This window comes from Populus alba, chromosome 9 (assembly GCF_005239225.2).
Source record: "Populus alba chromosome 9, ASM523922v2, whole genome shotgun sequence".
Classification (NCBI taxonomy): domain Eukaryota; kingdom Viridiplantae; phylum Streptophyta; class Magnoliopsida; order Malpighiales; family Salicaceae; genus Populus; species Populus alba.
In genome coordinates, this window is record NC_133292.1 from 8,816,540 (window position 1) to 8,940,944 (window position 124,405).

The 124,405-nt window shown below is 34.8% G+C and overlaps 13 protein-coding genes, 1 long non-coding RNA gene, 2 other non-coding genes and 1 pseudogene across 22 annotated transcripts; 8 read left to right on the forward strand and 9 right to left on the reverse strand.

The window, feature by feature from the left end:
- The first annotated feature begins 2,220 nt into the window (after positions 1-2,220).
- On the forward strand, positions 2,221-16,685 carry LOC118059207 (probable receptor-like protein kinase At1g49730). Of its 3 annotated transcripts, none has more exons than XM_073411293.1 (9): positions 2,221-2,776; positions 3,302-3,853; positions 13,781-14,068; positions 14,192-14,355; positions 14,821-14,873; positions 15,157-15,241; positions 15,352-15,441; positions 15,693-15,777; positions 15,863-16,685. In XM_073411293.1, exons 1-9 carry the CDS (start codon positions 2,683-2,685, stop codon positions 16,405-16,407), a joined length of 1,956 nt encoding a protein of 651 aa, XP_073267394.1. In that variant the 5' UTR covers positions 2,221-2,682; the 3' UTR covers positions 16,408-16,685. The 3 variants fall into 3 exon arrangements, with proteins under 3 accessions (XP_073267394.1, XP_034927958.1, XP_034927959.1); XM_035072067.2 differs by having other exon boundaries at positions 2,223-2,776; positions 14,192-14,453; positions 15,177-15,241; XM_035072068.2 differs by having other exon boundaries at positions 2,224-2,761; positions 14,192-14,453; positions 15,177-15,241.
- A 1,032-nt stretch (positions 16,686-17,717) lies between these two features.
- LOC118059208 (subtilisin-like protease SBT3) lies at positions 17,718-20,581 on the forward strand (annotated as a pseudogene).
- Positions 20,582-20,730: 149 nt separating this feature from the next.
- LOC118059209 (uncharacterized) lies at positions 20,731-23,667 on the reverse strand. The gene is made up of 2 exons (XM_035072070.2): positions 23,186-23,667; positions 20,731-22,683 (listed from the first exon to the last, which is right to left on the reverse strand). The coding sequence occupies exon 2, from the start codon at positions 22,623-22,625 to the stop codon at positions 21,030-21,032; it is 1,596 nt and encodes a 531-aa protein (XP_034927961.1). The 5' UTR covers positions 22,626-22,683; positions 23,186-23,667; the 3' UTR covers positions 20,731-21,029.
- A 3,148-nt stretch (positions 23,668-26,815) lies between these two features.
- LOC118059210 (thioredoxin M3, chloroplastic) lies at positions 26,816-30,057 on the reverse strand. The gene is made up of 2 exons (XM_035072071.2): positions 29,581-30,057; positions 26,816-27,437 (listed from the first exon to the last, which is right to left on the reverse strand). Exons 1-2 carry the CDS (start codon positions 29,774-29,776, stop codon positions 27,118-27,120), a joined length of 516 nt encoding a protein of 171 aa, XP_034927962.1. The 5' UTR covers positions 29,777-30,057; the 3' UTR covers positions 26,816-27,117.
- A 3,521-nt stretch (positions 30,058-33,578) lies between these two features.
- On the reverse strand, positions 33,579-33,651 carry TRNAR-UCU (transfer RNA arginine (anticodon UCU)). Its single transcript has one exon. It is a non-coding gene; the product is annotated as a tRNA-Arg (tRNA).
- Positions 33,652-33,823: 172 nt separating this feature from the next.
- On the reverse strand, positions 33,824-37,400 carry LOC118059211 (methylcrotonoyl-CoA carboxylase beta chain, mitochondrial). Its single transcript, XM_035072072.2, has 10 exons — positions 36,980-37,400; positions 36,770-36,889; positions 36,038-36,472; positions 35,799-35,889; positions 35,285-35,526; positions 35,031-35,195; positions 34,859-34,933; positions 34,551-34,682; positions 34,210-34,266; positions 33,824-34,117 (listed from the first exon to the last, which is right to left on the reverse strand). Exons 1-10 carry the CDS (start codon positions 37,178-37,180, stop codon positions 33,914-33,916), a joined length of 1,722 nt encoding a protein of 573 aa, XP_034927963.1. The 5' UTR covers positions 37,181-37,400; the 3' UTR covers positions 33,824-33,913.
- A 2,253-nt stretch (positions 37,401-39,653) lies between these two features.
- On the forward strand, positions 39,654-45,416 carry LOC118059212 (protein DJ-1 homolog C). 2 transcript variants are annotated; one of them, XM_035072073.2, is made up of 8 exons: positions 39,654-39,985; positions 40,196-40,396; positions 40,835-40,984; positions 41,076-41,255; positions 42,201-42,278; positions 42,604-42,804; positions 43,285-43,422; positions 43,498-45,416. In XM_035072073.2, exons 1-8 carry the CDS (start codon positions 39,728-39,730, stop codon positions 43,705-43,707), a joined length of 1,416 nt encoding a protein of 471 aa, XP_034927964.1. In that variant the 5' UTR covers positions 39,654-39,727; the 3' UTR covers positions 43,708-45,416. The 2 variants fall into 2 exon arrangements, with proteins under 2 accessions (XP_034927964.1, XP_073267457.1); XM_073411356.1 differs by having other exon boundaries at positions 39,863-39,985; positions 40,212-40,396.
- Positions 45,417-50,755: 5,339 nt separating this feature from the next.
- On the reverse strand, positions 50,756-55,199 carry LOC118059213 (ABSCISIC ACID-INSENSITIVE 5-like protein 7). 2 transcript variants are annotated; one of them, XM_035072077.2, is made up of 5 exons: positions 55,090-55,199; positions 52,775-53,971; positions 51,787-51,858; positions 51,679-51,708; positions 50,756-51,045 (listed from the first exon to the last, which is right to left on the reverse strand). In XM_035072077.2, the coding sequence occupies exons 2-5, from the start codon at positions 53,867-53,869 to the stop codon at positions 50,971-50,973; spliced, it is 1,272 nt and encodes a 423-aa protein (XP_034927968.1). In that variant the 5' UTR covers positions 53,870-53,971; positions 55,090-55,199; the 3' UTR covers positions 50,756-50,970. The 2 variants fall into 2 exon arrangements, with proteins under 2 accessions (XP_034927968.1, XP_034927967.1); XM_035072076.2 differs by lacking the exon at positions 55,090-55,199 and having other exon boundaries at positions 52,775-54,972.
- A 1,347-nt stretch (positions 55,200-56,546) lies between these two features.
- LOC118059217 (uncharacterized) lies at positions 56,547-59,623 on the reverse strand. The gene is made up of 3 exons (XM_035072083.2): positions 59,150-59,623; positions 58,928-59,053; positions 56,547-57,318 (listed from the first exon to the last, which is right to left on the reverse strand). Exons 1-2 carry the CDS (start codon positions 59,493-59,495, stop codon positions 58,959-58,961), a joined length of 441 nt encoding a protein of 146 aa, XP_034927974.1. The 5' UTR covers positions 59,496-59,623; the 3' UTR covers positions 56,547-57,318; positions 58,928-58,958.
- Positions 59,624-64,657: 5,034 nt separating this feature from the next.
- LOC118059216 (cold-regulated protein 27) lies at positions 64,658-67,314 on the forward strand. 2 transcript variants are annotated; one of them, XM_035072081.2, is made up of 5 exons: positions 64,658-64,937; positions 65,314-65,466; positions 65,562-65,850; positions 66,530-66,639; positions 66,757-67,314. In XM_035072081.2, the coding sequence occupies exons 1-5, from the start codon at positions 64,818-64,820 to the stop codon at positions 66,910-66,912; spliced, it is 828 nt and encodes a 275-aa protein (XP_034927972.1). In that variant the 5' UTR covers positions 64,658-64,817; the 3' UTR covers positions 66,913-67,314. The 2 variants fall into 2 exon arrangements, with proteins under 2 accessions (XP_034927972.1, XP_034927973.1); XM_035072082.2 differs by having other exon boundaries at positions 64,659-64,937; positions 65,317-65,466.
- A 1,555-nt stretch (positions 67,315-68,869) lies between these two features.
- LOC118059215 (glycoprotein 3-alpha-L-fucosyltransferase A) lies at positions 68,870-73,704 on the forward strand. Of its 2 annotated transcripts, none has more exons than XM_035072078.2 (7): positions 68,870-69,670; positions 70,222-70,382; positions 71,157-71,398; positions 71,871-71,975; positions 72,131-72,287; positions 72,420-72,647; positions 73,025-73,704. In XM_035072078.2, the coding sequence occupies exons 1-7, from the start codon at positions 69,248-69,250 to the stop codon at positions 73,278-73,280; spliced, it is 1,572 nt and encodes a 523-aa protein (XP_034927969.1). In that variant the 5' UTR covers positions 68,870-69,247; the 3' UTR covers positions 73,281-73,704. The 2 variants fall into 2 exon arrangements, with proteins under 2 accessions (XP_034927969.1, XP_034927971.1); XM_035072080.2 differs by having other exon boundaries at positions 71,160-71,398.
- A 6,473-nt stretch (positions 73,705-80,177) lies between these two features.
- LOC140955913 (uncharacterized) lies at positions 80,178-81,186 on the reverse strand. Its single transcript, XR_012170665.1, has 2 exons — positions 80,552-81,186; positions 80,178-80,484 (listed from the first exon to the last, which is right to left on the reverse strand). It is a non-coding gene; the product is annotated as an uncharacterized lncRNA (long non-coding RNA).
- On the reverse strand, positions 81,078-81,196 carry LOC118059237 (U5 spliceosomal RNA). Its single transcript, XR_004689282.1, has one exon. It is a non-coding gene; the product is annotated as a U5 spliceosomal RNA (small nuclear RNA).
- Positions 81,197-96,826: 15,630 nt separating this feature from the next.
- On the forward strand, positions 96,827-100,210 carry LOC118059219 (abscisic acid 8'-hydroxylase 4). The gene is made up of 9 exons (XM_035072084.2): positions 96,827-97,299; positions 97,408-97,729; positions 98,093-98,242; positions 98,332-98,580; positions 98,683-98,772; positions 98,859-98,937; positions 99,029-99,135; positions 99,297-99,415; positions 99,500-100,210. Exons 1-9 carry the CDS (start codon positions 97,097-97,099, stop codon positions 99,603-99,605), a joined length of 1,425 nt encoding a protein of 474 aa, XP_034927975.1. The 5' UTR covers positions 96,827-97,096; the 3' UTR covers positions 99,606-100,210.
- A 2,375-nt stretch (positions 100,211-102,585) lies between these two features.
- On the forward strand, positions 102,586-106,261 carry LOC118059220 (ceramide synthase LOH2). Its single transcript, XM_035072085.2, has 6 exons — positions 102,586-102,935; positions 103,846-104,051; positions 104,281-104,436; positions 105,103-105,288; positions 105,369-105,547; positions 105,930-106,261. Exons 1-6 carry the CDS (start codon positions 102,819-102,821, stop codon positions 105,947-105,949), a joined length of 864 nt encoding a protein of 287 aa, XP_034927976.1. The 5' UTR covers positions 102,586-102,818; the 3' UTR covers positions 105,950-106,261.
- A 5,705-nt stretch (positions 106,262-111,966) lies between these two features.
- On the forward strand, positions 111,967-113,591 carry LOC118059221 (ethylene-responsive transcription factor ERF109). The gene has a single exon (XM_035072086.2). The coding sequence runs from the start codon at positions 112,062-112,064 to the stop codon at positions 112,857-112,859; it is 798 nt and encodes a 265-aa protein (XP_034927977.1). The 5' UTR covers positions 111,967-112,061; the 3' UTR covers positions 112,860-113,591.
- A 1,581-nt stretch (positions 113,592-115,172) lies between these two features.
- LOC118059222 (protein CYPRO4) lies at positions 115,173-118,536 on the reverse strand. The gene is made up of 2 exons (XM_035072088.2): positions 116,770-118,536; positions 115,173-115,673 (listed from the first exon to the last, which is right to left on the reverse strand). Exons 1-2 carry the CDS (start codon positions 118,375-118,377, stop codon positions 115,383-115,385), a joined length of 1,899 nt encoding a protein of 632 aa, XP_034927979.1. The 5' UTR covers positions 118,378-118,536; the 3' UTR covers positions 115,173-115,382.
- Positions 118,537-124,405: the final 5,869 nt, after the last annotated feature.

The following is a 124,405-nucleotide window of genomic DNA, read 5'->3' on the forward strand; positions in this document are numbered from 1 at the left end:
ACTTCTCAGTTACTGAAACACAAGATGACAAAGGCGTCTCTCAAGAAATTACAATCATTCTGAGAATAATGCTTGCTTTACAGAACACCATACAAATCCATAATAGATTTCTCAAATAATTGCATGTGAAAACAACAATCTGCTGTCTCTCTTTACACACTGCCAAAGAGTCCTTAACGTGCAGTCCACATCCGTATATGAACTCTACACATTGGTCTTTTTTAGCGCTTCTCGTGCTTATCCAATCCCTGTCACATGAGTTTTCTCTCTCTCTCTCTCTCTCAATTCCCCCTCTGTTTGGTGGTGATTGGGCTTCAGAGGAACAAAAGCTCAGCAAATTCTTAATGGTCCTCTGCTTTTGTATTGCACTAATGTCTCATCACCAGGCAGTTTTTAATGCACGAATTGGGCTTGCTCATGGGCTTGAAGCTTCGACATTGAACCAATCGCCTGAGAAACGAGGACTGTCCAGGAAAACAAGAGGATGGGCTAGACAGCTTTACCTATCTTGCCATTCTGGGCCCAGGTAGCATCCGAGGAAACAAATAGAAGCCCACCACGATATGAGGAGATACGAGGATAGAAGAAAACGAGCAAGCAAAAGCTTAGAGAAACTGAGGTACATAACTGCTTGTAGAATTAATTCCCTGCATAGCATGCGTAACCCTCAATAATCTAATTTCCAATTTTAGTTTGGAGAAATATTCATGATTCTTTTCTTTCTTTTTTTTGTTCGTTGGAGCTGGCTCAATCATTAGAAATTGGATTTGTATACCATGTGTAGAGCCCTCTGTCCTGCATATATATATATTTTTTTATTATAGTGTGAGCGAGACTTATTCAAGTCACAAATGGTTGATATAAAACAGTTTTATAAAATACAGGGACTAAATATAATTTTAACTAGCTTTTCATAAACGACGAGTGAAATGCTCCTGTTCATTTCTTTTCTGGAAATTATTTTACATGCATTTATTCATTACTAGTTCTTACTACTGATAGGGTATTTAAGAAAACAATAATTGAAGGTACGATGATGAATTTAATGCTGGGCTGGTGTGCGACGACAGTTGCATGGCAAAATTTGCAAAACCAAACCATTAATGAACCATGGGCCCATCTTCACGAGGTTAGCTAAGACATGACACTTATCCAAACGAGAGGAGGAGGAAGAACATCGAGACCTCCAGCACTGTGTCACTGTCGACTGATAAATAAATAAGAGAGAGAGAGAGAGAGAGAGAGAGAGACAGAGAGAGATTCAGGTCAATGCATTGAGAATGTTCGAGCACTTGTGCAAACACCGTTGTCCTCCGAATCAAATTACCCTTTCACTTCACGCAATTAGGTAGAGTGCAGAAACAATTATGCTCTAATCACCCGATTCAAAGGTGGAATGCACTAAGATTCTCGGCGTGGATTACAAGGGTTAAAAAGTAGAAAGAGCACTCACAAGTCACAACCCAAAAGCTTTCCTACCGGAACAAAAATGTCACTCCCTTTTATTCCACAAGCAAACAACGGTCCTAGCTTGTGGCGTCGTTATCAACAGATGCTTGCAATATCCATGTGGGCTTGCAATTTAGTAATGGCGATTTTCTTATTACTATTATTGCAGGAGAGATTAGCTGCCATTTTGTCCATATTGGAGATTCATATATATAATTCCAAAGAGACCAGTGCCCATTGCCCCATTACCGAAGAGGCAGACATGGCTTTGGGCTATTGCCCGTTGCTGCCTGCTCCTTCGTGCTCGTTCTTGTGAGAAGAAATTGTGGGTCCTTTTGAGCTTCCTAGTTTGACGAGTCTCCGTTTACATCATACTCCACGTGCTGCCAGGTCTATCTTAAGAGACAAGGGGATGATTTATTTTCCAAAATCTCCAAATCATTTCATATTATTCTATCATTTCATCTTTTACCACTTTTATGGTGGTAGTGTTTGTTTCGGTGGCTGGAATAGGATTTAATTTTTTTTATTGATTTGATATGTTGATTACAAATTATAAAAACTATTCCTTTAATATATTTCTTTAAAAATGTATATTAAAAAACAACACGATTCAAAACAAGTATCCAAAAGGACAAACAACCTATGGCCATGGGCTTGGGAGACCGGGTGTGAAAGGGGACATACCAAGAAAATGAGCTGCTACTATTGGCAAGGCTGCCGAGAGAAAAGACCAAGGAAAACAATATCTCCCTTCAATATCACTTTATACAAGTTCCAATTGAAGTATTGAACTACATTTCTTATGGTCCAAACGAACAATCACAGTGATGACAAAAACAATAAAAGCAGCTTAATTTATACCCAACATCCAATACCTGCCATTCCATCGCTTGCTCGCTGGTGACTGGACCCTGGTGAAACCACTAACCACTTCAGACCCAGAACCAGAAGTGAACAGTGTGACCATGGAGGCGTGGACCCACTTCTTGTTTATGTGCATTACATTTAGAAATTAGACTTTTCCATTGCCGATATGGTCAAAAGCCACAATTACTCCACTGTACGCACACACTAGTCCCTCTCTCAGACCTCACTCGGTCCTCTCTCCACCGTGAATGAACAGTTTAGTCCCTTAAAATGTACTCACATACCATACCCCGCTTCTGTATTTAACGCCCGCCTTCTATTTCTCTCTCTCTAGCCCCGAAGTTCCCTTCTTGGGTCTTGAACATGGTGGTGTATAGACATGCCTTGTTGGTGTTGGGTTTACTTGCATTTATTGCAAAGCAGCTGCCTTCAACGACGGCAGGCTATTACCTTTCAAGTAATATTTCTTTTCTGTTTTAGAAAGATGGAGGCTTTGATATGTATGTAAGAAAGGAAGTTACTTGCATTTTATTGACTGTGTTTTTTCTTTATGGTTTGGAATTGTTTTGTGAGAAAAGGGCGGATTCTTGGAAGAGAGTTTTGGTTTTTAGCTTGAATTCTTTGAGTTGTTATTGATTTTGTTAGGTTGTTATTGGTTTTGTTAGTTTGTTATTGCTTTGTTTTGGCATTAATGAGCATTTGCAATGTGTTTAATTCTTGGGACTTCTGGAATTTCATGACCAATTTTGTTTGTAACTGGGTTAGTACTATTTAGCATATTACAACTATAGTGTCACAATGCCATAAAATTTAGAGATTGTCTACTTTAATGTACCAAAAAGGAAATATATTGTCATGTTAGTATAGAAATTGGTGAAATTTGTAGCCTCCAAGTGAACAATCAAAAGTCTGTGTTTTTGGTGATGGATTTTTTGTGAAAAATGGTTTGTTTGATTGATAATAACACCTGTTACTTCTGCAGATTGCCCCTTGGATTTGAGTGGATCAAACTTTACCTTAGCAGCCGCTGTGTGCTCCAATAAAGATAAAAGAGGACAATGTTGCCGCTATATTAATGCGTTTCTAGCAATTTCAATTGCTCGCTATGCAAATACAACTAGCAACTTAGGGGTTGCCTCGAATGTATCTGATATATGTCTTCACTCCATTTCTCAAACCATGCAACTGTATGGAGTTCCAAGTAATGCAACGATTTTTTGTGGGCTTGGGACGAAAATTCCAGTGAATTATGAGTGTGGGGGTCGAACAACTATCACTCAGATGTTGGAGTCTCCAAAATTTGTGAGTGTCGCACAAAATTGCAGACTGCCACTTTCATTAAAAAGTGATTGCAAGAGGTGTTTAAATGCTGGCATTATATACCTTCATCATCTGGTGGGAACAGATAATAATGTGACATTGAGTACCTGCCGTGATGCAGCTTTCACTGCCCTTGCAAGCCAATTTGATGATGCTTCGGCTGTTGAAATTGCAAGCTGTTTCTTCGGAGTTCAAGGGCTCAACACCCCTTCAGGTATGAGTATTCTGTTTCTTGTATTTACTGATTTCTAGTTTGCGTTGAGTATGTGTGGTGCTAGTTGTATATTCTTGTGTTTATTTTACATTTTGAAATTTGAATCTATATTGCTTTTTATGAAATTAAGATAATGGCTTAAATAATTGAAGTAGAAGTTCAAATATTGACGGCAATTGGTGTTAGTTTGATAGTTTCAACAATTGGTTTGCTTTGGGAACAAACTTCCCATAAAAGGGTAAATGGACCGAGTTTAATGCATTTATTTTAAGAAGAGCTAGGATGCATAGAGATTAACCCTGGAAAAGGCTTAACTTTTTCCCAATATATTGTCTCAGTCAGACCCTTTCGTCCATTAATTGTCATGTTTATCACCTTCTAAACACAGGATATTATATGTTTACTATGATTTGACTGCAGTTTCTTGGCCAGAGTGCTTTTATCTGAATTGTCTCACATCATGGGAAGTCACTCCATTTGTAGTTGTTGTTCTATGTTGTCACGACCCGAATCCCGGATCCATGACCGGCACATAGGCAAGGTTCCCCTCCAAGGTTCCAAACCTATGCGAACCCAAACTTACATACAATCTTTTGAACAACTTAATCAAAGTTTAGCACAACATTAACAACAAATTAATTTCATAACATAATTCGATTGTCTTAATACAAGAGTTAATATAATTTCATAGTTTTGGAGCACTAACTTGACAGAAAAAGAAAGATACAAATTATAACCAAAAGCAGGTTCGGAAGGTTCAACAAAAGTAACCCGCTATCAAGCTATAAGCCTGAAAAGAATAAATAATGAGAGGGTGAGTTCAACAACTCAGTGAGTAGATAACGTTCAATATACACACACGAGGTAATATAGCAATGAGAAATATATATACAAGTATGGCTTTAGTTCTTATACGAAGTTTATCAAATAGGCCATAACAAGAATATCATATGGTAGAACTCGTCAGAAAATCAAAATGCAATGAGCATGAGGCTCCGTACTGTGGGATGATCAGTCCACACAGGTTGGTGTCTCCCCCGACCAACTAGGGTTCAGATACGATGTGCACAAAGACTAACACTACCCTGTTAGCATGGGTATTCTGACTGACATACCATAGGTTCATAATCATAATCAAACAAACATATTCATATCTCAAAGCTCAACTCATGACATCACTCAAATGAGGAGCATCAATTCAGAATTCACTTCAAAATACATACTGGTTCATATCAAGAATTCAGATTCAATAATTGATCATGCTTTATCATAACAAGGATAATAATCAATATATATTATCAAGAAGCATGATCCAATTCATATTAACAAATCAAATATTTATAGTATTTCTCATGCATATGGAAAATTATCCACTCACCTGACTCAAAGCAAACAGAAACCAAAAGCAGACACTGAAGAAAATCCTACTGACGTCCCGCCGGTAGAAATATCAGGATTATCTGAATACAAAGGAAATATTTTTCAAGAACGACTCGAAAGAACATTTAACCTATTTAATACACTTAACTAAGGGTGTATTCCATAGCCCTATATGTTTTTAAATTAATTAGTCACTTTTTCTCAAAAACCCAAAATCTAACGGTTTTTCCCAAAATCTAATCCATAATAAAAACAACTAATAAAATTGATAATAATTCACTAAGTAACCCTTAATTATTCATCAAACTAATCTGCAAAAGCTAATATTACAGTTAGGGACTAATCTGGAATTTTTCCATAGTTTAGGGCCAAATTGTAACTTTTATCAAATGGAGGACCAAACTGAAATTTGTCATAAATCCATGAATATACTGAAATTCTGATCTCAATTAATCCTCAATTCTGCCCAGGATGTATCATTATGCTTCAGGGATCATTTTGGAATTTTACTAAATTTTAGGGTCAAATTGTACTTTTTGTCAAATTGGAGGACTAAATTGAAAGTGTTAAATTATCTTATCTATACAGTAATTCTGTCCATAATTCATATGTTATTCTGTTCAGAATCTCGGAATATGCTCCAGGGACCAATTTGTAATTTTCCAAAGTTCGGGGACTAAACTGTAATTTTCGGAAATTGAGGGACCAAATTGAATTTTCGTCATCTTCAACCTCAAACCCAGAATTTCAACAGATCAACTACTGTTATCCCCTGATTTCTAACACAAATTTACAATTCAAACAAAACCATAACTCAAAATCATCACAATCCTCCATAATCAACTAAATCATCAATTAAACACAACAATCAACCCCTAACCTTCAATTTAATTCATCAATTAAACCCAAAACACAAATTCTCAAAACCCTAACATTCATCAAAACTGAAATTAAAGTTGAATTAACATATTATACATATTAAACAACCTAAATCTTACCTTTTTCACTTATTTCCTCCAAATCTCTTCCTTTTTCCCCTTATTTTCCCTTCTTTTCTCTTCTTCTTCTTTCTCCCTTCTCTCTCACGTTTCTGAATATTTCAGATCACACTTTCCCTTTTTTTTTTTTTTTTTTTTACTTCCTATTTATATTTATCAATTTTTGTTCAATTACCATAATACCCTTCAATCATTTATACCCTCTCTTTAAGCCTCCAAGGGCTTTGTTGTAATATCCTATCTTATAAATTTCAAAACATTACAATCTCCCCACCTTATAAAAGTTTCGTCCTCGAAACTTAATAGAAAAAAAAAATTGAATACTTACCGAGATTATCAAAAAGATGAGGATACTCCTCACGCATCTTATCCTCGAGCTCCCATGTCGCTTCCTCACGTGAATGGCCTTTCCATTTCACTTTCACTGAAGCTATGTCCTTTGACCTAAGCTTCCTCACTTGTCGGTCGACTATAGCTTCCGGTTGCACCTCATAAACCATATCATCCCTCAAGTCAATGGGATGAACCTCTAATACATGTGATGGATCTGACATATATTTCCTTAACATGGAAACATGAAATACCGGATGAATAGCAGACAAGTTTGGTGGTAATGCTAACCTATAAGCAACTACCCCAACTCTCTCCAGAATCTCATACGGTCCAATGAATCGAGGACTCAACTTGCCTTTCTTCCCAAACCTGAATACTCCTTTTGTAGGTGATACTTTTAAGAACACACAATCACCCACTGAAAACTCTAAGTCACGCCTTCTTCTATCCGCGTAACTTTTCTGTCTACTCTGAGCTGTTTGAAGCTTCTTTCTAATTACCTCAATCTTCTCTGAGGTAATCTGAATCAACTCCGGTCCCATTAGCTTCTTCTCACCAACCTCAAACCAACAAACCGGTGATCTACACTTTCGGCCATACAAAGCTTCATAAGGTGCCATCTCTATGCTAGCCTGATAACTGTTGTTGTAAGCAAATTCCACTAATGATAGGAACTTACTCCAACTAACTCCAAAATCCATAACACAAGCCCTTAACATATCCTCCAAGGTCTGAATAGTCCTCTCAGACTGACCATCTGTCTGAGGGTGGAAAGTTGTACTCAACTGCACTTTAGTACCCATAGCTTCTTGAAATTTCACCCAAAACCGCGATGTAAACTGTGGACCTCTATCAGACACTATCGAGATTGGCACTCCATGCAACCGTACAATCTCACTAATAAACAATTCCGCCAACTTTGCATATCCATAAGTAATCTTAACTGGCAGAAAATGGGCTGATTTTGTCAACCTGTCAACAATCACCCATATCGAATCATAACCCTCCTGACTCCTAGGCAATCCTGTCACAAAGTCCATTGTGATCCTCTCCCACTTCCATTCTGGAATCAACAATGGTTGCAACAATCCAGGAGGTTTCTGGTGTTCACCCTTTACCCTCTGACAGGTCAAACACCTAGAGACAAAATCTGCTACATCAGCCTTCATCCTATTCCACCAATAACACACCTTAAGATCTTTATACATCTTGGTGGAACCTGGATGCATTGTGTAAGCTGTCTGATGTGCCTCTATCATCAATTCTCTCCTCAGATCATCAACATCAGGTACACAAAGCCTATCCCTATATCTCAGCACATCATCATCACCAATCACAAAACCTACAGCTTTACCCTGCTCAACCTCATTTCTAATCCTGAGTAGGGAATCATCTTTCTTCTGAGCTGCTTTTATCTTATCAAACAAATCTGACTTAACCTGAAAATGAGCAATCATTGCTCCAGCTTCACTAAGATCAAATCTGACTCCTTCATCCACTAACTCATGCAGCTCCCTAATCAGAGGTCTTCGTACCTCTTGAATATGAGCTAAGCTCCCTGATGATTTTCTACTCAAAGCATCGGCAACTACATTTGCCCTACCCGGGTGGTACTGTATGGTACAATCATAATCTTTCAGTAATTCCATCCATCTTCTCTGCCTCAGGTTTAAATCTCTCTGCTGAAAGATGTATTTCAAGCTCTTGTGATCTGTAAAGATCTCACAAGTTTCACCATACAAGTAGTGCCTCCAAATCTTCAAAGCAAAAATTACAGCCGCCATCTCTAAATCATGTGTAGGATAGTTCTGTTCATGCTTCTTCAGCTGCCGTGAAGCATAGGCAATAACCTTGCCATGTTGCATTAGAACACATCCTAACCCCACTCTCGAAGCATCACAATACACTGTGTAACCACCAGAACCTGATGGTACTGCTAGAATAGGCGCTGTAGTCAATCTTTCTTTCAACTCTAAGAAACTTTTCTCACAAGCTTCAGACCACTGAAACTTAACATTTTTCTGCGTTAACTTAGTCAATGGTGCAGAAATTCGAGAAAAGTTCTCCACAAACCTCCGATAGTAGCCGGCCAAACCTAAGAAACTTCTAATCTCTGTCGCCGAAGTAGGCCTAAGCCACTGCTTAACTGCTTCAACCTTTTGAGGATCAACCTCAATCCCATTCCTTGACACTACATGCCCAAGAAATGCTACACTCTCCAACCAAAACTCACTCTTTGAGAACTTGCCATACAACTGATGATCTCGCAAAGTTTGAAGCACCATTCTCAAATGTTGCTCATGCTCCTCTCTAGACCTCGAATACACCAAAATATCATCAATAAAAACTATCACAAATCGATCAATAAATTGGCCAAACACTCTATTCATCAAGTCCATAAAAGCCGCTGGTGCATTCGTCAACCCAAAAGACATCACTAAGAACTCATAATGACCATACCGAGTTCTAAAAGCTGTCTTTGAAATGTCTGCCTCCCTAATCCTCAACTGATGATACCCAGATCGAAGATCGATCTTAGAAAAGAATTGAGCTCCCTGTAATTGATCAAACAAATCATCTATACGAGGGAGTGGGTATCTATTCCGAACTGTCACCCGATTCAATTGCCTATAATCTATACACAACCTCAATGACCCATCTTTCTTCTTCACAAACAACACCGGAGCTCCCCAAGGGGACACACTTGGTCGAATGAACTTTTTATCCAATAAATCCTGCAGCTGCTCCTTTAACTCCCTCAATTCTGCTGGAGCCATTCTATATGGTGCCATTGATATTGGTTCAGTGCCCGGAACCAAATCAATACAAAACTCAATCTCCCTATACGGAGGCAATCCAGGTAAGTCATCAGGAAAGACATCGATAAACTCTCTTACTATAGGGACTTCCTCTAACTGGGAAACTTCTTTCTCTACATCCACTATATATGCTAGGTAGCACTGTACCCCTTTTCGGGCCATTTTCCTCGAGATAGCCGACAACATAATTGATGGAGACTCAATCTTATCTCCTTGAAATACCAACCCAACTTCTTGATCTAGATCAAACATTATTTTCTTACCCCAACAATTTACCGAAGCCCTATGCTTAGCCAACCAATCCATTCCTAAAATCACATCAAAATCAACCATATCTAAGACATTTAAGTCTCCCATAAAGATCTTATCTCCAATCTCTATTTCACAATCCAGATACACATACTTTACTAATATTAACTCATCCAAGGGAGTGGAGACTGAAATGGGGGATTTTAACAAGGTTGGTTGTTTATCTAACCTCATGGCAAAATATGGGGACACAAACGAATGAGTTGCACCCGTATCAAACAAAACTTTTGCTTCAAAAGAGCAAACAGGAAGAATACCTGAAACAACTGTGTTGGATGTCTGAGCATCCTGCTGAGTCAAGGCAAAAACTCTAGCATGCCCCTGACCTTGCTGTATCTGACCTCTATCACCTGCACCCCGACCTCTTTGACCACGGCCACCGAAACCTCTACCCCCATGAGCCACAGACTGGCTCGTCGATGGTGCCTGAATAGGATGCTGGACTGAAGCAGATAACCCTGAAGTGGACAACTGTCTCCTCGGGCACTCTCTAATCTTATGACCTATCTGGCCACAACTAAAACAAGCCCCAGTTCTTCTGTAGCACTCTGCACTGTTATGACCTCCTCCACAGTGCTGACACGAAGAACTATCCCCGGGTGAAACAAATGAACTACGAGGTGCAGTCTGAACTAAACTCTGGGTAACACTACTGCCACTCTGACCGCTTGAGCCACTACCTGACGGTCTCTGTCTAAACCTCCTCTGAACCCATGAGCCTTGACGGCCACTTCGTCCCCTAAACGGACCTGCACTTACTCCCTGTTGCCTAAAAGACTGACCCTCATCTCTAGGCCTCTTAGACTGGCCAGCAGTCATGTCCTCTATTTCACGCGCCTCTAGCAACCTGGCGCTATCAACAGCTGAGGAGTAGGATGGAAACACTTGTGGCGCCAATACCATATACATAGAGGATTTGAGTCCTCTAATGAATCTCTTCACCCTCCACTCCTCAGTGGGTAGAAGATGTTCTGCATACCTAGACAGCTGAGTGAACTTCAGATCATACTCATCCACTGTCATGCTCCCCTGAGATAGCCTCTCAAACTCATAAAGTCGAGCATCCCTGATGCTCTGAGGGAGAAACCTATCTAAGAACATGGAGCTAAACTCCTTCCATGTCCACTGAGTCTCTACTGGTCTTGCTCTTTCCCTAGACTCAAACCAAGAGATTGCCACATCTCCTTCCAACCTGAACGATGCCAAACTCACAGCTCGGTGGTCTGTACATCCCAAAGCTTTACATCGTCGCCAAATGTCATCTAGGAACCTCTGAGGATCCTCTGAACTGTCTATCCCAGTAAAAATAGGAGGTGCCAACTTCATAAAGGCATCCAATGGCACATTAACTCCCTGAACAGTGTGGGATGTCGAGGGTACATCTCTATCCCTCATTCTGTCTCTCTCCATAGTAAACTCTATCCAAGTCTGCACAACCTGGCTAAGTTGTTGAACCTCTGTAACAGGCTCAGGGTCAGCTACCCCCACACCTGTTTCATCAACCATATCTTCCTCTTCTATTTCCTGAGGCTCTTCCTCCACTGGTGGAGGTACCTCATCAACATGTTGAGGCACGGGTGCACCACGCCTCCTTCTCTGCCTTGCAGTTATCAACTGCATAATAGGGACATCATCTTGATCATCATCTACCCTAACAGTTGTTCGTCTATTCCTCGACATTTCCTAAAATAAAAGTGAGAGCACTTAAGTCATGCTGGAACAATAGCATGATGATTATCACAGAATTATAGGAAAGCATATCTATCACAAGGAAGAAGACATACTTGATGAGAATTTAAAATTTCAAAAACAACAAACAAGACGATACGGATCCTGATGCTCCACTTATTATGAAATTAATTATATTATTGTTTCTTTAACCTAAAGCTCTGATACCAAGTTTGTCACGACCCGAATCCCGGATCCATGACCGGCACATAGGCAAGGTTCCCCTCCAAGGTTCCAAACCTATGCGAACCCAAACTTACATACAATCTTTTGAACAACTTAATCAAAGTTTAGCACAGCATTAACAACAAATTAATTTCATAACATAATTCGATTGTCTTAATACAAGAGTTAATATAATTTCATAGTTTTGGAGCACTAACTTGACAGAAAAAGAAAGATACAAATTATAACCAAAAGCAGGTTCGGAAGGTTCAACAAAAGTAACCCGCTATCAAGCTATAAGCCTGAAAAGAATAAATAATGAGAGGGTGAGTTCAACAACTCAGTGAGTAGATAACGTTCAATATACACACACGAGGTAATATAGCAATGAGAAATATATATACAAGTATGGCTTTAGTTCTTATACGAAGGTTTATCAAATAGGCCATAACAAGAATATCATATGGTAGAACTCGTCAGAAAATCAAAATGCAATGAGCATGAGGCTCCGTACTGTGGGATGATCAGTCCACACAGGTTGGTGTCTCCCCCGACCAACTAGGGTTCAGATACGATGTGCACAAAGACTAACACTACCCTGTTAGCATGGGTATTCTGACTGACATACCATAGGTTCATAATCATAATCAAACAAACATATTCATATCTCAAAGCTCAACTCATGACATCACTCAAATGAGGAGCATCAATTCAGAATTCACTTCAAAATACATACTGGTTCATATCAAGAATTCAGATTCAATAATTGATCATGCTTTATCATAACAAGGATAATAATCAATATATATTATCAAGAAGCATGATCCAATTCATATTAACAAATCAAATATTTATAGTATTTCTCATGCATATGGAAAATTATCCACTCACCTGACTCAAAAGCAAACAGAAACCAAAAGCAGACACTGAAGAAAATCCTACTGACGTCCCGCCGGTAGAATATCAGGATTATCTGAATACAAAGGAAATATTTTCAAGAACGACTCGAAAGAACATTTAACCTATTTAATACACTTAACTAAGGGTGTATTCCATAGCCCTATATGTTTTTAAATTAATTAGTCACTTTTCTCAAAAACCCAAAATCTAACGGTTTTTCCCAAAATCTAATCCATAATAAAAACAACTAATAAAATTGATAATAATTCACTAAGTAACCCTTAATTATTCATCAAACTAATCTGCAAAAGCTAATATTACAGTTAGGGACTAATCTGGAATTTTTCCATAGTTTAGGGCCAAATTGTAACTTTTATCAAATGGAGGACCAAACTGAAATTTGTCATAAATCCATGAATATACTGAAATTCTGATCTCAATTAATCCTCAATTCTGCCCAGGATGTATCATTATGCTTCAGGGATCATTTTGGAATTTTACTAAATTTTTAGGGTCAAATTGTACTTTTTGTCAAATTGGAGGACTAAATTGAAAGTGTTAAATTATCTTATCTATACAGTAATTCTGTCCATAATTCATATGTTATTCTGTTCAGAATCTCGGAATATGCTCCAGGGACCAATTTGTAATTTTCCAAAGTTCGGGGACTAAACTGTAATTTTCGGAAATTGAGGGACCAAATTGAATTTTCGTCATCTTCAACCTCAAACCCAGAATTTCAACAGATCAACTACTGTTATCCCCTGATTTCTAACACAAATTTACAATTCAAACAAAACCATAACTCAAAATCATCACAATCCTCCATAATCAACTAAATCATCAATTAAACACAACAATCAACCCCTAACCTTCAATTTAATTCATCAATTAAACCCAAAACACAAATTCTCAAAACCCTAACATTCATCAAAACTGAAATTAAAGTTGAATTAACATATTATACATATTAAACAACCTAAATCTTACCTTTTTCACTTATTTCCTCCAAATCTCTTCCTTTTTCCCCTTATTTTCCCTTCTTTTCTCTTCTTCTTCTTTCTCCCTTCTCTCTCACGTTTCTGAATATTTCAGATCACACTTTCCCTTTTTTTTTTTTTTTTTTTTTACTTCCTATTTATATTTATCAATTTTTGTTCAATTACCATAATACCCTTCAATCATTTATACCCTCTCTTTAAGCCTCCAAGGGCTTTGTTGTAATATCCTATCTTATAAATTTCAAAACATTACATATGTTCTGTTATCCACCTCACTTTTTATTTGTGTTTCAGAGCCACCTCCATCTTCAGTCACTCCTGAAGCCCCTCCAAGTCCATTGACAGCTGCTGGTCCCAGCCAAGTTATGTTGGGACTGCCCCTAAAATCAACTCACCACCCATACCATCTGACATTAGTTCCAATTGTTGGCATTGCAGTCACAACAGTTGCCTTTGTGATGCTGATAGTCTTGATAGTTCTTATTCGTAGGAAAAGCAGAGAACTAGAGGAATCTGAGAATATAGATAAGACCTTTCCAAGATCCATCCCTCCTCCTAGGCCTACACGGAAATTTCAAGAAGGTGTGGCTCTGGGTTTTCCTGGTTATGTGCTTTCTTCATGCTGGGCTTCATTAAAATTGCCTTTTTTTTATTTAGTAGTTCATAACTTCGGGTTGTTTGGGTGGGGCTGGTTATCATCTGCAGGGCCTGCGTCAATGTTACGAAAATTCAGCTATAAGGAGACAATGAAGGCAACGGATAACTTCAACACAATCGTTGGACAGGGAGGATTTGGAACTGTATACAAAGCTGAATTTAGTGATGGCTTAGTGGCAGCAGTGAAGCGGATGAACAAGGTTTCAGAGCAGGTAGAAGAGGAGTTCTGCAGAGAGATAGAACTACTTGCTAGGTTGCACCACCGCCATCTTGTTGCTCTAAGAGGCTTTTGCGTAAAAAAGAATGAGAGGTAGTTTAATTCTGCATGCATGTAATTATGATTGACCCCATCTTATCTTACAAATAAAACCAAGACTCGATGAGTGTTTCCCTTTTGCCTATTTAAATGTTTGTATGCTCTCTCTTAATGAAAGCGGCCTTGCAAAGTTTCTTGTTACTAAATGTTTTCTAACAATTAACGAGTAGATAATTGAGGTCATTTCAATGTGATGTGCTCAATGTGTGCCATGGGTACTTTTGCATGAGTTTAATATACTGAACATGAGGGTAAAATTTTTTGCAAGGTTCTGCCTAAATCTTTTTCTAATCATCTGGCTTTGTGGGGTTATTTCTACTGTAACAGCAAAATCAAATACTCTTTGTTTGTTTAATGGCAGGTTCCTCATGTACGAGTATATGGCAAATGGAAGCTTAAAGGATCATCTTCATTGTACGTTTCTTTATTTTCACCACCCTTTTTGCAAGGCTACTTGACATGGTGCATTACTCTTCGTTTTCATTTTATATTTCTTTGGAAAACAATTCTGTAGTGATGCACACAAGATAAATATCTCTCTTTGATGCGAATGTACACATGCAATTCATGCCTCTATTCAACAAAGATTTTTTTTTTCTCCGGCTGATTTATGGATTCAAATTCTGTTGGTTATACAAACAAGTGTTTTCTTATATTGGTGAGAATCTCTTATTTGATGGCCTTGTATTCTGAATAGATTTGACATCCTGTCTGCAGCCTCTGGAAGTCCTCTGAGTTGGCAGACCAGAATGCAGATTGCTATTGACGTGGCTAATGCTTTGGTAATGAACAGAAACAGCATCTTGCCTTAGGGACAGATTTGTTTTGTTTCAGCCTTTTGGCTCATTTACATGAATTATTTTTCCCTACTCGTTTCTTTTCTTACTTGCAGGAGTATCTCCACTTTTATTGTGATCCACCTCTGTGCCACAGGGACATAAAATCGAGCAACATTTTACTAGATGAAAATTTTGTTGCTAAGGTAGTGGATTGACTTACTACTATGTAGCTTTTGCAATTTTTTCTCTTTCATGGCCTTTTTTGTATCTCTCAATTATCCACTGTGAAAATGATTTTACTTGTAACAAAACCCAATTTTTTCAAAATGTTTGAATGTCACACCAAAAATCTTGATGGAATGATTTTGCCTTGCAAGAATGACTCCTGCAAAACCATGCACATCACTGGTTTATCTCTTACAGTATCTCCTTCAACCCAATTTTATTTTTCCAGGTTGCAGATTTTGGCCTTGCCCATGCTTCAAAGGATGGTTCTATATGCTTTGAACCAGTAAATACCGATATCCGTGGAACTCCAGGTTCAGGAATAAAATATTTGTGTTCTAACCTTAAATATCTACATGTTTCACTGTACTAAGAGGCTGAATATGCAATAATTTTCAGGTTACATGGATCCTGAGTATGTGGTCACACAAGAGCTTACCGAGAAAAGTGATATATATAGCTATGGTGTGGTACTGCTGGAGATAGTGACTGCAAGAAGAGCAATACAGGAGAGCAGGAATTTGGTGGAGTGGTCTCAAGTATTCATGGCATCAGATTCAAGACTACCTGAGTTAGTGGATCCACGCATCAGGGATTCCTTTGACATGGACCAGCTTCAGACTATTGCGACTATTGTTAGATGGTGCACACAGAGGGAAGGCCGGGCAAGGCCTTCGATCAAACAAGTCCTTAGACTTTTGTATGAGAGTTCAGACCCAATGCATAGCGGGTTTGTGCGGGCTGTGGAAGATGAAGAGTGTGAAGGAAGTGAAGGACGAGGAAGAACGAGCAGGGGAAAATCACACAAGAGTGATGCTATTTTTCACAGTGGGGATGGAAGATATCTTGCTTCCTCTTCAAGCACATCGAGGTCGTATTGTAGCAGAAGCTTTTTACTTGAAACTGGCTCTCCACAATCTCCCTCCAATATTCTCTCTGTTTGAGGCTATAATTTGTAATCGTATGCCTCAATCACCAATCAGGGTATGCTAGACAGCTGGAGCACTTCTATCAGTCTTGGTCATCATGTTTGCTTATCTTTGCTGAGTTTAAAATTTCATTCCGTTGAGCTTGTCAATGTCTTTTGAGAATACATATCACCAGGTAGATAGAGAAGGCAATTGTAAAAGTAGTCATTATACATCCATTTCTTTAGTTGATGTTTTAAGTTTCTGGAAGAATTGAACCTGGAAAATATATAAATTTCCTCTTTCATTATCGATGATCAAATCTTTCATTTTGCAACCATTAACATGGATTATGTGGATTGCTGAGTCAATGGTACAACCCAGTGAAAGGTTTTAACTTTTAATACATGAAGATGGGATTCACCATCAAAATAGAGTTGCCACTGCTTTCTATTGGGATTGGAACACAGAAACTTTATTGCCCACCCGGAAATCTCAACCTCTTGTGTAATTGAAACGTGCCACACAACTCACAAGGACACTAATTTTTGATCCACCTGAATAGAGTTGCCACTGCTTTCTATTGGGATTGGAACACAGAAACTTTATTGCCCACCTGGAAATCTCAACCTCTTGTGTAATTGAAACGTGCCACGCAACTCACAAGGACACTAAAATTTTGATCCACCTGAATAACCCTTCTCGATGTGAAGGGAAAAAGCTAGGAACGGGTAGTAAAAGATCAAAATCTGGCACCACTACTCCACTGGAAGCTCACGCATCTCAATCTCATAAAGAACCTCGTTTCTTGACTACCCTGGCAGAAACATCACCAAAAGGTGGTTGTCTAGAACAAGAGGATCCCACTGAAGTGGTGTGTTTTCTAAGATCAACTCCAGTTATAATGTAGGGCACTTCAAAGGCTCATATTTTCCGTTTTGGTAGGCTACCGAACTTTGAATTTTTGCAACGACTTGTCTTGTATTTGATCATTACAGGAGGGACTTGGAACTTCGGATACACTAAAAAGATTTGAATGAATTGGACAACTAGAAAATTGCATGCTGTCGAAACTCTCCTGTTCTTTTTTTCCTTTTCTTTTCTTATTGCAACGACAGTTTAGCTTTTTCTAGTAGCATTTCAACGTGCCTATGCTTGCACGGAGACAACGATAGTAATTTCCAACTCCAAAAGTTGAACATGAAGACGGTGGTTGACATGACTCCCAATCATGGAACCAATTACTATGTTTCCTTTGGAAAATCCAACCTGAAAGAAAAGACAAAAAATCTATCATCTGCGATTATTGGCTGACAGTTAGATGATCAAAACAATGCTAATCTTGTAGACCTGCCGGCGTAGTAAATATCAAGACCAATCCGCAACTTGTATTTTCTTTCTATACTCTATCCGTAGCCGCTTCTGAGATTGTCGTAGAATCAGATGTAACCTATGCCTAGGCCATGGATCAGCTTATGAGTGTATATATATGAGATTCTTAGAATGTTCAGCACTTCAGTTCCCACCTTCAGTAGTTAATGATCCCAACAATGGGTCATTTTACTCCTCCCAAACTTCTCTTTGCTCTCTGCCTTCTTTTCCCAATTGCCGCATCATTTTCCACGTCAAATGACCGAAAAACCTACATTATCCATATGGACAAGACCGGGATGCCATCTACCTTCTCCACCCAGCATGATTGGTACGTGTCAACACTGTCATCCCTGTCATCGCCAGATGACATTCCGCCTATCCATCTCTACTCTTACAAGCATGTCATGGATGGGTTCAGTGCTGTGTTGTCCCAAACCCACCTTGACCAACTGGAGAGTTTGCCTGGTCATGTTGCTACCTTCCCAGAATCAATAGGCCATCTCCACACCACCCATACCCCATAGTTTCTGGGCCTAAACAAACGTGCTGGAGCATGGCCGGCTGGCAAGTTTGGTGATGATGTGATTATTGGTGTTCTTGATACTGGAATTTGGCCTGAAAGTGAGAGCTTCAATGATAAAAACATGCCGCCAGTTCCGCAGCGATGGCGTGGCATCTGTGAAACAGGAACAGAATTTAACACCTCTTATTGCAACAAAAAACTTATTGGTGCACGCAAGTTCAGCCAAGGCATGAAGCAAGTAGGGTTGAATATATCAAGTACAGATGACTATGATTCTCCAAGGGATTACATGGGCCACGGAAGCCACACATCTTCAACAGCAGGTGGCAGTCCGGTGCAACATGCTGATTATTTCGGTTATGCAAAAGGGACAGCAACAGGAATGGCACCATTGGCCAGAATTGCCATGTACAAGGTGATTTTCTATAGTGACGGTTATGATGTTGCAGCAACAGATACACTTGCTGGCATGGATCAAGCCATAGAAGATGGTGTGGACATCATGTCATTGTCTTTGGGATTCTTTGAGACACCATTCCATGAGAATCCAATAGCCATTGGAGCATTTGCAGCCTTGAAGAAAGGGATATTTGTTACATGTTCTGCTGGAAATTCAGGGCCTCGTGGATACACCATGCTCAATGGAGCTACTTGGCTCACCACCATTGGTGCCGGAACCATTGACCGACAGTTTGGAGCTGAAGTCACACTGGGAAATGGCTCAATTATCGTCACCGGAACATCTATTTATCCTGAGAATTTGTTTATTTCCCGAGTTCCTGTATACTTCGGACTTGGAAATCGAAGCAAAGAAGTTTGTGATTGGAACTCCTTGGACCCCAAAGATGTTGCAGGCAAGTTCCTCTTCTGTGACTATGATGATGAGTCATCACAGTTTCGACAGATGTCTGAAAATGACCGATATGGGCCAGACATTGCTGGAGCTACTGGGGCTATCTTCAGTGAAGACGATGCAGAATTTCTCCACCCAGACTACTTCTACATGCCGATTGTGATAGTGAGCACAAAAGACGGAAACTTGCTCAAGAACTATATCATGAATACCACAAACGCAACAGTTAGTGTAAAGTTCGGGTTAACATTGCTAGGTAATAAGCCAGCTCCGAAAGTGGCATATTTTTCTTCTCGGGGACCTGATCGAAGATCCCCGTGGACTCTGAAACCTGATATTCTGGATCCTGGTTATCATATTCTGGCTGCTTGGGTACCTAAGAGAGGATTTGCACCCATTCGTGAAGACGATTATTTGCTCACAGATTACGCTCTTGTTTCTGGCACATCAATGTCATGCCCCCATGTAGCTGGGATAGCTGCACTGCTTAAAGCTGCCCACCGTGATTGGAGTCCTGCAGCCATCCGATCAGCACTGATGACAACTGCTGATGTCATTGACAACGCAGATGGTAGAATCATTGATATGACCACTGAAGTTGCTGGGACACCCCTTGATTTTGGAGCGGTGCATGTCAATCCCAACAAAGCAATGGACCCTGGCCTGGTGTACGATATAGTGGCCGAGGATTACATTAACTACCTGTGTGCGATGAATTATACAAGCCAACAGGTTCAAATCATCACAGGGACTTCAAATTTTACTTGTCAATACGCTAGCCTGGATCTTAATTATCCTTCTTTCTCTTGAACAACACTAATACGAGCACCACTACCTTCAAGAGGGTGTTGACAAATGTAGCAGATAATAGCTCAGTCTATCGTGCGGTGATCTCAGCTCCCCAGGGTATGAAAGCTCTAGTCCAACCAACAGCACTTACATTTTCAGGAAAAAACAGCAAAGCTGAGTTTAATATGACCGTGGAGATCGATTTGGAAGCTGCTAGTGTTACTCCACAGAGTGATTATTTTGGGAATTACGGCTTTTTGAGCTGGTATGAGGTCAATGGAAGACATGTAGTTAGGAGTCCCGTTGTCTCTGCAATTGCATTCCCTGAGACTTGAATCGCCTGCTCTCAGCACATCTAATTTGAGAATCCTTTTCAGTTTTTAGCCTAAAGATCATTACACCAAATAAAATGATTACATAGCATGTCAGCCTAAGTGTAGCCCCTCCACAATTCCAAAAGGATTGGCCTGAAAATACTCCTCCGAGGACACTTCACAAATTTTATTCTGCTGGTTGTTTTTCAGCAAACCGAAGGTAATAAATTGTTCAAGGGGACTAGTAAAGCATGCTTTTTAGGTTTGAGAAAGCTTCCATACCACTTTTTCCCTTTTTTGAATCACTGTAATTTATGAGAGGGTATCCTTCGACGCCACCATTTAAAAGTTCTGGCTTGAAATCACAGCGGTGTAGGTTTCGAGTCTTGAGAATACCCACTCCGTACAAAAATGCTAAAAGCAGAATTATCTTCACTTTGATAGATTAGTAAGATCAATCATTTATTAGCTACCGTGTAATACAAGAGCAAGTAGGAGAGATAACATTTAAAAAGTGCCTGGGCACGAAACTGTGAATTTACGTACAGATATCACATCAGTAATTTTATCAGTAACTACAATGAGGCAAAGGCATACATGGAAGTTTAAAACTTTACACTCCAATCCATGCAGGACACATAATTATAAAAGAACAAATGTGATCCAGCCTTTTCCTCGTCTTTATGAAATATACGGCTAAAAACTGAAAAAAAGAACTATGAGAGAGCATGCAATGATAAGGATGCCTCAACTATCTGTTCTATGTAAAATGAACACGCTACAAGACAAGCAACTCTAAACTCTTCTAGCCACCAACTGCAGCCAGGAATTTCTTCTTGCTTGCTGGTTCTTCGTGCAAGACCACGACATCTCTCACCTTGTCAAAAAGCTGCTCTAGCTGATCCACACCAAGACTTTGATAGTCCAATGGTTTCTTGTATCGTTGCTGGTATATTGCCTCAAAACACCCCAAGAAAATCCAACAAGAATAGCTCACTAGAATCTCCTGCAACTCAAACTTGAACTGCTCGAGGTTTGGGTCATCAACTTCATATCGAGCTGGTGTTCCCAAATTAGTCTTCTCTTGTTTCCTCCTGTTCTCCTGTTTCTTATTTACCATTCTTTCTTCATCTGAGAGCTCATCTGAAGAGCCACCACCTGTCACAATGTCCAAACTCTCGTCCTGAGGCCCCTTTCCTGTCTTATCCCTCCTTGCCAGAATTATAGGAGGAGCACTTGGACCAGCTTTCCAGTTTTTAAGATAGACAAACTTCTTTTGACCCTTTCCATCTATTGTCATTGCATCACCCATTTTCTTGAAAAGATTAACAAGCTTCAATGCCCCATACTCTGAAACACAAAGAGGCCGTCCATACATCTTCTGGTACTCAGGAGGAACTCGGGTAAGAGGCAAACATCCTCCTGAAATTTCAAGCAACTTCACTAGCTGAGCTTTCAGACTATTTATGCCCCCAGGCTGTACCCGCATAGTAGAATAATACTCGTCATAAGAAGCAGGACCTGTTGAAACTTCATTCAGACCAGATGGGAGACTCTGTGACCTTGAACTAGTGGGGAAACAAGGCAGACTCATCAAAGAACTACTGTTGTATTCAGATAAAGAATGTGACACTACAGAGAAATCTCTCAAGTTGTAATAGCTGTGCGAGAGCCCTCTGTATACAATTGCCTCTTCTTCATTCTGGCCATCATGGCTGTCATTTATACGGCACCCCATGGAATACCCAGCAATGTCAGCTGGTCCTAGATGGGCAGGCAATAATGTCTTCAAGGGGGGTATAAAACCTTCCCCACGGGCCACACTAGGCCAGTCCCAAACAAACTTGCCTGCGTTGCACAGGGCAGATGAAACACCAACCCCAGAAGGTATAACAAGAATCACAGTATATCCACGTTGACCAAGTATGTGAAGTGCTGGAGAGAAATCCACATCCCCAGAGATAAGCATGATGGAGGAAGGTGGGGGGTTGTCAAGAGCAAAGAGAAACATGTCGACCAAAATAGCCTTGTCAGCAGCATCCTTTCTACCATTTGGAACATCAATTAGTTTAACACCCGTTCTCTGGCAGCCTTCTCTCAGTCGTCTGGGGAAGGAGTTAAAATCTCCATATGCAGAAAACATCATTACAGCTCCTTTAATTACAGGGTGCACCTGCAACGCCATTCTGATATTGCCAGACACATCTTCAGAGCGGACATCATTAGGGACAGGACAGTTCTCAATATCCCAAAGGATAGCTACAGGACCATCCAAAGAGGGTCGAATTTGCTGGTTCACAGAAGGCTGAATAGCTTGCATGTTTGAATCTGCCATATGGATTCCCATCTGTTCAGGAGAACCCGAGGGAAGAATTGATGCCGATGTATTTGCATTTTCCATCACTTTTTTTTTAATGCTATTGTTATTACTTCTATGTTGTCGAAAACTTAAAAGATTCCTGTAGATTGCCAGAGGAAGAGGATAAAAGTCACTAAACAACATAGGATGTCCCTTAAAAAAACTAGAGTCGACATTAGAAACCCCATAGGTTATCCAAACTTAACAATAGATTATCTGGTATTTCATGAGAAAGCTGATCAAGACTCCATATTTAGCAACTAAGACCACGAAATCATAAATTGAAGATTATAGTTTTAGCCTGATGTCTGTCTCTCAAACTCATAAGTTCAAATCTAACTCCAAAGCCCAAATTATGTATTTCATAGTTAAAAATAAACTGGTTCATCAATCAATAGATAGGAAAGTGGACACTCAAGTCACGGCAACAGAAAGTAAAAGCTAATAATTCCAATTGAACCTAAACTGATCATTAAAAAAAAAATGATAATATATTACTGAAGTACTATGGAAAACTCTAAAAATGAAAAATTTTCAATTAATTTGATAAGAGAAACTTAATTCGTGAAACTCAATTATTAAGAAATGAAAAGAAAAGGTACCTGATATTGAGGCCATAGAGCAACTCTTTCTTAAAAATTACGTTGCTATCACCAGAAACAAAATAGAAACAGAGATCTTGTTGAAGAATAAAAGAGAAGGCTAAAGATCCGATAAATTATTATACAAGAAAGATCAGAAGAAGATGACCATCGCTCTTATTTGATTACTGAGAGACCTGCAGTTGAAGAAAGGAAGACACATTCTTCTTCTCTTTCTCTTTTTTCGTGGTATGTCCTTTTTTTTCCCTCTTTTATGATGGGTAAGGTTGTTGCTTTTTCTGGGTAATTGTTCTTACTAAAACTAGGATTTTTAAGGTAGAACAGTGAAAGATTTTACTTGGTGTTTTTTGTTTTTTCCTTCTGGAACGTTGGAGAACTGTTCGAGAAAGAGAGTTGTCGAGATTTTGGGCTTTTAACGGAAATAATGGTTTGAGCCCGAAATCAAAGGAACAAAGTCCCGTTTCAAGCTCGCTCGTTAACCGACACTAGTCACAAATGTCGATACCATCAAGTGTTTCTAGATATTCTGATTATATACACGCCCTGGTTTTTTTACCCGCACCCTCCGCAGTCATTCATGCAAAAAATTATAATTGAAAAAATAAAAATAAAATTTTAAATAATAAAAACAAATTAGAGAGTATTAACAAAATTTATATTGAAATGATAAATTAAAAAGAAAAAAACTTTAGCAAAAACAATAAGGGTTAAATTGAAAAAAATAAAACAACATAAACTTTGATTGAATAATGAAATTAAAAACCAATAAAACTTTAACAAAAAAATCAAGAAAAAAATCAAAAAGCAAAAGAGTAATGAACAAATTAAAAAAATATATATGCAAATTGTAATTTAATAACTAAATTGAAAACATAAAAAACTTTTCTAAAACAGTCAAGAGAAAAATAAACAATAAAAAATATAAGAACTAATTTTTTTTACAAAAAAAGAACAAACATGCACTTTACCTAGAAAAAAAGATAAAGAAAGAAATAAAAAAAAACCATTAACTATAAACCATTTATCATTCGCCCTCACACCCTACACCAAGAGGAAAAATACATGGTGACACTTCCAAGGATATAGCGGAAGATCAAGTTTGACCACATGAGGTATCGCATGTGCCATTCAAAAAGCGCAAACATCATTCATGTGGTGGCACGTCATAAGCATGCACCAATAATTTTTTAAAATTAAAAATTAAAAAATCATTATATAAATACCAAAAAACCCCTTATAACCTTCGGAATTACAAATAAACTTGTGTGAAATGACAAAAACACTCCTAAATGCATACCTTATTTTTTTGTTTTTCTAAGGGAAAAGATGTGTTAAAATTGTAGTCTAAAAATAAAAATAAAAACTAAAAAAATATTTTGTCAACCGCTCGAGGGAAAAAATATTTTTATTTTCCCAAAGCTTGTGAAAGAGACAAATAAACCCTTGTTCAATAATTCTAAAATCTATTGTCTTCGAGGTAAAAAAATAATTTTAACGTGCTAAAAAAAATAAAAAAAGATTTAGATACTCCTCGAACAATCTTTTAACAACCAATACGTCAATGGAAAAACTAAATGACCCCCACAACTAAGGCTCTCATTTTTTTCCCATTCAATGGCAAAATTATTATTTTACTATAGCAATCCACAGTAACAGGTACATGTTGCTATGATGAATGGATGCCTAACCCGGAATAGGTGTGTGTGTGTTGAGATATATATATATACCATAATGTATTTAAAAAGAATTTGAATGTTCTACAAATATATCTATATAAAATAAATATATATTATGAGTTAGGTTTGGGACGTGTGTGTGTCATTTTATCATATAATATGCATATACATACTTCAAATATATATACTAACTATTTTATTTTTTCTTAAATAATAGTATATAATGGATATTCATATAAATTTCTAAAACTTGATAAATATTTTATGAATATCTAAATTTTTTATTTAATAAATAATATACAAATATCAAGAAGTTGTACCTACGTATACTCATCATCATCATTATACATCAACATGCTTTTCATTATATTTATTTTTCGCCCCCTTGGACTTGATTGGAAATTAATTTAGCTAAAATTGTCAAGGAAAGAAAATTTAAAAGACAAAAGACCAAACTAAAAACATTTAAGGTAGTGGGTGGTTTTTTGGTAAAATATTTGATTTAGTCCTTGTACTTCTTGAATTATAAAAATTAGGACCTTTCAATTTTTAAAATTTCAAAAAAATCAATTGTGGTCAAAGACCTTATTTTCCTTATTTTTTTCAATTCTTAGTTCAAATGAAAAAATAAAAATACATCATTGACACATATTTTAACCACTAAAATAGTTGATTTTGGTGTTGAAAAATATAATTTGGTGAGGGAAGTTTCGCTTAGGTGTTTTTTCATATTCAAGTTGCCTTAAAAAACATATATAAGTTCAAGAAGTTTTTTGTTTCGAGTTAATTCTAGTTTTTTGTATTTTTTTTGAGATTATAAATGAGTTTATCAAAATATCTAGAGTGTTTTCTAAGTATTTAAAATAAAAAAAATGAATTGAAAAATAGATTTATATAACAAAAAAAACATATTCCCTTATTTTCTAGCAACCATGATGGCTGGAATTTAGAAAGAATAAGTAACGCATCACTTGTTTATTTTTTTCAGAAAAATAAAGATAAACGATAAGTCACCAACTCCTCAAAAAAGAAAGAAAAAATTAAGTTAGCCCAGGCATACTGACATAGGCTATACAAGAATCCACGCTCCTTAGCTTTTTTTTAAGCCTAAACACATTGGGCCACCTAGACTAAGTCATAGTGCATATGCTTCTTCTTTTTTTTTCATTATTTTTTGTCCATTTATTTTTTTTTTCTTTTAATTTCATCTTTTAATTTTTCTTTTTTTCTTCTTAGATTTTTTTGTTGTTTTTTTTAAATAACAATTATTCATGATGTTTTTTTATAGATTATTATTTAATTTAGTATATGTTTTTTCTTATTTCTTAATTTGATGTATTTTTAACCCCTTAAAATTATTAAAAATAATAAATCAATTTTCATTTTTTTTTATGGCATTTTTTTTTTTTAAAAAAATTCCTTTTGTTATCAATATTTTTTTTTAATAAAAGTTATTTTTTATTTCACATCACCCTTATTTTGTTTTCAAGAAAAAAATTTGGTTATCGATATAAAGAAAACCCATGCACCTAGTTGACAAATAATTAAATGAAAAATATGAATAGTAATTTTAGAAATAAAAAATTATTAAATTCAATGAGATTCATTACACAATTTATAAATTTAGCAAATTAACTTTAATTATCTCAGGGCTTTTATTTGTCTTCTATTAAATTTAATATTTTTAATTTTAACTTCATCTAAGCCTGTATATTCTTCTTCTTGCTGAAAAATATTATTTGATCCGAGGAAAAGCCTGAGTCAAATAGCTATTTCTATCTAAGCATCAACGTTGAAACAAAACGAACCATGGTAAATAGCATTGAGTGGAAAGGCATGAAAGCATTTCTTTCATATAGGGAAGCAAAGTTCGAATCCCATGAAATTTCCAATCCATCTCCAGCAGATCATAAGAACAGATCTGCCAAGCCGCCAGAGTTTTAAGCTCAAAATATAGTCAAATCCTTGATGTTTCCATAGAAATAAAACCCCCAGATATACAGCATGGCAAGAAAAAAATCAATGACATATTCACAGCAGGTAGGGTAGCAGCAGATTCTCAACCAAGAAAAGGTGAGACAAAGTCCACCACCACAAGTCCAAAAGAGATAACCAGCAGGGTAAATTTTATAACACTATTCACACCATGTTACTCGATGACTGAAAAAGCAATTCAAGAACACCAGGCATTATGATACCTGACCCAACACAACTGATTGACTGTACCGCATGTTCAAGTCATGCACTAAACCAAGTTTACGACAGCATAACTCTCTCAACTGCAGCAATATAGAATTCCTTTGGCATGGTACCGACCACCGACTCTCGCTTCTCTCCATTCTTGAAAAGTAGAACAACTGGTACCGCCTTAATTTCATAGTCCTCAGCAATTTGCAGGTCATTGTCTGTGTTAAGCACAAAGCATTTGAGTTTCCCATCATACTCTGATGCAATCTCATCAATTACTCGATGAACCATCCTGCAAGGCCCACACCAACTTGCATAGAATTCAACAAGAACAGGAATATCACTTTTCAAAATTGAATTCTCCCAAGAGTCCTGAGTAACAGCTGTAGCTGAAAAAAACCCAAAAGGTGTGGTTAAAAAGACTATATTGTAGGTGCCTTACTAACAGCTCAGTGAAAAAATAAAAACTCAATTTTGAAAACCATAAAGCAAGCAGAAATGAGAGCAAAACTGAAGATGAAAGAGCCAAAATATATCAGATCACCGAAGACTATCATGAGAAACTCTATTCTCTGAAAGATTTGATCAGCAACTGCACTACATACACACATAATAAAAAAGTGTTTCCAGCTTCTCTAAAGACTCCAACTCACATACTTTATTCAGATGGTACAAATCTGTTTCAACCTGAATATATTGTCGCCAAATCTCAATTTTCCATATTTAATGTAGCTATTGTGCAAAACACATCATGAATATGCATCTGCATCCTGTATGCCAGCAACTTGTATAAAACACAATAAGTTTGTGGAGCAAGCATCCAATCTTCACCATAGACCACCTGACTAGCAGAGGCATTTAACCATATCAAACTTTTTAGTACCATCCTCTTCTAAAACTTCCTTGGCTACGATGAGAATACTAGCAGCAACCTAATGGAGGAAAAGACCAAGAAATAGTACAATAGGATAACAAATGCAGACGATCCGAACATGATTAAAATTCTCTCTGAGAAGAACTTCAAGCCAAAAGACAATGCAAGTTTCCAAATTGATGTAAGGACAAAACAACAAAGATTAACAACATGACAAATAAAAATCGATTGCAAAACGGAAAATATTTCATCTTGAATTCCCTGTCCATGTATTCCAAGAAGTACATATTTCAAATTAAGCCCTTCCTCTGCTCAATCCTTTCAGATAGTCCACTTGTCCACATGAATCCTGTTCATGGACCAACAAAAATCCTCAAAGGCTCTATTAGCCTCTGCATTTTATAAGTAGATTACTTTTACCGTATGGCTTCACCATTCTCTTTGGCACCATCCATAGCTTCAGAACTCAATTTCAGAACCATATTTTGACCTTGATGTTTTCAGGATGCCTCCAACAACCAACGGATAGCGAGTGATTTTCCTTGTAATGTTCCTCCTTCAATAGGAACTTGATGGGTAGATGCACCCATGAGCCTTGCTTTTACTGTTAGATCAGGAGTTACTCCTTGCACTGCCTTGTGTAAAACAGATAATGGGTTTGATTGTCTTTTTCTGAATCCTTTTTAAGGCTCAATAGACGATTTGAAATGCCAGTGACTTTTTCCCATTTTTCAGGATTCAGTAGACAGACATGTTCACTAATCAGTTATGATAAACTGGATCAGAAGTGGCAGGGATTTTTGCCGTCAAACCTTGACATGAGATGACGATGAAAGGGAATCAGTTTCCCTTCATAAAGCTAATAAACAAATTCAATCTCATCATACATGATAAAATAAATAAATAAATACTTCCACTCTAATCAATACTCCAAAAATTTAATGGCCTGGTTAGTAGCAAAACAAACACTGATTTCACAGCCATAGAAAGAAATTCGGGCACCCAGTAAAGCAGCATTCAGTGCATAAATCACCAGTTTGCTATATTTAACCATAAGTAACAATCTCATGCTTCATTCTAAGTTCTCAAGACAGCTCTAGTTTTGAGTCTCTTCTCACCGAAAAAGGATGAAGAAAGCCAATTCTCAAATGGGACTGGCATTTGAAGCTATATTTAGATTCGATACTCCGCCGTAAGAATCTCAGTCTCCAACTCTATCTCTTTCTCTCTTGCTTTTTTCCACGTGTCACCTACTCTGCTTCTTTCTTTGCCCATATTTTTCTCTTTTCAATCTCTTCTAGGGATTTCATTCATTTACATTGCATCTCCAACGTGAACATGAAATCTCAAGCTCTCGTCAAGTTCTTTCCTGATTAACCTAAATTTGCTATCGGGAACAGCCTTCTACTAACATTAAGAAGTTAGATGCAAATCTTTGATTCGTACAAAAAAAATCCCAAACCTCTGGTGAAAATCATTAAAAACAATTATCTATTCTCCTAAACTCCAGTCTAATCCCTAATAAGAAACTAGGATCACCATTGAAGATAATAGTAAAACATCAAGAATGAAACAGCTCAGACAAGAAACAAAATTAAAAAATCAAGAGAAACAAATTGAAAGAATCAAGAGTTTTAGGGATTTATTTTTTGTTTAACCTCGGTTTCCGCGACCGCAGAGAACCTTGAGAGGGAGAGGCACGTGTTGAACAGTGAGATTCGTTGCTCTTTTAGCGGTGTTGAAGTTGATTGGAAAAGAGAGTCTGTTAGGGTTCAGCTGCTGACATTGGTGGAGAACGGCTGCGCGTGAGCTCGTGAATGGTGGGGAGCAAAGTGAAGTCGCACTTGAAGCCATTTCAAGAAATGAAAGAAAAAGCAGTTACAGAAATTTCGTTACAGGGAGAGAAGGTGTGAGTGCCTGCTGCTATGAGTATCGTGTGAATCTGAATATATGAGTACGATTATAAGACGCGAGGAACAGAAATCGGCTAAGCAGATCGCTGTGATTTAAACGAGAGAGCAGGGAAAGGGACCCACCTGATGTATTTTTCAAGAAAATGAAAAGGGCAAACCTCTCATTTGTCTCTAACTACTATAGTTCGTCGATATATATAGTCCCCCAGCTAATTTTATCAATTTCTTTTCCCACAGAAAAGAAGCATAACGATAAGAATGACAAAACCAACCAAAAAAAAGTAACACGGAGAGGATTTTTATGAGATAATTTTAGGTCGACGAAAACCATTTCAAAGGCAGTTCCAAACAGCGTTTCTCTTATATTTTAATTTTTTAAAATTATTTTAATACACTAATATCAAAAATATTTTTTTTAAAAAAATAAAAAATATATTATTTTAATATATTTTCAATTAAAAAATAATATACTATTAAACACACTCTGAATAAAATAAGTAAAAATTAAGCATGTCCAATCATAAAATAATCTTTTTTATGAATATAATTTTGAAATAAATTATTATACTTTTAAAATAAAAAAGAAAAGAAAACATATTTTTTTATCACCTCTTTTATCTTGAAATAACAATCAAATTACTTATAGCTCTAAAAGAAATGGGAATTCTCATGGTTATTCACTTTCTACATGAGTAGTGAAATAAGTTGACATATTTGTTTAAGCCATGTGATAACAATTTTGTGTGATAACTCAGATAGCTATAGTCCGTGTTTTTATTTGTAATAGCCATGAGTAAAAAAATTAAAAAATTAATTTAATCAAGAAAATTAAAAAAAAATAACTAAAAAAGCTAAATTATGAACAAAACTGATTAAACATATTAGAATTTTAAAAAAATCAATTGATTCAGTTAGGTTTTATTTTTATAAGTTTGAAACTGAAAAAACCAAACCAAATTTAAACAAAAAAAAATTAAAAAAGAACTGAGCCAAACCTGAAAAAAACTGAGCTAGACCGAACCAAATCGAGCTAAACTAGTTTGAACATGTTTTTGTTTTAAAAAACTAAAACCGGTCGGTTTGAACCAATTTTAATTTTTTTTTAAATAATTTAATTTAATTATTATTTTTTTTATAAAAATTTAACCGAACAAAAAAAAATGATGGATAGTAATTTCTAAGTCCAGAGGCTGCCGGTTTAAGAGTTGAGAACCTTTTCTTTCTTTCTTTTTTTAAATATAAAAGGCAAAGATGAATAAAGTAACGATTGGTGTGCAGGCCTGCTACTGGGGGGCTAGGCCTGGCCTAGCCCTTTTCTCCTAGTTCAATTTTTTTTAACTAGATTTAGATATCTTTAATATATATATAAAAAATTATCCTATCATTTATTTTATTAATATTTAATATTATAAGTATTTATTCTTTATTCTTATTTATTTTTGATAGTTCATTTTATATTTTAACTTATTAACTTAATTAAATCATATCGAATTAATTATTATAAAAAAACACATTAATAACCTAGCTTTGAAAAAAAATTAATAATAACCCACAACAGCACAAACTTATCCATCCAGTAACTAACTTATCGAATTAAATTCCTTTAGCAACGAAAGTCATGAACATTTGAATCCACAGTGGATCATGAGACGAGAGAGCTACGGTGATTAAAATTATATATATATATATATATATATATATATATATATTTAACCATAGTCACGATTCTCACTCTCAGATAAATATTGTACTTTTTATTTTTAAAAATCCAATTTTAACTATCAACTATAAAAGCAAAAGTGTAATAATTATCACATTTTCATTTGCTTCTCCTAGATTATTCTTTACCATTTTTTCAAATCTAGTAAAACCACGAGCATTGGGTCATATAAATTTGCAAGGGTGAAAGTAAAATGATATTTTAAAATATCATTTGATTGCTATTTTGAAATTAAAAATAAAAATAAAAACAAAGAAAATAAGGCAAATAAGAGAAAAAACCAGACAAATATAAAACCATGCTTGATAATGGTGTACAAGATAATGTAATTATATTTGGTTATGATAGGCAAAACATAAAAACATATTAAAAAATATATTCTACACTTAATATATATTATTGTTAAACATTAATATTTTTTTTAAAATAATTAGACAGCATTCCTTTTACTTTAATTTATATTGAATTTTTAAATTAATAATAACTCTAATTATAAAATCAAAACTAGCTCAGTGAGTTAATCTAGGACCCGATAAAAAGTCTGGATTGATACGAGTTCAAGAAAAAAAACTAGATAAAAAACTAACTCAATTCAACCCAGTTAAAAACTTGGTTTGGTCCATTACCCATTCGTCCTATAATAAAACACGAGTTAAAAAATTGTTATTTTTTTTTGATTAAAATAAAGTTGCATTGATTTATATTTTTTTAGGTAGAAATGGGTTAACGCTTATAACTTATAAAATTAAGTTTTAAAACTATAATAATAATAATTTTTATTTATATATTAACTTGGATTAAATCAATTTATCTTTTTACTTGTGATCTAACTTCCACCTCTAATTAACTCTTGAATTAAGTTTTAAAATTATCAATTATTTTTTTATTATCTGAGGTGGATCATCTCGGCCCATGAACTATGATGCCCTATCCTGCGTTGACGCCAACTAAAAGTTTTAAATTATAATAATAGTTAATGACCAACTGTAACTATTTGTTTTTAAAATATATATAAAAAATCTACATAAAAGACAAAAACCACTGATGTGATCACTTATTTGTTTACACACACACATTATTTCAAAACGAAACTGCCCAGCAAAAAAAATTGAGGAACGCTAGCTGAGAACTCTTGGCTACAGTTGAAGGGCACGTGGTAAGGTTTCCTCGAAAAACGTGTGTTTATTAAATGTTAAATACCGGAAGGAAACCGGTCCTTCAAATATATCCTTCAATCTTATTTCTTATCAAAAGACTTTCCTCTACCGTCGTCATCTCCAGCAAGCAACACTCCAATCAAATTTGGCTCTAATCAACCATTAAAAATTTTCTTGTTTTTTTCTCGAGTTTACACTTAATGCTTTTTTTTTTTTTTTTAAATCCATTTACTAGATCGAAGATCAACAAATGGTTCAAAACTTTCTATTGTCCGCCCGAAATCAACACAGACCCAGTATCTGATACCAGAGCACGCATCAAAGTCACAAAAAAGAAACTCTCTCTCTCTCTCTGAAATGGAAAACGAAAAGAAAAACAGATTTGAATTTATATTATTTGAGTGGTGGGAACGAATCCGAACACTTATCTTCATTAATCTTTATTTCCTTCGAACCAAGAGAAGTAATGGAGGATGCTACCGTGGTTAAAAAAATACATATTGGATCAAATATCTGGTTGTAAAGTGTGATTATGGTGAAATTCTCAATTTAACCCAAAAGACAATGAATTTCGGTTCTGGGTTTTTGTTCTTCATAACTATTATAACTTTGTTGATGAAATGATTGAGACTCCAGGCAGGACATTCTAACCCTACATGAGAGATTCAGAAGCCACTTGTTTTAGGGAAAAAAGAAAAGAAAAAAGAGTAACATTGCCTACAGATTAACGATTTAAGAGGATAGACGACGGAGATGGAGAAATGCGGACATCGAAAGAAAATCAGTAGCGAGGGACTACATTGATAAACTATGAACAACTGAGGAACTAATTTGAGGTTGTCGAAAAATGTAAAAGATAATTAAATCACGCCCGGTGGGATTCGAACCCACAGTCGCCTGATTAGAAGTCAGACGCCTTATCCATTAGGCCACGGGCGCTTTTTGTTAGCTGTATTGTTCATTCATTTAATTAACTTAAATAATTTGATTTTTTTGCACAGCTACGCCTCTCTCTACTGAAAACAAATACAGAGTCGCGAGAAAACAAGGACAGCGCGCAAAAACTTTAGATGTAAGAAGTGTATTATACCATGTCAACGAGCATCAGCCATTTTGAACGATGATTTCTTTTATTGAGTTAAGAAGAAAAATTATGGTAAATTATTTTTGATCGTTGGAGTTGATGTAAAAGTTGCATTTGTTACATTCTAAATACACCATATTTGGTGTCTTCCAAGGGACGGTTCAAGGAAGCAGAGATGCAAAAGCCAATGATTTTTCTCGTGTCAGCTGGATCGATGATTCCATCATCCCAGAGCCTTGCTGTAGAGTAATAACAATTTCCTTCTCGCTCGTATGCTTCTGTGATCTTCGATTTGAAGTTTTCTTGTTCCTCCTCTGTCCACTGTAATCCATGCAAAGCATGTCCAAATGCAGATAAGCATACCATAAGTTTGTGAAGGCCTCAGTAATATTTTATAAGAAAAGTAAGGTCACCTGAATTCCTTGCTTTTTCTTGTTTGCCGTTTCGATTTGAGACAGCACGCTAGCAGCCTGAGCAAAACAAGTGAACATGGCATTTAAAACAAATTGAATTAGTGTGCCCTGTTAAATTTTGTTCCATGTCAAGGCAAGTGTTTGGCTCCAAAATGCTCAAATTCTATAGAATATGAATAAGTCTTTGCTGGCACAACAGTAGTTTTTGCAATAATAATAATAATAAATTAACCGTGGATATGGTATTTTATACGTATTTAGCTGTTCATATCAAAGCAATGGCACGGAATTTTATTGACACCTTGATCATATGCAATGATAATTTTAAGTGAAGGGGATACCTGAGCACCACCCATCACAGATATTTTGGCATTTGGCCAAAGGAACAAGAAATTGGGACTATATGCACGACCACACATTGCGTAATTTCCAGCACCAAAACTTCCACCAACCATGATGGTTACCTTGGGGACCTGCGCAAGTATTTATAGGCAACAGCTCAGATGTAAGTAGTTTTTTTCCACAATTTCTTAGTGAATCATGAGATGTGATGGTTGTAAAAGACAACTTTATGTCTTTGCAATTAAATGAGTAAAGATAAATAAAATAAATAAATAAATAAAGATTAGGATGAGCGAAAGAAACCAACCTTTGCACAAGAAACTGCCATTACCATTTTTGCTCCAGATTTTGCGATGCCATTTGCCTCAGACCTTGACCCAACCTACAAATCAACAATATCATGGTTACATGCCAGTTTTATGTTTCAAAGCGAAAAACAAAAAAGAAATGTTTGAATCAAAGTGGCCCATCTTACAAACCATGAATCCAGTGATATTCTGTAAAAAGACCAGGGGAATGTTACGTTGAGTGCATAGTTCAATGAAATGGGCCCCTTTTAGAGCAGATTCATTGAAGAGTATCCCGTTGTTTCCAAGGATGCCAACTGGTTGTCCAAAAATTCTAGCAAACCCTGTTACGAGAGTCTGTAGAGGAGTGATTTTGAACTGTGTTATTCATAGATAAAACAGTGGAGATACATAAGTTAACCAAACAAGTTATTAAAAGTCCTCACAGTTCCATACTGTTTCTTGAATTCATCAAATTCACTTCCATCAACAATCCGGGCAATAACTGATCGGATATCAAAGGCTTGCTTGTGGTCTATTGGTGCAATAGACCGAAGCTCCTTTACATCATATAAAGGTTCCTTGTACTCGGGGTTTAAATTATGCAATCCATTCATCACCCCTTGTTTCCCAGCCATGTGCAAGTTCTTGATGATGTTCCTACCAAGTGCAAGTCCATGCAATTCATCTACAAGGAGAGATAATTCCATACATATGATCAGCTAGGCAAAAGATTTCACTCACCAAGTTTCTGAGACAGAGACGAGAAGATGGAGAAAAAGGAATTCAATAACAGTGAACTTTCTATTAAATTCCACCGAAAAATCATCAAATATCATTCTAAAAATGAACTAAATCCTGTTAGCATAAACAAAGGCTTATCCAGACAAAAAACTGCAAAAAGATCACAGAAACTGCAGAAGTATGGCATAGGGGGTAGCATAAACAGATGATGCATACCTTGAGCAAAATAATCCGAAACCCCTGATGTCTTGCAATGCACAGAAGCACCCCCTAAATCCTCCGCAGAGACTTCCTCTCCTGTAGCAGCCTATCACAATTCTCCTTCGGAGCCAATTTCAGAATCAAGCAAAATATGTGCATTGATTCATATACATAAATGCACAGTACAGAAGATCCAACAGCAATGTAGAGTTCATGGATGAAGCAATTTGGAACACAAGAAGTTTGGAACTGACCTTCACAAGTGGTGGTCCAGCTAGAAAGATGGTAGCATTTCCTTTAACCATCACACTTTCATCAGCCATTGCAGGAATATAGGCACCACCAGCAGTGCAGGAACCCAATACCAGAGCAATTTGAGGAATTCCTTCAGCAGACATTACAGCTTGATTGTAGAAAATTCTACCAAAATTATCCTTGTCAGGGAAGACCTCAGCCTGCTTTGGAAGAAAAGCTCCTCCACTGTCAACAAGATATATGCATGGCAATTTGCATTGAGCAGCAATCTCTTGTGCCCTAAGATGTTTTTTCACCGTAATTGGATAATAAGTTCCTCCCTTAACAGTAGGATCATTCGCCACAAACATGCAAAGACGCCCATGAACTGGACCTATTCCAGTGATTATTCCACCAGATGGTAATGTTTCTCCATACAACTCATGGCCTGCAAGCTTAATGCATTAAAATATGCAATAAGAAGCAGCAACACCAGAAATTATGCTACTATATGTGTCAAACAATTTTATAAATAGAGTCAACATCTGCATCATTACATAAACTAAAATTCAAAAACTCCTTTCAGAAACTTAAAGATTGTGTCTTTATCATGAATTTTTCATGATCCACTACAGAGGTCCTATTTTAACCATTTTCTGTCAAGAGCAGTCTCTCACAAGCATTGACCACAAGATTTCAAATTTCATAGAAATGAAGAAAAAAAAAATCAACAAATGAATAAATCCGAAAACCTGAGAGAGCTCAAGGAATGAAGAACCAGGGTCAATTAGCTTATCAATTCTTTCTCTAGGCAAAAGCTTGTTCCTTTTTCTGTTTCTTTTCACAGCTTCTTCTCCTCCTCCAGCAAGAACCTTGAAAAATAAAACAATCCCATCTCAAAACCCAACACGCAAACACAAACAAACACATATAAATCCACATATAACTATGTGAGCATGAACCTTATTTATATGGGATTGGAGTTGTGAAATAAGACCCTCCATGGCCTTAGAATTCTGTGCAAAGGCCTCGGAGTTTCTGCCTACTCCATCTGGAAGGACTCCTAAGCAGAAGTCTCTTTTCTGGAGAAGCTGAATTGATTTTGATGATCTCCATGGATTTGAAGTAGCTGACACTGCTTTTCTTGCTAAATTCCTTAGCATTTTTTGAGTGCTTTTTGGTCTGTGTCTTTTCTCTCCGACTTCTAATACCTTGATTGTCTCTACGCGTCTCGTGCTTGTGTGGAATACATATCCATTACTATTTTCTGCTTATCTTCAGATCTGGCAATGCTTTATCCAAGTAAAGAAATCTTTTTCTTTACAACGTTTTGTTTTGCTGATGATTTATTTATTTTTGAACTACAACAGTCACTTTTGGTATTCATCCCCGTTTCCTCTTAGTTTGCCCAAGTTTCAATTGGATCCCCTTATTGTATTATATTATATTATTTTTCAAGTTTTTATTGGATCCTATGGGTTTTTTTTTTAGCACAATTCTATAGTAAATTAATATAAAATTTTGAACTATACATGTGTTACTAACTTTTCACTATTTTTGGAAGAAAAAATCACCATTTTTAAGTTTGCTAGGATGGATTGAAGTAATTATTTGGCAATAGTTTTCTTACCCTGACAAAACTTATAATTGACTCTTTGTACAGTGACAGATTGAGTTCAGCTTATTCGTACACTATAATTATTTTTATATTAGTTGTTTCAGATTTGTTAGGTAAAAAAACTACAATTTTTATCTATATAAAATATTTTAAATATTTTTTAAGATATTTATCTCCAAAAAAATCTATATATAAAAAGTATTGTTTCTCTAAATAAAAGATATGTTAGAGCTCAATATTTCAACAAGATTTAAGAAATATTTAAACCTAGAAAATATTTATTTTACTCGTCATTTGAATAAATACTATATTAACTTAAGTTTTATAGTGTTTTTCTTGTAGGTGGCATTGGGTTCGTCAAATTCTTTAGATCTAATTTTATCAGCTTATGGAAAACGTCTTCAATCTTTCTACTAAAATTTTTTCCATTCTCATCAATTTATTGATGAGTCCAGATAAAATGAACTAAAAAATCCCAAAAAAGAACTCATATAAATATTTTAAAAGATGGGCTCAGGCACAGAAGATCAAACAATATCAGTTAGAATCAAGGTTAGAGATCGGGTATACATGAGAACCCTTTATGTTGAGACCAGGAACATCAGCGCATGGATGCCTAGTGCATAAGGGTCATGTAGTGCACTAGGTGTCTGCCTAGTGCACCTTGATGGGTGTACATCATGCTGGGTGTGTTGCCTAACACCAAAGATGATAGGTAAGCACCCCAGCGCTATCGTGGGCTCACGTTGTCATGCTCTGGTCCAACATGTTTGGGTTCAGATAGTGCGCCCGGGTCCATTTTCATCTCTAATAGTGCCTGACCAAACACTCGCTATAAAAATTTTTTTGGACTCCATGCAGGTATAATTACATTTTAGTCTATCCTTTCCATAAAAAGAATAAGATTCATGGTTTATAAATATATCATGAATCCATTAGGTTAAATGTTTATAATCTCTTCATTCTCAATATTTTCAGAATATATATTTTTTAAAGTTTATCTCTCTAAAATATAATTGCATTTTATCTACAAAAGTTATTAACTCTACAATCGGAGAGTTCCCACGTTTATCAAATAAGATTTTTTACAGATATCAACTACTGGTTACTTGCCTTATCAAGCATTAGTTGCTGCCACTTACCAACCCTTTAGGATTTCCATACTAAGTCACTATATATATTGATTATGAATAATAAATTAGATTATTTGAACCGTCAAATTAACTAATTATATAACACATCAATCTAGTTGAATAAAATAACATTGTGTACATAGTATAGTTATAAGGTTTTAATTTTAAGGTTAATTTGATTTAAGCCACAAGTTGGAGGTTAGGGTTGACTTAGATTAACTTAATCTTTGGTTTTTTTAAAAAAAACTAAAATGATGTTTTTTTAATAAAAAAAATTATATTGATTTTGTTAAACTCTAAATTGGTGGGTTGCTGAATTGACTCACAAAAATATATTAGATTTTATCACTACTGTAATTCTAAATAATTAATTAATATCATTATTTTAAAATAAAATAATACATTTCATGATAAAAATTTATCCACGCAGAACTAAACATGGGTCTTTCTTTATTTGACAAAAAAGAAATTGCTTAATTGTTCACCATAAAATAATTTTGTTGATAAAATTATAAGTACTACTTTATCAAAATAAAAATCCAAATATTGAGAAGAGATACGCAGGGTGAGAATAATTTAGTTATTGAAAAAAATAATATGATGTAATACATAGGAAATAATTTTTTCGATAATATGAATGTAATCTATCCTTTTCTTTTGACAGGCTTAGGTGTTGCTTTAGAACTACACTTTATTTTCAGAGGTAAGGCATAATTAACCAACCATTTCTACAATCGAAATTGTTTAATCCAATTATGTTTTTTTTAAAGAGAAAAATAAACATTTATGGTAATTAAAAAAAAGGTGTGCTCATCATGAAACGCTGCCGTTGATTACTGGCTAGCGCTGCCGCTAAGCAAATCTGTTTATACCTGGTGGATAAGATTCAAACAAAGCCAAAACATCTTTACAAACAGTCTATAGCACTGCAAGCTCCAAAGTGATACTTCCATTTATCAATGGAGTCTATGCTCTGTCTTCGCTCACCATCTCCTTCAAAGCTCTCTCCTTTCAAGAAACTAACTTCAACTTCTGCCTTAAAAACTACATTTTCCTCTTTATCATTTGCTTCCATGACCTCTCCTCCACAGCCAAAAACACCCTCCACAAAAAAACGCTCTTCTTCAAAACCCACCAAAACCCTATCTCCAAAAACACCCACAACATCAACGAGTGTTCAAGAAACAAGCACTCCAGTCTCTCTTCCTCTAAAAAAGGTGCCTTTTTGCTTAAATCTTATACTCTTTTACCTTAAAATGCTTATAAAAAAAAACATAGTTTTTCAATTGTTGTTTTGTATTCCAGAATTCTAGACTCCCCTTTCGACATGATGGTAGAAGGTTGATATAACTATGCCTACTTGAACTTGCAGTGACCAAAGTGTTGATTTTTTTCTATGGGTTTTGAAATGTTTGTGGCATTGATAGGTTCTGGTGCCAATAGGTTTTGGTACAGAAGAAATGGAAGCAGTTATTATCGTTGATGTTTTGAGGAGAGCTGGTGCTGAGGTAATTGTTGCTTCAGTAGAACCACAGCTTGAAGTTGAAGCTGCAGGTGGCACTAGACTTGTTGCTGATACCTCCATTTCCAAATGTGCCAATGAAGTTTTCGATCTTGTTGCTTTGCCGGTTTGTTGTTTTTAACTTTGAATCATTCATGGTTTGCGAATTAATTCATGGTTTTTACATTTATTTATCATTGATAATGTAGCCAGGGCAAATATTATGACATAGCTTTTTTTTAATTTTTTTTTTTTCAATAAATGGTTGGTTAGTGACTGACACTCATTGAGAAATTAATAAAAAGTATGGTTTAGTTGATTTATGATCGTGCCGGCTAAGAAAGGTATACATACAAGCGTGAATGTTAAGAATAGGAAAAAGATATACTTAACGACAGGATTTAATTGGAAAATCGAGAAGATTGTGTTTTCTTTGGGGTTGTAACAGGGAGTTTGGTTGCTTGTTAGTACAGTAAATTTTATTTGGAAAACAATTGTAGCTTTTGTAATTTGATCTGGCCATGTAATTTGTAACAAAGGCTTGCGTGTTGTGAATGGCTTCAAGGGAGGAATGCCAGGCTCCGCAAGGTTGAGAGATTGTGAAGTTCTCAGGCAAATTACAAGCAAACAAGCTGAGGGTAAGAGATTATATGGAGCTATATGTGCCGCTCCTGCAATCACTCTTCTTCCATGGGGCCTTCTGAGGAGAAAGCAGGTGGCTTTCTTGTGTTGCTTTTGCTTGAATTTTGTTGAATACACATGAATGTATTTTGGTTGACTAAATGTGCTGTAGCATGTGATGTAAGATGACAGGTCACCCTGCATTTATGGACAAGCTTCCTACTTTCTGGGCTGTTGCATCAAAAATTCAAGTTTCAGGAGAGCTTACAACAAGCCGCGGTCCAGGAACTTCTTTCGAGTTTGCTCTATCCTTAGTAGACCAGCTGTTTGGAGAGTCTGTTGCCAAGGAGGTTGGACAATTGTTGGTAAGTTTAATTGCTTTGCCAGTTTCATTTTTACTTTTCATGCACACGTCAACATAGCATTTTGGAAATCAAGTTCCTGTCATTAACTTAAGTGCATCGAAAGCATGTGCAGCTTAGTCATGCCATTTTTACTGTGAACCTCTTATTCCTAATTGAATAGAAGTTAAAATTACCTTTTTCAGTGGTGTATAATCATGATTTAAACTCCTTTTTTTTTTATTCTGGACATGATCTTCTGAAGTTAACAGGGATAATTAGCAAAATGTTTTCAACTTTTTATATCATTGAAGATTCTGTGCAGAATTCTGAAATGAAATGCCTGATAACAGGCTCATAAAATTTCTATTATCCTGTTAAGTACTAGGATCTTAGCACAACAAAGTCTGCTGAAAGCAATACAAATTATTCAAGTTTTTTTTTTTTTTTTGGCATCTGTCCATTCATTTAACTCAACTGGGATTCAGACCTCGTCATGCAAATCTTAAATATTTTTTGTTCAGTCAGATTATGGAAGGATCGGATGGATTTCTTTCTATCCTTTAATACAGTATTTTTATAGTGGGGAATGAAAGTCTGCATAGTATGAAAGAAGCAGTATGAGTTAAATCATTAATTATCTTAGTGATCCTTCAAGTTTTCTTAAACGGAATGCAAAGAGTTTGTGATATCTTCATTTAGTTCATATCTTCAAAGCGTCACTACTTTTTACCCATGTAATGGTTTTTAATAGGATTATTAAAAAATGCACAGAAAACCAATGACAAAAAGTAGAGAAATTTGATAAGTGATTGTGTGTATGGCATGCATAGATCAGGTGAGCTGTTTTCTTTTGTTTTATAAAAGATTCATCTGTCAACTGACTTGTCTTCTCTTACATGTTTACCCTTTGGAAGATCCTTTGTGGTTAATCATCTTGAGCTAACATGTCTTTACACCTTATATTAGCTAATGCAAGCTGATGATGACACCCAGAGAAAAGAAGAATATAACAAAGTTGAATGGTCTTTTGATCACAATCCTCGTGTAAGTTTCTTCTCTGTTTCTGTTAATCACCTATTGGTTTATAATCTTCTTTGCCCGGAGAACACTCAATGCGGGGATGTGGAACACATTAAAAACAAGAGCTCCTCATATTTGAAACAATTTTGCATTTTTTCAGTTGCTAGGTGGACGCACTGATATTTTCTGAATGCATCTCTAGTTTAATCATTTGCATAAAGTTGCTTCATGAAGTATCTCCCGCATCCCTGTGCAATCCCAATTTATAGCATTTGTTTGTGTTCTCATCCCTATTGCATTTGAGTTTCTTCCTATTTATCATCAAATTAATCTTCCACATGTTTCACAGGTTCTCCTTCCAATTGCAAATGGTTCTGAAGAGATTGAAATAGTTGCTATTGTAGATATTTTAAGGCGGGCAAAGGTGGATGTTGTGGTTGCTTCAATTGAAAAATCAGTGCAAATTTTGGCATCACGAGGCATAAAAATTGTCGCTGACAAGTTAATTGGTGATGCTGCTGAATCAGTATATGATCTAATCATTCTACCAGTAAGAAAACTCAATTTTTTTTATAATATTGAAAATTGCTTTTCTTGCATTCTTTCCTCATAGAGTTGTGAGGGTTTTATAGTCTTTGGAATTCCCACTGTGATATCAACAGATGCCTTTGGACCATTCAAACTAGTCTAATATCATAAGAGGGCTTTGAGTACATTGGTAATCTTAACTTCAGCTTTATGTTCTGAAAAAAACTTCAGCTTCAAGGTAATTTGCATTATCTTGTGGAGATACTGTTGGTAGCTTGGGCTACTGAAATTACTGCATTAGTTGTTATCATTTGCTCAGGTTAATGCCATGCAACATTTCTTGGGATGAAGTGCTCAACAAGTAGCACATTCCAAAATCTAGGTTTTGCTAAATATTATAGATCTTTCTGAAATTGAGGCTGCTGTCTAGTGCGTTCTTTGACATCTACTTTTGTGTTTGTGCTGTATCCTTGAAGAGTTTTGATTTGCTGTATGTTTTCAGGGAGGAAATGCTGGGGCTGAGCGGCTCCACAAATCTAAGGTTCTAAAGAAGCTGCTCCAAGAGCAATATACAGCTGGCAGAATATATGGAGCAGTTTGCTCTTCCCCTGCAGTTCTTCACAGACAGGGTTTACTAAAGGTAATTTGAACTAATTGAAATCTCTTTTTCTAAACAGTAGGACGCTTAAGGATCTGCTTTTCTTCCCAACTATAGGACAAGAGAGCCACTGCACACCCCTCTGTTGTGACCAACCTAAACAATGTATCAAATGGTGCCAAAGTAGTTATTGACGGTAAATTGATCACAAGCAAGGGACTTTCTACCGTAACAGATTTTGCTTTGGCTATTGTGAGCAAGCTTTTTGGCCATGCAAGGACAAGATGTGTAGCTGAGGGCCTTGTTTTTGACTATCCCAGGAGTTAGGCCATCAGGTCCTTTTGGACGAAAGGCAGTTCGGAAGATCCCTGTTCCATGGAGAACAGTCTATTCCCTGAAATCATATCAGCCAGTTAAGAAAGAAAATCCTCTTTCTGAGGTGTTTGCCTAATGGATATTTACGAGACTCATGTTCGTCCAGATACAGAATCCTGATTGCTTTTTTGGATAGCAGAACGAGGGAGAGTTGACATTTGCCTCTCTGTGAAGCCCAAAGCTACTCGCCCAATGGCGATTAACAGAAGATGTGTTGTGAGCTGAAGCTAACATCTCCAAATGTCTGCTGAAGAACAGACTTGTTTGCAAACTTTATATGATAATTCAGTGCCGAACAGTATGAATGGACATAGAAATGGCTCTGTGTAACAACTGGGCAACGCAGCTGCTTTTTATTCATCCCATCTTGCTCATGTTGCATTAGCAACACCAGGGATTTCAGTTCAGACCTGTGTTATTGTGGACTTTTTCTCGTTGCCAACGAATGATAAAGATTACAAGCTTAAATCAGGGCTTTCATGTATGGTTTTGATGTTGCCGAGATTAATCATAACCATATATTTCCTCTTATGCTTGCCTGTTCTTGACTGGATATTTTAGAACTGGCTGCTGTTGTGTCTGAAAAGCATCCGTCCACTTGTCAATCAACCCTTAATATCTAGCAACCTAACCCAACAATACTGAAAGTTATCATGTGGTCTGCATGTAAGCCACCGTATTAGTAGTAAAAGTATCACTACTTGGAGCTTGCTCCCACAGGTAGTTCTAAAGCACTGCTACTCCGGTGGCTTAACAGCCACAATATTAAATGCCACCAATAAGCTCTTAGAAACTAATGAGTTACTCAGAAGTGCAAGGAAAACAGCATAAAGATGTGGTTTTGAATTTATGTTTTTGGCTGCTTAATTGAACTATACAAGATGCTAGCATTTGCATCACAGTCATGATCAATGCAAACACAACAGCCAACCAATCATGTGCCTGAGCTCCACCGACACCTTCGCATCTAGAGAACAGGACTTTATTCCTTATTTAATAAAATGACATGCTAATCAACTTGTTTACCAAACGGGAATCATTCATCTTGATTCGCATTACACTAATTGCTGCAATTCATTGAAATTTTTTCAAGCATCTCAACTTCTCTTACTCGGGGTGTAAATTTGAACAAGATCTGGATGTATCCTGCCATGTATACACATATCCATTCAAATGACAAAGCGATCTGCAATCTGAGAGAAGAAGTGTCCATGTCTATGGAAAATAAAACAAGAACAACAAAGAAAAAGATAACTTGTTTCAAGCTGCACGAGTAGTAGGCAGGAGCACAATCCCACATCGACTAAAACTTACTTTGTCTACTTCGTTATAATGGACACGCCGAACGATAAGAAGCGCCGAGCCTGGTAGCGTGGGCTTGTGATCCAAGTGGAGGCATTAAGGTGGTGGAACGTTGATCTCGTTCAGATGGCTGAGTCTAGTCTGATGAATATCAGGCCTGCCCGTTCCAAGCCAAGAGTTGAGCCATGTGACCCTAGCGAAGGCCTGGGTTACTTGTCTCCTAAAGTGGGGGGGCAATGCGTGAGGCTGGTTTCACAGAGCAGCGACAACCTCCCGCTCCTGGCAGTGGAAGGATAACAGGCTGTTGTCACCTAGACTCATATGGTCTAATGGGCTGATAAAACTGGACCATCACTTTTTTTTATTTTTTTATCCCCTGCAATTAAATCAAATTTGTACTGTCATTAGCAGCTCACTCTGGGTTCAATCACTTCCTCTATGTTGTTTCTTCCTCATAGGATAACAGGCTGTTGTCACCTAGACTCATATGGTCTAATAGGCTGATAAAACTGGACCATCACTTTTTTTTATTTTTTTATCCCCAGCAATTAAATCAAATTTGTACTGTGGATTGTAAATATTATCAAATTTGTACTGTCATTAGCAGCTCACTCTGGGTTCAATCACTTCCTCTATGTTGTTTCTTCCTTTTGGCGTGCGCTGATGAAGTATCTAGGGGAGGAGGGACTCATACGAGTTGGGTTTCTTTTGGCTGGCTGCTTTCTGGCGGGTCTGGGTTCAGCTTAGATGGCCTTGATCGTACGGTGGACCTCATTCTTCATTGGTGAGTGGGGGTGCCATCATTGTACATTAAATGCACGCCCCACTTGCCATGGCCTTTGCCCTCTCCGTTGAATTGAAAGAGTGGGTTTTTGGTTCCTGGGATTTCACACCCTGCTCTCTCCTGACCAGCTGGTCTGATTGAGTGTTGCCCCACCTCTCTTCTCCTTCTTCTAATTCGGTTGGGATGTTGTCAGGTGAGCTTTTTTCTATTATTGATAGGAAATTTGTGTCTGAGAGGCTTTGCTTGCTTTGTTTTCTTTTTGTGTCCGCTTCTTGGAATTTGGTTGGCATGGCTTTGTGGGGAAGTATATAAGCTTTTATTTATTTTTTTAATCTATTCTGTGTGGTGAATTCTCACATTTCTTATTTGGAGGTAATGATTATATTTAAGCTTTTATATTTTCTTTCTTCTCTGTTTCTTTGTCACATTTAGTTTCAATCATGATTTAGAATTAGTTTCTTTAGAAATTTCATTCAATATGAAAACTGGGTTTAGTTCTGTTGTTTCTTTCAGATTTAATTCAATCTGGACAGAAAAACTTTTCCTCAGCATTAAAGCTGACTGGTTTATTCTTCGCATCTAAATATTTTTTTTTTGCAGGATATTGCCAATTACATGCATGATCACAATGATGCAGAGGCTACACCGTTCTATGCAAATTGCTTGCATTTGTATTTATGGAATGCGTGATGCATTCATTCAAGGTTTGAACAACATTAGTTTGTGTGTGACAATTCACTTCTAATCCTATATACTGGAGACTTGAAAAACATTATTTAATGGGAATAGCATGTTAACCATTTCCTTTCATCCTTCCACATTATTATGGTGGAATTTATAATAGCATAAATAGTGCAACTTCCAATAGCCTCGCTAAACATGTTGCCATTGCTTTTGATGGCTGCTGAGAGGTTGTCAGACAATTTCTTATGAAGAAGTTTCGGCTGCTGAAAGGTTGTTATGATCGAGGTTACTTCATTGGGGTTGAGCCTTTTGGTTGCGAATATGAGGTGGCCTTCCATTAATGCATTTGACAGGGCATTTAGCATTTTGTGTTTGTTTCTATCAGTTTAGGCTATTATGATGCCGCCACTATGTAGGCTTCAGGTTATCTCACTTGCCTTTTGTTTTTGGTTTTACTCCTGACTCCTGTGCTTGCTGTCTTTTTACTTCTTTGTCCACTTATTCTTCGGGCGATCTGAAAGGGTGTCTGTTTGTTTTTCTGTTGTCGTTTTAAATGGTCAATTCTGGTCTACGTTGTCCATCTTCGTAAGGGTTTCTTCCTACTCTTCTCCTTTAGCTCAGATGTTTGTTCTTTTTTAAGAGAGGGAGGCTGTTGTGGTCCTCTGCTTTGTTTGGTACCAGTCTTCTCTTCTTTTTTGCTGATTCGATTGGTTGTTTGAAGGATTTAACTTTGTCTTGAGTTGCTTCTTTTTTTTTCCAGCAGGGGTTGCTTTTGAAGGAGGCAATTGGCTCTCTCTATTGGTTCTTCGGTTGAATAGATTTTGGGAGATTCTTTCTGATTATCATCCTTTCAGCTGATTTCAGTTTGGCATGTCATGTGATAAATTCTTTTAGGTAATTGATGCAAACCAGAAACAACCCGGTTATCCCACTAGAGTGTGTTCAAGTAGCATTATAGCTAAGGAAATTTGATTGTGTAATTTGAACTGCTATTGTAGTTTAAACTTATTACCTCCACTTGGAACAATCAAACTGTAATATATGACCTTTCCACTGTTGTTTCTGGTTTGCATCAGTTACTCATATTTCATTGAACTAAGTGGGGTAATTTGCATCCCAGATATCTGTCAGTGCTAATGGCAGTTCACATGCTACAAAGGTAAATTTCATTGGCTTGCAATATTGGTACAGGACTATTTATCAAAAAGAAGGTCCAGGACTAGCTTGCTAGAGACTAGGTGGTTCAGGTTCGTCATGCTTACAAGCTGCTGATTGGCTAGCAAACTTGGGTTTTTTAAAAGGCCGCTGGGAAAAGCTGCTACGGATGCTCCCTCTTCTGGTTTAATCCCTGTCTTATTTTATGATTTTATTGGGAGCATATCTTTATTTATTAAATGCATTTGCTTTAACTACGTATATCAAACATGCAGAGCATGGATTCAAATTTAATAGATAGTAAAAGGCAGGGAGCGTGCTATATATATTGTATAAATCAAGAATTATGTGATCTTCATATATATACACTTAGCCATGTCAACCCAATCAAGCTTGTAATGCAGCTTCAAATGAGGGAACTAGAAAGAATGTTTGATGAAGTACATTGTCTGTCTTATACCATTTTCATTGTAATGCTCCCAGTTGTAAGTACGCGAGAGAGAGAGCCTCTTCATTCCATGATATCCAATCTACATGACCTGATTTTCATTTCTTTTCTATTGTTTCCTATCCAGATTATGAAGTTGATAAACTAGAAAATGCAGGCATCATCAAAGGATTTGACTATTATTTATTTCTGGTAATTAAGAAATTAGGAGGTGAAAGCTACACTGACTTGCCTCTGTCACTGCAATTGAAAGTCCTGATACAAGCATGTGTTTTTGAATGACAGAACTCCATATTGGTGAATTCTATGTGGTAAAGTCGCATCCTAAAGTGTAATGAATACTAAAATAAAACTACAGGCCATCCAGTTCATTCAGCAGTATTTAAAGTGTAGGAACTTTGCACTTAGAATTAAGACATGCTATTTTTTCCTTAGTTGCATCTGAAAAATCTAATGCATTCAACAAAATGAAGAATGGATGCACAGAGGCTCGTGAACTTGCACTCAGTTGAGCTTTATAGGCATCATTTTCTTAAGTGATATAAAGTCTTGAATCTACCTCGTTTTAGGAGGTCATTGCTAATATATGGTGGGGAAATTTAGCTTCTAGGGTGTATCGCTGAAAACCGAGCTTGGAAAGTGCATAGCTCTTCTTTCTTGCTTCTCTGAAAACCCAACAATTGGTCCGGAGTTCATTAAAATATATTTAGGATATTATTTTATTAAATACAATAATATATTTGGGATTTATTTTATTAAATACTTTTCAGTTTTGATTTTGTTTTCAAATAGGATTATAAAATTATTTTTTAACATCAATGAGCAATTTTTTTTATGCAACCTTCCATGATTTTTTTCCATACGATTATTTTCTTACACTTGTCTATTTTAATTATTATATAATTAAATAGAAAATGGACTCAAAACAATTAAGTTATTAGAGAACCAAGTCCATAACCCGAGAAATGAACTTTGCATATTAACTTGGCTTAATCTGGGTTTGTCGCTTCAATATTAAAAATCTAAAACAACTCTACCTCTAATTTTTTTAGGATTAAATTGCAAACTTTATCTCAAGATTTCTAATACGGAAATAGCAAAGATGTCAATAATCTTCATAGCCATCACAACTTTTTGCCATGTAACGATTTGGATAAGATTATTAAAAAATAGACAGCATCAAGGGACAGCCTTTGGGAAATTTGGTAGGTTGTGATTTATTTTGCTTACAGCGAGCTTGCATTGATCAGGTGTGGTGTAAGCTGTTTCCATCTGTGATTTATTTTGCAATCTCTCCTTGTTTTCCCTTACAATCAATCTTCTGCTTTGTGGCTAATCGTTCTGAGATGAACTTCTTTACATGTTGTATTAGCCGATGCAATCTGCAGATCTGCTGATGATAGCCAGAGAAAACAAGAATCTGACAATGTCCAACGGTAATTGGCTATATAATCTCCTTCGCCGGGAGGACACTTGATGGGGATGTGAGCACATAAAAACATGTGCACCTCATGGAAACCCATGTGATAGCATGGGCTACTGGAATTACTGTATTCATTGTTATCATCATGGGACAAGTATCTCAAGAAGTACATTACAAAATTTAGGTTCTGCTAAATATTGTAGATCCTATTTGTTGAAAGTTGAGTCAGGTACCCAGTGTGTTCTTTGACATGTACTTTTGTGTTCCGCTTTCAAGAACTTTGATCTGTTGTGAACTTTCAGGGAGCAAATGACGGTGCTGAGCGGCCGCACATATCTAAGGTTCTAATAAGCTGCTTCAAGAGTGGAAGAACATATGGAGCAGTTCGCTCTTCCCCTCGCAGGTCTTCATAGACGGTTTGCTGAAGGTAATCTGAACTTGTTGAAATCTCTCTGGTAGTATGCTAAAGCATCTGCTTTTCCTGCCAACCATAGGATAAGAGAGCGACCGCACATCCCTCTGTGGTGACCAAACTAAACAATGTACTAAATGGCCTCGAAGTAGTTATAGATGGTAAATCGATCACAAGCAATGGACTTTTTGCCATAACATGGTTTGCAATATTGGCTATTGTGAGCAAGCTTCTCGGTCTTGCAAGGACAAGAAGTTTAGATGAAGGCCTTGTTTCTTAACTACCATAGGAGTTGAAGCGCATCAGGTTCTTCTAGATGAAGGCAATTTTTGAAGATCCCTTTGATGAAGACCTTGTTTCTGTCTAGAAGACTGGGTCCGCGGTGGCTATTCTCTGGCCTGCCCATTCCAAGCCGGAAGGGCGTGAGGCTGGTTTCACACATCATCGACAACCTCCCCGCTCTCGGCAGTGCAAGGATAACGGGCCGCTGCCACTCGGGTTCATAACATTTAGTTATTTCTTTGATTTTATTTATTTATTTCTTTCTGAATTATACAGGTTGTTATCTGTAAAAATCGTTGGATAAAATTTACGTTATAACAGATAGGTGGTGAAAGCGCGCATTTTACCACTCTGGGTCAAGATTATTTATCAGTTTCTTTTTCTTCCTCCCACGCACACATGAAGAGATGAAAAGTAAAACGAGGAATGCTTCTCACATTAGTCATGATCGATTTTCGAGTTCGATACTATCTTTCTCGAATCCAGGATGGAAAGTAAAAGATTAACGTAGACAAGAAAGTTTAACGCACAGGGATATAATAATTTCATGTCATAATTTACAACTAAACCTTCTACTCCTGCACATACAGCTACCCTACTCTACCCTACCCTTGCAGTATAAGATGCAAATCACATATGCACACTCCAACCCTTACACCACACAAATGGCTAAGATTTTGAATGCTCAAGCACTGCTTCTACTATCCACAATCAATTTATCAACTCTACCAAGGTCCTGTCAGTGTCCTCCGCAAGCATTGTCTTTTACCTCCCCACTGCGCTTTCATCGTCTCTAAGAACTGCAAAAAACAGAGAGGACAATCAGCCCTCGCCTTACTGATGAAGTTGATGCGCATGATTTTCAGAATTTACAACTACAATGAAAAAGCACGATTCGACTCGAGATTCTTAGTTTACTCGGGAACCATACCACCTCCTTACTACTAGGAGGTCTACATAGAGAAGAGGTACAATAATGCACTTTAGCTTGCTATCGACTCCTTCCTTGGCTCATTGCTGTCTACATTTTTTCCCTATACTGCTGGCAACCTATGTCATTGCTCAAAATTGATCAAAGCTAAGGGCACTATGTGCAGTCATTACATTAAAAAAAAGAACGCAACTCAGCGAATGCAAGGATTAGTATGGCCAGTGAACTTTGAAATACCCCTGATCAATTTAAGAAAGCAATTGTCTACAATGTTACAAGACATTGTTTTGACGATAACCCAGGAATTTTATATTTGAGATAAGATGTGGGAAAAGTTAACAAACTAAGGATATAAACAAAGAAGATGGCAATTCCATGACACAACGATCCCCCATCCAAAAATACAAGCTGCTATGGTTCTAAAAACATAACCAAGGATAATACCTGATTACATGAATTTGTTTAGTGTAAAAGGCAACAGTACAAGTAAAGAGGCCCATACCTGATTTTTCTGCATTTCAAATATTTCAGCCTGCAGCAACCAAGATTTGGTCAAGCAAGTTTGCCGCCCACCAAATTCCAAGAATTTTTTTTCCAGAAAAGAGCATACCTGTTTTCTCTGTAATTCTTTGTTCAGCTCTTTAAGTTTTGCAACTTCATCTTCCAGCTCTAATGTATAGGCCTGCAGAAACCCAAAAGTGGAAAGCAACACGAAGTGTCAACCATTTTTCTCAGTTGAAAATTACTGATCAGGCTTCACGTCAATGAAATAATACTAAAAAGTAAGAGTTTCACTGAACTGAGAGAAATAAAACACTTAACAAATCTCCAGGACCAGTATGATTTAATTTTTATTTTTTATTTTTTTTAGTGCGTCCAACTTAAGAACGACATTGCATGTATCATGTTGATGGATGCACGAAACCAGGACAAATTAAAAACTGCTAAAAAATAGAAGCAAGGCCTCGACAGATTTCAATCAAATAAATAGTTTGCAGTACTTTTTGACCACCTATACTGGAAAGCTTCCAACCTGTCTTAAGAACACCTTAGTTGAAAATTAATAGTTTATAATGGCGTATTTATTATTATAGGTATAAGTAAGATTTAAGGGGGACAGCCAAGTGAACCATAACTTGTTGCTTGTTATTAAGACAAGAGAGAAGTTGACTTCTACCACCAACCACATACTTATGTACTTAAATGATAAAAATGGCCTTTAAAACTACATACAATCTGGCATTCTAAAATACTGCTGCCTCACAAGCAGAGTTTGCCTATTTATCAGCATCTCAAAGTGGAAAGGAAAAAAATGAGATTTAATGAAAACTCGATGATACAATGAGCCCATGGTGTCGATAATCAGGAAAAAATAAATAAATCCATGAGTGGAAACACCAAGTGATGCCACCCAGGCATCGAACCAGACCTCTACCGCAGCAGAAGGATACGTCTAAAATTAAAACCAAGAACACAAATAGCTCCTTGATTGGATCTTAAATACCTAAGTCAGGGAAAATATTCAAGCACAAAAGCAACACACAAGGGAGCACTCAGCAGCTGAAAGATGTATAATAATAGCTCAGCACTATACTTACCTGCTTGCGAGCCCGTGATCTTGCAGCTGACTCTCTGTTTTTAATCATTCTCCTCTGCCTTCTCTCAGCAACCTTCTCCAGAACTGCGCTGGGTTTCCTTCCCCGACTAAATACAAAAGGAACTGGCGATAGTGAAGATGTGTCAGCATTACTCTTTGCAATCACATCCGGTGATATCCTGTTTGCAGGAGATCCTGTTGCGACTGTAACACCTCTAGCTGCTAAACTAACCATTCCCATTCCTCTACTGTGAGCTAGACCATTGTTCACAGATCGATCTGCAATCCCAACAACTGATCCTCTCACTCCAGGGCTAGCAAGCTGAGCATTGTTTGCCACATGTAAAGGTGATGCAAACACCACAGTTGCTGCTGGCTTGGGAAAGAGAGGCTGCTGCAGTTGCTGCTGTGGCTGCGGTAGTTGCTGAGAGGGTCTGATTCCACCCACATTCAGAGCTAATCTAGAAGGCTGGTTAGAAACTAAATTGTTCTCCGTTATCCCAGTCCCCATAAGCCCGTTGTTTCCATTTGGCTGCTGAAAGCCAAGAGCCAAACCAGTAGTGTTGTTGTTGTTATTAAATTGCGATAGTTCACCAAAGAATCCACTATTATTAGGCCTTCCAATTTGTTGAGTATCCTCTCTCACTACCCCAGCCCTAGCCAAGAACTCCTCCAGAGTCATCTCTCTTAAAGTCTGTTGCCTTTGTGGTAAATTGGATCCTGCAACACCACTGGTTTCTTTTATCAAGTCTCTCCAAACCTCATCAACAGTCTTTTGACTTAGTGTCCTAGGCAAAGTTAAAGACCCTTGTCTCTGTAAATTCCCATCTGGGGTACTTCTTTCTCCACCCACACCAACTGTATTTGTCATTGCTTGGGTCTCTTCAGCAGTCCATATGTTTTTCAACAGCTCGTCCATGTTCATTGATCCAAAATCCTTCTGAAGTCCACCACCCCAGGTATTTTGGAATTCATCGAAGGTTAATGAGTATACTGAAGACTGGCGAACCAAGGGGGGATTCTCTGGTGACTTTCTAACGATTCCTTGTCCTGGTGAGGCATTTCCAAAGTTCTTGAAGTCCCAATGCGAGTCCATTTTTGAAAATCTTCTAAGAAGGGGCAACGGCTGACTCAATCAACGAGTTTCGTAACTTTTATCCGATTGAAGAAGATCAGAATGGAATCTCACTACTTCTATCTAAATTGAGATAAGAAAAAAAAATCACCAACTCAAGTCACATACAAGTAAAAGTTACAATTTTCACATTTTCGATCGGATAATACAAAATTTTAATACCCAAGTTCGAGTAACCATGAACATGCAACCGTGCACCAACAACACAGGTAACGTCAGAAAATCTAATAGCACAAAAACAAGCCTAGCCATGGATTGAAACTGAAAAGATATCAATATTTAAAGTGTTCTAAAATACCATTTCCAAAAACATAACAAAACGAACTGAGCAATTTTCGAATCAGTTAAACCAAGAGTAAACTTTCACATAGCACCTAATTTTCGTAAAAAGAAGCACACACTAAAGAATGGTTTCCAAGAGTCGAATCAATGAAATTACAAAGTTTCAGACACAGAGAGAGGGGGAAGATGATCCCATTTCCAGGAATAACGATGGCACAAAGTACAATGAACCGAGTTCAAGAATTAAAAAACACTCTTGTGCAGTTATTATCGATAAATAGAGATCAAACTAGGCTCAATCTCAAATAAATTTCACGCTCTCCTCAATTTCAGATCCAAAAAGTTCATTAAAACTGAAAAAAAAGTAGTTAGCAAACCAATAACAGCTTCAAGTTTGTTACTTTTCATGTTTATGTACCGGTACCATCACACCCAAACTCAAATATCCATAAATAATGCAAAAAAGGATCAAGATAAAAACTAGGCAACACCAGCTCATCAAATTAAAAAATAAAAAGAAAAAATCAATACCAAGTTCAAAACAAAACAAAGAAAAAAATTCACACTAATTAAACTCCAAAAAACTCATTTTATCACAATATTTCTACTTTCACCACCCAAGAAAAAGAGCGGGGGGGGACAAGAGAGCCCAGTTAACCATTCAAACCATCTCCAACATTAATGAATCTATCTATTGATGAAAACAGTAAATTGAAATCTGGCAAAGAAAACAATATTTTTAAGAGATAATACAAATAGAAAACAAAAAAAAAAAAGAGGAAATAAATAAGATAGAGAAATAAAAGAAAGTACACAAAACAGTGTGCTAAAAAGAGAAAGACAAACACCGTAAGAGACAATAAAAGAATTAAGAGATATACAGAGTTTATTTTTATTACCTTTATTTTTTTTATTAAAAGGAAAATGAAAATTAGGCAGCGACTAGAGAGGGTGTAGTACTGTAGTGTTTCTTGTGGGTTTCTTCACTTGCTGGTGGAGGCGACAAGTGTCTAATGCCTTCCGGACACGAGTCACCAATTTAAGGAGCTACAAAAGATTTTTACTTTTTTTTTATTTATTAATTTTTTATTTCTTGATTTGAGATCTCGCAACGTGGTCCAATGGGATAGAGTTGAAAAGATGATGTGACATGTAGCCAATGAGGGAATGAAAGGTGGGTTGCTCTTCACCGATGATTTGTGCTTTCCGACAAAAAATAAGTGGATGGTGATGAGGTTTGGTGTTTTATTGGTTTGTCAGTGTCTGGAGGAGGGTGTTGCATGCGAGTTAGTGTTGGGGGTCAGTGGATGTCAACCGTTCATTGTATGAGATCATATGAATGGCTTTGATCATGGTGTCAGGGAGCCATGTGGCACTGGACGCGCATTTATGAAGAAATTGAATTTTTTATTTAAAATTAATTTTTTATATTTTTCAATTGCGTTGATGTTTTAATATCAATAATAAATTTTAAAAAATATAATTTTTTTTAATTAAAAGTATTTTAATCAATACAAAGTATTACCACCAGTCTTTTAATACTGCTATTTTCTCGCGTGAGATAAAATAATTATACCTTTCAAGTAGTTTTGATTTTTATAGAGAAGTAAGCTTGCTTTCCATGTTATCATTTTAAATTTATATTTAATGAAAAATTAAAAATAATATTTTTATCTTGAATGAATCAAGTAAGATACGGATGATTTTTATAAGACTAGCATAAAAGATTAATCTTCTTTAATGAAAAATATTTCAAATTAACTGATTACTAGAATAAACAAAAAAGGTGAACATCAAATTTAGAATAATTCAACATGCCTGGAGGAATTATAATTTATTTATTTTTAAAAAAAATTATTACATCTTAAACGACATATGAGATATTAACATTTTTTTTCCTCGACAAACCTTTATCTTATTTAAATTTCAGGATATCAAGTGATTTTATTAATAAAAATATCTACTTTCACATACAAGCAAAAACATCTTCCCAGTAATCTACTACTATACATGAAAATAAGTTTTCTGTGCTCGAAGATATACCTCTTGACTTAAAGTTGGATGAATTCCAAATTTTTTTAATAATTATGTTTATTTCAAGACAATTTTCATATAAAAAAAAAATTCAATTTAAAAGTTTAAACTGTTAAATATAATTTTAAAATATAATTTATATTATTTTTTTATATATTTTCACAAATAAAAGTTCTTTGAAATTAAAACTTTTACATGTTATACTATTTTATGTTTAATTTTTATCAAATAAATAAGAATAGTAAGATTTGAACTCATGATTACCTGGTCATCAAGACTCCAATACCATATCAAAAAACCAATTCAATCAAAAAATATAAACTATTAAATAAAATCTAAAATATAATTTTTATAATTCTCAAATAAATACATAAATGTGATTCATAGCACGAAAGCTCTGCCCAATTGGATATCCGATTCTAACGTGGGCTTGAACAGACTGGATGAAGCAGAACCATGGGGTGGATGTAGGCTTTGATGCTGTTCTTATAAACTGGTACCAACACGGACCATAACTACCCCAACTGCACTTATCCAAACCAAATCAAAACTGGTACAAGAAGATTCCATGGTATCCACATATTGTATAATTTATTGTCAGCAAAAGGAGAACCCAGTCAAGATAAGCAATCTCTCGACATTCTGGCACTGATAGCGGGGTTTCATGCACCACGTGGCAGTCATGATTCCTCCATTTCATTGACATTAAAGACATGAAAAGCATATAAAAGGGACCGCAGACAAAGAGTGATGGTGGGCCTTCATCTGCAATGGAACCATCCAAGCTATGGTGCCGTCAGGTGCACGTCTCTACAGGGCCTGCTTCCACGTTTGCATGCCCATTTTAGCAGTGGCGTCAAGCATGATAACACCAGAGCGAGGATTGAGAAAATGGTGGTTTCTCTGTTATCCATGGTTAAAGCAAGCCTGTGCAGCTTAGCTATCATGCCTTCAATAATGGGCTCTCATCATCACAGCATGGGAAGATGTGGTGAGGAATGGGTCTGTGGTGGTTTTTTTTCTTTTTTCTTTTTTCTTTTCTTTTTCGGAGATCATTCGCCTCCTCTTTAATTTCTGGCATCCTTCTACTTTCCCTGCTTCAAACGCAGATCACCGAAGGATTGGAAAAGCAAAATAGAAGATAATGAGAAAGAAGGGGACAACGAGACGAGGAGATTTTTGGTATGATAATGTTTGATTTAACTAGATGATATAGTTAAGAAATACATAAAAATTGCATAATAACTCTATAAGCTCAAAGACTAAAACTATAACTTCATAGACAAATCATGCATAAAAGGACTGTACATGAAATATCTTGAACGGAATATTAGGTACACTTAATTGTTAAAGCGCTAAAATTATATAAAAGATGCAAATATTAAGGGTTATATTTTTTGTTTTTAAATCATTATCTTAAACAAACATATAGAATGCAATCGATTTTCTAAAATTTCAACTATACCATGTTAATTAACTGTATATATATTGATTAGTGTATAAAAGAGTGAATGCTTAGTGTATAAAATATCTCTTGTTCAATCCCTTTTCACACTGATTTCTGAAATCAAAACTAATATATAATTAATCATGGAAATAATTAGCAAAACTAATTACTAAAACTGATTACCGTCATTTATTGCGTTAATTACTTGCCATAAAATAGAATTCCTCAATTTCTAATTTTTCTCATCTCTCTATATTTATCTTCTTGTTTTTTTTTTTTTTTTTAAAGTGCAAGATTGCTGTCAATCATGCTGATCACTACAAGACTTTTCGATCAATATCCCGTCCAGATCACACATCAATGCAAAACAGGAGGAGTCGAATAATTCTCATTTCACAGTCTTTCTGAATGAGACAATCTCTTTCAAATTCAAAGATACGATGGATTTAATTTTCAAGTACGTGGCCAAATTTGGACTGGTCCAATAGGAAGGCTTAGATTGGCTAAAATGATTTTGTAGCTCCAGCCCAGTTCATGGCCAGCCTCTTATTGGCTCGCTGCAAATTCTATTATGGCCATGGGAACTATCGAGGTGGCGTGTGCTGACAATTTGGCACAACCTCATCATATATTAGTACAGCCTCTCGAAATGTTACTATTTCATTCAAATAAAAAATCATTGTTTATTAAAAAGCATATAATTATGACAGCCTTATTTTTTCATATTAAACGTCTAGTCTTTTTTCCAGTTAAATCCTCAAGGACAGTGAAATGAAATTTTTTTAGAGTATTTATTAGAAAATAGCAAGTGATATTCCACTAATTATTCTCTAAATTTATATTGAAGAAATCGATAAATATATAAAAAAGAAAATAATAAAACTTGTGATCCACTAAAAACAATAAAAATATTTTCATTCAAAATTTTTATCTCTTATTTATATCTATTTATAAAAAATCATAAATGAATAATAAGATATTATTAATTATTTTTTTAGCACCGTAAAATTTACAAAGTGAAGATGAGGCTATTAAAGAAAATTTTAGCAAACACAGTTAATAATGCCATGGTCGTTCCATTAATTATGATTAATTAATTAATCATTCTTCATCGTTGTGCTCTACATTCTCCATCCAAGAGCAGCAGGTTAATTAAGACCCACGTAAATAAATTAAAAAGGAAAATACTCTAGAAAAAAAATTGCGGTGGCATATCCTACATCATTAATCTGGTTAAAAAAATTAATATTTTTTACCATTCTGCCTACGACTTGCAGGTAAAATACATCAATTTGGACGTTCCCCTGAAAATTGCTTGACCGAGCATGCGACAATCTGGGCCCATCGTCGCAACCTCTTCTTCACCATCTCCGGATCATCACCTGCCGAAAAACACCATCTGTCAGATAAAAAATAAAAACCAAATCCAACGCCTAGAACACGATAAATACATTAAGAAACAAAAAGAACCTTTTCACCTGACACAGACAAAAGCGACGACGTCGAAGCTGATCTAGACAAACAACTACTGTACTGTTTATTAAGAGCACAGTAAAAACCTAAAGCAGGCAAGGTATCCGACAACTTCGGATCCAAATCAGACGAGTCGGGTCCGAACCCGAATCCTAATTCAATACATGCTCTTAACTCCTCTAAATCATCGTCAGTCACACTCTTGCTGCACCGGCGTCGCGTTGCAGAATTTCCTTTTCTTCTGAGCCATATTTCCTCGCGGGTCATGTCTGGAGACCAGGATAGCTGTTTGTTGAGCATAGCAGGCCGGGGATTCCGTGGTGGCGGGAGGGATCGTGATTGAATTGACATTGACTGTGCTGACGATTGAAGAGGCTGGAGAGGCCTCTTTAATTTGGGGTTTCTGAGGCGGCGGTGAATGGGTTTTTTTGCCTCTTCGGTGTTTATTTTCAATGACGATTCCCATGGGTGTACTGTTACATATATATGGTAATAATGAGGTGGCGGGAGGGTTTACGTTTTAAAGTTTTTTTTTTTAAAAAACAAAATAATCTAAAGAAACATCCCTCCATTTCAATTAAGTCTGTAAGACTATCAAGATATTAATAATGTCACCCTTGCATTCTTACATTTGAAAGAAATTTGTCTTTTAGGTTCTCCCAGCTCCAGTATCACCTTATGGTATTGAATTAAATTCCTTGTTACAAGGAAAAACAAATTACAATATATATAATTCTAGAAGAATTAATCGAGTAAATGAAGAGAAAAATTAGTGTGCGTGATTTCATATTTTATTACTGTAGTTGAGATTGGGTTTTGAGGATGGAAATAATATTAACAATAATGGGACATGTGAAAAAAAACGCATGAATGGAAATTGTTTCCGCTAATTACTTTTAATTGGGGATAATATCGCATGACTTTGAATTTTAGAAACTCGATTAAACTTTATATATAGTGGGGGTAGTTGTTTCCCATTTTGAGTTTTGTGAATGCGTTGGCAAATTATATACTTTGGCTAGTGGGGACCACAGTGAGCCAAGTACTGGTGGCTACTAGTTACGAATTATTTGTACAGCTCGCCATTTTTATGAATTATTTGTACAACTCACCATGTTGCTGGTTATGGGGGTGTGCATGCGAGATAGTAGTAGAGTTTTTATTTTAAAAAAATATTAAAAAGATATTTTTGATATAAATATGTTAAAATGATTTTAAAATATTTTTTAAAAAATTCAAAAATAGTAAAACAATAGTTCAACCGCTATACATATAGATTTTGAGTATTCTTTTAATATTTTAATTTAATATTCGGGTATTATAAATATAGTTACAAAATATATTAAAAATCTAGGTAAAATATTATAGTAATTCATGATAATTATTTATTTTATTTTCACCCTTCAATTTTTTTCTAATTTCACATTTGTATATCCAAATTAATGATTAATTTTATTAAAATTTGTTAAAGAGATAACAAAAATAAAGAACCAAAGTTTAAAACAAGAAAAAATCTTATAACCAATCCCAGATTCGATAAAAAAAATTTCTATTTAGTCCATTTGCTTTCTGTTTTCTTACTTGTACAAATCCTTTAGTTTTTTTATTTTAATTTTGATCACAATGCTCATTTTCGAAATATTTTTTTTATCATGGTATTTGAGATATGAGAGCGAAGGCCATCTAAAAATTAACAAAGAAAAGAGAAAATTGATAAATGGCCCTTTTTCAATGATAAGACTTGTTGTGCTTAGTGTTGTTTTTTTTTTTTTTTACAGTGTATCATATGTAGTTTAAGTAAAAAAAAAAAAAACTTCAATTTTTTTGGCCTGCGCATCGCATGTTGTATTTTCTTTTTTATATATATATAAAAAGTAGGGGCAAAGCTAGTCCAAGCTCGTTGGGCCGCGTAAACTGATACACATCTCTTCTTTTTTTTCTCTTTGATTTTTTTTAATTTTTAAATCATCATTCGATATTTAATTTTTTTTAAAATTGTGATTTTTATATATATTTTTTTTTGTTTTCTTACATGTTTATTATCACGGTCTATTCAATTAGTGTTTAATTTTATCAATAATTATTTTTTTTATATTTTTAAATCAAAACTAGTTTCATAAAATATTTATTAAATCCATTAGAATTCAAGATCTGGATCACGATTATAATAAGTTCGCTCAGGTTTATTAGAAAATTAAAATTTACAATTTATTTTGGTTTGGTTTGTGTCATGAGATTATCGAGAGCTTGAACAAATATTCCGATACTAGGTTAGAGTTTCATGAGTGCCTATTTTTAACATCTCATAATAAAATAAAAAATAATTTCATAAAATAATAAGAGAATTGTTTGGTGTAAAGGAGTTTGTCATCCTCATCGCAGGTTTCATAACAAACTTGAACAAACCTGAGTCAATTAAATATATATGTGTTCTTAATGTTTTTTAAAAAACATATCATATTGATATTTTTTAAGAAGTCAGATCAGGTGTTTACTGGTGTTGTCTTTGAACAAGTTAATTTGATTAGATTATATTAAAATAACTCTTAAACAATTTGATTTAAAGCTTAGGTTAGGCAAGTATAGATTGGATCAAAAAAATTCAGAGTTTATTCACCATGTTGCATTTAATAACTTTATCAAAAAGTTTATTTCCGTTGAGGTAATGTTTTTTTCACATTATTTTTTCTTATTTGACCGCAACATAGTGCAAACTTGTAACTTAACATGCTCCTGCCTGTATTAAAAAGGAAAAAAAGAATACCTTCCTTCCCTGGTAAAAAATCTTTCATCTATTTTATCTTTAAGAATCTTTATGGGATTTCTCCAATGAAAACTGGGTTTTTTTATATTTTAATTTGCTGTATACATACACAAGGAAGGTATTAAACGAGGCATATTTTCCTTACACCTTTTTTTTGTGGTACTTGGCTCATGAAAATGAATAGTTTTGTCGCTGTAATGAAATAAGAAAATCGTAGCTCGTTATGGTGAACACCTGGGAGGAGAAATCACACTGGATACAATTGAAAAGAACAATGCAAACAGCGTCAGTCGCTCTCGTAGGATTTCCTGTTTAGATTTTGTGCATTCTAGGTTGTCTCGTTGAAATTTGGAGTATGTTTAATATTGTGGTAACTTTCATGGTTGTGGTTTAAAAAATATTATTTTGTAAAAAGTATTTTTAGTTGAGGTTGGTTTGGTATTTATATGTGAAAAAATGTTTTTCAAATTGAGGTTATAAAATAATATATATATATATATTATTGATTTTTAATTTAAATATTATAAATTTAATTATTGCTATTACATCATGAAATAAATAATACTTATATCAAATATTTTTTATTGTTCCATTAAACTATCTACAATTTCATTACATATGAAATCCATCTGGATTATAATTTCTTTGATTTCTTAAGCACGCAACAACATCAAGTAAAATATCATCATGAACAAAATTGGAATTGCGATCAAATTTTGTAATTGCTACAGATCTCCTTCTAATTTTTTTTTGAATAAAACACAATTAAAAATTGAAATTGATCCAAGGGCCAAATTAAAAAAAAAAATTCCATTAATAAGGGTCTGACTGCAAGATATCATAATTCCAGTGGCCAAATTGAAGAATGACCACCTCAGCTCAAAACGGTGCCGTTTCAAAGAAAACTGTTCATCTCCTTCATCTCGAGTCAGTGGAAACGGCAGCAAATCATGGTAACATCCTTCTAGCCCCCACAATGCATGCCATTACCGAGGCACGAATGAAGAACAAAAACAAAGGGAAATAAAACAGAAATAACCCTGGGGATAAACAGAGGACAAACAAAAACAAGAACAAGAGACAAACACAAAGTGGACACACATAACACAGGGAGTGAACGATACACACAGAAGGTGAAAGGGAAGGAAGATCGGAGAGTAAGCGAAGGGAAAATAGAAACAGAGAGAGGAAAGCACTGGCCAACCAACGCACAAGCACCAACTTTGCCTCCAAGTATACCAGCCCCCTCGGCTCTCCCCCTTTGAACAACAGATCAGAAAAGAAACACAAACGAAGAAGAAGAAAAAAATAGAGGATCGAAACCAATAGAGAGGGAGGGAGGGGGGACAATACAGAACAAAAAAAAAAAAAGGAACAGAATAGAAAGAATTGAAGAAAAAGAAAACTAAAGGCAGAATAAGAGACATTGTCCAGAGTGCACCGTATCCACTTGCTTCATCTCCAGCACAAGTAAACTTCTTCTCTTTTCCAATCATAACAATTGACACTATACACATAAGTGAACAATCTTTTTATAAAAGTGAATAGCTTACTGTGTATGGAGGCAAATAGAAGCAGCATGAAACTGCTATTTGCTGACTTGCGTTCAAAACGCAAAACATGGTAGGTCCCTCGTGAAATAAATCACGTTTCCTTCGTTACCAAACACTTGTTTTATGTGGTTTGCTTCAAAAGCAAAAGCAACCACGTAAACAAACACCCATTTAATCGAATTCCAAGTGAAAATAATTTGCAATCCAAAGTTCTGGTCCTTGAGACTTGGGAGCAAGTAACAAGGTGCATTGTATTATTGATGATTATTTTTTATTCAATCCAATTTTTATATTAAAAAAAATAATTAAATTAAAATTTATATTTAAAAAAAAAATCAAAATCAGTTCAGATTTTTAGAGTAAAAACTGGTTTGACTCGGTTTTTTTTTATTTAGATTCGGTTTGGTTTTTTCAGTTTTAGGTTAATAAAACTAAAACCGAACTGGTTAGTTTTTTGAAAATTTTAATCGATTTAATTTAAAAATTTTAATAAACTTAATTATTTTTTTTATAATTTTTTTGATTTAATTGATTTTTTTAGTTTTTTTTTCCGATCATTATATTATATATATTAAAAAAAACGAAGACTTTTGGAGGAGTGCCCAGTCTTTGTAGCCCACCTGTACAGAATAAACTTTTGCTATGGACGGCTCTTTTTTTTTCCCCACTCATTTTGATAACTGTTGCTGTTTTATTTGATGTTGCTGAATTTGAGTAGTTGAGAATCTTGAGATATTTATGATGATATCAAAAATATCTTTATCAGAGTTACGTGTCTTTGCAGATTTTTTTAATTTTTTAATTTTTTCCCTCCTACTAAAATTTATGTCAATGAATTGTATACATTTGTTTAAAATGTCGTGATTTTGAATTACTATTTTTTTTTAAAAAAAGCTGTAGTTTTCATTTGTGATTTTTAACAAACTATATTGTTTTTCAATTTTCTCTCGCTACTTTACCATTTTTTTTTAAAAACATCTTAATTTTCAAAAACATTGTCATAAACCCAATCTCTCTTATTTTAAGGAAAAAATATCCCCAAACAGGCACACACTCAAAAATATCTGGCTGACAATACACGAAGATATTAACAGCATGTGCTGACGTGACACCTTTCTGTTAACACTGACACGTGCAAAAGCGTTTCCATGTGGAGCCTCTAATGGCCCCGCTCCCCTCCCCTCCCCTCCTCTCTCTGTTTTTGTTTTTTTTTTTCCAACAAGCAAAATTACGCGGCCTCTCTCTCTCTCTCGCTCTCTCTCTATAACGAAATTAAAGGAAAACGATTTTCATATTTTGCTGTCCGAGACCAAAAAACAAGGAGTTTAAAAAAATACTTTAAAGGATAACGGATAAATGGAGGAGAATCTCAGAGGGAATGTTCCGTTACCGGATCAGAAGAAGAAGAGCAGTGAGTTGACTCGGTCGAACTCAGACTCCTCTGGTTTAACCCTTGACGAAGCGAATGCAATACCGGTAATTTCACTCTCTTGTAATCTTTTTGTTTCCTTGGCAATGAAAGGATCATCTGAAAAGCTTGTGTTTTGATTCTTGATTCGCAGAGTTTTTGCAAGACATGTGAATGTTTTCCTTTTCTTTTAGTTGTTTTCGAGTATTTATTTCTAATTTTTCCAATTGTTGCATTATTAAAAACAAGTCAAAATTTACGCCAGAAAAGAGGAAACAAAAAATAAACTTTCATTGAGGTAAAGTTGTGGAAAATCTGTTAGCGAATTAATTAATTTCCTTAGCTCATTTAATTATTATTATTATTATTATCAAGTAGCTGATAAATTCTTGTGTTTTATCACCTGGTCAATTTTTAGTAAAAAAAAAATTACCTTTTTTGTAGCAGGGTACATCTGCAGTGTGGACAGATGAGAAGCATGGGTTATATCTTGCCTCATTAGAAGCGTCATTTGTTAATAATCAATTGCACCCTTCCGTTCGTTTGCGTGGTTGGTTGGGCGAGATGGGAGGGAGGCCGTGTTCATCGCCACACCAGGTTAGGGGATTTTTAATCCTGGTATTTCAAATCTCTAACTCCCCCGTACATAAGTTATATTTTGTCGTTCTATGTGCTTCTTGGTTATGTTTCAGTTCATGGTTCTTCGAGATGGGATCTGGCAGAAGAAAAGGAATGAGCCATTGTTGGAAAGTACAGCCGATTCTCATTTTGTCAAGGGCATTACTCCGGCGAAGTGTCATTTTGCGTCTGCAGGAAACCAGTGTAATGCTGCACACCATGATCTTCAAGGGCACAGTGTATATTGTGGCGGGGGGGTTCATGCAAGAGAGAATGCAACTGTCTTTGGTGGATTGGCAAGAAGTTCAGAACAACACCCTGTGTGCTGCTTATGTTATCAGAATTATATTGGCAGCACAATAGGTATCAATTAGTTTACAGTTGCTTCTGACACCAGTAAAAAAAATGCCTACTCATACTGCAAATTGATTAACTGCCTTGTTACATCATGTTGTGAGAGGACTTGCATTATCATCCTCTCACTTTCTCTGTTATCTTAACACACCCTCAATCGAATATGCTTTTCATGGACACTCGCCCTTGCCCGTGGGAACATATGCTCAACTTTTTGTAATACAGACCAGGAAAAAGAACTGAAAATGTTGTTGTGTTTATCAGTCAAGGCTTCATGCATTCTCTGCTCACGCAATTTACAAATGTAATTGGTTTTTCTGGTTTCACATATTTTACACTGATTTTTGGCTAGAACTCAGATTGGTTTTTCTGAGGGCTTGTTAGCGCCCCCCCCCCCCCCCTTTCTATTTGGGATCATGCAGAGTTGGAAGCAAAAATATTGGCAGATGCAGTAGTTTCTCTCACCTTTTCCATGCGCTTGCATTGTCTGTCTACATGTAATGCTTAATTCGTATGTGGTTTAAATGCTGTGCACGTCAAGAATTTGTATGCAAAGCAATGCCACTGACAGTTATGGAAACAGTGTCACGCTCTCAAGTTGCAAAAATTTATAGATTATATTGTAGAACAAAGTAGCTTTTATACTTGCAGAGAAGTTTTGTTTTTGCTGAATTGTTTGGTTCTTCAGAAGTCTCAGATCAGAACTTTGTTGAAGAAGACGAAGGAGAGATGCTGAGCTGTGTCCACATGGTGAAAAGACTGAGGACATCTGGAGTCGAGGCTTCAAGCAATGATCAAGTAATGTGATTAATGTTGTATCTGTATGTTAAGTCTTGATTTACAAATATGTAAAAAGTATAATGCAAGGGTGTTGAGATTTTGTGAGTGGAGTCTCATTTTTGTCAAATCTATTAGGCTGTGCCATTCACAAGGTCTGATACGAGAGATGTTTCAACTGCCAGTCAATCTTCCTCTGAAAGAGAGGCACATGTGCATCAAGAATTGTTGTCAGAAAACCCCAATAGCTTTGTCCGCCAAAACTGTCTGCATTATTTCTTAAGAGGGAGCTAAGCTTTACATGTATTTGAAGTTTTAAAGGTTACTTTTGATTCCAATACCTGAAAACACAGGAGAGAATGCAAGCTATTGCCCATTTGATGAGTCATCTTGAGGAAACTGCAGATAGCAAGATTTTGATGGGTAACCTTCTTCTCGCTGAAAATGATACCGTCTGAAGATTTTTGCTGGTAGAATTCTGTTGGGATGATGATATTCATATCTGCTGTGCGATATGCTTGAACTGGCAGTTTGAAGTTGACTTTACCAAGCTTTTTTAAACTATATGTTGGACTTTTATTTATTTATTTGCCCAGTTTTGTACACTGAATAAATCCTGAACCTTTTTCTATAGAAAATTCTTGAATAGAGATGTACACGATGGAGAAGATGCAATGCATGGCAAATATTTTTTTATATTTGGAGCAGTGGCGTTAGCAGTGGGAGTGTTTCTAGAAGTAAAATGGCTGTGGATGGTCAGGTGATTTATAGACAATTGTTACTTTTGTAAAATGGAAAATGTTACTTTTGTTGAATCTGTTTAGTATCATAATCGTAGTTTTAGTTGTGAACTTAAGAAGAACCCCCATGTAGTTTTGATCCACTTTAAGGGGAAACTTTAATTTAGTCCCAAACCTATTTATCCATTCCCACTTGAATCCCAAACCTATAAAATTATATCAATTATATCATAAATCTGTTTACAGATTTCTTCTTGTAATGTACAATATGAACAGGGTTAAGCGCAACAGATTTATATTTTTAATGGAAAATCTGTAAATTTCAATGCTTAGATTATTAATGTCACAAAGCCTGGAAGAAATCGGTAAATGTCATATCCAAGATGCCACAAGCCCTTCTTCAAAAGGCCAGACTGCTCCGGATCTCCATTCTCCGCGTGCTACCTGATGTGTACATTACAAGAAGGAGAAGTGAGCTTGTTAAAATTGAACGAGCAAAGAAAAACCCATGAGGGGCACTACCTTCTCCTCGGAACTGGACAAACAAAGGCTATCTATCTACCGAAATCTTCAGGTTCTTCTTTCCCTTTCTCCGAAAGTATAATACAATGTTTCTGGTAGGGCTTCATTTTACTTTTCCGGTTAAACCTAAATGGGTTCTCCACATCTATCAAATTCACCCATAATATCCTTACATAAAAAATCTAACCTAACATAGTAACATCAATCTTTATTAGATTGCTTTGTTAACCAAATCATCTAATCCATTACCGATGGAGAATGCCCATCGAACCTAATAATGGATTAGTAGTTGAAATGGGCCTTTAGAATCATCTCAACAACTTGGAGTGTATATTTTTTTTAAATAGCACCGGTAAAAAAATAATTTAGTAAACTATCACTAATTCAAGAGATATTTGAAAAAATAGTGTTGCATTGTTAGAAACAATGAAATTTTATACTTTTTTGAGGCTATGTTGTTCCCAATAAAAAAACAGAAAAAATCAAAGAAAATTTATTGATTATGTAATTTAAAATATCTGGAATGATTATATCGGGTTATATTGTAACGCAACTAATGTGTGTGTGTGTATATATTTTAAAAGAATTATGCTATTGATAACAAATGCAACTGTATAAATCTAAGTTGTTTTTTGAAATATTTATTATGTCGCTCTAGATTCCCAAAACATTTTTCTGGCCAGCGCTGTTAAAACTTTCCTTACTTTAAAATAAATATAATTATGATTGTTTTTTAAAATATTTAATATTTAAAAATATATTAAAATAATATTTTTATTTTTAAAATCAGTCTATAAAAGTTAAATTACACGTGGGACTCGTATCCTCGAACAATCCCACTTCCCAACCTCTAATTGGTTGTTGACACCAATAACTCGGTCACTATACTCAACATAGTCTTTCGCTATATTATGCTTGTGTGTGCAGAGGTACACCTTAACTCCTAGTAATTTGTTCATTCACAAAGCAATCTCCTTCTAATCAAGATTTACCCCTTTGGTCTCTCTCTCTCTTTCTCTCCGGTCCACACGCCATCAAATGCTAATAAATAAAATATCCAAAGATTTCAACTTTCTCCGGTGACTTTGAACAAGGAGAAGGGGACCAAAATACCATAATAGCCCACAAAGTCTTATTACCTGAAAACTTTATCCTCCTTTCAAGCCGAAGAAACGCCTGAAACAAAAGCCTTAAAAAACCAAAGCCTCATTTAATGATGTTTCTCTGTTCTTTTTTTTTTTGGGCGAGACACACAAATAACAGCTTCACCACCTAAAATCATCAAACAAAGAAAGAAAAAAACAAACTTCCCTTTTTAATACTCATTCTTCGTTTCTACATTTGTTACAAAAAGGGATTTTTACTTGATGGGTGTTTTGACAAATCTAAGAGGATCAAGAGCTGCAACAGCATCACAAGAAGGGTTGCCTGTGTCAGATGGGTCACCATCAAATTCTACTCAAGTTTCAATCTTTAAAATGAAGTGGTCAAATTTTTTGCCAATTTTTGTTGCTCTTGTGGTGATAGCAGAGATCGCCTTTCTGGGTCGTCTTGATATGGCTAAAAATGCCGATTTAGTTGATTCTTGGGCTGATAGTTTTCTCTACAGGTCAACTATATCTGCTGATATGGTGGAAAGTGGTGATTTTGGATTGGAAACAGTGAACATGGATAAAACTAATGGAGTTTCGGAGTCAGATAGCTGTGAGGAGTGGTTAGAAAAGGAGGATGCTGTGGTTTATTCAAGAGATTTTGATAAAGATCCCGTTTTGGTCGCTGGAGGGGAAAAGGTTTGTTGGATTTGAACTTTCCTTTTTCAAGATTTATGGGATATGATTTTTTATTATTGTTGTTGTTCTTTTTTGCTACTTGGTGAATTTTGTGATTATACAATTTTTTTATGAATTTTGAGTGTGATATAGTTAAGAATTTTCTAATTATGTTCTTAGAGCAATGAAGGTTAGGACTTTGGACCATTTCCCGATGATTCCATGGAGGATTGGTTTTTAGAGGAGAACCCACAAGTAATAGAGTTCTTATGTTTAAGTGGTTTGTTTAAGACCTGGGGAATAGAAGAAGATGATTCGTGTAGTTGACTTTAATTAGCTGTTTTGAATTATGGTTTTGATTTAGTTTAGCTGAGTTAATTGATTATATATGAGATGGAAAACAAGCTGAAGAAACTTGACATTGAAGTAGCTCATGTACAGTTTCTTTCCCCTTTTCAGCTTTATTGATTTCAACAACTCAATTGTCATAGGGTTTTAAAAATTAAGTTTATTTTTTTTGTCATTATGTGGTACAGTGGTTTTGTAACTTGGATCTATGCATTTTTATTTAGGAGTGGAACACATGTGGGGTGGAATGTCAGTTTGGATTTAACCCCAGTAAGAAGCCAGATGCTGGATTTGGCTTACCTCAACAAGGTGGAACAGCTAGTGTGTTAAGGTCGATGGAATCAGCTTCCTACTATGCAGAGAACAATATTGGCCACGCACGACGGTGGGTAAGCACTATCCAAATTTACTTGATTGAATTTTGAAAAAACATTTTGCTTTGAGATATAAGAAACTCTAGTGAGTATAAATTATCGTGGCTGTGTTTGTAGTTCCTAAATGGCCTCTTGTAGTTCCTAAATTATGGCCTCTTCTTGTTGTTTGGATTTGAATAGCTCAAGTCTAACATTCAAATTTAGATGTGAAGCTCTCCAATTATGATTTGATATAAACTTGGTCACTTGAAGCACAAGATATAGAGATGTTTGAATACCAAATGTTGAGTAAATTATTTTTAAACAACTCCTCTTAAATACAGAGATTGATTTCAAAATTTTGATCCATTAGGGACCAAGATGGTTTTCAGAATGCAATGAATGTTCAGAATTTGAGCTTTTCCTTTTTGTAGAATTTCTTTCTTCTCTTGATGATATATAGTAGGACTAGAGGGTACATAAAAAATTTCAAGAGATGTTTTTGGTGATGCTCAAATAGTTGGTTATGCAAGATTTTCACTTTTTCTGCATCATTGGACATTGGTCCTACTTTGGCACGTGATGTTGAGATTCATGGTGTGGTGCATGTTATTATTCTAGAAATGAATTGATAATATTTGAACACTTTCTACAATAGAGCATGCTATCTGCAATTTTTATGCTGAAGTTGAAAATAACTGCCTGCCATTCTTCTCAAGTGCATTTCTTTTGATATTCAATTACTCAGATCTATAATTTCTTTTTTCAGATGATTAAACTGATGATTTGGTTTTCTTATGAATTAGAAGGGGATATGATGTTGTAATGACAACGAGTCTCTCCTCAGATGTGCCAGTTGGATATTTTTCCTGGGCTGAGTATGATATCATGGCACCAGTGCAACCAAAGACTGAGAAAGCACTTGCAGCTGCTTTCATTTCCAATTGTGGTGCTCGCAACTTCCGCTTGCAAGCACTTGATGGACTTGAAAGGTCGAACATCAACATAGATTCCTATGGTAACTGCCATCGGAACCATGACGGAAGAGGTGAGCATGCCAAAATCCTTTCAATATATGGTGTTTTCCACAGGTTTTATGTTTTCCATTGAACTATTGAGATCACTGTCACATTCCCCTTGAGATGCCATTATGTTTCTATCACAACTTTTGCTTGGAAATAGTGGGATTTCCCAGTTTTTGCTCTTGAATTAGGTTTTTGGCCTGTTTAATTGGCCATTGGAACTACAATTTTGTTCATATCCGATACACAACTTTGTTGTTTGTTGGTAATTTTATAGATTCATTTCGTGATGCAATTGACTTTCATCTTTGGTAAGTCATGCATGATTCTTGTTTTAGATGACGGGTTTCCTCTTTTAAATTTTCACGTGCCTCTTTTAACTCAAATTAAGTCTGTTAAGTGATGGCTGCATTGTGATATGATAGATGATCAGGTATACTCACGCATTTGTTTAGCTAAGCATTATCATTTATTATTGTTTTAATATATGTTATGCAGTGGATAAAGTAAAGACTCTGAAGCGTTACAAATTTAGCTTGGCTTTTGAGAATTCCAATGAGGAGGATTATGTCACAGAAAAATTCTTCCAATCTCTTGTTGCTGGTATGTGAGCTTGCTCTCTCTCAATAAGTGTGGATGTTACAACTGTTGTTGCCAAATACTATCATGTGTCTTTGCTTTTGAGTTTGGAAGTTGTTTAAGAAATTTTTTATTGGGATTTGTATAGTGATAATGGATACCGAAACCAACTTTTTTAGGAACCATACCTGTGGTAGTTGGTGCTCCAAATATTCAAGATTTTGCTCCTGCACCTAACTCAATTTTACATATCAAGGAGCTAGAAGATGTTGATTCAATTGCGAAGACTATGAAATACCTTGGAGAAAATCCTGATGCCTACAATCAATCATTAAGGTACAACTTAATCTTATCCAGTAGAATAATGATTTGTTAATTTTCAGTTGATATTGGGTGACGGGAATGTTCTCTAGAGATATTTCTTGTTATTTCCCCATAGTTCCTCATTGAGAGCTGTCCATCAATTAGGTGGAAATACGAGGGCCCATCTGATTCTTTCAAGGCACTGGTAGATATGGCAGCAGTACACTCATCATGCCGTCTTTGCATTCACCTTGCTACTATGATTCGGGAGAAAGAGGAAAATAGCCCAGGGTTTAAGAGGCGTCCCTGCAGATGTACCAAAGGCTTAGAGACCGTGTATCATTTATATGTTAGAGAGAGAGGAAGATTTGAGATGGAGTCCATTTTCTTGAGGTAAGTTCATCAATCTGATGAGTGTTGTTGTCTTTATTGCGGATCAGTGTATCAATCCGTGAACCTGTTTATGCAAGTTAAACAAAGGCACACAAATGCACATCACTAGTTGAGTCACCATTGCATCTGTCTTGTTGTATGAATTTGGGAATTGAAACCCAGTAAGAAGTGAAAGTGTGATTCGCGTTTGATTTATTTTGTGTGTTCCCCTCCTTTTGGCCTCTTGCTTGGTTTAGCATATTTGTGGCAACATGGTCAATGATTTAATCTGGATGCAGAGGCCAGATATTCAAATTTTCCTTCTCTTTCTGTTTAATATTTTAGAAAAATTAACGAGTCTGCATTTTATAAAACATTGACAAAACCATGTTATGCAGGTCTGGCAATCTAACTGTAAGTGCTCTAGAGGCGGCAGTGCTCAAGAAGTTTAAGTCTTTGAAGCATGTGCCCATCTGGAAGCAGGAAAGACCTGAAAGCATAAGGGGAGGAGACGATTTTAAAGTTTACAGAGTATACCCTGTAGGCATGACACAGAGACAAGCTCTGTACTCTTACAAATTCAACACTGATGATGATTTCAAGAATCACTTGGAAGTCAACCCATGTGCAAAGTTTGAGGTGATATTTGTCTAGGACGATTTCTGAATTCAGACGACTACGATTGCTAATTTTGAGCCTCGTGTTAAAATGTGTGCAAGGGAGTCAAGGTGATTTGTTTGGAGGGTTGCTTCCATCCTTTTCCGTTGGCCTCCTTGTATCTGATGTTTTACATGAGCAATGAAGTGCTATAGCTTGCTGGGAAGTTGGGTTATTTGGGGCAAACCCTTCACTGACCTTGGTGATGCATGGTGAATCATTTGAGATACTCCTCTGGTTTGACATAGCCTTAACTTGACCTTGTCGAAGGTGTCTTTGGTGAGGCATAGCAATCTCAACTCCCAGAAATCTATTTGTAAACGCTGTTTTAGATAGTGTTCTTAGCAATGCACTGTTGTGAGAATTTCTCGTCAGATTTTAGATTGCTGATATCAAGAACATCCCCTTAATACTTTTTCAAGATTCTCCCTCTAATTGACAATATCATCTCATTCTACCTCCACAAACCATCATTTTCAGGGTCGTGTCTAGTAATAGGTTCCAGATAATAAGTCCAGGATTTTTAAAAAAAAAAAGATAAACACAAACTGCTACTCTACGGTGTGAAGTTGAAGATGACTTCAAAGTTTTGTTTGAAATTGCAAGCTGGTTTTATTTTTAAATATTTTTTTTATTTTAAAATAGTAAAATAATATTTTTTTGAATTTATTTTTAATTTGAAATCATAAAAAGGGTATTTGATATATATATATATACCTGGCTGATGTCGAAAAGAATATTCTTAGGAGCCCACTTGAAAAAGCCTAGGTCCTAGAGAAGTTCCCATGCTGAATAATTGTGATCAAATAATAATTGGTTGAAGACTTTTTCGGGGATTTAAGAGAATATTATTTGATATCGGAATTAGAATTTGACTGGGATCAGATTTGATTTTTTTATAACCTTGTAAAAAAATATAAAAATGCTAGGAAGTCAAAAGTTCAAAATATAATAGAAATATAATTTTTAAAATATTGAGGGGTTGATAAATTGAATGACATTAAAAAAAAAATTGAAACTACTAAGAACAATCATGTTTAACCCTTGAGATTTTCAATTTAGAGCATGAACCCGTGACAATACCATGAAATTTAAATTGAAACAAATTAGAAACCTTAATTCAAATTAAACAAATATTGGAGGCTTGAAATGGTAAAAACATTCAATAAAAATATTTGAACAAGTTGCTCGAGCATACCTAGAATGGGGGCTCGCACTATGATGCGACTTGGACTATTTAAAAAAAAAAAAAAAAAATAAGACTTAGGTAATTGACTTAGCTAGATCTATTAAGCTAAGTTGATTTAATAGTATGATTAAAAAAATAACAATGAATGATAAAATAAAAAAAAAATACAAGATAACGCATGTCATTTTTAAAATTAGTAAAAAGTCATATAGAAACAAAAAAAATAAAGCCCAATATCCAAATGAATTAAATGTTGAAAGATTAATAAAAAAAAACATGATCTTAAAAAAAGAAGAAAAAAAAAACAAATGTTCTTTTACATCACGCTACACTGCGAGCTAAATATTTTTTTAAACCTTAAAAAAATGTTAAAATGAATAGAGATGATAACATACTAAATGATATATTTTAAAAATAAATAATGAGCAATTTAATTTAATTTAATGACCAAATCTCAAATGAAAAAAAAAATAATGAAGGATGAAATTGAAAAAAAAATTCTATTCTATAAATTAATTTAAATTTTAAAAAATCAATTAAAATAACATGGACTATATTTTCATATGATTCCCATGTTGTGTTTGGTGACCTAAGGATTTCTTGATAGGGTTTTTATGATTTAAAAATAATGATTGCTTTCTAACTGGTAAATCTGTAAGAAAAACAAAATTAAAGGGTTGTTGTGAAATGTTGCAAAGGAAGGCAAAAAAAAACCAATGAATAAAGAGAAAAGAAAAAAAAAAAGAAATTCAATCGCCGTCAAACCTCTTATAATTAACCGTTTTTATAAATTAAAATAAATCAAAAAAAACTAGTTTTTCATCTCTGTAAGCCACCACACGTGCCGTCTAAAAATAGTAAGGAGACTCATTTGTTGGTGTGTTCCATGAACACATAATTTACTTTTTATTTTTTTTATTAATTAAATTACTAAATGGCCCTATGACCATACGAGTATTGCAAAAAAAAAAAAAAAAAAAAAATTGTGAAATCTCAAGCATGCCTCCAAAGCAAAGCCTAACATTGTTTTTTATTCCAAGGGCATCAGAATAGTTACACTGTGCATTGTTAGTGAACATTCATATAAAGCCCTTGGATCAAAGGTTTGTTTTTGCTTTTAAAGGTAACCAAGTAATTGTACCGCTGCAAAAACAATATGAAAAAAGTAATACCTCCGAACAAATTTAAAATGACAATTGAACATAGCAAAAATACCATTTTACCCCTGAAAGAATGGCCTGAGAATTTTTTTTAAAAGGCAAAAATGCAAATTCATTGATATAATCTACAGTAAATTAAGGCATCTATACAATATTTTTCTCACATCAAACAGGTTTTGTCAATAGTTATGACTAGTCCATGACCCGCAATACGCAACAGGCTGGAAAAAAAAATCCTAGCACTAAAAAATATAAACATAAAGAGACAACAAACAAGTTCTTAAAAAGTAAGAAGTTGAGATTTAGGTCATGAACCCGGCTGGATGGAGGAAGCTTGTCTTACCCCACAATATGATATACATCGAACAAAAAAACAAAAAAGAAATGGATTCGGAGATGGGCCAGTACTGGGTCTATGGATGGGCCCTGGGCCTGCCTTACCCATCATTATGTTTCGGTACAAGAGACAAGGAAAGCCCCATCAAATTTACCAACCTAGGACTTAGTGGATTGTCTGTCTCATCTAGGCATTCCATGTCTCTGAAGAAACAACCCATCCTTGGATCCGATCCCAAGAGCGAGGCACAACCTCTAAGGTGGCTCAAACGGTCCAGCAAGCACAAACCCTCGAGAGACCCAATCTATCTAAACACTCCAATAACCTTCTATTGGGCTCGAGACCCTCTCTCGGACCATAAGGCCTCGTGTATGGGCTTGCACATCCCGACCTCGGAGAAGCAATTTGTCTTTGTGGCATTTATGTATTTTAAAGCTATTAGCCTTCGAATGGGCTTGGGATCAAGAGGCCCGATTTATCCAAACACCACAACATCCTCTTTATAGGCTCAAGATCCAGCGGGGGTTTGCATAAAGTTTTGTTGCTGTCTTGAAATATAATGACCAGGGACAAATTAAAGAGAGGGGGTAGAACCGGAAAAGCAGTGATGATAAATTTGTGTTCAGATAGCGTAGAAAAGATAAAAACAAGACGAGGTAAAAAACTCATAACAATATTTTTTCAGCGAAATCATGTTAAAAAAGATTAACAATCATCATAAAAAAGATAATTTTCCAAAATAATATAATTAAATTACAATTTATTCGATAATGAATTTATTATTTGAAACATATTTAATAATAAAATAACATATCGACAAGATAAATTAATGCTTTACTCCCATGCTACCATTTCTTTTAATATTGCGCTTGCAGAAAAAATATTAGAAATATAAATGCGATGTATATTATTTGAAATATATTTAATAATAATGAAATTATGCAAACGTGATACATGAATTATTATGCAAACGCGATATATATCTTTTTTCAAGATGTATGAATATTATTTTGTTAAGAACTAGATAATATGTTTAATAGTTCACTGTTAAGAAGATATTACAATTTACTCAATTATTAAATTATTTTTTAAAATATATGTAATAATAAAATAAAATAATGCTATGTGTGAAACCAGCCTCACGCATTGCCACATTAGTACCCTTAGGAAAACCATCATCCAGATTTAAAAACCCAACACTAACCATTGAATCATGGTTTCAATTGGTAATTTTGCAAGGAAACATATCTATGACCCAGCAAAAAGTGAATCCTATTATACATGGGATCATTCTCACATAGGAGCAAAAATAAATTTTATTGAAGGAGCAGACCCAACAATTGTTTATAATTATTTTTGTGCAGGTATTCTCAGGAACATTTATCCAGGAACTAACTTCAAAGGAAATTGAGTGTTTTCCAGAAAACTTCAGGAAAGCAGTCAGACATTTCAGGACAAAAGTTGTGAAGAATGGAAATATTCCAATCTTCTTAACTTTTTACTCATCAATCCCTGACTGGAACAATGAAGGAAAAGTCCATCTTCAATATCACTTTGTGAAGATTGGATCTGTAGGACTTCAAAATAGTAAAATTGATCCACCACAATACAGAGAACCAAGGGATGTCAATGCCTATATTCTTCACGAGGAAAGAGCAGAAAATTTGAGGACCATTTACTCAGAAATCAGGAAGACTGATTTTTTCTCAGAAATCAAAGTGATCTGCTAATGACACACTGCAAGCTAAATAACACGCGAAAAGAACAGCGAGAATTCAAAACCCAGGCCGAGATTAATAATATTACAATCCACAGTACAAATTTGATTTAATTGCAGGGGATTAAAAAAAAAAAAGTGATGGTCCAGTTTTATCAGCCCATTAGACCATATGAGTCTAGGTGACAACAGCCTGTTATCCTTCCACTGCCAGGAGCGGGAGGTTGTCGCTGCTCTGTGAAACCAGCCTCACGCATTGCCCCCCCCTTTAGGAGACAAGTAACCCAGGCCTTCGCTAGGGTCACATGGCTCAGCTCTTAGCTTGGAACGGGCAGGCCTGATATTCGTCAAACTAGACTCAGCCATCTGGACGAGATCAACGTTCCACCACCTTAATGCCTCCACTTGGATCACAAGCCCACGCTACCAGGCTCGGCGATTCTTCTCGTTTGGCGCGTCCATTATAACGATGTCGAAAAAGTAAGTTTTAGTCGATGTGGGATTGTGCTCCTCCCTACTACTTGTGCAGCTTGAAACAAGTTATCTTTTTCTTTGTTGTTCTTGTTTTATTTTCCAAAGACATGGACACTTCTTCTCTCAGATTGCAGATCGCTTTGTCATTTGAATGGATATGTGTATACATGGCAGGATACATCCAGATCTTGTTCAAATTTACACCCCGAGTAAGAGAAGTAGATATTTTTGAAAAGCTTTTCAATGAATTCATTAAAAACCAAGAAAAAGAAAGGTGGATTGAACTCGGCAGCAATTAGTGTAATGCAAATCAAGATGAATGCTTCCCGTTTGGTAAACAAGTTGATTAGCGTATCATTTTATTAAATAAGGAATAAAGTCCAGTTCTCTAGATGGGAAGGTGTCGGTGGAGCTCAGGCACATGATTGGTTGGCTGTTGTGTTTGCATTGATCATGACTGTGATGCAAATGCTAGCATCTTGTATAGCTGAATTAAGCAGCCAAATACATAAATTCAAAACCACATCTTTTTGTTGTTTTCTTGCACTTCTGAGTAACTCATTAGTTTCTAAGAGCTTATTGGTGGCATTTAATATTGTGGCTGTTAAGCCACCGGAGTACCAGTGCTTTAGCACTACCTGTGGGAGCAAGCTCCAACTAGTGGGTACTTTTACTACTAATACGGTGGCTTACATGCAGATCAAATGATAACTTTCAGTGACTCGCATTTGGGAGAGCTTTATAAGAAAAGTGTTCCCTGCAAGGACTTGGTGCCTTTGGTTGTGGACATTTTAGTTAAACAATTTGGAGCTGTACCTAGGGAGAGGGAAGACGTGGAGGATTAGTTCTTGGCAAACTTGGAGGGGATGAAATTCAAGCTTCTGAAACGGAAATGATCTCATAGGACCATGAAGACTGATAGAGGTCTAAGAAATGAATAGGGAAGGGTGTTGTGTTCTAGAGCTTCTACGAGCATATAGTTTTAAAGACGCAAAACTTCAAGCACTCCAGAGACTGAAAAAATAAAAATTGAAAAGATGTTTGTACGACTCCCACTTAACTCTTTGTTCTTTTGTGGATTATTATCTAAGAGCGAGTCTTGACTGGGATGAAGAAATTCTGCCTGTAAAAGAATTTTGTGCTTCAGGAGGTATCTGCCAAAATAAAAAAGCGCCACTCCTAGAGCCGCAGTACACTTCTTATTCCAATTGCAAAGAGTTGAGACTGTATGGAACATCTTTCAGCAAGGTCTCCCCCCTACCACTTCTTATTCCTCTCTTTTTTCTTAGATCCCAAGTACCAATATGGGCAAGTGATGGTCCAGTTGGATTTACCCTATATTTGACGAGTAAAAATAAAGTTAGGAAGCTTGTAATCCAGGCCTTCACTAGCTGAGGGCAGGCCAGAAAATTGGCTAATCGACGATTGGATCAATGTATCGTCATCTTATTGCCTCCACTTGGATTTCAAGCCCACGGGACCGAGCTCAGGCACGTTCGCGGTTTTTCGTGTCTACTATAACAGAGAAGAGAAAGTTTGTTTTTTTCGATGTGGGATTCTGCTCCTACTTTAGACATCTGAAGTTTGAGACTTGGTGACTAAACAAATTGTATTTTCTTTGTTGTTCTTATTTTGTTTTTCAGACACTTCATTCTCTCAGATTGCAGATCGCTTTGTCATTTGAATTGATATTTACAGTACAATACATTTACCTCCAGTTCAAATTTTTACACCTTGAGTAAGAAAAGTTGACATGTTCGAGAAACTTTCAACGAATTCATTCAAAACCAGGAAAGAGAAAGGTCCGTTCAACACTGAATTTGGCAGCAATTAGTGTAGTGCAAATCAAAATGAAAGCTTCCCGCTTGGTAAACAAGTTACTTAACATGTCATTTTAACAAAAAAATGAATAAAATCTCGTTCGCTAGATGCTATCAATTTCACAAGAATGAGTGCCTACTTTCCAATCTCGGAATTGCCATAGTAAGGTGTCCGTGGAGCTTAGGCACATGATTGATTTACTGTTTGTGTTTTGTCTGCATTGATGTGAAGTTTTTAACATCTATCATGTTAAAAGACAATAATCCAAATGAAAAAAGAGATCTCAAACAAATGCTTGCATCTAGTATAGTTTGAATTGAGCAGTCAACAACATAAATTCAAAACCTGATTTGTATGTTGTTTTCCTTGCACTTCTGAGCAGCCATATAGCATTGTAGTTTTTAAGCCACCAGAGTAACACTGCTTCAGTACTGAAATAGGAGAGGATTTGCGCCTTCGGCGTGGTGGCGCCAAACCAAAAATAGAAGGCGCGGCGCATCCCCCTGTCATGGGCAGTAGTCGTTTTAATACCTGTTGGAGAGAATTCAGATGTTAAAGATCACAACTCACCAGGGACAGGTTTCGGACGGTGGAACTTGCAAATTCAAGCACAGGTCTGAACTGCTGTGCTAGAAGCAACCAGATTGGTAGTTGATTGGGTTGGGTAGCAGCATGCTGTGGGAAAGATTCCTTGGTTGTGCTTAAAGCAGTTTTTACTCATGTAGTCTTCTTGTTGCTGGAGTGCTCGTTAATTACTTTGTAAAAATTTTAGAGATGCCAACATAATGGCTGACTGGTTAGCTAAGAATGTACTAGGAGCTCTTTACCTTCCAACTTACTAAACTACTGGCTACTGCACAACCTTCTCAGCTTGTAGACGACATGTATTCCGATGCTTGGCTGTGCCAGCAGTCTCGCAGAAAAAGCAACAAGTCACATCACCCATATTTCAGCTCAGTTGTACTTTACTCATCACTGATAAGCCTGGTCAATTTGCTCAAGTTCATGACCACTCACACGCAGATTATCGAGACAATAATTGATAAAGTATAACAACATAAATAATTATATTAAAAGTTTCGACTGTTATTGCTGGAGCCACTCAACAAAAGAAGGCTCCTCTAAAAATTAGAGCATGCCGCTATTTGCGGCGTGCACACGGTATTCTTTAGTAAAAGGCGAAAGAATAGTTCGCTCTGTGATCACCGCGCGGCTGCTTGATTGTGGAACGGAGTTTACTTGTCTATATATAGAGCATTTGCTGATAGGTGATTTCCCTTGTTTTCGATGTGGGATATTTGGAAACCCAAGGTCCCAAATGCAATGACCCCAATTATCCATTCCTCCTCTTGCACTTTAACTTCCAAGTGCCACCCATGTTTGATTTTCTCCCTCTCGATTCACATAATTTGACAATCACAAATGCGAGTTTCTAATATTGAACAAGACTTAAATTGGCTGCTAGCATTTGAATTAATCAAGAAAATTGACTTTCAAGCCCTCTAAATGAATATTATTTTTGTGTTTTATAAACATTTTTAAATAAATTTAAAATTTTTTAATTTTTTTTCTTTGTTTTAAATTTCTATTTTCAAATTATTTTTATATGCTAATGTCAAAAAATAATTTTAAAAATATATTATTTTGATATATTTCAAAATAAAATGCATTTTAAAAAACAACCGTAACCATATTCCCAAACATAAAAATACTTGTTTTAGAGGTGGAGTTTTGTGTATGGAGTCTAAAAAAAAAAATAAAAAAAACATGAAAAATTAGTTTTTATAAATGAATTTTGTGTATAATTGAGTTATTCCCAATTTTAACCTTATCTATAAGAACTAAAACTTAAATCAAACCGTGAAAAGCCGGGGCAAGGCACGAGCCACCACCTCCACATGCGATGATCACAATGATTCACGCATAATTCCAATTTCGGCTCCAGACTTGCAGCAACAATTCATTTCCCTTTACTTTTAGACAAATGACAAATTGGTCTCTAAATTATAACATATATATCGATAATTATATTCTCAGAATTTTATCTCTAAGATATGAATTATTTTCATTATACAATCTCAATTAACTTTAACCAATATATATATAGTTTTTCTTAAACACCCAATCCCGCCATCTGTACAGTTTTTTAGTTACAAAATGTTGATAAAAAAAAATTTAGTAACACTCTAGTTAAGTTAAATGCGCTGGAGGCCCAGCCCTACTCCAGCGATGGAGACCCTTTTGTACATGGATTTAAATTTAGGTCCCGCTTAATTTTTAGCTTTTAAGATTGGGCGCTCCTTGGCATTGAATAGAGGGCCGAGGGCTAAAGTTACGGATTTTAGATATGGATTTAGAAAAATAAAGGCTCTGAAACTTGTTTCAGCCGGAGCAGGCAACTATTTCTAGAGGTTGGTTTTTTGCCCAATCAAAATGACTCTTAATTTCTTAGAAACAGAAATTTTCAAACATATTATTCAAAACAAAAATTTCACAGAAATAAATATTAATAAAAAATGGTTTTTCCCATGACAATTTCAAGATAATATTTTCCTTTCAAATTGGCATTTTAAAGCTTAAGATTTAAACAAGTCTTGATTTCTTACAGAAATATACCCATTGAAACCGAATCAGTCAAGATCAAACATTCACTGGTGGTTCTGCTGTCCAATTTAATCTATTTTCATCATTTGCTGCCCTTTCGTTATTTCTATCAAGTTCCACACACACATGAACAATGGAAACAGCGGAGACTTCAGACAGGCTTAGCAACCGTCCCGTCGAAATTGCTCATAAAATTGTTCGGTTCCTTTCCATTGCAGACCTTGCTCCATTAACATTGGAGTCCAGAAGATTCACAAAGTTGCCAGCTTTCTTCTTCAGGCAAAGGACAATTCTTAGCTTCTAAATGCCATGCCATGAGCCAATCCCAATTGTTTACTGTGTTATTATCAGTTAAATTTCACGAAGAAGAATGATGGGTTAATGATTTGAGATTAGAGCTCAGAATCGAGAAATGTATGATCCTGAATAGTCTCTGTTACCGACCAATAACAAACAGGATTGCGACTAGACAGTTTGATTTTTAATAATGAAAGGCCCTTCTTCTCTTCTATCCCTTGAAATTTTATTTGAACATGGCCAACCAAGATTTTCAACTATGGCAGACATTTACGTCCAACCACTCTGTTTCAAGACTTCCAAGCCAATCATGCACTGCCTTTTGCTTCATCTATTGCCATTTTTGTGATGATCCTGCAGATCGCAAGTACATGAGAACTTTCTCGATTCGCCACTTTGCTATAAACAATTTTCTCATCTGAGGCCTTCTGTTATTACATTAGTCTCAACGAGGTCTTCGTCTAGACCTTCAGTTCAGGATTTTCTCATTTACATGGAGCTAAACAACAGAGCTTAGGCGCCACACGCATGGCTGGATAGTATAGCTGTAATGATTTCTTTTTTAATGATACAGTGATTAAAATAACTTGGCTCTCTTTCTCTTCAGTTTTTAGATTAAAAGGTCAGGCCTGTCTTATTCCTCCCTGTCCTCCATGTGAACAGCCTGCAAGTGACCGATGGATAGGAAAGCCGAAATACAGATGGATTGAGCATTCAAGTGAAAGGATGATCCTCTCCTGTCAACTGGGATAGTTAGCACTTAGCAGCAACTACAAACAAATGTTCAACAAAAATGTCGGGACAGGGACATTGCGATGGGTACCAGATTTTTCATCTAAGAATCCAACAACTTGGTTGTGCTTAGTTAAGATCAAGTGCTAGCAAAAAGTCGTAGCAGATAAATGAGATGAAGACATGACCAAACAAAATCCATCAAGATATGGAGCTTAGCATGCACTTGGGTCCCTGCAGCCTGAGTGTATGACCCTCTTATTAATGGGAACCACAGATTTTACTGGTTAAAAATCAGATATATTTTTGAACTTTTTGATGTTGAAAGTTCTGCAATTAATACAAACTGTTCAGAATTGATAGTCCGGCACCAGCTTCCCTGAGACTGCACCGATTTCGTACAGCCACATATATTGCAGCTTGCAGCTAACCTGTTAAGATATTCTTTTGTTTTTATGTTTTGTCAATTTTTATAAAATTTTGCTTTAAGAACATTAATGGTATCCTGGTATCAGCATTTTTTTACATTTCACAGTATTATTTGTTTTCGTTATTTCGAGAACATCACCATAAACTACACAAAAAAATATTATTGGTTATACCAGAAATTATATTCTTCCTTTTCACATATTAGAAAATTAGTAAGAAAAGTATTACAATTCTATGTCTAGCTAGTTATAAGATCCGGTAAAATCTAGCGGATCAACTCAATATTCTACTGATCAAAGACTTGATATAAGCTAGGTTGCTAAAAAAAAACATGATTTTTTTTAATTAATTAAAATAATTTTTATTAAAAAAAAAACTTTGAATTAATTTGTTCAACCCTCTGAACCAGGTTGATCAAAGACTTGGTACGAGCTGGATTAATAAAAAAACCTGATTTTTTTTAATTAATCAAAATAATATTTTTTTAAAAAAATTAAATTAATTTGAGTCATTCACTCAACCACTAAACCAGGTTTTAAACTGGTCAACCCCGGGATATAGACTTATTAACTTTGATTTTACATCTCTCGTGTGTGGTGTTAAGGTCTCCCGACCCACTTACACGTGTACAAGTGGCAACAAATGGCAGTCATCCAATGGCCATATTTTGTAAGCAGGAAAAGAAACTACCATCATCGTTTAAGAGTTTTAGAAAAAGAGTTCAAATAATTAAAATAAAAACTTCGAGGAAAAAAAATATTTACCCGCAAGAAGCCTTGTTAAAACCTGCGATATTGTGCCACGACAAGGACTTGTTCGGAATTCAAGAGCCATACACATCGCTTCTGTGTCGTATTGAGCTTAAGTATAATGGCAAGCCACTTTTAGAAAAGAAAATTAGCCTTGGTGTGTAATTTCATTATTTAAAACAAAACAAGATTTAGGAAGTAGAACATTTGTAAACCTATCTGATTTGATGAAAATAAAGAGTGAGAGTTAACTCTAGGCTTCAAGAGATTCCATAACACTGTATACAAACTTTTCCATAATTATAACTTCCATTATTTATTATTTTTCTATTGAGAATCTATTTAAATTTTACAGGCTAATAATAAACTTGTACAAGTTTTAAGTTTAAAATCTGAAAAAATGTTTTAAAAAATAATAATATTAATTATATCTTGAAATCTCACTTAATAGTTTAAGCTTTTAGATGAAATTGTTTATTTAACATGGTATCAGAGTCTTGAAAATCAAGTGATCACGTGTTTAAATCTTACCATCTTATTTATTTGATAAAAATCAAGCACAAGATAATGTGGGTCTGTGCAAGTTTCAAGCTCAAAGTGTTTTCACCTCAGAGTGTGTGTTAGAAAATAATATAATCATACCTTGAGATCTCACCTAACAACTTAAATTTCTAGGTTGAATTTGTTATTTGACATATTATTAGAACCTTAATGATCAAGCGATCACAAGTTTGAATCTCACCATTCTTATTTATTTGAAAAAAATTAAATACAATGTAATGTTAATATGTGTAAATTTCAAGTTTAAAAGACTTTCACTTAAAGAGATGTGTTAGAGAATAATATAAATTATATTTTTAAATCTTACATAAAATTTAAGTTTTTATATTGAATTGATTTTTTAACCTCATTATTATCTCCTGCTATCATATAGCAATCAGCAACCAATGGAGAAGAGAAACAGCCACCTAAATTACAAAATAAGTGGAAATAAAGTGGAAAAATCCAATGTATAAGAGGTTACGTTTATACGTGAATTGCGAAGTATTTTACGGTCAACCTTAGGTCCCGGTGACCGTTCGCGTGGCCTCCGAGCGCTTTCTTTTTTTTTTAAAGTTTTTCACAATCTCATCATAAACAATTTAATGAGAGAGACAGTGATAGAAACGAAAACATGAAATAAATATATTTGATAAATTTAAAGTTATTTTTTGTATTTTCAAAATATAAAAATATATTCCTCATATTCATATCCTTGTTTTTTATATTTTTGTAACCAGACACTGCTATAATTTTTTTCTAACTGGATTTTAATTTTAACAAAACTTCTGCTCCTTTAAACGAGAAAGGGAAGTAATGAAGTATTTGGTTTCAAGATTTTGAAGATATTCCTGTACTGTATAACTAATCATTTTGACACCAAAAGCTGACGAAGAACCCACGTGAAGCATTGAAACAAGTACAGCAAAACTTGGAGTGTGTTCAGGATTCAGACGTACGATATATAGGGTGCTGTTGAAATATTTTTTTATAAGTATATATATGTTTTTTTTAATTGTGAGTGTTTAAAATACATGCATAAATAATTATTTAAAATTTTAAAATTAAACAATGTAATTTTAAGACTACTGATACTTAAATTAATAATTTTTAAAACTAATTTAACCAGTTAAAATATATTTTTTTAAAATTTATTCTTATTTTTTTTGGGGGCTCATAGAAGAAGCTTAATTAGCCTCATCTCAATCCCAGATATACTTTTAATTACTTGTAGTGCAGTGATATCCAGTATGGAATTAAGCAACTTATGTGAATCCAAAGCAATAAAGAAATCTTGAATAAATCTACAGGTCTATTTAATAATGAAAGGGTTAGATAATAAAGCCCTCAATGCAAAACTTAAGTTTTTAAAATAAAATTTGATCTTAACCATTTAATTTAAAATGATATAAAAACTTTAAGAAGACCCGATGTTAATTTCAGAGTCCGAGTAACATGAAAGATCAAAACTTTTTTTAAAATTATGAGGTTGAAATTTAAAGATTGAAAGTATAAGGATGGAACTGAAACATAAGCTAATCTACAAGAGCAACAACATGCTTGTGCGGATTAGTCGAGGACCATTATGGCATTATCACGATATTCAGGGTTGCAATAATACAATCACAATCCGCCGCCGAATGTTCCAAAAATAGAATCAATGGTCAGCTTTGTGGCTCGCGGTCTCCTTGTTTAGCTATATATAGGTGGATGTGCGCACCAATGTTTATGGAAACAAATCTCCTGTTGCTGGTTTGATGGGGTGATTCCACAAGATTTGATGTGATTTTTTATTCCCACTTCCATCGCCATCCTTTTCCCTTTTCCTTTTCAATCCGAATTAGCATTCAAAATAAAATTAAAAAGTAAAAATTCTTATAAATTTTTAATTTAAATCTAACAGTGAAATTAAAACTTATAAATTTTTTGAGTTATCAATCTAGTTTGACGGTACTAGACTTATCTGTAGGCTATTTATATAATTTATTTATGATAAATTATTTTTTAGTTATGTCAGACTCACACTTAATTACTTAAAATAATTCGTTATTACAAGTTCGAATATATCATTAACACTAAAAAACAAAGGATAATAATTCTACGAGATTTTAACTTAAGTTTGTTTTTTAAGTTTATAAATTGAATAAAAATATATTTTTTGATTCATAAAACATGTTATAAAAAAAATATAAATTTATGATTGTTGTGTGAAACAGTTAACCTATCTATATAACTGGATTAATTGACTATCTGGTTGAGCCAAGGATTGATAATAAAACTATAAGTGAAGAACTTACCGCGCTTCAAAAATAAAGTAAGATAAAAGTGTGTTATTTCACTTCTTTTTTTTTTTAATGATGCTGTTCTGTAAAAACTTTTGACTTTCTGTGGTAATTTTTTTTTTTTTTTAAAAAAAATCCTTCATTACATGTAGTTCCAATAACATCCAGTTCCTTTTTTTAGCACCCCGTGTTTTCCTTTTATAAGTGTATAAACTGCTCGCCTTTGATGATAAAAATTGGTCTATTTGTACCCCAAAGAACAAAATGGCCTACAATGTACAAGATTGAACCGAGTAAATGCAACGTACAGAATTAGATAATTGCAATCGCTAAAGCTTGTGGGGGGAAGAGCATGTACGTAGCTAATAAACTTGATGCTCTGGACGAGTTTAGCGCAATTACTATCAGTGTCTAATAGTCTCCTGTATAGCGATATTTGATTTTGCTAATAATATATTGCTTCTTTTAAAAAAGTATAGAGTTTAAATTCTTTTTTGTAACAGAAAAAATTAATTAACTTCATATATATTACCCTTTCAAAAATGCAGGTCAAGTTGAAGCACGTAGGATGAACTTCACGAGTAGAAAGTCTACGAACTGCTTGATATCTGCTGTATGCCATTCTGTATTGATCAGGCGACTGGATAATCTCGCCACCGCCACTTCATCCATAAAAGCAGTGGAGGCACCATGCAGCTCTGTATTGTTTCCAGATCAGGGTTCAGAAAGCTACAAGCCTGTGCTTCTTCTTCCTCGGATATTATTCACACAAGACCAGTTGTCATTTACATGCATCCGGTGGATAATCGCAGCCTGATCAGTTGAGTGGATCAGACAGCGGCCTTTTTTGCATGATTTGGCAAACATCTGGAAGGAATATAGTAAGTGGTAGGTCACACTCACCATGTGTGGAAAAGCACTGGAAGCTGAGCCCATCCCCACGAGCATTGGAATCATGTACATGACTCACGAGAGGGATGGCTCATCAGTTCCGTACTTCAATGGCCTTTCTCTGTAGCAAGATCTAATAAAAGATTTAATCTTCCCTGTTTCGAGGTCTCCGAGCGATCCCCTAGGTCCAAAAATGTTCGATTTAAACACTGTCATGATAGCTAGCATGGATATACATGGTAACCGGCCGGGTTGGCCCATGCTGATGATTCTCGGTATCTTTTTTAGATGATGAATGGATTGATTGATTTGAAATTCTATGTTTTTTTATAAGCCAATAGAACTCAAATGCAGTGAGATTTCTGTTGCCTCTTGCAAAATATGCGAGATGAAACTCCTCCTTGTTTGGAGACACCGTATTTTAAATTGTTTTGTTTTAATATATTAATATCAAAATTAATTTTTTAAAAATAAAAATACTTTACAAATCAACAAATCACACCCTCGCAAACAATACGTAAACAGAAAGGAAACCGCGCACTGAAGAAATATTAGCCCCCGTCAATTTCTCCTCATGTGGTTAGGAAATTTGAGCGCAACTGATCATGCAATATATAACAAAACAAAAGATAGAGTGATGGAATTACATTGTTGAAGAATTTTTTCCGAAATATTTTCCACCAATAAAATATTTATCTTAAAAATAAAATAGAGTAATAAATCTTCTAGCACTTGAACTTTTATATATATATATATATATATATATATATATATATATATATTATTTCAAGTAATTTTGAATTTTAATAATTAAAAATATAAATAAAATTTGATTCTGCCAAAATAAAATACTCCATGGGATGATGTAGGCTGTTAGTGAGATTTATAATAAATGTGTCTTTGTGTTATAAATTTAAATTCAAATTCAATAAAGGACTCACACAATAAATGCTCAATTGTGAACGCATGAGCCCAGATATAAATAGTTTAGCTAAGATTCAAACAATGTACAAGAAGAATTTAGAATCTGTTTAGTCCTTTTTATATTATATTTAGCTGTGATTCACGTTATATTGTGTTGGGTACAAATTAAATGAAGTAAATAAAATTATTTAGCTACGTTAATGTATTGTAAATAAAACCAATAAACTATAATTAATAAAAAATATATTTTACATTGAGCAGAAAATTGACTTCAAACAAAATATAAAAACATTTAACTACTTCCGATCAATTTAGAATCAAAGTTCATTGAAAGAAATAGAAAAACATAACATCACTGAAAGTAAACTAATGCTCTCACCAAACAGTTAATGATTCAAGTCATAAGCTACTTCTTCTGTTTTATTTTCCCTTGTCTTGCTACTTCTTCTGTAGCTGATATTCTGCATCTGATACTTGATATTTGCTTGCCACTAGTTTCTTTTGGTCCTTCAACTTTTTTATTTATTTCAACCATTCGATTTATTAAGAAATAAAAAATCAAATATCAAATATCATGCCAGATACAGTCTTAATTATCTAGCCACGCATGCATTACGTTATTTAGCAGCTATGAATTAATTCTTATTCAAGTTTGCCCTTTGTTTTTGTTTCTTGTAGCAGTCGTCTGATTCTTGATGAGTTTGTATCTGGCCTCTAGCATGATCAAGCATCGTCGACTAGTCTGCTAGCTGGGAATAAGTAAGATGCACTTGTCCAAGGAAAAACAGCTAATATTCTAGTCCAAGTGCGTGATATATCACACAAGCACCATTGCCTGTCAATTGTAAACTAGAACTGTTTATATCTAGCAAAATATAGGTTTGGTGTAAATTACCATTTTTAAATAAAAAACATTTTCATGTACAACTTCTATAACAATTTTAAACACTGTTAAGTTATTTTACTTTTTAACTCACCCTTCAAATGAAATATTTTTAAATTAGAAATTTATTCTAGGTAACAATTATGTTGTGTCAAGATTTAATTAAATTGGAGAAAACGAATTTATAAATTTTGAATTATAAAAGCTCTTCGAAAAATAAAAAACAAGAATAACTGCTTTGATAATTATGGTCCCCTGTTTTCAAATGTTATTCAGTATGGTTGTGGTTGTTTTTCAAATAATTTTTCGTGTCAAAATACATGTCAATGATTTTATTTAGAAAAATATATATTTTAGATACCTATACATTAAAATGATTTAAAAAAACTAAAAATATATTAATTTAAAGTTAATAAAAAATTAATTTTTTTTTTCAAAACTACTTTTAAAATGTAAAAATAAATAGGACTTAATTGGTGGTGTTCAATACAAACACAAGGCATTTATCGACGACAGGTCATAGGTGAGGATTTTAATCTGATAGAAAAGGTCAAAGTTCTTATTCTAATTGCTTGAAAGAAAGACACTGGTGATAAAATAGCCTTGTCAATTAGATCACATGCAGTTTTCATTATTAAATTAATGTTTCGCTCGATAAAGATTAATAAAGAAATCATAATATTTTAGCTTCTTTTTTTTATTGAATCCACAAAATATTTCCAAATATAAACTATTTTAAATTTTCAATGATCATCTTGAGTTCCTTGCATCTGTCTAGAACTATCATATATCCTTCTATTAATCTGATGATATAATTTGACTGTCTATAAAAAATATATATTATAATTTGACTCAAAATCAAGGCCTTAAATGATATTATAATTTGATTTTATTTTTAACTATTTGATTGAAAACATGGGCAGTAATATATATTCTATATATTTAAAAACAGATAGTTTAAAATCATGAAATTTATTCACTTGTCATACTTAAATGACATTATAGTTTAATTTTTTTGAATTATGAATTAAAATGATAGATAGTTTACAATCACAAATTACCATGTTATTTAGTAAATAAATATAATTAAAAGTAGTATTTGATTGCTCATAAATTATATATAATAGATTGGAATAAAAAGAATAAAGAAAGTTAAAAGAAAAAATAGTAAGATGAGAAGGAAGAAAATTCTACACTAAAAATATATTTGGTTGGAACTTGGACGAAAGTGAGAGGAGATTTTATAATTTTAACTCCCGAGAAGAAACTTTTCCACTATTTTTAGTATTTTTGTTCCCATATTCTTTTTCTCGAGCAATTATTATTATTATTATATCGTGGCCCTCCATCAACCGTCTGTCCATACCTGACTCGCCCCCGGTACTTCGTGAACTTTCTCTGTCTCAACAAGATTTTGGCACGTGTTAGTCCAGCCAGCGTTGATTACGACATTCACCACCTGATATTCCCTTCTATGACAGGACGTCACAGTCTCAAAGACTTTGTGGACCCCAATGCTCGCGAAGGTTCCCCGTACCCGTATGCTTGGTGGCCGTAGGATGTGGCTACTTGTGTGACGTTTGATCGAAGAATTTAATTTAGAAAGATCACCGAAGCTACAAATACGTTGGCCGTGCATCCGCATCACATGGGGTGGCGCCGGCTATTATTATTATTATTATTAAAATGCTTTCTACTGTGTGTAGGATTTTTTTTTAAAAAAAATTATTTAAAAATATATAAAAATAATTATTTATTTAATTTTTTCTATTCTTAACATTAGCATATTAAAATTATAAAAATATATTAAATCAATATTTTTTAAAACCAAAAAATATTTTTAAAATATACTACACACAGCAAACAATAACTATAAAAATTAATTCGCTCTAAAATTAGTTTCAGGAACACAAATTACCCCTATGCTTTTCTTTTCCTTTTGCCTTTACCTTTTTTGTTCATTGACGTAAAGGTGAAAAGATATCTGAGAATGTTAGAAAATGAACTCAACTTTAAAAGCCAATAATATTCTTTTCAAAATGACAATTTTGAAGATTATTTTTAGACTCTATTTTGTTAGCTGGGAAATAAAATAAGTTTAAAAAATAAAATTATAGAATTTTTTTCATAAGAATGGATTACTTTTATGTGTTTTGTATATAGAAAATAATTTTAAAATATACTTTGATGTTTGGTATGCATGGAAAAATACCCTTTTTTTTCAACAATAAATGAAGTAAATGCTAATTTTGCTAATTAATATGACCAATATAACTTAATATTATATATTTAGAGTTCTTCAAGGTTTTGAGTCGGGGAAAAAAAATTGCTCCAAAGCAAAGCATAGTTTTTTTTTTTTAATTGGATGAGAAACATGTTCTTAATTTTAACTAGTTTAATTTCCTAATTAAATTGTTCCGAACAGGAAAATTTAGTTAGTAAATGTTTTCCTCCAGCCAAAGTAGCCTTCTAGATGTTAGAATCGTAGTCGAATTAATTCTTACTAGTATCTGACGTTTACGTAAATCTAATATAGAACCTGAAATTAGAGATCTTAATTAATGAGTTGAATCCTACATTCTACCTGCATGCGCGCCTAATGATGTTGGGAACACTAATGGTTATATACGTTATTTGTTTGGATTTCTCAATTATTTAATTATTTTACATGACATTTATTAATTTACTAGTTTTAATTTTTCATTTTTTAAAAACATTAAGCTTAATCTAAATTGATTCTTTCAACCTGTAATCTGAATCTTCTCTTGAATCAACTTTTAAGTTAAATTTTAAAATTATAATAATAGCAATTTTTATTTTTATATATTTTAGTTATATAATTTTAGAATTAATTTTTTTTATTTGAATATTTTAGTGATAAAAAAATAAATTCATTTTAATTTTTTTTAAAATAAATTAATTTTTATATTTTTATCTTCATATCCTCAACCAAATACATTTATATTCTCACATCATATATAGTAACTAAATGCTAAATGCTAATTGCATGAAATAGTTTGAACGGATTCTTATGATAATGTATCCATATATGGGAACAAAATAACAAAAAGCGTCAATTATAGTTTTATTGTCACGGTCACTGGCCACTATTTCGATGGAACAAAACAATTCTGGGTTGTTTAAAAACATCAAGTTGAGGTGTCCAAGTGAAGAACATGTGTATAAACCATGTAAATTGTGACGGAATCAAAAAAATAAAATTAAAAAAAGCTAAAATTTCAATTGTTTTGTTATTTAAATTAAAAATATAAATATTATTAAGGAAGTGACTGGAAAAATAATTTTCAATTTTTTGTAGCCTTCTTTTTGCTGCATAATTTAAATGATGCATCCTTGATGAAATACTTGTCTGGTATTTCGATTCACGTGTGTTTATGATTTCTTATGGTTTTTATATGAAAAATATTAAAATCATAAAAAACAATCAATTTAGTATTCCTTTCCGAATAAAAATCACTTTGAAGCCGCACCAGTTTAATTGGCCATCTGCTTTATTCAGTCACCGAATATTTAAGCTGTTACCAGGTGTCAACGATTCATTGGCAATAGTATAGAATCATCCATTGAGTCCTGTAGATGCAGCCATGTTTGACAAAATCTCTCAATATCATCCATGGTTTTTCAAAAGGTTTGATCAATGACACCCTATCACTCAGTAGCTAAAGAAAGTCAAAACTTAAAAGGGGTCTCGCATTTACCCCCTTGGTAGCAGTCAATAAAAGAGGTTTATAGCATATTTATTTCTGTATTTTATAAATATTTTAAAAAAAAATTAAATTTTTTTATTTATTTTATGTTTTTAGTGTTTTCAAAACATTTTAATATATTGATATCAAAAATAATTTTTAAAAAATAAAAAAATATAATTAATATGTATTTTAACACAAAAAATTATTTAAAAAACAATCAAAACCACATTATATTTTAACAAGAAAATATACATTGAATCCCAAGTTAATCTACACCACGAAAACGTTGAAAACGTTGCTTGAATACGTAAGAATTAAGATAAACTGTCATCGTAGACCATTTTAATTGGTGTAATAACTTAATTTATTGCTGCATGAGCTACCCTCGAGGTTTCTAATTTCAGTAAATGAATATTGCTGTTAAATTTTAAAATCTTGAATTTAAATTTATGTATTACCCATTAGATAATATATAGTAGTTGAATAATGGTTATTCAAAACTCAATAAATATAACATGAATATTTAAATTTTTAATCTGATGAATAATATCTAGATATGAGTATAGAAAAACATGAACGTGGGCTAAAGAGAATGGGCTAGCTTTTATTTAAGTACTTATTTTAATATATACGATCCATTTTAATTGCTTATCAAGAAGATAGATCCTAATTAATGAATCTATATAGTGATGGACCTGGCCAATTTTGCTAGAAGTGCGTCTACCACACATCGTTCGGCGCAAAACTCCAGTACCTAAGCGTTTTTAAGACTCTAAATAAACCCCCCACTATTTAACTTTTAAAATCTTATCATTTTATAAATTAACATGTATCTAACATATTAAATTAGATTAAAATTTAAAAATTAATAAATTGATCAAACTCATTCAAACACGATAAAATCAAACTAATTTTACGAGTTTGAAAAAATATATAAAATTATGCATTTTGATAATTTGTAGCTTAATATTTTAATTATTTTAAATTTATATCTCGTAAAATTTGTGCAATTTGAAAATCAAGTTACTATAATTATTATAATTTTTTTAACGATACAAATTATTTATGGATTTCATTTCTTTAAAATTAGAATACCTATTCATTCTTTATAATTTTTTATGTAAACTATTAACATATCAATTGATATATTACTCTGTTTTAGCTGATAAATATAAAATAAAAATTGTAAATTAATATGCTTGACCTTTGGAGTAATTAATGTTAAATGATCTATCAAAATTTGAAAGGATTCATTTCTTGTAAATAACGAAGTAAGTAGGTCAATTTGTCCAAGAAATAGAGGAATTAATGTAAATAAAATAAAGGTGTTTGGACTTTTCTATTGCTTATTTTATTTTTATTTTAATTGTATTATATTGTTAATTACTACTTGATTAAAATTGTTAATATATAATTAGTTAAAATATTTTATATATGATTTTACGATTCGAGTTTACTATTTAAGTTTATATTGTATATTCTATGTCGTGTCAAAAAAATATTTTTGACAACTTTACCTCCAATCACGAAAACATCATAATCCAAGAAGGTTGTTTAGCGTTGCATATTCACATGAAATTATTTATGTTTTAAGAGTATGTTTAATATTAAAAAATTATTAAATTAGTGTTTTTATGTTTTATAATAATTTTAATGTATTGATATAATTTTTTTTAAATGAATTTTATAAAAAAAAAATAGCTTGCACTACTTACGATGTCAAATACACAGCAAATCTCTTAGTTTATGATTTTTGTCTAAAGTATTGATCCGCTCCAAGACTTAAATAGCTGGTGGAGAACTGACACAGATCAACTCAATCTTTTGATTAAAAAAAAAAACCATTAAAATGATATCATTTTCGTTTAAAGAAACGCTTGTATCAACCTGGCCTAGACAAAGTCACAGATGAGTAGATCAAAGAATTGACAGGTATTACATCTACAGTTCTCATGAATTCAAGCACTGTGACTTTTTTCCTTTTCGGAAATGGCATGCTCCTTGATTAGCAGAGAAATAATTCTTTTCTAGGCAAGTTCTTTTCTTTAAGCAACATCAATACAAGCATCAAATTCTTGAAAATCAACCTCAAACCAAACCTTGCATGAAGAATTGAATTTAGCAAGCTGTTTGTTCTCCTAAATCTTAGTCGCGAGGAAACTGGGGATCATCAGAGTCTCTTTAAGCACAGTTAAAACAACACCCAACTTTTATAAATAAACTAAAGATTAAGATAATTTAACAGCATGACTCTAAAGTTGAATGATTCTCTCAGGAGCATGGCTTAGATTGATTCCGTTATGCATGTACCTTATCAAACCTCATAAGATGCCCTGTTCACATGATAGAATATGGACAATTCGCTTCGTGTAAAAGCATGCGGTTGTCAAGTTGATCATTCTTTGCAAGTGGAAATGGTCAAAACGATCAGTCCTATAAATCGGAGAGCTCCAATCACATGAACTCAGCCGGGATTTCTAAAAAGAAACTCAAGAAACTAGATATCCCTCCAGAAAGAAGAGGTACTAGCTAGTTCTAGCTGTTCAACTTCGTTGTTCTAATTAAGCTGGACGCTTTAACTATGAGCTGAGGGAAAACCTTAGCATGCCAATTACTGGTGATTACTCAAGCTGAGGTTGCTTCTGGTCTCGGATGATCCAAAGCCAAACCATTTGATTTCTTAAGTTAATTTGTCTGATGGCATGATTAATCTGTTGTAAGCTAATACACGTTAATAATAATTTGTATGGTGTCTGATACTGTTCCTTTAACCTGGGATATGCATAAATCTTACCAAACTTATGTGACCAATCCCTTCATTACAGTTGACAATCTCCTGCCAACAGCCCAAAACTACTGTTTTGTCTCAACCCCCTTCTCCCTTCCTCTATATAAACACCGATACACCATATACACTCACATTGATTACATAATCTTCTCAACCAACCTAGCATCATCCACCATATCTACTCCTTTCACCTCCAAAAAACAAGTAATTGCAACACCAAGACACAGAGAAACAGAGAAGAGGGGCGCTTTTCCTGTTTAATTTTTGGAGGGAGAGGTACATTTGCATGGAGGTTGCTTCTATTTTAATATGCCTCTTTCTTTCTAGCCTTCTCTCTTATCCCCTCTTAAAGAAGATGCGGAGGCCCTGGAGGATACCTAAACAAAGAGCAAAGCTTCCTCCGGGTTCAATGGGCTGGCCTTTTGTAGGTGAAACTCTCCAACTTTATACTCAAGACCCAAATGTCTTCTTTGTTACAAGGCAAAAAAGGTTCTAGTGATTACCATACGAACTTGATTTCCTTTCTCAAGATTTCCTATTGCATGGATTTGAAGTTTGGAAAAACCAACTTTTTGGTGTTTTTTTCCTCTTTTTCAGACATGGAGAAGTATTCAAAAGCCACATACTCGGCTGCCCTTGTGTTATGCTAGCTAGCCCTGAGGGTGCAAGATTTGTGCTGGTGACTCATGCTCAACTGTTCAAGCCTACATACCCCAAAAGCAAAGAGAAGATGATTGGCCCTTCAGCTCTCTTTTTTCACCAGGGAAATTACCACAATCTTATAAGGAAGTTGGTTCAAAGTTCTTTATCCCCAGACACAATCCGGAAACTAATTCCCAGCATCGAATCCGTAGCCATCTCTGCCTTAGAATCATGGTCCAGTGGGCATATCATCAACACCTTTCATGAAATGAAGAAGGTTTGGTTCAAGAAAGTAAACTAATTTTTTTTTCTGAATTAAATAAAATATTACCCATCTCTTAAGTAAGCAAAAATAAAATAAAATGCTAGCTTATGACTAGCTCTTTTGAATACATATGCAAAGCTCATGGCTCTTAAATGCGTTCTTGGCTTATCTAGATTATTTAAGCATATGGGGTTGCAATTTAATTGTCCCATTGCTCCTCTTTTTTACTGCAATCGATTAGTAATTCCTAATTTCAATTTTGTTTTTATTGTTGTGTTCTTCCTGGAGTTTCTGATCCCTGGGTCCTCCACTCCATGTTTGCATCAGGATTCTCTAATTAGTTTTGTTTTTTTTTTCCTTTGGCTCTACACGCAGTTTTCTTTAGACGTCGGCATTCTTTCTATCTTTGGTCACTTGAACAGCAACTTTAGACAGATGCTGAATGACAACTACCACATAGTAGATAAGGGTTACAATTCATTTCCAACAAAAATTCCAGGAACTGCTTACCACAAAGCTCTTTCGGTAAGAAATGTCTTGTCCACCTTCCACCTCAATAGTAGCCTCCAAGGAATTTGAATTTGACTATTTTTTTTCCTTGATGGTTATCAAAGGCAAGGAAAAGGCTTAATCAAATACTGAGTGAGATAATTTGTGAGAGGAAAGAGAAAGGACTACTAGAGAAGGATTTCTTGGGTAATCTTCTGAACTTCAAAAATGAGAAGGGAGAAATCCTAACTGAGGATCAAATTGCTGACAACATTATAGGAGTGCTTTTTGCTGCTCAGGACACGACAGCTAGTGTTCTGACATGGATTCTAAAATACCTCCATGATGACCAAAAACTACTAGAAGCTGTTAAGGTGAGAAGTTCTTAGAATTTATTTCTTTTTCAAAATCCCAGATTGTTAATCAGCTCTTAAATAACTCAAGTTACCGTGAATAACTGTTTTTATACATTCCAGGCAGAGCAAATGGCGATATACGAAGCGAATGGAAGAGGAGAGAAGCCCCTGACATGGGCACAGACAAGAAATATGCCACTTACATACAGGGTATCTAGTACTATTTACATTAGAATATACTTATTGCCAAAGTAGGCTTAATTGAGAAAGAATAAGTAATTATATGAAATCCACAGGTTATATTAGAGAGCTTGAGGATGGCAAGCATAATATCTTTCACATTCAGGGAAGCAATAGTTGATGTTGAGTACCATGGTGAGGATTTAAACCAAAACTTATCTGTAATGACCATGGTATTTAAAAGCTATGATTTTTTTTTGAAAGAGAGAATTTATTACATTTATAGGATACCTAATACCAAAGGGATGGAAGGTGTTGCCGTTGTTCAGGAACATTCATCACAACCCAGAATTCTTTCCCGATCCTCGCATTCTCGACCCGTCAAGGTTTGAGGTATGTGACATAAAAAGAAAGGAAATCTTCACTGAAACAATTTTTCCAGCTTTGGTGGTTGATGTCTGTCTCTGTCACGTATATACTTGTGTGTGAGAAGATGAGAGCACGTATTTATTTATTTATTTACTTTTTCCGATCTGGGTTGCTGGTGGATGCAGGTTGCCCCCAAGCCCAACACTTTCATGCCATTTGGAAATGGAGTGCATGCTTGCGCTGGCAATGAAATTGCCAAGCTGGAGATGCTTGTCTTGATCCATCATCTAGTGACCAGATTCAGGTACAGTTCCGGCATATTTCATCCCTCCGGTGACCAGCTATTTCGCTGAAATCTTGTGAACGAAAGTGATGATCTTTTTTGCAGGTGGGAAGTGGTGGGATCACAAAACGGGATTCAATACGGCCCATTTCCTGTACCCCATCAAGGACTCCCAGCCAGATTTTGGAAAGAACCTGTCAATCTCGAATAAGATGCCTGTGCCTGCTCTCGTTCAAGATGCTTTCCACCCTCCTAACCCAGCCGCTGTAGTTTTTTCAAGGGGTCCCTATCTCTTGATTACTAAATGCATGCTTTGCCTAAAGTTACTCTTACTGCTTGTAATGAGGAGGTGATCGGTCCCAATTATCCCAGTGTGAGTCCGTGGACTATGCTTTATGCAAATTAATATGCGTAGCTCTTGCATTCTGTGTAAGCTTTATTTTTGTCAATATACTAATAATAATAACTATAAATTATAAAAGAGTTACAAGATCTCCATGGCTCATATCCATCATCAACTGAGAGAATACCACTTGTTCATGTCAACTTAACCTCGCGCGAGGGGTTTGGCAGCAGTGGTGTCAGAAAGAACCACGTGTTCGTGTTCTGGCTGGCCGAGTGAACCCTAACAGGAGTGGTTCTGCCGTCTTGATCAGCTGGCTTGTGTGGTGTGGTTTGGTTTTTAAGCTGCTAGTGTTTTTTTTTATCTTTTCGTGTTTTTCCGTTCAATGCGTACGAGCTATCAAAAAGTAAATAAATAAAGTGACGGGTCAACAATGTGTAAATGTTAATATCCAGATTTTTGTGCTATTCGATCCCAAGTTCCCAGCCATTTATCAAAGCACCAATCCATTATTAAGAACAAATATGAAACCGTCTATTCTTACACAATCATAGCTCCTCAGCACTTGACCTAACAAAATCCAAAAAGAAAAAAAAAGAAAAAGGAACATAGATAGAAAAACAAATAGTTAGTTAAATATTCTAGGTTATTGAATCATGGAAAATTTTTATAGGATCCACCAACTTATTGATGAAACTCTAGAATTATCCTTGTAGGCTTCCTAAAGTACTCCTAGCTCACAATATTAGTTAATGCTAGGTAATTCCACCTTACCTTAATTAAGGAAAAAACAATCAATATTGAAGAAATTTTAAAAAAAAAAAAACTTATTGAAACCTAAAGAATAGGTTAACCCCGTTTAATTTTCATTAGTTTTGTATTTATTGACCATATAAAACCCTAAATAACATAAAATAACCTCTTATTAAATCATGCCTAACCTACATAGTATATTATTATCACTTTATTTTACTTATAAAAACTCTAAAAACACTCAATAATATTAAAATTTGAAAATAATAAAACTACACCAAAGTTCATCAAATTGTTAAACCACATCTCTATTTTTATATAAGATTTTTCATGTTACTGTCTTATATTACTTTTTACTCATTTGGAGAAAATTATCTATAAAATGTGTATTATTCCATTTTGAAAAAAAAATCCGTTCTATAAGAAAAAAAAATGAAAATAAAGGTTCAAAAAATATTTACCCATGCCTATATTTTTTAAAAGTTCTATTCACATCACATGCAATTAAAAATAACTCTATCATTCGAGTTCCATAAATTTTAAGGCAATTAAAAGATTACATGATCGTTAATTTCATGGCCTATAAGATTAGTTGAAGGTATGTGGAAACTGGTCCGGACATTGACGTTAATAATATTAACAAAAATAACTCTTTAAAATAAAAATAAAAATCCATTCTCATGTCATATTACTGTACAGAATAAAACTATTCACTTAATACACTTTACATATTCATATAATATAAATATATTTTATTTTAATAAATAATGAAACTCCTTTTCTGTTTTTGTAAGAAAGACGTGAAAGTTTCTTATAACAAGATATGAAAAATATATTTTGAATTTCTAATTATGTTGATAAATAAATTGGTGGAAATTTATCAGTGGTTATTATTTTCAAGAGATTGAATTATAAATAGCCATACACATGTATATATGGAATAAACACGTATAAATATTAACTATTAGCTATTTTATACCCATAGTTTTTATTTCAATACAATAAAGATTCATTTATATGTTTTAACAATCAATAAACTAGTTTAATTACAAATGATGAAGCTGTACATAAGACTTTACACATTTTTAAAACCAAACATTTTAATTTAACAAATGCTAAGTATATTTGCTTATAAGCAATTCAAAATAATCTATTAGAGATTATATAAAAATAAATAAATTAAAACAATACACATGCGAGATGTGCCAAAAACATATTCTATCTAAGCAGAAGCCCCGGTGATCAGGATTCAAGCAAGACCGAGGTGGTTGGTGGGTATTGCTTGTTAACAAGTTAGGGCTCCAGCAGCAAAACACTTGTTCTTTGTTTATTATTTTCACGGGCTTGGTCAGAGCCCTGGCAGTACAAACCAGGGCCCAGGTCTATCAATTTCAGATTAAACAAGCCAGAAGCCCAGACTTCTGACTATTTAGCCATGAAATGGCAACGAAGATGAGCTTTGCAGAGGATGAAATACAGGGTGATTTATAATATTAACATATTAAAATAATTTAAAAATATAAAAAATAATATAAAAAAAAATATAAAAAAAATTTAAATATTTTTAAAACATAGGAACCAGAAAAACAAGAACAAGAAATTTATTTAATATATAAGGAGTACGAGAATCGGCTAAAGCAAAGCTGCCTAACCTAAAAAACGATGGGCTCATCCCATCCTACCCCCACGTGACGCCAACAACCTCCTAAAAAGAAAAAAGAAAAAAGAATCATTTTCCTTGTCAAACAAATAAATGGGTAAATATCAGATTAGTCCCAACAAATTACCCATTTCTCAAGTAGGACCCGATCTATTATTTTCATCAAATGGATCTCTATTTGTTCATAAGTTTTCAATCGAGTCCTTTATTCTAGAATGAATGCATAAATTTTCACATAAAATGTTAATATTATGCAAAATCTACTTCTTTTCTTGACATACGTAAATAGTGACTTTGAATAGAGAAAAGAATTAGCCTTGATACATGGCAGAGTCTATTGACAAAAGAACAAGTCTGGGAAACAATTGAGGACTGTTGTACAATCCGGGGACTAATATGGGATTGCCCTATAAATGAAACAGCGCCCATTTTTTTTCGCTGTCTCCCAGCACGGACACTAAAAAACACAGCGAGATCTGATTGTCTCAATAACCCCAAATTTATTACTCGTCATAAAGAACACCTCCTTCTTTCTCACTTTAATTTTTACTAAAATTAGTGAAATTCGTTAGCAGTTGAGTTGCTTTGCTCGTAATTTGGATTATTATGGGAGAATTAACGACAATAATTGATGCTTAACTCTACAATTTTGGTTGGAGATCTCTCGCATGGACTCGATCTTGAGCCACAATGGCTCTGCAGACCCCTCTCATTTCCTCCTTTCCATTTGCTTCGCTTTTAGTTTCTTCCCTGCTCGCTTCTTATTGGACAGATTCCTTTTTCGAGTAAGATTTCTCTGCTTCTTTTTTTATTTAGTTATTTTTCCAGTTTTTATCATTTCTATTGCTGTTTAGTTATCGGAGGAGAATTTATTTATGAATTGATCAGGATTTAAGGAATTTTATTGGAATCTGAGGTTGATGAATGATGAATGATGAATGAGATTTTAAATTGAGGTGAAACAGAAGCACAGGCTTTAAATTCTAAGCAAATCTTATTGTTTTGTAATTTTATTTCTTTCAACGAGGATATAGTCATGGAGAATTTTATTACCTCTCCCTTTCATTTTTCATGTTATTAGAGGACAGCTTTAAGGATATAGATCTCGTTTGATTTCCGTTACCTTCGTTTTTGAAAAGATCTGTTTTGAAATCACCGTGCATCAATCTTTCATGATCCCGTTGTTTGACTTCATGAGTTGCTACAGTGCTTGAAAAATAATTGCTAAGGGTTTTTCAGTTTTAGTATCGTGACTAAGGCCTTGAAATGTAAAATAGTATGGATTTTTGTTCCCTCTATCAGAAACAGTTAAGGTTGTTGCAATGTTTGCTTTTGCTCTAAAAAGTTCCCTACAGCTCTGACGATCTTCTTATTTGCAAGTGGCCTTGGCCGCAGTGAGTGGTAGGAAATATTGTGTGAACAACATTTTTAATTGCTATCATACAATGTCAGTTATAGGCGCTTATGTCTTTATTTAAGCCAGCAGATCAGAAAAAAATTTGCGTGCAAGTCTGTAACTCTATGCTATACTAATGTTGAATATTTATTTTCCTTACAATTCAGGGTATCCATGTGCCCAATATGACCACTTTATCATAGTTCTTGCTTTGTTTCTTGCCTACTGTGACTCCATGCATAGAAAAATATGCCTGCCTTTTATCCATAGGATCCTGATAAATTCTCCATATCTCTCAGAGGCTGGCCATTTGGTTGTTGCATAGTAAAGCCAGAGCCATTCCATCAAGGATTGATGAGGCAACTATTGTAAAATGTTCAGAATCTATGTGGAAGCTTACATACTATGCTACTGTTGAAATATGTGCTCTGAAAATTACCTGCAACGAACCATGGTTCAGAGATACAAAAGAGTACTTTAGAGGCTGGCCACATCAAGAATTGAGGTGAGTGATTCATATGCTATGAATTTCTGCAGTTGGTGATGATAGTTGCTTACTAGTTGTGCATAGCTGGTGTAGTGTGGATGGCAGAAATGCATTTTATGGCTTGGGATATCAAGTATTTTCCAGATACTTGAGCTTGCTTAAGAGGCTTTCATATTTCGGTTACTTCTAAGAGGGCCACATCAGGGGTCATAGTTTCCTTGATTGACGCAAATTGTTTTTATTTCAGGTTTCCAGTAACGCTTTTCTACATGTGCCAATGTGGGTTCTACATGTACAGTATTGCTGCCCTCCTTATGTGGGAAACTAGAAGGAAAGATTTTGCCGTGATGATGTCTCATCATGTAATTACGGTTATATTAATTGGATACTCATATATTACAAGGTAACAATTCAGTCTTTCCTTTGGTACTCTGAGTTGTGAGCCAGCAATACTCAAATTCTCTTCTAGCCTCATCTTGTTGCTTCTTTCTGGTTCCCAAAGTTGGATACTCATACCAAAGATAGCTGCATAGATTATAAAATCTATCATGTTTTCCAAAGTTGAATGCTAGTTATCATGTTCTTCAACCGACTCATTAGCTGATGCTTTAATTAATACTAAATGAAGTCTTCTTGAGGTTAAGCGGATTCTCTTGTTCTCTTTCTCCCTCCTCTTTATTTTTAGTCATTTTACAAGCCTTTTTAGATCAAGATGGAAAAACTTTTTGAGAGAAGTTCTATGCAAGAGCCAGGCTCTTTAGAGTTCTATACTCATGCCCCTCTATTGATTTCTGTACACAATAATATTCGAGATTGAGGTCAATTAAAACTGGCCGTCATTATTAAGCCAATCCAGCTGTTCTCTTTCTGTCTTCCTTTTTTCTTTATTGTTAGTGTTTTTACAAGTATATTTATATTGAGATGCCAAAGCTTTCTTTCCTTAGAGTTATATTCTTGTGGCCCTCTTTTGATTTCCTTACAGGAGTAGCTATTAAGTCTAGCAAAGTTTAAGTAATACTTTATCCGGACACATTCAATGAGTAATTAACTTATAAACTTTGCCATGCAGATTTTTCCGGATAGGCATGATCATCCTCGCCCTGCATGATGCAAGTGATGTATTCTTAGAAGCTGCTAAAGTTTTCAAATATTCTGGCAAGGAGCTTAGAGCAAGTGTTTTCTTTGGACTGTTTGCCGTCTCATGGCTCGTACTACGTCTAATATTCTTCCCCTTTTGGGTTATTAGAGCGACAAGGTTTGTCTTCATGATAGATGACTTATTTTCATTAATTTTGGCTCCTTTTCCTCATCTACTATTTGGTTGGCATTTCCCAGCTATGAATTGGTGAAGTTTTTGGATTTATCATTGGCCTACGACAAATTAGTGTACTATGTCTTCAATACAATGCTGCTGATGTTGCTTGTATTCCACATATACTGGTGGATCCTGATATACTCAATGATAATGAGACAGCTGAGAAACAGGGGAAGAGTGGGAGAAGATATAAGATCTGGTAAGCTTTCTACTCTTTTAATTTTACAACTGAATTCGGAACATGAATGGAAAATTCCAGATTTGAGGGAGGAGGTCAGCCTCTATGTCTATGGTTTCCTTCAGAGTTTTAGAACCCCCTCACCCTCTCTCCTCTTTTTTACTTCCTCTTTGAGCATATAGAGCCTGAGGAATGAAGTTAATTAAAACTTTACTTCAAAGAGGCTGCCTTGGGAATCATTTATTCAAACAATCTGATGAGTTCTTGAACAGTCCCTGGCACATATTACCAAGAACTGCCAAATGTCATCTGTTTATCATCTCGTTTCACTTCATATCACCTTGGTTTGCGGATTTGTGGTTTTTTTATTGAGAGCTATTAACTTCTTTTAATACAATTGCAGATTCAGAAGATGATGAATAGGTGGACACTTTGATCAACTTTTTTGTTCTCAGCAGTGACTCTGAGGAGATTAGTTTGACTTATATGTAGGTTTGTTGTATCTTCGGTCTGTTGGTCTTCACCAATTAGGTGAATAATTTACTTGTTTCAATATTGATCAATTCTTCATGGCGTAGAGATGAGAAGATAGGACCCTGGTGCAAATCTCTTGATTTCTTTTTGGTGTACAAATAATAGGCAGTTCCTGTATGAGATCAGTCCATATATTGTTAAATGGAAAGTGGAAAAAGCAGCATCGTAATGCATTTTCTTTTCCTGGTGTGTTAGTCCTAATCACTTGTTATATTGTCATAGCCTATGGGGAATTGCGTAGATTCAGAAGCATGTGTTGGGTTGAGCAATGGTGGTTTCGTATTACATCCCTAAGACATGACGCATTCAAAATCTCAAATCCCCTCCCTTTCACTTCGGCCGCAAAATTTCAAATCATTTTGAGCTGGAAAAGCCATTTCGTCGCTGCAGACTGAAATGGCAGCTTCAGTCTGGAAAATCTTTTTAAGATCATGATGAGTTTTTCGATCATCGATCAACAGAGTAGGGTTTTTAAAAATCAAAAACCTCGACAAGTCTATGCATGAGATGTGATGCTGCATATTACCTGAGACAAACCGGGTTGACGCCTTGCAGGGCGGAAGAGAGAAACAGCGTGTTAGCTGAGCAGTATAAAATGTCAACCGAGACACAACTCCTCCCGACATTCCTCGAACATGGAATGACAGTACTAAGTACTAACCAGCTTTGTATTTGTAGTGGTGGGTGTCAGAAGGCAACTAACTGCATCATTCTCCACTGAGCCAACAAATTGTTAGTGCTGGGAGTGGGCTATGGACTCAACTCTGTTCTTATTTGCTGGTAAGAGTTTCGAATGCCATTTCCTGTTTATTTCTTGGAAGCACGTCGTCTGGAGTCTAGACACGGATAGTTGGCGTCATTGTGGAGTCAAATCATTTAAATGATTAATCCTAGAGCTTCCATTGAGCTATTGGTATTGTAAATACAAGCAACTATCTTTTTTTTGGGGACATGGATAGAATTTGAAGCAATATAAACTTGTTAGACCCCAATCTCGTGCTAATTTTGACTCTAGTTATAGCATACTACAAATTTATTTATTTATTTTATTTATTAAAAAAAAATCCTCTGAGCTGTCTTGAAAACAAGATACTGGAATTTGATTTAGATGTTATGCATGGTGTTGGACTGGAATCTAGTGGAAGGCTGGAAAGAAAATCATCAATGTATACAGATAATCCATGTAAAACCCATTGAGAAAAAAAATTGTTTTTCGTACAAGAAAGTGATAAATTTTATGATGCCCTAGGCCCTACTTTAAAGAAGATAGAGATGTTTTCATCATTATTTTTCATGAGTTATGAATTTTATTTTATTGTTCTAGTTCAATGACAATTTGTATCCATTGCCTGCCTGGCTGCCGAGCTTGCCCTGTATTGCGATTTGTATTATCAATCAAATCAATCAAGCTGTTACCATTTTTTATATATATATAAGACCGTCCCTTCGTCAGTCTCTATTTTGATATCATCGTTGTTTTTTGATCAGTGGTCGAACTTTGACGTTTGACTTTTAATTTAAAAATATTTACAAACGCTAATGAAGATTCAATCTATTTATAAAAATAACATCAAGATTCTCTACTTCGTTTTTTAATTTATTTTCTGAACATTTAAAATCTAATAAATTTTGAAAATATAAAATAAGTATAGATACTTTCAGATTTCAAATTTTATGGGGGAGTCTCGAGGAAATCATGTGAATTTATTTAAATAATTTTAATGTGATTCTCAAGATATTTGCACGTGTGATTTCCATAACTAACTTGTTTTAATCTTGGTTAGGTGTTTCATGTCTGGTTATGCAAATGTTTTTAAATCTCTACTTAAAATACATAGATAAAATATATCATTTTTTTGGACCTCCATAAAATTTTAGGACTATTCCAAGTTATTTTCAATGCCTTGCAATTTTGTGAATATTTAACATTCATAAAATAAATAAATAAAAGCTTTCCGAACTATAAAAATGTTGGAATTAATTTTTTGAAGTGGATTGTATTTTTATTGATATCTATAAAAAAAATTATAATTATATAATAACAAAAAATAAACTTTAAAATAGGATATGGTTAATGATCAAGTTTAAAATGTTGATCTAATGTGAAAATAAACGGAGGATAATCTGTATATCAAAATGATCTGAAAAAAAATAAAAATTAATTTTTTTTAAAAAAAAAATAAATTAATTTTTTTTAAAAAGTACTTTTTAAAAAGTTGTGAAGTTCAATTCACAATCAACCCATTATTAAGCAATGAAATTAGAAAAAAATTCAATCCAAAAGAGACACAATAAAACTACTCGAGTCTATCCAAGTTAGTTGTAAAACTCGTAACTCAGGTGATGAGACTGTAATAGTTTCTTAAAAAAATATCAAAATAAATTATGAAATATAATTTTTTATTAGTCTAATATTAAATAATAAAAATTTTAAAAAATTAAATCAACTAGGTTAACTTATTCACCCAACATGTATTTTAAAAAAAACAAAATATTACCAACAATGTTTTGCACACATTAAAAGCACCTCGTATTTTAGTTAGTCTTGTAGATAATAATTAGTACAAGTGGGTATTCTTTCCTTTTGTTGAAATGGTCGATGTCGCTTTGCGTACTTGATGGTTACGTGGACAGTACGATTTTTAAGACCAGAAGGAAGGATGACCTTGTCCAATCCCTCCCCTGTGGCTCTTCCTTACCTCAGGAGTCGAGAGGTGTACGAAGAGTACCAGTCTAGCCAGCTGTCTCTTTCTAACATTAACTAGAATTCAAACGACCGACCGCGTTGAAACCGACCGCTACCGAGAGAAATCGAATTTCTACGGACAAATGATTGGCCTCTCGAAACAGAAAGAACATGGGATCTCTCTCCCCTTCAGGTCCTGAAAGGATCCCTATCGTGCGAATTTAAGAAATTACAGAAGTCTATTATTACTGTGCTTCCAAAGTATCTGATGGCCCTTCAACCGAAGGAAAAAATTAATTAGTAAAATAAAACTTAATTTAATTTATATATAAAAATATTATTTTAGACGGTACAAAAAAAATTGAATTTCAAGCTTATACTTTCATTAGAACGTACCGACGTAAAATTAAAATCCCACTTTAGTGAAATATACATTTTAATTAAAAAAATTGAATTTCAAGCTTATAATATGATTTATGAGCAATTATCACATCGAATTTTCATTCTAATTTTTAAATATTTAGAGTATTTTACCCTAGTCTCCACTTCCATATTATTAAATTAGGTCGTCCCATTTGAATTTGAAGCAGGCAAGTTCCACCTTCACTTGTACATCGACGAAAACGTTTTTTTTACAGGAAGGGAATTTTGTACCGCGGACGTCATGTATTCGATGCCATAAAAAGGAAACTTCTCAGCCCTCAAATCCCAAACTTTCGAGAGTGGAGTGCATGCCAGCGAGCTCTCTTTACGCTTTAGTGCCAAAACCACGCCCAGCACGCCATTTAAGATCCCGGACGCAGTACGGTGTTCAATCATATTTTTAAAGATTTTTAAATTTATTTTTTTATATTCCAATTAAATTTTTTTTAATGTTTTTATACCAATTTAAAAATATAATTTTAAAAAATAAATAATATATATTATTGTTTCTCTTGCTACCGTAAGCATGTAGAACATAACTGGGAAAGACAAACCCATTCTTCTTCTTGCTTCTCTCTCCTTCTTTCTCTCCCTATCTCTCTCTCTCTAAAACCTCAAACAAATTAAGATGACATAAGATATTTTTTTGACAGTAAAAAACCACTACATGCACCGCTTAAAGTATATGATAGTTCCAACTCTTTTACGTATGTAATAACTTTTGAATTAAAAAATCATTATTTTAAAGACGAATTGTATTACTATCTTCAACTAAAGTAATGATTAACAACAGAACTTAATGGATTGATGCCTCGTGGAACGGAAGGAGGGAACAGAGCGCGTACTGATCAGCTGTGTAGAAGTAGCCGTGAAACTTCTACAGGACATAATGTGGTGTGATTAAAAAGGGACAGACATGTTTACATAAAATGTCAGCTCAGACACAACTCGCCCCAGCATTTCTCACACAAGGAATGGCAGTGTAGTGGGGAGCCAAGGAATTAAGGCAACTAACTTCATCATACTCCACCGAGCCATTTCCTGTTTATTTCTTGGAACCACTCTGTACTGACACCGTGGAGTAAGAAGTGAGGGTCTATCTTTAATTCGAGAAGTATTTAATAATAATAAAAAAACTAAATGCCGTAGTCCTGATAATGAATTCTCGTAGAAAAAAAAGAAATAATTTGAACCGCAGAGAGCTAGCACGGATAAAAAAAATTGTTTTTTTTATACATCAAGTTAATATATTTTAAAATCACTAGATAATAATTTGACATTTTTTTTATGAATACACAGATTAGTTTAAAGATACGAAGGGGAAAAAATCACAAAATTTATGAGCAGGTAAAGAAACATAAAGGAAGGCATGTGGGTTGATTCTAAAGCAAGCAGGGATGGATATATATATAGAGTAGCAATACAAAAAATCTCATGCTAATTCTTCACTTCAATTATAAAACCTAAATTAATCATTTTTTTTCCCTCACGGTGTTGATTTTGATGACAGCTAAATCTGAATGCTGTGTATTATTTTACCCTAGAATCTAATAAAAGCTTGCAATAAAAAAAAGAAAAATATACAATAATCAAGTTATAAGTATAGATAATTTATTTAGAACTCAAAAAAGAAATAATGAATCAATTGAGAAGAAAAATAGTTTTAAGATCCAGAAGCCCATTGGTCGCATGTGGTCCCTGCTTGACTTTCCTGATTCATGGTTTCTTGTCTTCGATCTCTGGAAGTTGTAACCGTTGATGTAGCTTTCCTGCCTTGGTGGACGCTGAGATTGAATAATTTATAATAATACGAGTTTGACCTTATCCAATCCGTCAAACGGTTTGATTGTTGTCCTTTCTTTAACTTTTGGGGTCATCAGCGTACGAGCCAGCCTTCTCCTGCTAATAAAGACTCCCGACGACGATTTCAACGACCGTGTAGAAATCGACGGAAACCGTCTCTAGAACGTTAGATTCTTGACAGCCGAGCTAAATCTGGTTTGAGTTACCTCTACGGTTCTTCTACTGAAATATCAGTCATTTTTTAAAATATTTTTTTATTTAAAAAATATATTTTTAATATTGATATATTAAAATAATCTAAATTAATTAATTAAAAATAAAAAAATTCATGAAAAATATGTTGAAACTTAATTTCAAACACTCATAATTAAATCATGTATCTGTAATTTGCTTTGGTTCAGTTCAGATTTTTTTCGAACATCAAAATGTACTAAATATTATTTTGGGGCTATTTCTTCTAGAGCAACTTCTTATGTTGTGCTACTAAGAATAATGTAACCGTTAAGAAATTAAAAATTAAAAATAAAAAATTTCGGACTACTCTTTATCTATTCTATTATTTAAATTATTTTCTAGAGTGTGATGATTTATCAATTTTTCTAACAACTGTGCTGGTAAGAAAAAAAAACTTAAATAATTTATCTGAAAATTGCACTGCCGATGTCATGTATTCAAAACAACACAAGGAAACTTCGAAGGTATGGAATACAAGCTTTCCAGAGCGGGAGTATACGCCAGCAAGCTCTCTTTACTCTTTCAATGTTTTTTAGTGCTAAAAACAGGCACAATAAGCCGCGTGCACAGTATGCTCTCTTTACTCTTTTAATATTTTAATCATTTAATGTTTCCCACGTCACTTGAAAAAAAAAAAAAAAAACCCTCTATGTCACCAAAGGTCCCCACGTGCCTTTATAGCCTTCAAACCCCGTGTGCATTAAGTGTGACAGCTGGTAGCCACGTCACTATTCCCTCCATATATACTTCCCCCCTCCTTCTCTCTCATAAAAAAAACACAAATTCGCAGCAGAGCAGAACAGATCAAAAGAAAACATTTGACACAGGAAGCAGAAGTGCAAAAAAGTTTAAAAAATGCAAAGATCTCCAAAGAGGCCCAAAATCAGTGAAGCTCCGTCAGCGAATCTCTTCTCACCGCCGGAAGCTCCACCGCTAAGATTGACCCAAGAGCAGGAGTTGGCCGTGATGGTTGCTGCTCTCAAAAACGTAGTTTCTGGCACCGCATCAAGGGATTTCTCAAGGGAGATAAATAGTTTTAATATGCCAATCACCACTTCACATCCACAATTCGGAAGTACAAGCAGTAACGGGAATGGTTTTTACAACTCTATATTGCCTCCATCTTCGGATCTTGACACGTGTGGTGTTTGCAAGATCAAAGGGTGCTTAGGATGCAACTTTTTCCCGCCAAATCAAGAAGATAAAAAGGAAGACAAGAAAGGGAAACGAAAGAGAGCAAAGAAGAATTATAGAGGTGTAAGGCAACGGCCATGGGGGAAATGGGCTGCAGAGATAAGAGATCCACGGAAAGCGGCAAGGGTTTGGTTAGGGACGTTTAACACTGCAGAGGAGGCGGCAAGGGCTTATGATAAGGCAGCCATTGGTTTTAGAGGGCCAAGAGCTAAGCTTAATTTTCCATTTCCTGATAGTGGTATTGCTAGTTTTGAAGAGAGTACAGAAAAGCAAGAGAAGCAGCAGGAAATCAGTGAGAAGATAAGTGAATTTGAAACGGAAATGGGGAAAGACAATGAGTTCTTGGATAATATTGTAGACGAAGAGCTACAAGAATGGATGACGATGATGATGGATTTTGGTAATGGTGGTTCTTCCAATTCTTCCGATACCGCAAGTGCTGCTACCATTGGTTTTTAACTGAAGTTCCAGATTTTGTTAATGTTATTGTTAATTTAGGTGTCTAAGAATGGCAGCTGTAAGAAATTTTCCTCTCTTTTGTTATTTTTCAAGAAAGAATCATCAAGTCGCTGGTCGTAGAATGTTAACTTGTACAATTCTTACTGTAGAATTTAAGGAAATTTGTACTAAATTGTTGTTTCGAGTGGCATAGAGAATTAACGAGACAAAAGTTTCCGCACACACGAGTTCCTCTGTTTTTCTGCTCTGTTCCCGCTCTGTTTTGAGCTGCTGCGAAAACCTGGACTGTTGACCAGGGACCCACGTCACGTATAAATTGTCAGGAAAATCTCACCTGATGAAAGGGCCACTGTGGTCCTGTGGGTTCCACTCATGTTGCAGGATACTGTCCATTCCTCTTTCAGAAGTGACAGCGCCACCTGTACACGCAGCAGCCAAGCTACGATGACTTGCCCATCCTATGTAATTTAGCATGTGGGTTTTCTCGGTGGACAACAAGACGAGGAATCAATTTCCACTTGTTGAACATGTGTTTAAATAAACCATCACGTGTAAAAAAGAAGTTGAGCATGCTGAAAAGAAACGAAAGATAATGGCGATGATAAGAATATCCAGAGAGCAGAGAGTGATTAAAGTTTTTCGTGGGGATTAGAGGTTTGCTTTACTCGAGTGATTGTGACCTTGTCTGGAAGCAAAAAGGGCCCTGCCAATAAATAATTGAGTTCAACTAAACACATGTTAATTTCACCATAATGTTTATGCAAAACGATGTGATCGTGGCGAACCTTTTTTAAGCTGATATAGTGCCTCTTTCTTGTCATCTGCGCGTTGAATAGTGAATATAGTCTTCCTTTTTTCAAAAAATAAATCAAATCAAATCAAATAGTGGTGCAAATCACTCTCTCGAGTAGATTAATTAAGCACTTAAAAAAGACCCCTAATCTTTCCTTGTGAAACGACAGATTCCTCTATTATACCAGCAATCTAGAATTAACACGATGATCATTTTTCTTCTTCAATCAACGATGTTGCATTTGCTTTACTGTGTCTCATCAAGTCCTTGAGGTCCCTAGTTTCTCTATTGCCAGTGAATGATAGATTTTAATCTTAATTTCGCTTGGGCTTGAAGGTATAACAGTATCATTATACTTATAGCAGATTTCTTTTTGTAAATCTCAATTCGAGATCCAGTGATTTTAATCTGGCAAACGAGATCATAGATGCCATTAATGCTAATTATAATTAGATATCCACTTGGTAAAGAAAGAAAGTCGAAAGCTTGGAAGAATATCAAGTTTCATAGATAAAAAGACGCATAGTGCAGGTTTTCCTCTTACGGATGGATGAAGAGCATGTTTGTACGAATCCAACTACATGGAGTTATACCACTTGTGGCTATAAAGAGTTTGTTAGGGTTGATGGGGTCAACTTAGGTCTTTATTTGTTCTTTCTCTTTTTAATTTCAAAACGAAAAAAAAAGGGGTTTTTTCCGAGTACGGATTACAAAACAAGAAAAGATAATTATTCCCTCTGTAGAAATTCACAGCTAAAGCACAACCTGTGAAAATTAGGACTTGAAACGCGTGTTATATTACACTGGCTTTATTCCTAAAACGCATGATTCCAATAAAGACTAAAGACAAAAGACAAAACCCGTGTAATGTCGCCTGTGTTCACCCCCAGCTTCAATGAGAAAAAGGAGTTAATCACAAACGTTAAAATGCATGCCACGTCTAGGCGATAAGGCCTAATCTAGGGGCCACCAGTCGGCTGAAAAAAGTAAAAGTAAATTTAATTAATTAGATTTTAAATTTGTGCTTTAAAAATTATGAATTTAGTATTAAAAATTTATATAATTATTAATTTTAAAATTTATGAAATTAGTTGAACTACATAAAAAATTGATGAGATATCACATAAAAAAATAAAATAAAAATAACTGATCCCTTAAAGGAAAAAATAAAAACAGTTACGCTGTCACGTGCGCTGCTATTTTAAATTAGCAACGGTAAGGCGCATATTTTTATTCTCATCAACCAGGCTCCACATTCTAACATCTAAAAGCTCAAACCATCTGAGCGGAAGCAGCCCATGTCTTTCCAATTTATTGATTATTCAACATCAACAAAAAAGATCCTTTATCCTTGGTGTTTCTGAACGCGCTCAATTTCAGAGCCAATCTGTTCATACATAGCCAAGAAGAAAATTATATCAGGATTCCTTTCCTTTCTACAATCATTCTGACCTCGGATCGTGTGCTTTAGAATAAAAATCAGTGAAACTCATGATAGGCCAGAAATCTTAAAGACGCAATTTGCAAGAAACCAAGTTTCATACATATTTATTCACCTTAAAAAACAACTATTCAAAAGTTAGTGGTAAAAAAACAAGATGAAAGATTCACACTAGATTCAAGTAGAAGCCACAATCAACTAGAAGATGCGGAAAATGAAGCAAATTAAACTGAAGATAGCAGAAATGAACTGTACAGATCAAAAAGAAATAAACAAGGACGGTTCAGTTTCAGCCACGTGAGTGTTTGCCGGAAAGGCTGATAGAGCTGACTTTCATTGGGGTTGCCACCACCAGTGGAGCTTCTGGGGAGTCACTGACAGCATAATTCTCGTGCATGAAACGGCTTTCTACAATAGACTCGTCCTTCAACACAATCTTATAACAATAACAGCTCTTGAGACCATGCTGATTTCGGTAGCAGTCGTGTGCGCTGTTCTTCACCCGCTGGAAATCCCATATCACACTGAACTTGCCCACTGTCACGACTAGGTGACGCTCTTGTTTACCATTCTCGGTGACCTGAAAAATAACATTGAACATGAGACAAACGCATAAACCAATAGAGTCCATTAGTATCAGGGCATAACAGGATGACAAGCAATTGCAAACACCCGACTCAGGAACAGAAACGGGTTAACACTTGTAGATTAATGTGAGGATCTAGATGCTTTTCTCCACTACATTAAGTGGATAACGTTGGGGAAATCACATTCACATGAATGTCCAAAGAGTTCACATGGTGAAACAAATTCTATATTTCCATGAATTGATTATGCTATCAACTTCATCTTGCTTGATAAATCCAATTTTTTCAACTCCACGGACCATTTATTAAACTAATGTTTATGCTATCAGTTGACAGTTTAAACCTTCTATTTCTTTCTCTGTCTTATATCTCTATCAATTTACCGCTGCTTCTCTACAGTGAAGGTTCACCGGGACACTGATATAGGAGAAAGAAAGAACAAATGCATCCAAGCTACAAAATTCATTACAAAATTGGAACATAATAAAGATTTACCGACTATCATGAATATATTGTTTTCTAGCAAGATAACTAACATGTTTATGAAACTTATCAACCATGTTCGCTAATTCATGAAATTGCCTAGGACACTTGAAAGCATTAGCCAGTTTGTGTGGATGCTATTCCCATAGAGGTTGAAATGGTGGTTTTGCTAAATAGATTTAACTCTATGCATCATAATAGGCGATTGCAAAGCCTGCAAGATTGACTTATCATGTTTAACAAAAGGATTTCCGTATGCATACACTAACAAGAGCACATAAATTGGAAGTGAAATGTAAACTCAAGACAGTCTTATGGTGGTTCTTGCTGTTTAAGGATTTTTCAGCTAGAAAATTCAGCTTGAAAAACAGATAGCATGAAGCACAACTTCTGCGAGGATCTTATTTATGGCCCCATTAAATGCACTTCGTGTGTATTTAAATAATGATCAGAGAATTATCAAACTGAACACAATTGCCACATATGAATTAAAAGCGGTAGCCAGTTTAAAGTAACAGTAAATAGCACATAGCAACCAACAACAAAGGCATATAAACGCAATAACAAAAACATGCTGCAAAAGCATTTACAGGTATGTGTGCTTACCCATGAGAAATGGCCACCGTGAAACTTATTATTCGCACCAGCCAAATGTGAATCCAAAGGAGTCAGCTTCAACAATCTTGGAGCTGGTATCTTATTTCCCATTCTACCACCAAAACCAGTCTTAGTCTTTCCATCCTTATCTGTAAACAGGGTGCAAATGAGGATCAAATACGTATCAGTTGTCCCCAACACCCATTTACCATCATATGTAACATCCACATGAGTGATCGGTGAACCAAGCCCTGGAAAAGCTGTCTTAGCCTGCCTCATTGATGTCTTGGAATACAACCTAATCTTCCCATCACGTGATCCGATAACTATTGATCCATCACCCGTACTAGCAAAGCACTGAAAATTAGTCCCTCTGGAAAACTGATGCCCCTGACTCCAATTCAAAACCGGTGAATCACCACCCTTAACAATATTCTGCACAATCCCTCTCCTATCCCTCATATCCCATTGACACAACCTATTATCATCCAACCCCAAAAATGTACTTTCCGATGGATCCAATTGCGACCCTTTAGTGTCATTTGTTATATCCCTCATGGTAATATCTGTCCCATCTTTCTCAAACTTCCACTCAGTCACAATCTTCCCTGTCTCAATATCAAGCTGCTTAATCCCAGTTGAATGTGGCTTCCCTTCCTTCAATGGACTCATTAACATCATATTCGTCTCCGCCCTCATTAACATTGCCTTCTTTGGCGTAGATTGCTCCAAACTAGACCCTTCACTCCTATTACTGTCAAACTTCACACAAATACCCTTCCCATAAACCCCTTTATTATAATTCCTAAGAACTTGAACACCCAACTCATTAACCAAAAAACTATTATCTAAAGCACCTAAACTCAAACTTTGCACACCCCCATTCGCTGCCTCCTCAAACTCCTCCAATAAATCCTGATTAACACGCACTGGTTCTTCCTCCTTCTCCTCCACTGCATCTTCCCACATCGAATCATCAGCTATTTCAGGCTTAAGCCAGCCAATAAACTCCTTTGAATAAATTTTCAACTTATTTTCTTCAGTAGCATTAAGCCCGTGAACATTTTCAAACAAACAATCTTGAAACAAACTTAAAAACTTCCTGTACTCCTCCTCACTAAAAAATCTCAGAGCCCAAACACCATTATTCACAAAATCGACTCGTCTTTGATCACCAAACATTTTCAATTGCATTTCCGTCGAAATCCTAGCTTTCACTTTAGACCCTACTTTCAAAACCCAAAAAGAATTCCCATCGCCTTCCTTGTCATCATGATCAGAATCGGAATCATCAGGGCCGTTAGTTTTGATGAATTTGTAAGAAGTGAGTTTATCAGAGACGATCCATTTAGCATTTGGCGAGTCACCGCCTATGTGGAGGTAGAGCTTGACGGTGTTGAGGGTAGTTTGGGAATTTGAAGGGTATTTGAGTTTGAGGGATTTGAGTTTGGAATCGATTTCATCCAGGGTTTTTTTGGACGAGGAAGTGGCTTGTGGGGTTTCCTGGCGTTCAACGGCGTCGTAATGGAATTCTTCTTCTTCTTCTTCTTCTTCTGATTGGTATTCTGATTCCGTATCAGAGAATTCTTTGCCTTCACGGCTTTGAGAGGTTCCCATTTTTGCTTTGAGCTATTGGAAAAGGAGAAATGATGTTCTTGGGATTAGTGAATTGAATGAAAGAGAGACTGGAGGGTTTGAAATATGATCTATCTGACGGAGAGAAGATAAGATACGAGAGTAGAATTTTCAGATTTGTGTTGATTGATGGATTAGACTAATCTCTTGGAGGCAGTTATGGGTTTTATTTATAGAGGATCTTTATTGACCGGTTATATCGGTTTTAATTATAGATTTAGTTTTTTGCATTGATGCCCTCAGGTCTATTATATTTGTATTGGTAGCTTTTTTTTAAAAAAAAAATCTAGAAATTTGCAAACAAATTTTGAATTTCATGGTTCGAATGTCCCCCCCATTCTTATGTTTGGGAACTCACACTACTCTATGTTCTTCTAGGACCCAAAGAGTAATATGTAATAATTGTTTTTGTATGAGGAAAAAATCTAAACAACAAGACTAGTCTTTTCACTATAATCTAGAGAAGAGAAAATTAAATAAATGATATTATTCAATTCATGCTTGTACTTTGAATAAATTATATTTTTTAATCTTATTTATATTGAAGTTATCTATTTTCATAGATATTGTCAAGAAAATATATAAAAAAGAGTTAGCTATCAATAAAAGAGATAACTTCTGTGTGTTATAATATAATTGAACAAAGTATTTTAAATTATTATCAATTAAAATAAGAAAATTGATCAATTTGGAAAAAATTAAAATATATAACTCATCCAAAGAAATATGCAAAATAGAAAAAACAATAAATGGTGACTTCACAATGTTGAATTTTCTTATGATTTCCATCGAACCAACGAAGGTGAGATCATGGATGCATTATCGCATAGGGAGGAGGGTGTAGAAAGGATGCTTCGAGTAAAAGAAAGTAGACCTGCGAAAACATTAAAGGTAAAGGGCCTCAAAGCAAAAACGCCCCACCTTTTGTCATTTGTAAGACTACCGGCTATCGATTGTTACACTTTAGCGTCGAACCGACGTCCGTAATTTACTTGGCATCGAAGACACTGTGGTTCGCTTGTAAAGGTTGCCACGTGTTGTCCCCGTGTTTGGATCGTGTCATAAAAGAAACTTTAAACATGGTTAAGAAATATCCTATCTGTCATCAGTATTTTTTTTAATTACTAACAGTACCGCACATCTTCCTTAAGATGAGAAAATTAACCCAAAACAAAATTTTAATTCAACAGTTAGAAAGAGTACCTCGTCTTTTTTCCGCACATTTCTTTGAATCTCGTGATGTAATATTTTTTATATAAAAAATATCAAGAAATTGTTAATTATTTTTGAAAAAATTAATTGACTTGATATATTTAAAGATAATTTAAATGATTAATAAAAATATAATTTAATTTTAAAAAAAAACAAAACATGTTATTTTGAAATATTAAAATAAAAACATATTAGATCAACTTGAGTTAACATGTTAAATCCGCTATCCAAGTTATAAGATCTTGATAATTCTATAGAAAAAAATAATAATAATATCAAATTTAATTCTTAACCAACTTAGTCTTAAATGATAAAATTAAAAATAAAATTCAATTAAAAAAAACGAGTAGAGTGAACTTGGGTTAACCTACAAAAAATAATTATAAGATTAAGATAATATCATAAAAAGGCAAATTGAAACAAACTATAAAACTCTATTTCAAATTAATTCAATGTTAAATGATGAAATTAAACAGATAATATAAAACTTCACTCAAGTCAACCGAATCAATTCCATGACCCAGGCTATAAGATTAGGATAACTTCATTGAATGCAAACTTGTAAAGCTTAATTCTTAATCAATCTAATATTAAGAGATAAAATTTTAAAAAATCCAATAAAAAACAACACTGACTTAGCTCTTAACCCAGGTCAGAAAACCGAGATAACTCCATAGCAAGCGAATTGAAAATATTATAAAGTTTGATTTCCAATTAATCCAATTTTAAAGAATAAAATTGAAAATACATAATTAAAAAATAGACAGAAAATGACACGAGTCAACACGGTTAACTAGCAAAACTTGTAATCTAGGTCATGAGATCGGGATGACTTCGTAGAAAGCAAATCGAAATAAATTATGAAGCCCTCTATACTTAGTAAATTTAATATTAAAGAATGAAATTAAAAAATAAAAACTAAGATTGAAATTATAAAAGAAAAATCCTCAAAGATTTTGAAAATCAAAGTGAAAAAATGCTTGGATTTTCATTGTACATTACTATAGTGAAAAGTTAAGATTTTTTAATATATGTTAACTAGATTGATGGCCCGCATGCCATTACAAGCCAATTCTCAACTAGTATGAATCATTACGCTAACAACAATTGGCGGTTAGCTTTGTGAACATTTGAAGATAAAACATTTCTAAAATCAAACAATCAATTTCAATATTAAAAATAGACTTGTTATTTTTTAAAGAAGCAGCTTAATTGCAATGTAGAATAACAATAGTGGCAACGGTCCGCATGCAAGATTACAGTGGATCTACATTACAAAAACAAAGCTAGTCCTAAAAATAAAGTATTTGCCAATAAACTAAAATAAAACTTTCTCCATTGAAGCTTAGAAAGCTAGTGATCCTAAATTTTTTTTTTGTTAGAATTTGCAAATAATGAGCATCAGCAACATAATTTGCAAAAAAAATCATAGATCAAGCATTTGAAAGATGATTAACAAACAATGAAACCTACACAAAAAGAGAATTTGAAGGCAGAGAAAAAAAAAGGCTTGCCTTGATGGTGCTGCGTCACCGTCGAAATGCAATCTTCTCTTTGCTTTAACTGGGAAGTCTGGTGGCCATGTCGCTGGTTGTGTGGAAGCAGCTATTATGTTTGTTGATTAATGAGACACCACACTTGCAGGAGTGACAGGGCTGTGTGGAGGCGGTGGCGTCGAGTCCGGAAGAGCAGCAACCACGATAGGTGTTGCTAATGAATTTGGCTGCTGGGACAGCTTGCTAAGGGCACTTCGAGGGACATCATCAAAATATGTATACACGACCATGTCACATCGATTTCCACCAGCCATGGAAGCACCAAATCTAAGCTGAAAGATGAAGCTTTTACTAAGCTCGGCAATCATTGGAGATGTGATGACAGAAGGTTTGCTAAATTTCTTGTTGTACACATAACGATGTGGAGACAAAACAAAAAAGTTCTCAGTAGCCTTCTCGACCAAAAGAAAGCTTGTTAGAGCATTTCCGGTGGATAAGCTAAATGAAAAGTTAAAAATAAAAAACTAATTTTTTTTTTTTGCTTGTTTTGCGAAAAAAAAGCTAAATAAAATATTAAAATGTTTTTTCTCTTCCATAAATGTTATTTTTATATATCTCTTCAAAGAGCCAAAACCAACAAAGTAAAGTCATTAAAAAAATAAACTAATTAAATATAGCCATGTAAAAAAAAAAACATCAAATTTATTAAAAAAATAATAAAACACTTGTTTCTTCCACTCCAATATAAATAGCTCTTCAAATGGTTTTTTTTATTGGAAATAGATATGATAAAAAAAATTATATTTATATTATTCAAAATATTATTTTATTAATTTAACTTTTCAAAATAGTATTTTGCAATGGAAATGTTGATAAATCTTCTTCATCATTCACAACGCATTCCAATTGAAACCTGCGTGGATTTTGGGGCCAAAAAAGCAAAAATCTTAAAGCATTGATGGCAATATTTTTTTAAGATGAAGTTTGTTAATTTACAAGGCAGCACACCATGAAATCGACAACCATCGAGTAACTGGGTACACGGCAGGTAAGCCGTGCATCTAATGACCAACCCTGTTAAACTTTTCAGTTATTTTTTATAATGTTTTTCATTTTAAAAATATTAAATTAATATTTTTTTTTATTTTTTAAAAATTATTTTTGATATTAACGTGTTAAAATAATTTAAAAATATTAATTTTAAATAAAAAAATAAAAAAAAATTTAAAACATTTTTAAAAATACAAAAACAAACAATTAATAAATTTAAAAGCTCACCCGACACCCATTACCAATCACAACTTAGCAAGCCAAAAGCCCACAAACAGACCATATACATGAAGCCAAGTCGCCGCTCCTCTTGGACAGAGCCACCAGCGAACCCAGCCTCGAAGGTGCACTCAAATCCACAGAAGCACCCACAACCGAGAACCAACAGATAAGAAACCCTCGTCTCGCGCTAACAAACCACCATGCAATGAGATCTCCAGCAAGCCCAAGTTCGCTCGAGAACACAGAAAAGATGCAGGTCATCACGCGATAACGACTGCTTCAGTCCATAATGTTTAAACTTAATAGCCACGGTAATATTGAGGGCTTTTAGTTTTTTTTTAACGACTGAAGTTGATTTGACTAATCGTTCCGGTGAGAAAATTAAATTGAAAAAAATTATAAAATTTAATTTTTAATTAATTTAATATAAAAAAATATATTAAAAAAATTTATTAAAAAAACTCGAGATAACTCCATAATAATCAAATTGAAACAAATTATGAATTCATGTGTTTAATAAACTCATTATTAACTAATAAAATTAAAAAACAAATCTAAATTTGAAATTAAAACTGACCAAAGTGCAGGCCGGAAGGCTGATCCACCAAAAAGATATATAGAAAGAAAACAATACAGACTGAATTGATTGAAGTTTTTTTCTGTAAGGAAACATACAGGTGATGCATTGAGAAATGCAACTTCTGGTTCTAGCTTTCCAGCTTGCATAGAATCTAGAAGTTCACTGCAAGATAAAAAAGCATTTTAGGAGCCTAAAGGCACACACAAGGTTGATATTTCTGAGAAGCAAGTAGGTCACAGCTGATTCAATAAAAATGTTTCAAATTAAAATTAAGAAATTTCTATTACGAACCTGATAGGATGGCCATTTCTGTAATTTAATGCACAAACTTTATTCTTACTGTTATGCTAAGACTTGCTCAAAAGATATGTTTTTCAGCAATCCTCAATAACTTTTTCCCACAAAATGGACAGGTTAAAGAGCTGCTTAGGCAGTTCATCTCAAAGTATCACCAATGGTTGGCAAGATCCAAGAGAGGACTTCATGAAACTTCTTGCATGTTGCCCTAAAACGATTGTAACGCAAACATCTAATCACAAGAATGAAACCAAATAAAAAGGCTTATATATAAAGTCTTGTTCGTTGTCATTATAAGAGGTATTGGATGGTAATCACCAATAGGCGCTTGAAACCATAGATGTAAAACCCGGCCTGGTCAAGTGTCATGCAAAACAATTTTTTTTTATTTTGTTTTTTACCGAAATAACATTGTTTTGGTGTTAAAAAAAACCCTTAATATCATAGTTTCAGTGTCTTTTAAAAAATATTCAAATCCTGGGCCAATCCCTTGGGCGAAGCTGAGTCTTGTAACCACATCTAACCAAGTGATGGGCAAATTAGATTATATGCATCTGACAAGAGTGCAGTACTTATATCAATTGGTGAAAATCACTAAAGAAGAGAAATCTTGTTGAGAGAACACAAAATCGCAGACTCAGAGTTGCAGTGTTCAGTTCTCAAGAGTCAAGACCCGATAAAGGAGTAACTTCCGCATCAAGTCTCGAATAATGAATGAATTGTGATTTTACTGGTAGGCGAATTTGAAGAATCAGATTAAGTAATCTTCTAGCTATGCCCTTCCCTCATCTCCCATTATTTACAATGTTAAACTAACAGTTAATTAAGCTAAACTGAGTTCAAACTGTAATATCTGAACTCCTTTGTACATCTCCGACCAAATAAGATGTAAAGAGCACTCGATGAAAAATTTTGCTGTCTAGACGCCCTAACCAACACAATCAAAAGGGCCCACAGAAATAAGAGTTTTCATACAATCACCATTTTAATATTTTACATATTCTGAAGCCTGTCTACCTGCTAATAAAACAATGTCAATATCTGGTTCTATGAAAATTGAAAGGCAACGAGAACCAAGAGCTAATACAACCAACGATGCCATTTTCCCTGTATTTTCTTGCTAATACCAAAAACAAAGAAACCCACTGACTAT

Excerpts from the sequence above, each read along its gene's own strand:
- LOC118059215 (XM_035072078.2), top strand. The coding sequence starts at position 69,248 with ATGGGTGTTTTGACAAATCTAAGAGGATCAAGAGCTGCAACAGCATCA. Across the intron at positions 69,671-70,221 it reads TGGTCGCTGGAGGGGAAAAG|GAGTGGAACACATGTGGGGT; the intron begins GTTTGTTGGATT and ends ATTTTTATTTAG. Across the intron at positions 72,288-72,419 it reads GCCTACAATCAATCATTAAG|GTGGAAATACGAGGGCCCAT; the intron begins GTACAACTTAAT and ends TCCATCAATTAG.
- LOC118059209 (XM_035072070.2), bottom strand. The coding sequence starts at position 22,625 with ATGGAAAATGCAAATACATCGGCATCAATTCTTCCCTCGGGTTCTCCT.
- LOC118059222 (XM_035072088.2), bottom strand. The coding sequence starts at position 118,377 with ATGGGAACCTCTCAAAGCCGTGAAGGCAAAGAATTCTCTGATACGGAA. Across the intron at positions 115,674-116,769 it reads ACGGTGGCCATTTCTCATGG|GTCACCGAGAATGGTAAACA; the intron begins GTAAGCACACAT and ends GTTATTTTTCAG.
- LOC118059210 (XM_035072071.2), bottom strand. The coding sequence starts at position 29,776 with ATGGCTTCAAGTGCGACTTCACTTTGCTCCCCACCATTCACGAGCTCA. Across the intron at positions 27,438-29,580 it reads CTGCGGTCGCGGAAACCGAG|CTACAGCTGTTACTCAGGAC; the intron begins GTTAAACAAAAA and ends GGTTTTTTTCAG.
- LOC118059217 (XM_035072083.2), bottom strand. The coding sequence starts at position 59,495 with ATGTCAATTCAATCACGATCCCTCCCGCCACCACGGAATCCCCGGCCT. Across the intron at positions 59,054-59,149 it reads GTCGCTTTTGTCTGTGTCAG|GTGATGATCCGGAGATGGTG; the intron begins GTGAAAAGGTTC and ends GTTTTTCGGCAG.
- LOC118059212 (XM_035072073.2), top strand. The coding sequence starts at position 39,728 with ATGGAGTCTATGCTCTGTCTTCGCTCACCATCTCCTTCAAAGCTCTCT. Across the intron at positions 40,397-40,834 it reads TCGATCTTGTTGCTTTGCCG|GGAGGAATGCCAGGCTCCGC; the intron begins GTTTGTTGTTTT and ends AATGGCTTCAAG. Across the intron at positions 42,279-42,603 it reads CTTTTGATCACAATCCTCGT|GTTCTCCTTCCAATTGCAAA; the intron begins GTAAGTTTCTTC and ends CATGTTTCACAG.
- LOC118059216 (XM_035072081.2), top strand. The coding sequence starts at position 64,818 with ATGGAGGAGAATCTCAGAGGGAATGTTCCGTTACCGGATCAGAAGAAG. Across the intron at positions 64,938-65,313 it reads ACGAAGCGAATGCAATACCG|CAGGGTACATCTGCAGTGTG; the intron begins GTAATTTCACTC and ends CCTTTTTTGTAG. Across the intron at positions 66,640-66,756 it reads AGGCTTCAAGCAATGATCAA|GCTGTGCCATTCACAAGGTC; the intron begins GTAATGTGATTA and ends CAAATCTATTAG.
- LOC118059213 (XM_035072077.2), bottom strand. The coding sequence starts at position 53,869 with ATGGACTCGCATTGGGACTTCAAGAACTTTGGAAATGCCTCACCAGGA. Across the intron at positions 51,709-51,786 it reads AAGAATTACAGAGAAAACAG|GCTGAAATATTTGAAATGCA; the intron begins GTATGCTCTTTT and ends TGGTTGCTGCAG. Across the intron at positions 51,046-51,678 it reads TTGAAATGCAGAAAAATCAG|TTCTTAGAGACGATGAAAGC; the intron begins GTATGGGCCTCT and ends TGTTTTTTGCAG.
- LOC118059220 (XM_035072085.2), top strand. The coding sequence starts at position 102,819 with ATGGACTCGATCTTGAGCCACAATGGCTCTGCAGACCCCTCTCATTTC. Across the intron at positions 102,936-103,845 it reads TGGACAGATTCCTTTTTCGA|AGGCTGGCCATTTGGTTGTT; the intron begins GTAAGATTTCTC and ends CATATCTCTCAG. Across the intron at positions 104,437-105,102 it reads GGATACTCATATATTACAAG|ATTTTTCCGGATAGGCATGA; the intron begins GTAACAATTCAG and ends TTTGCCATGCAG.
- LOC118059211 (XM_035072072.2), bottom strand. The coding sequence starts at position 37,180 with ATGCTAAGGAATTTAGCAAGAAAAGCAGTGTCAGCTACTTCAAATCCA. Across the intron at positions 36,473-36,769 it reads CATTCCTTGAGCTCTCTCAG|CTTGCAGGCCATGAGTTGTA; the intron begins GTTTTCGGATTT and ends TAATGCATTAAG. Across the intron at positions 34,118-34,209 it reads AGAAAAAGCAAGGAATTCAG|TGGACAGAGGAGGAACAAGA; the intron begins GTGACCTTACTT and ends CATGGATTACAG.
- LOC118059221 (XM_035072086.2), top strand. The coding sequence starts at position 112,062 with ATGCAAAGATCTCCAAAGAGGCCCAAAATCAGTGAAGCTCCGTCAGCG.
- LOC118059207 (XM_035072067.2), top strand. The coding sequence starts at position 2,683 with ATGGTGGTGTATAGACATGCCTTGTTGGTGTTGGGTTTACTTGCATTT. Across the intron at positions 14,069-14,191 it reads TACACGGAAATTTCAAGAAG|GGCCTGCGTCAATGTTACGA; the intron begins GTGTGGCTCTGG and ends TATCATCTGCAG. Across the intron at positions 15,778-15,862 it reads CGATATCCGTGGAACTCCAG|GTTACATGGATCCTGAGTAT; the intron begins GTTCAGGAATAA and ends AATAATTTTCAG.
- LOC118059219 (XM_035072084.2), top strand. The coding sequence starts at position 97,097 with ATGGAGGTTGCTTCTATTTTAATATGCCTCTTTCTTTCTAGCCTTCTC. Across the intron at positions 98,243-98,331 it reads CTTACCACAAAGCTCTTTCG|GCAAGGAAAAGGCTTAATCA; the intron begins GTAAGAAATGTC and ends TGGTTATCAAAG. Across the intron at positions 99,416-99,499 it reads CATCTAGTGACCAGATTCAG|GTGGGAAGTGGTGGGATCAC; the intron begins GTACAGTTCCGG and ends TCTTTTTTGCAG.